This window comes from Eptesicus fuscus, chromosome 6, assembly GCF_027574615.1.
Source record: "Eptesicus fuscus isolate TK198812 chromosome 6, DD_ASM_mEF_20220401, whole genome shotgun sequence".
NCBI lineage: Eukaryota > Metazoa > Chordata > Mammalia > Chiroptera > Vespertilionidae > Eptesicus > Eptesicus fuscus.
Window position 1 is genome coordinate 33,678,212 of NC_072478.1, and position 144,179 is coordinate 33,822,390.

Here is a 144,179-nt window from a genome sequence, read left to right on the forward strand (position 1 = left end):
AGAGGGGAGAGGGGAGAGAGAGAGAGAGAGAGAGAGAGAGAGAGAGAGAGAGAGAGAGAGAAATATATATATCACATAATTTCTATATATAATCATATAATCTCTTTATATATATAATCATATAATTATATTTATTTTATATCCTATTGGTTGTGTTTTTCTGGAGAACTCTGTCCAACCCATTTGTCAAGTCCAAAATATATTGTACACATGCTCAGAGTGAAGTGATAGCTATAGCACCCCCAAGAGAAGTTCACACAGGGTTTAATGATGTCAGTTTCATATTAGTGTAATCAGATGCATCAATAGAAAAAATCAGTCAATTCCAATAACAGCTCACTCTTTCCATCTAATTCAGACAATCAACATAAAGCTGTTTGAAATTCATTCTGTTCAAGGTGAAACATCTCTTAATATTGTGAACACTACTGGAAACTCACTGTTTATAATTTCAATGTAAAAGACAACAGTGTTTGTTGTTGAGGTTATAATATTATCACCTTAAATATATAAATTATTTTAAAAGCAATGTTCTCACTAAATTAACAAAACAAAACAAAAAAACACCATAGAGCAGAAATGTTCCCAGAATTCGTTGTACCCATAGTAGGCAGGCCTGCACCAAGAGGAACAGGAAGAAGAAATGAGGATGGAGGAGGGATGGGAGAAGGTGGTGAGCAACTTGGAATAACAGAGTTGGACTCCTTCCACGCAGACACTGTGCTTTCATTCATCTCACAAATACTACTTACAGTGGTTTGTACCAGACACTTTTAGGCACTAGGGACTCAGAAATAAACAAGATAAATAAGACCTCCTTCTCTGAGGAGCTCACAATCTAACATGGACACAAATAAGCAATTTAAAAAGATACTCACTGATTCAAATGTGTGATACAAAGGCCATGAGAAGGTATATAACTCAAGTAACTTCGGGGTGACAGAAACTTCACTAGTGAGGCTATTCAACAGGCTCTTAGTAAGTGATAGACACTGGGATAGGTTGAGTATATAAAGATACAGGAGAGATTCTCAAACGAAGGAGTGAAAAGACAGGAGAGATTCTCAAATGAAGGAGTGAAATGGATATATACCAGGAAAAATACTTAGGGCCTGGCTGTTGTGGCTCAGTGATTGAGTGTGGACCCAGGAACCAAGAGGTCACGGTTCAATACCCAGTCAGGGCACATGCCCAGGTTGCAGGTTTGATCCTCAGTGGGGGGTGTGTAGGGAGGCAGCCAATCAATGTTTCTCTTTCATTGATGTTTCTATCTCTCTATTTTGGTCCCTTCCTCTCTTTCTAAAATCAATAAAAAACGTTGGCCCTGGTGGGAGAAGAGAAATCTAGAGCCTGGGTAGGAAGCAGGCTATGGCAGGTGGCTGCAGGGATTGGAGCAAGAGCAGGTGTCAAAACTGTCTACACAGGGTGGGGCCAATCATAAAGACCAGGGCCAGGCAGCATGGATTCTTCACTTCTGGAAAAGGGAGCCATTATAAGGTTTTAGACAGGGAGCAAGGTGATCAGAGAGATATATCGGCTGGAAGAAAGGAAACTGCCGGAAGCTAATTCCAGCAGGTCATAAATGCAAGAAGTTCATCAAAAGGTTGGTGACCCTTGAGCCTTCAGCAAGGGCTGGAGAATCACATCTTGCCTGTTGGAAATGGCTCAGGGCATTTCCCCAAACCTGAAAAGGGTGCATAAATGATTGCTTGCTGCCAGACAGCTGAGGGCATTTCAAGCTACATGTTATTGCCTCCTACTGGCCAAACACCTGAACAGCTGTAGGCAGTTCCCCCAATCTGACAATGGATTCTGTATACTAAACCTTGCCTTTGATGTGTATATCTACCTTGCCTTAGGACAAATTGTGTTAAGAAAGAGCAAGGGGTCCTGAGACAAGGAGGACTTGGTTTCTTTAGCTAAGTCTTATCTGGCTCCCCAAAATGCCTTCCAAAATTTATGTTTTGTCTCTGGACTCCTGATTAATTTACACACAGCACCTTTTCCAGATTCCTGAACTCTTCAAGATGCTGGATCAAGACCCCCAGCAGGAAACCAGGAAGGAAACTATTAAAATAATTCAGGTCAAATATATTATTAGCTGTCAGTATGCAATACACAAATATTTAGTAAGTGCCTACTGTGTGCTAGTGACTATTCTGGGCCCTGAGAATACTACACCAAAGAGTAAAAAAGTCCCTTCTCATAATCTAGTGGGGGAAGAGTAAATGAATAAATATTTAAATAGTTGATGTAACACATGTGACAGTTATATGAGTTAAACACAGACTGTGAGCCAGGTACTCTTCTAAGCACTTGATATGTACTAACATATTTTTATTTCCGTGACAGTCCTATGAAGTAGATACTATTATTATCATTCCCATTTTATAGATGAGAAAACTGATGGGAAGGGCTTAAATAACACCAGAAGGTTTGGACAGAGCACATACTCCACTTCCACATTTTACTGTTTTTCATGGGCTGGTGGCCTGGCAATAACAGGGCTTCCTCTCACCAGACTAGGCATCTGTAGCCCCTGCCTTCCCGCTCTCTCCCCTCCCCCAGCAGCTCCTGAGCACTGGTTTGCCAGCTGCCTTGCCTGCTAGCCTGCAACTCCTTATGAGCCAGGAGCCATTGCACTTCTATTGTGTCTGCTTAGAGGCACACTGTGCTGGGCATGTTACATGCACATAGACTCAAGAGCATTGCCAAAGACCACCTGTTCAGCCAAAAGTGGTTGTGTTGATAGAGTAGAAAAGGAGAACCATTTTTAAGGGCACTCATCCTGTGTTCTTTGCTTTGAAAGGAAGGCCTGTTTTATCAATCAGACACTGGAATTCTCAATGATGGGCAAGAACTCAAGTTCCTATTATTTTGGCCAGGGTACTCAGAATGGAGCAGGGTACCAGTCCCTGGCTCTCCTCACAGAACTCGGGTACAGGACTAACAACAGAAATACGGCACCCACAGGCTTACAGAGTAGCCCTATACCTCAGTGGGTATTTAGTTTTGACTTCCCAGATCAACAGCTACTCCTTTGAAGAACTGATCTCTACTCCCTGCCACAATCAGCTGGTTGTGATGGGGGCTCCCAGCTACCTGCCTCCCTCCCTGGCCAAAGGATGAGCACATTCCCCAAGTGGACCAATCATAGTACTCCATTGTCCTTGGCCACAGTGATTGGTCCAGGCAGGCACGGGCACATGAACCAAGCTAGACCAATCAAAACACTCTATCCTCACCCCACCTACCACCATCACCAAGTCATGGTGATTGATTCAGGGTGTTATCTACCTACTGTTAGCAAGGTTCTCTCACTTTTGGTTTTGAGGCTGTAAGGATTCTAGTAGGTCAGAGCAGCCAGTAGCTGTTTCCAGCCTGAGAGAAGAAAAACAACATACAATGGGAAGTAGGAGAGAAAAGGGCGAGATTGATTGGGAGATTGCTCTGTAATCCAATCACCCTGGAGGCAGCTCCACCCTGGCAGTGGTGTGCACACACCCAGGATCTGACTGAGGTCAGCGAGACAGGCAGGGCAAAGAATGCTTCCTACATGACAGATGAGGAAACTGAGGTTCGGACAGGTGAAATGATTGCTCAAGGTCACTTTACTAACAGGGGTGAAGCTAGGACAGAAGCAACCGGAACTTCTACCTTTTCGTTGGGAGTTCTTATCTCATCCACTGCCTCAAAGGGCATGGTCCCTGTAGCCACGACCACCACCCTGCCCACATGTGCAATGGCTCCTGGGTATAAGCCACCTTTTTGTGTTGGACTCTGAGCGAGACCACAGCATCTGCTCTTAGATGGAAAACTACTCAGGGCCCAGGGGACAGAACCTCGTCTCTGGGAACTTGCACGCACAAAACCAAATGGAAGGTTTGAGCAACAAGAGCCAGAATTTACCAATCATCATTGGTTCCTCTTCTGAAAACTGCCCCATCTTATTCTACTTGTTCCATGAAGTCTCCAGCATAAAAATGCATTCAGCCCAAAATTCTGCCAACCATCCGCGTTTTATTATTATAGCTCCTCACAGTGGCACTTGTAAGACGTCCTCCCAGTAACCCCATGGGCTTTCTGACGTTGTCAAATCCTTTCATACCTACACCAAAGGTTGAGAAAACAGAGAACATTGCTGGGGCCCACATGAGGAGCCAGGTAACCCTTGTATCCTTTCTGACACCCCTTCCTGTTCCAACGTGGCTGCCAGCCACGGTTCCCAGGCACCTGAGTGAGAGGGAGACAGGGAGAAACTTTTTGGACCCTGATACAATAAGACTATGCCACCCAGGCCCTATGGACTGAGGTGGTTCTCAGGAGGTTGCCCTTCACAGTACAGCTGAGGAAACCGAGGCGCTGGGGACACAAACCCAGGCCTGGAGTTCCCAGCGCGAATCCTCCCAGGGTGCTGCAGGGCCGGCCAGAGGGAGCAGGAAGGGCTGCCTTCGCCATTTAGACCTCTGCCTTCCAAACCCCTTCCAAGTCTCTATCCCTGGGAAATGCCACCCTCTGACCTGATGGAAGCAGCTACTGAAAATTCTTCAGAAACCCAGCGTAGGAGGGAGCCCGTGAAAGGGCTGAGGCTGTCAGCACAGGCAGCGGCTCAGACTGGACCCCGCAGGGCCTCTGTGTGCAGCTTTGCCTGCTCTGCATCTGTGCCTGTCCTGGCTGCCAGCACACCCACCGCTGTCCCGTCCACAGTGCGCGGCTCCCGTGTCGGGAGCGCTGGTGGGAGCGCCGGTGGAACCGCTGGAACACGAGAGGCACCGAGGAGAATGCAGAAATAGCCCAACAAACGTCATCTCTAAAGTTGTACTCAGTACCCAGCAAGTACCGGGCACTTTGTTTCATTATCCTCATTTCACGGATGAGGAAACTGAGGTTTGGGGGAGTTGGGGACTTACCTATATTGTTCCTGAGCTAATAAGTAACCTGCTGGGATTCAAACCCAGGCCCATCTGACCTAACCCTAACTGGGTTCAGCCTCATCCCTAAATGGGTCTTCACATGAATGTGATCCCTCCCCTCGAGGAGGTTCATTAAACCAGAGGCCAAAAACTTGCATCCGTAGGTATGTGACTGAGGGTGGTAGGCCCATAGGCACTCAGGGACGGGGCATCACAGGAGAGGCAGACCCCTGCCCGGGAGGCACCGCAGGACCCCAGGAGGGCCCAGGCCTCAGGGATAGGAGGCTCTGGAGAGAGGGAGGGGAGGGCAGGGCACCGGAGCAGACATAGTGCCCACTGGAGCAAAGGCGGGTTGCTGAGGAGGAGGGTGGGTGGTAGAGTTGGTGGCAGTGGCGGAGGTAAGGCTGGCTGGTGGGACCCAGGCCTGGGGATGTCTGTGTAGGAGGGTGGGGGCTCCTGAACGCCAAGTTCATAGAGCAGCACTGGGAGGCCTGTCTTGAAGCTGCCTCAGCACAGCGAGCCCTGTTGTTTTTTAAATTGTGTGTTCACGGAGGGGGCGCGTCCCTTCCACAAACCCTGCCTCGCTGCAAAGGCTGGAGAAGATGCTGGAAAAGGGCCTACAGGTGAGGTGGAGGCTTCTGAGCAGTGTTCCCAGGGAAGGAGCCACGTGATTCCCAGCTGGGCAGTGATGGGATGAAGCAGAAGGAAAAGGGCTCAGTAAGGAGGGCCTGCTTTGAATCATCTGAGGACGACGTGGGATTTCTACGTCGTGGGATGTGAGGGGGTCTCAGGATCTCCATCCTTCCCGCTGGAGAAACTGGGGTTCAGGGAAATGGAGTGACTCACCCTGGTCTCACAGATCCTGGCCTCTGCCCCCTGTGTGCACGCTCTGCCCTGCAGCGAGCTGGGAAGGGCTCCACCTGGGGAGGCACAGGAGACAGGAAGCCCACGTCCTGCACAGTCACAGTCTGGCTGCACGGAGGAGACGCACACAGGAAATGCCACCCAAAAGCCCCCTGTGTCGTTCCTAGCAGAGGGAGGCAGCGCCAGGCCCAGGGCCACCCCAGGGCCTTTGCCCCTCCTTCCCAGGAAGAGAGGTTTCCGCCCTGAGCAAGACAGCACACGTCAGAGGCCGAGGCCCGCAGCCCGCGATCTGGGGCCCGTTCCCAGCACTCGCAGGGCAGCTGGGCCAAGCTGCTGACTCACGGAGCAACCTCCAGACAAGTCACTTCCCTCCCGGGCAGCCGGCCTGGCATTGAAAGTGGGCATCCCTGTGTCCCTCACCACCCACACCCTTGCCAGGGGGTCTCTTCCCATCAGAACTGCCGGCTGCTGGTTGGGTGGGAAGGGAGGTCAGGTGATATAGGAGAGTGGGAAACATCTCATCTGAAAGCTGATATTCCACGGAAAAATATAACCTGCGTTTAGAAAGTGAAAACAGTGCCTACTTATTTTCGCAACTGAACACACACCACTGAAGAAAGGCCTGAACACTGCCTGAGCGATGGGAACGGGCCCAGGAGGGAGTCCCTGGAAGGGAGGAGGGAGGGGAGAGGTTGTACTCCCAGAAAGAGAGGACAGCTGGAGGCTGAGAACCCCTAAGAGGTGGGGATTGCATACTTGACTCAGACATGACAAGCAGGTGAACTCACTAGCAGAAGAGGAAGGTCCTCATTAGGGCCACCCAGGCTTCTTCAGCAGCCCGCAGGGCATCCACGGGCTCATAACAGGGGGAACAGAAGGGACTGCTAAACAGCCACAGCAGAGCGCTCACCGCCCACTGAGAGGCATGGATGCTGCATTTCACGCTCTCTCTCTCTTGTTTTTTTGGTTTTGTGGATATTTTTTCCCATTGAGTTTTAGAGAGAATGGAAGTGAGGGAGGGAGGTAGTAGAGAGAGAAAAACATTGATGTGAGAGAGACACATCGATTGGTTGCCTCTGGCACCTGCCCAACTGGGGCCAGGGCCACAGAGGGAACCTGCAACCCAGGCACATGCCCTTGACCAGGAAACAAACCAGTGCCCCTCCAGTGCGAGGGCCAACGCTCCAACCACTGAGCGACACCGGCCGGGGCTGAATTTCACTTCTTTAAAAAACGAGTTTGTGAAACAATGTCATCCCAATATTCTAAAATAAAAGCTAAAAAATATTTGTATGAGCACACTCAAATGCATAGGGAAAAAAAAGCCTAGAAAGAAGATAGCAAAATGTTAACAGAAGGTAACCTTGCAAGGTCAGGTGACAATCTTTCTCTCTCTCTCCTCTCTCTCATTGTGTCTATGTTTTTCAAAGTTTTCCGGATGTACCTATATAACAACAAATGTAATAAGGATATCATTTAAAAAATTAATTAGGCCTGGAAAAGGCAACTTGCCAAAGGGCTAAATTTATTTTCAAAGGGAAGTTAGCATTTTTATTACTATAAACGTAGCAGCCAGCTCCTTACTGCGATAAAGCCTAACGCTACCTGTTCATGTCAGCCCCTGTACCTGGAGGCAGCCAGAAAATAAGGTATTCCAGGCCTTTTAAATCAGGCTCCACACACACACGTGTGTGTGTGTGTGTAACGGGCCCCAGATCGCGGGCTGCGGGCCTCGGCCTCTGACGTGTGCTGTCTTGCTCAGGGCGGAAACCTCTCTTCCTGGGAAGGAGGGGCAAAGGGAACAGCCTATGCAAAGGCACATGTGTGTGTGTGTGTGTGTGTGTGTATGTACATATATATAAACTCTACATGCAGCACAAATTTTCTTCCTAACCTGCTCTGGTAGGGACAACATTACAAATAGTCTTCATTCCTAACTGATGGCCAAGGTATGGACATTAGTAGGTGATGGAATTGCCAGTGAGAATTAGATTTTTCCAGGGATCATGAAAAGGCAACAGTAGGACTTTATACCTCACCATTGATCATCTCCAGAGCTATTCCCATAATCTGAAAGCTCTTAATATAAACCAGTGCCAGGTGACAGAGAGAAAAGCTGAGTCGTAGAGAAATAAAGTGGTGGGCCTGAGATCAAACACTGAGAAGAAGGGGGATCAGTATGTGTTTGAGATGAGTAGCTGTTCCATCATTGAACAGATACTGATGGATACCTACTATGTGCCTGGCACAAAGTAGGTCCTATGGAATCAAAGAGAAATGAGATGCCTTTCCCAGATAAATACATTCCCAGACTAGTGGGAGGATAGAGGCTTAAAAACAGAGAGATTGCATCAGCACCCTATAGGTGCTGTATGAGAGGGTTGTGGGAATATGCAGAAAATGGGGCCACAAACTCACCTGGGGTGGGGACTAGGGGAGGGTAGGTTGGATGGGTGGAGGGTGTGAGGAAAGGCTTTCTGAGAGGGGAAATATTTGAGCTGGGTCCTGAGACATAAGTAGGAATCCACAGAGTGAAGATGTAGGGAAGAGCATTCCAGCCTAAGGGAACAGCCTATGCAAAGGCACTGAGGTATGAAGAAACAACTCCTATTTGGAAATTTTCTATGCTCAGAACCTAGGGTGGGGAGTGAGTCAAGGGGAAAAGAGACCGGCCAGGTGATTTGGGACTTGAATGTCCCTCAGAAAAGTGTGAGCTTAAGCAAAAGGGTGACATTTTCAGACCATATGGAACCCCTAGCTAGATGGGAGAGAGAGAACCCTAGCCCCTGAGTGGCTGTGCTAAGGGCCTGGAGTGGACAGGGGTGGGGAGAATGAAGTCTGAGAGCCTCCATGGAGGCCCCAGCCTCCCTCAGGAGACCAGCTGCAACCTTCGCACCACATCCTGCCTGGCAGGGAGGGTGCTCCTGGGTGTCAAGTTTACGTGAGGACCTGCCGGGCTGGGCTCAGACGACAGAGGTCTCTTGCCCCATCCTGTCCAGCCCAGCACCCCATGTGGGTAAGATGGGGCAGAGCTCCAAGGAGGTGGGGCCAGGGCCTGGCTGACACATGGGGGTGGGGCCAGGCCAGGTGTCTGGGGACCTCATGTCATGGCCTAGTGACAGAGGCTGGGAGGCAGCCTGGGGCTGCTGAGGCAGGAGTGGGGGATGTGGTGGGAGGTGTTCAGGACCTGCATTCAGGAGCCGCAGCTTCAGCGCAGACCTGTGCAGCTCTCACTCTGCTCAGGGGGACACCCCACCACTGCCCAGCAACACCCCACCAGTGCCACCTCCCTAGAGACCACTTCTCATCGGGGCCAGAAGCAGAGAGGAGGGGACTCCTCTTTTCCTTGCTTCCTTTCACAGTCTCAGAGAACCAGGGTAGTCTAGCCCCCGAAGACTATGGATTGTGGCCTCCTGATTTAGAGAGGCGCAGAGAAGGAAAGTGACCTGCCCAAGGTTCCACAGTGGCAAGTGGCTGGACCAGCCCTGCAGAGTGTAAGACGAAAAGGCCGAGACCCGGAACTTCCTTCCTTTCCCGCCTCTCCTAAACCCAGGTGTCCCACGATCAGGAGACCCCAGGTGAGGGAGGGCTGCCCAGCAGAGGTGGAGGGGGTGGCCCTGTGCCATCCGCAGGGCTGCAGGCAGTCTGTGGCCCAGGGAATTCCCCTTCTTCCCCTCAGCCGCCCACCAGCTGCTCAGGCTCAGCTGTGGTTGTGTGGACGCTCCCTCGGGAGCAGGCTGACGACAGCCAGCCCCTCCTTCTGGGCAGGAACGAGGGAGGGCAGGTGTGTGTCCCGATCCCTGCCTCTGCTTACCAGCCAGGTGACCTTACTCGGCCTCTTTGCCCCACCTGAGCATCAGCTTCCCTACCTGTGAAAGGATGTGATCGTACCTACGAATCGTACCTACGTAGCTGCCTCCCTCGGGATTGCTGTGGGGATCACATAAAACACCGGCTGGGAACATGCCTTGTCGATGGCAGTTAACCCACGTTTGAAGGGCAGAGGTGCCGCCTGCTCATGTACGTGAGTGTGCGACTCAGTGTCTGTCGACACCTGTGCAATGTTTCCCCAAGGCAAGCACGTGTTCCTCTGTGCCGGGCGCTAAGTCCTCCCTTTGTGCCCTTCCATTACCAAGAGCTGGCTCCCCGAGGAGGGCGGAGGGGGTGCCTTTTCCAGCGGCTCCAGAAGCAGGTCTAGGCTGTGGGGAAGGGGGCACCCACAGTTTGGGGTGGAACGCCCGGGGCCGTGAGCCTGGGGGAGAGCCACGCTGTTGTGGAAGGGGCGCACCTGGGTGTCACGGCCCACAGTCCTGGTGGCTCGTGTCTCTGAGCGGCCCCGCTACCCTCTCTGGGCCTCTGTCCTTATTTCAGGGGTGCCACTCTCCCTGACGCTCCTACAAGCGTTCAAGTCCAGCACCCTCGCCCTTGATCCTGGATGCTGGGAGGGAGGGAAGCCCTCGCTCTCACATGGCCACCCCTTCCAGTTACAGATGAGAAGTGAAGCTCAGAGAGGGTGGGGGGTCTCACCCCTGACACACAGCCCATCCGGGCAAAGCAGAGCGGGAGCTGGGTTTTGGGGAGGACAGCCCCTGCCCTTCCCTCTGTGACAGCCTGGCATCTTACCTGCCAAGCCCAGCACCCTCTGTACTTCGTGCCCTGGGAGAAGTGGCCAGGTGGGCGGGGGCCGGTGCTTAAACTCACCGTGAATAAAGCGGCCAGTGTTCTAGGCCCAAACTGCAGGCGTGAGATCTGACAGACACATAAAAGGCTCGCACGCGCTGCCCTCCTTGGAAAGGGTTGGCTTTGGAGCCAGAGGGCTTCCGCACTCCGGGAGCTTGGGTGGTGGGGCTCCCAGACAGGCCCGATCCCTGGGCCTGGAGCCTGAGTGCCCTGAAGGTGGGGACCTCGGGGTGGCTGGCCCCAGCCCGTTTCCTGTGGCCGTCGCGGGGACAGGGGCGGGGGAGGAAGGCTGGGCCTGGGCGAGCTAATCTGGAGAAGTGATTTTCCTTCTCAGCCAGCCCCTCCCTAGGCAGGGCTGTGCGCTGGAAGGTAGGCCGGCCAGGGCTCCCAGGGAGGGGCCGGCTTATCAGGCAGGAAACACTGGGCTCCGGCCACATCCTCCTCCTCCTGGTCACAGCAGCTCCCAGGGGCAGGAAAACACTCAGCAGCCGCTGCTCCTCCGCCCTCGCAGCCCCTCCTGCGTGCCTTCGCCCTCCTCCTCCTCGTCCTCCAGCGACTGGGGAGGCAGAGTGTCCAGTGTGTGGTCTACTGCCCTGGGAGCTCTGCCCGGTGCCGGCTTCCCAGCCCCTCTGCCGCCCCTGGGCTGCCTGCCGCCTTTCTCTGCAGCCCGGACACAGGGTGGGGCAGGCGGGGGCGGCAGAAACACGACAGAGGGCCACTGGCTCCCAGAGATGTCCAGGTGGGCTCCTCGGGCCTCTCTGTGCCAACCCCTGGCCCTCAAAAGCCACGACTTGGTCCCTGGACTGCCTGGGAACCTTAGGGCATGCGCTAGGGAGTGCAGTGCCTCCCCATCCTCCGCGCCGCCCATTCCCAGCCTCACCCTCCTGGGCCAGCACCCACCCGAGACCACCTGGGCATCAGGAAGCACAAAAAGAAACCTCGTGGGAGGTCTCCTGAAGGCGCGCCAATGCACAGGGCCCCTGCCTCCCCTCCATCTGCATTCCCACGGCCCCTTCTCCCCATCACCCGACCTCCCTGTGCCTGTGCCCCCAGCTCCTGTCCACTGCTGAGACCTGTGGCCCCGCAGAGAGCAGAGGGGCCCTCTCCCACAGCCCTGCCCTGGCTGTCCCCCCCTGGCCACCACTGCCTGCCCCACCCTGTGACCACTGACCCCCTGTCCCCGAGGGTTCTCGTCGGCCCCCACTACTTGCTCTCCCCATAGTCTATCTCCCTCCCCACCCCCCGCCTCCCCAGCTCTCCACTGGCTTCTGCTCTCAGCTGCTGGCTCTCAGGCGAATCCCCTGACCTCCCTGGGCCTCTGTTTCCTCTTTCATCAAATCCGGGGGGTGACAGCGTGATAACAATAAGTTTTTCCAGCTCTGACCGCCAGTGATTTTTTTTTCAAGGTCACAGAGCTGGGACGAGAATCTCCTCATTCCAAGGCCCGTGTTCTTTCCAGGACAAATGGAGCCCCTCTCCTGGCATGAGGATGCCCCTCCGACAGCTGCTGGTCTTCATCAGAGCAAATCGCTTTCTCCTATTACCCTGCTCCGCAGAGTTTAAGGTTGCCCGCTTCCCTGACCGGTGCAGCACCTGAAATGTGGAGGTTTTCCTGGATTCTCTGGCTCGGTAAGAACAAACCAGCATGAAGAGATGCAGGGGGAGCAATCCAGTGCCTTTGGCCACCTGCCCTCTTCACAGGACCTCTCACCCCTGGAAGTCGCAGCCTCACCTCTCAGGGTTTCAGCATCACACAGGAGAGCCAGCTCCCTGATGCCCCTGGAGGCTGCAGAGCCATTCCATCCGTCATAATCTAGTGCTTTCTCCAGAATCCAGTGAAATCTCCTTGTGTTAAGGTCTCCTCCCCCTTGGCCCAGATCCGTGCCACTTCACCGCCCTTCGGATGGATGGAAGATGAGTGACTATTTGACCCAGTGATGTGAAGTGACCACACCCTACACCTACGCGCAGAGCATTCCAAAAGTGCCCGAGGAGTCCGCTCTCCCACTCCCGGTGAAGTTGCCTGCCTTTCCCTCACAGTGTGGCTAGGAGACTCCCACATCCATACAACATTCAGCCTCTGACGGAGGGGAATGCAGACCTGAGAGAGGGTCTGGAGGGGACCACAAACCCTACCCGGCCTCAAATATGGGTCCAGAGCAAAATGAAAAGGAGCCTAAGCACCAGCCCTCAGGGCCAGGCCGGATGAAGGGTGCGCATCCCCACAGGTGGCATCAAGCGGACAGGGAAGCAGAGGAAAGCAGGAGGGAATAGGGGGAGGCAGAAGAAAGAACTTTTAGTGATGGAACTTGTTAGACTGGCTTACAGAGAGAAAAAAAACATTTTCCCAGAGGCCTGGCAAATCAAATAGAACCCCACTGCCCAGAATGGCTAAGAGGCAGTCCTCAGTGGAAGCGGGAGAATGGACTAAATGACCCAAATGGTCTCTTTCCATCCCAGTTTAGTGCCCAGATAAGAAAGCTGAGTCCCTCTGTTATCGCTCTAGCCACCGTGGGGTCCTGTTCCCTCGTTTCTCCCAGGCAGTCAATCCCACCATGACAATCACATGGCTCCAGATTTTTCAAACTAGTACCAGCCTCCAGGCCTGCAAGAAATCTAAACTGTCCAAAGAAATAGACAATAGCTATCCTGTACGTGCATATAAAGCTCTACAATTTCTCAAGTTCCCACAAATTCCCGAACTGCCCCCTTAGGTGAGAAAACAGGTCCAGTGATTTACCTAAGTCCCAATCAAAATCCAGTGATGGGGTAAGGGCAGACCCTGTCCACAGGTCCGGGCTATTTCCAGACGCTGTCCTGCTGCAGCTAGAGCTCTGAGCCCCATGAGTGCAGCCAGCAGCCCCGACGGAGTGCTCCAGGGATGCTGGGGAACCAAAGGTCTTGCCTTGCTGACTGATAGACTAACCCTTTCCCCCACTGATAAACTGATGCTCAGGGAATGGCGTGCCACCCACCATGGTGTTTAGGGAAAGGAACATGCTCAATTTGCCAGTGGAAGCCAGCAGCGAGCATGTAATACGTCTTCAGAAAGACAAAGCCACCATGAGCAAAGCCACTTGAACCTGGTCAGAGGTAAGTCAGTTATAAATAGTCTTCTGGGGGTTAATTCTTCCTGCTAAGAAAGAGTCCGTTCATTCTGGGTATTGAATGAAGTCATTTTGTGCCTCAACTACCAATTGAGACTCTTGGGAAACTTGTTCATATGCTCAGACCCAATGATTCCCTGCTGGGAATCCAGCTAACAACGGAAGCAAGTAAATGTTCACTGCAGTGTTACTTATAATGAAAAGAATTAAAATGGGACAATTCAGTTATCTAATGGCAAGGGGGTGGCCAAGCAAATGAAGCTACGTTAATGCACCCAAGTATGGTGCCATTGTCACAATGACCACTATAAAGACCAATGCCAATGGATCTACATCTGCACTGTGAGCACACCAGGTCCAATTCTGAACACATCAATGCAAGACTAGGGAGGTTGGTATGTACAAATAAGTAGGTTAAAAATAGTTATGTCAATGGAGTGGGTAATCTTTTTCCAAATTTTTTTTCATAGTGATTTTTCAACTGGAAAGAAAACACCTTTTGCAGAAATGGTGTTTAATGACATAGGAAAATGTTTATTTAATACTAATGAAAAAATGTCTATTATAAAAAATATACGTATATGTAGAACTAGACCAAAAAAAGACTGGGTGGATGCAAAAAAAAAAAAAAATCACCAGTAATGTCTTTAAGATGTGGACAATAGATGACTTATTTTAACCTATGATGTTAATTTTTTTAAACTTTCTACAAAGACTTTCTCTTTTGAGAATTAAAATACCAAAAAATGATGGATAGATAGATAGGTAGGATGGATGGATGGAATAGCTGAAAGATAGATGGGTGGGTGAGATAGGTAAATGAATAGATGGATAGATGATGACAGAAAGATGCATGATAGGTAGGTAGGTAGGTAGGTAGGTAGGTAGATACATACATACATACATACATACATACAGCTATCTCTTTTCCTTCCTTCCATCCAAATCCCTTTCACTGGGATGAAATCAAGAGCACAACCTTCTCAAAAAGAAAAAGTCGACAATTACAAATGTTACAGGTCATCTGTCCTCAGCTCTATTCTGCTGCTGTAAGGATGGAAGAGAAAATTCCCCGCTGGTGCCTTCGTGCCCACCCCCTGCCCTCCCTGCTCCAGGCTACACTCCAGCAGGTGAGGGTGAATAGTGTGGCTGCATCACATCCAGCCTCAGAGCCTGGGAACTACACACACAAAGGCTCCAGAGTCTTGGTTTCCAGAGAGATGGGCCAGAAAATGAGGAACCCAAAGGTTTCAGGTTTTTCCCACCAGGCAGAATACCTACAGGCCATCTCAAATGATTACTTTATTCATTTGTTCACTCACTTGTTGAACAGCTACTATGTGATGGGTAAATGATTCTGACGCCGGTTGATAAGTGCCGTAACCCAGATCTGCTCAAGCCCTCCTAACCCCCCTCCCAGCAGGGACAGAGGCATGTGAGCTGGACTGGGACAGGGAGTAGGATGTCATTAGATAGATAATGGAAGTGAGGGTCTCCCAGGTCAGGGAAAAGCACGGGGAAAACACGAAAGTATGGAAAAAGACAGCATTTCCAGGGAACAATAGGCTTTCTGTGCAGTCGGTACACCGTGTGGGGGAGGGTGACGGGAACCACGAGAGGCTTCTGAAAAGAAGAGGCTCTGCCATAGGGGCACTCACATGCGACCAAGCCAGGTGTCGGGGTCCTGAAAGCTTGTACAACTGGGGGTGGGGGGGGGGGGGGGGGGCTTTTAAAGGAAAGGATACCAAGAAATCTTCCTTTTTACAAAGTTTATAAAAACAAATGGCCATGTGACTACATTACCAGGTGCCTCCCAGGAACCTGCAGATGCGAGGGGACAGGGAGGTTTGACCCTGGTCGGCTTCCCATGAGCCCGCCGCCTCGCTCATCCTGTGTGCCGCGGTGGCCAGCAGGCGCTGAAGGGTCTTAAGGAAAAAAGTGAAATGATAACATCTACATTTTAGAAAAATAACTTATAACTCTTTATATCCATCAATTCTTATCAGGCCAGGCAAAAAGTGCTCTCGTCAGCGGGGCACCACCGTCACACTCAGAGCTGAGGCAAAAGTGAAAGAGCGGCCCTGTCGCCTGCTCGTTTCCTGCATTCCCAGGGGCAGGGACAACGCCCCCTCTCCCACAGTGTGTCCTGGAATGAAATACGCCCCTTTGGCACCGCTGAGGGCCAATGTCTTAGGCAGATGCTGCTGGGCGAGTGCTCCAGCCAGCTGTGACCCTGCAACCGCCACTGTCAGCCGTGGTGGGCCTGGGCGGCTTCGAGTTCAAATTAGGTCTATTTCTGGCCCTGTGATTTCCTCTTGGTCCGCTCTTTCCCTGGGCTGTGACAGGTACACATCGGACTGCATGTACAGTAATTCCATGCCATGGTGGAGTGCAAAGCCCCTCGCTGTGAGACTGTTAGGCTGAGGCCAGCAACAAATGTAAGTGAAAACAAGGGGTGAAACCCCAGCCACCACTGGCCAAGTAGGGGGAGGGGAGCTGCACAGCACCACCTCCCACCCTGGACCCCAGTGTCCCTGGCTACGCAATGGGGTGGATGGATGACAAGGCCCCACCTGGGGCTGTAGATGAGAAATAGCCCATAAAACTTGCTGTAAAGCTCGCTACACCTATAAAGTGCTATTAACATAATGACTATAGATTATGATCAAAATGGAAGGAGGAACATATTGGGCTCTCCCAAGACCCACTCCTGGGCTCAGAGGGCCCCGGGGAAACACAAGACTACCCATGACTCAAACAAGTTACAACGGCTTCACCACAGAGAGAAGCCAGACATGGGTGACCTGCACGGACTGAGTAATCCTCCGTTTTTTCCCTGGCACTTTTTGGCTGGCATTTTAATCCCAAACCTCACAAGTTGTTACATCCTTTAATTGCTTATCCGTGTGCTCCCCTGCCTTCTCACAACATTCCATCCAATTTCGAGAGCCCACATGTCTTATTATTGCCACATCCGGTAAATACATAGTGGAGAGGGCAACCCAGGTATTTTTCAAGACTATTTCAAAAAAAGAAAAAAGAAAGAAATTGTGGTAGCCTTAAGTAAGCAATTACCTGGGCAAACTTACTTCTTATCTTGAGATAACACACAGTTCTATTTTACAAGCATGAAGATATCCTGAGGAGAAAACTATTCTGCCAGTAGGCTATAAATCGGTCTTTTCTTTCATTAATATTAATAACAACGCTGTTTTCAATGTGTAATACCAGCCTTTATCTCTTCACCATAAATCAAAAATAAAATAAGCCACCCCTACAAATAACAACTTCGTGAAATTAAAAAAAAAAAAGTTAACGTGGAAAACATTTGGACCAATACTCCAAGTAGCACTGGGCATACTATCTCTGCCCCACTCAAAAACATTTCTTTTTTGGCACAACTTGATTTCAAATGATAGAATGGTCACGGTACAAAAAGGTTTATTTAAATTAAATATTTTAGACAAATCAATATCTACAACCGTTCCAAAGCATGTGTAGTTTTTAGCCAAAAAAAAAAAAAGAAGGAACAGTTTAGCTTAACGTCTGTGATCATGTTTTACAAGATTATTGATACACGTTCTGGACTGCACCAGTCAATCATATTGTCAATGGTTTACTATTTATTACCAAACATTATATACAGTAATAGCATAAAGATTAATCATATCTTATAAGTGATTTCACAATCGGACTCCTTGGAAGGAAAAAAAAAGGATCTTTCAACAATACAAAATATAAGGTGAAAATAAGAGGAGAATATATAAAACACTTACATATTTCATACAGGCAATAATATGCAGACATCAAAAGACCAACAATGGCCTTTTCACTCCCTGTTAGGTGTGTTCCTTCAAAGGAGGTCTGAGAGGATAGAAATGTTCGGGGGGCGGGGTCAGGGCTCAGAAACACCTTCCGAATCACAGTGGGCTTCTGTACTTTGGGAAGTAAGCACCCTGAAGGTGTAGAGGAGACGCTGTTCTGAAGTATTGTCTGAAGATGTTACCTAAAGGACCAGCAGGGCTGGTGAGGAGGAGGGATTCCCATCCCAGCCATGGGAATCCAGCTTGGAATTTTCAAGTCAGGGGACCTTTGAATTAGTGGCCAATTCAGGGTGGAGGAAGAGCAAAGGGAAAAAGAAAATGCAGGAAAGGGAGAGAGGGGGATAGAGACAGCGGGAAGAAAGCTCCCTTTGCATTTGCAGAGGGGAGGCTGTGCTGAAAATTTTGCTCAAGGAACCAACACATTCAGATCGGAGGAAATTCTTTTTAGGTTCCCTGCTCTTTGGGTCAATAGGAAGAGGGAGTTGACAAAAAGTTGCCAATGTCAACAAGAGTATCTGATTTAGGCCACCCAGGCATGTGTGTAAGGGTGTGCATGAGGCGTGTGTATGTCGTGTATCTCTGACTGTATATATTCAGGCTGTGCATACTCTCTTGAAATGTGTAACAAAAGAAAAGAGAACTTGTCTAAAAATATATATTTTTTTAAAATGCAGTTTGAATACAGCCTCATTTTTAGTGACTCAGTCTATCCTAGTGGTTAATTCCCCAAATCAAGGTCAGTGTTTTTTTCTCAAATTGGAAGAGTTCGTTTGGACAACTAGGATCATTTTGGAAGGCAGCGCAAGTGCAGAAAGCCCTGTGTCCATGGGCTGTGCACACGAAATTATCCCAGATTACACCTCAACGAGCTTCCTGGGCCCAACTTTATTTTCCTTTTAGCCTTTCGAGAATCCTAAATCAGAAAACCCTGGAGCAGAAGGGACCTTCGATGTTAAATCTGTCCCCCACTTTGCAGGTGGGGGTGGGGGGGTGGAGGAACAGGCTGGAAGGGAAGGAGAGGCCAGTCAGGGTATCACCAGTCCTCTGAGGATCCTGGGTCTCCGGATCCCAGCCCAGGGCTCCCAGGTGGGAACGCGGCTGGGCTTTTTACACGTTTATTTCTGAGATGGGAACCGGGAGGAGAGGTCCGTGAAAATTCTACCTGGAACCAGTGTCTTTCCAAAACGCCCTGGCCTTATTCCAGGTGTAGCCAATGACAACTCATTTGAAGGAATATACTCAAAATGCAGGCTGCGGGGGGTTGGGGCCGGGGAGGAAGGGGATGGAGAGGGTTCTCGGATCTGCAGAGCCGGTTCGCTGAGGGTCCCTCAGTGCAGACGTGCCGGTGGGGCGGCAGTTCGGCGCAGGTCAGAGAGGGGCGTGCTCAGTGCCCAGGGCGGAGGCAGGGCTGGGCGGGCCTGCGGCTCTATGAGACGCTGTAGCTGTTGTAGTACGTGGCCGTGGCATCCGCCAGCACCGAGATGAGGCTGGTCTCTGTGGGGCCCGTGGGTGTCATCTGAGAGCCGGGGGTGTGCCCACTGAGGGCCACGGCCCCTGCAGCAGAGTCTGGGTGGCCAGGAGTGTTCAAATACTGGTCAAACTCATTCCGATCCATGTCCCCCAGGAGTTCCACCTGGCTCAGCTGATCCAGCGCGTCAAAGCCCGGGTGCTCGGGAGGCGGGGAGAGCTGGCCCAGGTGGGCGTGCAGGTTGGAGTGGAGAGAGTGGTAGGTGGCGGGGGAGTAATAGGCAGGGGACGGGGGACAGCCCGGGACAGTGGACATCATAGAGACGCCCGGGGACTGGCCGAGGGCCAGGGAGCCCAGCGGGTGGCGGCAGTGCAGAGGGCTGGGGGCGTACTCCGGGGAGTAAGGGGGCCGGGGCAGGTGCGGGATGCGGTGGGAGTGCGCATGCTCCTCCTGGCACGGGGAGGAGAAGAAGGTCTGCTCCGGCTCCAGCGCGTCCAAGGGGGACATTTCCGGGGGCGTGGGCAGCCCGTAGGGGTACGTGTCCGTGCTGCCCGGGGCGCCGCCGCCCGCCGGCCCCTCGTGGTAGCAGCCCCTGAGGCTGGGCAGGGCGGCGCCCGGGGAGTACTCACCCCGGTCCTCTTTGTCCCCCAGCGCCCCCCGGCCGCCGCCCCGCTTCTCGGGCAGGGCGTTCTGGTCCCGGGACAGGGAGCTCAGGAGGAAGCCGGGGTCCACGCGCTTGCAGAGGCGCTTGGCCTGCTTCTTCCTGCGCGGGCGGTACTTGTAGTTGGGGTAGTCCTGCATGTGCTGCAGGCGCAGCCGCTCCGCCTCGTCCACGTAGGGCCTCTTCTGCGACAGGGTCAGCGCCTTCCAGGACTTTCCTGCTCACACAAGTCAGAAAAGGCCCCTGTCAGTATCTACGCGGCTCCGGGCGGCCGGTGCACCTGTCTCAGACCCGTGCCTCCAAGTACGAGGCACACACCGTCCCCCATCCCATCCGCGGGGGACCCCCCCTCTCCACACAGGACGCGAAGGCACCCTCTTCCCAGCCCAGGTCCTGCGCACACAGTGAGGCCAAACCAACCTCCCCCGCCTGCGCCGGGCAACACCACTTCATGCCAACGACACACACATTCACATCGCCTCCCATATAAAAACCACCCGACAACACAAACATGGAAAGAATGTGGGACTCACAGCAAAAGGCCAGTGTCAGCCACAGGATAAACATATATAAGGACTACAACATTGACTTGGGTTCTTTTAACCCTTGGAGAGCCCATTCTAATTATCTGTGCATTTCCATGAAGATTCTCTGCCTTCGTTGGTTATTGCTGTTTCTCGGGGAGTGATAGTGTAATATTTACTTATGGCATAAACCTCGCAGGCCTCCCCATGAGGGAGCCCAGGTAGAGTTAATAGTTTCACAGATATAACTAAACGATAGGATCTCACTTAAGGTAACATGATTGCCTCTTACATCTGAAGGTCAAATAGGACCCTGTTGTCTGCATCTGCCTGCAACATACACATATGCATGCATACACATGTATACACACACACACACACACACACACACACACACACGTGCCTGTTCCTCCCTTTGACCCTGGCAGGGGGCACCTGCACAGCCACTGACTCTCCATACAGAAGCAAACTTCCCTGGGTCTCTATTTTGCTCACTAGAAAATACATTGTGATACTACTCAACTCAAAACTCCCTCTTTTAAAAGCATCGCACACATTCGTCCTCCCTCACTTGTGTGTTGTTTTGTAAAAGGCTTTATTCGGTCTCTCTAAGTGCATCGCACATCCCTCCAGCTGCAGGTTTTCTGAAGGTCACTGCTGGACCCCTAGGCTGCTACCTCCTAGTGCAGTGGTCGGCAAACTCATGAGTCAACAGAGCCAAATACCAACAGCACAACGATTGAAATTTCTTTTGAGAGCCAAATGTTTTAAAACTTAAACTTCTTCTAACGCCACTTCTTCAAAATAGACTCGCCCAGGCCGTGGTATTTTGTGGAAGAGCCACACTCAAGGGGCCAAAGAGCTGCATGTGGCTCGCGAGCCGCAGTTTGCCGACCCACGGTCCTAGGGTGAACTCAGGCTCTACAACTTGGACAAGCCCCCCCCCCCCCCCCCCCCCGGACGCTGATGTGAGCTGAAGTTTCCGTCACTAGCCTGGGGGATAGGCCCTGCTAAGCCCTGTAAGGAAAGGGGCACATCTCCCACCCGGAGCCCTCTGCACAGGGAGGAGGAGAGCTGTGTGTATGGCCACCCTCCACCCGCGGTGCCTGTGCCCACGTGGGCTGGCTCTGCACACCAGGCCCTCCAAGGGGGTGAGAGGGGGAGAATTATTAAAGGTGTTCTGCCACTGGGATGAAAGTCTGTAACTGTTCTGACCGTCATCGAGTAATATCCTTAGCTGCCGCCTAAAAGGGCAACTTGCAGTGTTAGGAACTCTGGATTTGGAGCTGGTCCGCAGCTCCCAGCCTGGGGCTGAGGCCACAAAGTTGTTGCAAGAGGCCCAAGATCCAGACTCTCTCTCTCTCTCTCTCTCTCTCTCTCTCTCTCTCTCTCTCTCACACACACACACACACTATCTGTGGACTGAGTATATAAAAAGTGACTCTAGTTTCTAAGTGTACCTGGATGTTGCAGTATTAATAAAATGTCACTAAATAAATGTCACTAAATGTGCAGCTGCCTTTATGCACTTCCTCATTCATAATATACTCAGAATACTAGTGTTCCTGGTGAGGTTTTCAATGTTACAGATTAGAAAGCTTGTGGGGGGGGGGGAAGAAAAAAAAAGCTGGGACTCTCACATCCAGTCCCTTCCTTTCCTAGGTCAGAAAGGAAAGGGCTGGGCGAGATCCCGGGAGGGGGGCGGGGGGGGGGAGTTAAAATCGATCATGCTATGAACAGATTAGAAAGACCGTGTTTGAAAAAGCAACCCCAGGTTGGTTTCCCTCACCCTGTGCCAGGGGCTGTGTGGTTAAGCAGGAAGGAATCTGTGTCTTTCCTGCAAAATGGGCTGTAACCTCTGAAAGCCTAAGTGCACGTAGAGAGCGGAGATCAGCTTACGGGAGGCATTTGTCACCCAGGCCCCTTTGCCAGCCCTGTCCCTGGGAGCAGGCAGCCTCACTCCTATAACGCGCCCCAAACCAAGTTCTTCTCCTGTCTCTGTCCCTGGGTCTGCGACAGAAACCCCGCTCTATCCCTGTCACAGGAGCATCTAGGAACAGCATCTAGGGCCTACCAAAAAAATCTTTAAGAGGCCCACACATGGGGAAAAAAAAAGTGTTTTCATTTCTCTAGCAATCTGAGGGACAATATGAACTTTCAAGTTGAAGAAAATGTTTTGTTGTGTATATTAATACATTTGTCTTTATGCCAACCATGTAAAATACAATTTTAAACGCTTTTTAAGGAGAAGAGGCTCACTAAGACATGGAGTCCTGGGCAGGCTAACCAGGAGGCTGGGCCGTAGAAGGCTCTTTGAAACCACCACTCTGCCAGCCGCTTTGAAAGGGCATCTAGATTGCCCGAGGGACCTTCTCTGGGGGCCTGTGGCTTTAACCAGCAGGAAAGTGGGTGTCGGTCCTCAGTTCACGGTTCCAACCCGAAGAAGCCCAAAACTCCAACGGAAAAAGGAAACTGGCTTCTTTGGTTCTGGGTCCGGTGGGGTTGGAGAGCAGGGCCAGCCTCCCACAACCACACACTGTCCCTGCTCACAGGGCCTGGGGTCTGCTCCACTCACCAAGTGTTTCGAAAGGTTCCCACCAGTTCAAATGGATAAAAAACCACAGCGAAAGGGCTACGAGGTTAGGAGGAGGGCGGAGTTGAAAAGTGCTCAGCTCCAGACAGGGGAGAGGCTAGAAAGCCTGACAGGAACTCTGGTTTTTCCGACCTGCCCTCACATCCTCTCTCTGGGCTCATCCCTGTCCCCGGGCCCACCACCCCTGCTGGGACTACACAGCATCAATCTGGAGGAAGCGACCAGGCCGGGCTGCGGGACAGACAGACCCTCACCGGCGCCCTGAGTGTCCGGATCAAATGAACCAAACGGCTGCGATGGAGACATGGAGTCTCCAATGGAGTCTGTTTGCACGGACGTCTCTGCTGTTGCTTTAATGATAAAGTTAAAGCAGGAATGCGTTCCGCAAGGTCTCTCTTCGCGAATATTCGTTAATAATAGTTACCACCTCTCTCTTTGATGGTGCCAGTGGTGAAGTTCAGGGAAAGATGGATTTCCCACTCGTATCCCTAGCAAAGGCCAGTTCCAACCCATCTCGGCGTTTCCGTCCATCCCGGCCGCTCCGCGCGCGTTCGGGTCTCCGCAGCAGCGCGGCGACCCGGACCGGGACACAGCCCCGCCCCGCCCGTACCCTGGGGCCCCCAATCCCGCTCCCGTCCTCCCGGGGCCACCCCAGGGCCAAGCCGTTTCACTTTGGGCCTTGCCAAGGTGCCCCTGCTCTGAATCCCAGCCACCGCGCTCACACCCACGCCCGCACAGATGCCCAGCCTCGGCGGCACCGCGACGCCCGCGCTCCCCGGGTCCCCACTCGCCAGGTCCGGCCACACTCTGCGCGCTCGCCCCAGGCGGCCTCAGCCTGCGCCCCTGCCCGCGACCTCCGGCTCACCGGCCCGCCCGCGCACTCACCCAGCATCTTGCTGAGCTCGGCGTTGTGCAGGTCCGGGTTCTGCACCGCCAGACGTTTCCTCTCGTCCTTGGCCCACACCATGAAGGCGTTCATCGGCCGCCGGATGCGGCTCTCCGAGCCCTTGTCCCCTGGCGGGCGGGGGGCGGCCGGCGGCGACAGCCCATCCGACAGCTCGGCTTCCAGGGCCGGGCACTCCAGCCCCTCGGGCCACGGGTAAGTTCCCAAAAGCGAGGCCATGGCCGCACGGGGGGTCGTCTCGTTTCGCCTCGCGGGGCCGGCGTTGACCTGGCCCTCGCACGGGTCGGGGCGTCCAACTTGGCCCGCCGCCGCGGCCCGGCCCCTTATTTATCAGCTTCGGGCGGTCCCGTCCTCCAATGACTCTTGAAGGCGGCGCGGCCCCTCCCTCCGTCTCGGCGCGGCCCCCTCCCTGTGTCCCCGACCTCCCAGTCCCCGCTCCGACTTGCCAGGGAGCCGGAGAGGAAAGGAGGGCCGCTTCCCCGCGCCCGCCCCCAGCCCGCCCCTCCGCCTCTCGGGTCCCTCCCGGGGATACGCGCCCCGCCGCCCCGGGGCCGCCTCCCGTCCCGCCGGCTCCCGGCGCAGGTGCCGCAGAGCAGGGAGGCGGGCGACGCCCGCGGTCACCTCGCCCGAGAGCAGGAGCCGGACCCCGTCCTCTGGCCGCGGCCTCCACGGGCCAGACTCCACCAACTCCTCCCGGGCGTGGGATCCAGCGGAGAACCGAAGCCAACAGGTTTCCCTGGGAATGCCGGGCGCGAGAGACATTGACCATGACCCCCCAGAGCAGCCTGGGAACCGTTCTCAAAAGAACGCACGTCGTGTACAATGACCAGGGCCCCCTGCCAACTTTGGTGGCCACCAGAGGCTAACAAGGGCTGGGGTTGGATCCCGCATCGGGGTCTCGGCAGCACCCACGCGAGGGTCCCCCCTCGACGTCCCCGCGGCGCCCCGGCTCTGGAAAGGGCTGCGCGCTCATTTCTTACTCACTCTGCCTGCCATCTGATTTCTCTCTCCTTACACCCCTCTCGCCACCCCACTGTAGTCTCCGGTGCGGGGTGTCCAGCTCCCCGGTCTCTAGCTCTTCTCCCAAGGAATTCCCTTCTTGTATCTTCTCTTTTCTCCTCCCACCAGCTCTGGAGCCCCTGAGTTCCCCTCGTCCTGACACCCACCTCCCATGGGGCGACCCCTTCGCTCGCTGGATGACAGCTCCGTGTCACCCTGCTTCCTGTGCGTAGGACTGTTCCCCCTGGCTCTTAACGTCAGCGCTGGCACACAGTAGGCGCTCAGGCACCGCCAAATAAGTGAGTGAAGAAATGAGTGAGTACATACGGCGTAGACACACCCTACTGTATAAAACACCGCCATCACAAGGCTTGACTAGATCCTGGAATTCTATGCACAAATATTTGCCGCGCCCCCCTCCTGCGCGGCGCCCCGCAGAAGCGACCCAGAAGGGAGGTAGCATGGTCATGGGAGGACTGAGGGTCTGGGGTCCGGGCCCGCCTTCAGTGTTTGGGTTACCTAATTCGTGACTCAGAGATACTTAGGGTATCTCTCTAAACCTCCTTTCCTGATCCTAAAAGAAGGGCGATGATAAGACTGATCTCACAGGGCTGTTGTGAAGATTCGATGAGATAACATATGCGAAGTTCAAACTCTGTACTTGATGGCAGATGTTAAGATGACTCTAGATGTAGAGCCGGTAGGCTCTAAGTCCGGGTTGAAATGCCCCAGCGCGCAGCGCGCGGGGACTGAGTTCACAGGCGCCTTGTGCGCAATACGCACGGCCGAACCGCCCCCAGGGCTAAAACCCGGCAAATGGATGGAGAGATGCAACTTCTCGGTTTTTAAGTCCCAATTTTAATCTCTAAAGCCCCTGATAGTTTTCATCCGAGAACGGGCTCTCCGCATAAAATAAAAAGCTAATTTTCCTCTCCCTTCCAGCCAGGATCCAGAAGCAGTACCGTAGGCCTCCGCCTGCTGCTCTTCCGAGTCGGGGCTGACCAGCCAGGGCGCCGAGCGCGGCGCAGAGCGAGCTGGAAAGTGGGGGCTTTGCAGCCAGAGAGCATCCTGGAACCCGAGGTGGAGCGGTGGGGCTGGCTGGCGCCGGGGCCGAGCAGGGTGGGGTGGGGCAGGTTTGCGGAGAGAATGTGTCCGCGGTCTAGGCGGGTTTCCCTACCCCGGGAGGCCTAGGCCATTTCCCGTGCTGGACCCCTCTGCCAGAAATTCCTTTAGAAAAATCCCAGGCCGGAATGCTCTGGGAACGGCGGGGAGCTAGGGCCGCGCCCGTCCGGGGAAGGGCAGCTCTTTAGGGAATGGGAAGGGTAAGGGGTGGAGAGGGATCCGGGCAGGGGCACTTGCGCTGCAGCGGAGGACCCCGGGAAGAATTTGGGTCCGACCTTTTCTAACCCCACCGCCCTCCAGGGCGGAGACAGTGCTCCACCACAGGGTCAGAGGCCTCTAGGGGACAGCGCCCCCTTGCCGCCGCGGGCATCCCCACTCCGGCGCCAGCCTCTGGCGCCCTCCCAGCGCGGTTCCTGAGCAGGACGCGCACGCAGTGGGGCCGCGCCCGGCACCAGGTTAGGAAGAGACGCAGACCCTGGGCAGAGCAGAGCAGTCAAGTTGGATTCCATAGACCAAAGGCAAAAATGGAGAAAAGAGCGGGGGCGGGGGCAGAGACAATCCGTGTGGTGATGGTTGTTTCCAATCGTTTAATTTCTTGCATTTCCTCCGGAGAAAGCGCTTGAACTTGGGTTTTCCAGGACCCCGGCGTTAGCAGCCCCGTGGCTAGTACCGGCGCGTCCTGGCTAGTGTGAGCTGTCTGCGTGCCGGAACCCGGGCTCTGTCACTCGTTCCATTCCTTCTTTTCTGCATCAATTTGCACCCATGCGTTGATGTACTTGGGCAACTTTATGCTAGCGTGCCCCGGTGCGGGCGGCGCTAAGGGATTCGAGGTCAAATGTGACTCTGTCGCCTCTGGTCACGGCAACCTTCAGACCTTCAATCCTCCGGAGCGCTGCATAGAGCCCAAACATCCCCAAAGCTCGGGCTTGGAGGGCTGAGCGAGAGGACCAGGGCTGGCGCCTTCCAAGGCATCCCCGACGCCTGCTCCGGCCAGCGCAGGACCAGCGCGGCCCCTTAGTTATTGGTCCAAAGGCTCATCTGTCGAGGCTCGGCGGCGTGGTGAACCCGCAGGCAGCCGAACCAAGAAGGGCAAGCCTTAAGGGCTGCGGTGCCGGGTCCTGCGGGTGCTTGGACCCGCAGCGGAATGGGATGGGGGTCCCCGCAGGCAAGGGAAAGCATTCAAGGTGACGGGTCTGCGCGTGATGATTAGGGGCACAGTGAACACCCCGCATGCAACGGACCTGTCTGGCACACAGACCTGAGCCTTACTCTTCCGGTGTGTATTGCTTAAACTATGCTTTCTGCTCCTCTTAAATGAGTTTTTCTTTTCCCCTTCCCTGCTTTCTTGCTTCCCTCCTTCCTTTCCCTCTTCTCTCCTCACCTGACCCCTTATCCCTCTCTTTCCTCTTCCTCCTTCCTTTCCCTTTTACTCCCATCCCTCCCACCTTTTTCTTTGGATCTTTCTTTCTTTCCAAATAGCGGTTTCCAGGAATACAGGACTTGAAGTCAGAAACCCCGGGTGCAAGTTGCATTTACCAGATCTCAGCTTCAGTTTCTTCACTTGTAAATGGGGGTAATATAGGATAACTGATACAGTAGTTGTGAAAGCAGCTCGCATATTTAAAGAACTGTGAAATGGTATAAAATAATGAATGGTGGAAAATTTAAATAAAATTGACAGTCAAGCCTCCAAAACTTTCCCCTTGAGGAGCTTTCCTTATTCTATTCCAAACTGAAGAATTTCAGTGACGCTAGGGCACCAGAACTTGGGGTCAGAACAAGTTCTGGGCTGGCAGAGACTCAGCTGGTGGCCCTCGTCTTTGCACATTTTTTTTTTTTTAATTGTCTAAAGTTTTACATATGTCTCCTTTTTCCCCCAATTGACCCTCCCCCCAGGCATTCCCACCCCGGGCAAGCCCCCACCGCCCCAGTGTCTGTGTCCATTGGTTATGCTAATATGCATGCATACAAGTCCTTTGGTTGTGCTTTTTGTCCCTCACAGCAGGCTGGAGGTGAAAATTATCATCACCATCTTTGCTCACACTAACTTGTCCATACTTTATTGGCAGTCTTTGTGAAGGTCATTCTCTGGCTCATCCGAGCCTCTACACAGCCCTCCGCAAAGTAGGCAGCCCAAGTTTCAGTGTTAAGCTGTTTTCCAGTGAAGAAGGTGAGGCTGCAGCATCCAAGTGGCAGCGCAGAGACCTGAACATACATCTCTATCCCTCAGGCCTTTGCTTCTGGGTTCCAGGGCCGCCCGGGCTCAGCTCCCAGCTCCCCACCCTCACCAGAGCCCCAGGCCAGAGAGCAGGGCTTCTAACAAGCCGCTGGGTCTCCCCCTGCCCTTGTGCCTTCTCCAGTCCCATCTCTCCAAGTTCCATTGGACCTTCCCTCACCCAAAGGGCGCTTAAATAAGTGCAAGGTAATGTGAAGAGCAAATGGGCTAACCCTGTTGGCTATAGTTGAGGCGCATGCTGAAGAGCCAGGAAACCGGACCCAGACTTTCCAGCCACGCTACCCCTCACCCCTCACAGCTGGTCCAATAACCAGAAACCTTGACTTCCCTCCAAGAAACTGTGTTCAGAGTTCCACTCTTTTAACCCACAGAAATCTCTTCATACATTTAGGAGAAATTCATCAAGGTCCCTAATTTAGAATAATTTGGGGGAATTCAACCACACAGCATGGATTTACGACGTACCTATAGGCTTACCCACATGGACTGGAAGCAGGCAGGACACATGGACAACTGGACAGAGTCACAGCTTCTTAGGTTTAACAGCTTTTCTGTTGGGGACTAGGGGGGAGGAATAAGATTTTCAAATGACATTGCTCCTGAGTGTGGGGAGTGTAGACCTGCTGACAATATCCAAACCCTTTTGCAAGAGGGACTCAATGGTACCAAAACACTGGGGTACTGAAACCCACATTTTCTTGGGAGTCCCCCAGATCCAATGTCCTAGTTACTGCAGAATCTCCCCTCTATACATGCCCGCTCATCTATGATTAATCACATCTCCTAATGAATGCTGGGAAGAAGCTGGACTTGGAGCAGAGACATGAGTCCGGTCCCATCGGCCATGAGTGCAGGTACACATTTGAGCAAGTCACCTGCCCAGTGCACAGGGTGGATAGCCTCGTGGGCTCAGGGAGGTGAAGGCTGGATGTGTGTGTACATTCTCACAGCAGCGCCAAGACAAGCTAACGCTCCTTCTGGGCTTTGTGTGTGCTTCTCCCTAGCACTGAGGGCCGGGAGAATTCCATATCAAAGACATGAATTTTCTCCCACTCCACTCTGAACAAAGGTCAGTTTTCCTTCTGTAAGGAGCAACGATTACAGCACTGAAATGATCTTTATTTAGTTGGTCAGAAGCTGAACTTTCAAATTTAGGTAGAAAAAACAACAAATTACAAGAAAAACTAACAGTTGGTTCAAGGGGAATGTTTCTCTTTATTCTATTGCCTCTTCTTTCCAAATGCCTAAGAGGAAGAAGGGAAACTGATTAGCAAATGCCTATCAATAATACGAAATGAAAAATAAATAAGTCTTTTCTCAGACTACCCATACACGTCTGATTTCTGGGTAAGTGGTGTCAGGCTAATGGCTGACATTATGAAGCAGCACAGATGGAGATGACATCATGAACTCCGTCATCAGCCAACCATTGTGCTGTGAGAAGCAGAGGATACTTATTTGTTCAGTGTATGAGGTTGCTTTAATAGATGGATTTCAAACTACCATGATTTTAAAAATTATTTTTCATTGAAGTACAATATGCCTACAGAGAAGCAGACATGGTGAGTACTGGCTGAGATTTCATAGTGTGAACATGCCTAAGAAGTGTGCTCAGATCATGACACAGAATGCTACCAGTCCTACTATTTTAGGACTCCCCAACCCAATAAATTATAAGTTTCCTTAGGGCAAGAACTGAGTATCATTCTATTTTAAAATATATTAATAGAAAATTTGAGGTATAGTAGGGCCAATGTATTAGGAGAAGACTGCCCAAGAGCTAGTTATTCACAGTTCTTACGAGGGGCATATCATGCTGTGGGGGCCACATGGTGAAGCACTGGGAAGGGGAAACCGTGGGCAAGAGCCTTCTGTGGCTTCCTCAGGAAGGAATGGCCAGGGAGGGAAAGTAGGCTTTAGATCAACTAAATCTGAATAATTTAGGTAGACACTGGGGCATAAAGGTATCCCTCATTGTCAGATACCTGACCTTCATGATTGGGGCACGTGGATGGTGGCCCCAGAGTTTGGGGTGTGGATTTGTGTGAAAAGTGTACCAGCAGGTGAGTTGTTTACTATCTATAGGAACTGGCTAGCCTTGGGAGGGGCAGTCCCTCCAGAGTCAGTGAGACCTGAGGTGGCAAAGCATCAGCATGCAGATAATAAATGACACGGTTAATATATATTCATCTTTCACACTCCAGAACCTAAAATAATGTGCTGTACATCATGGGCACTCAGTGAGAGGGGTAAGATGGAAGGAAAGAAGGAAAGAAAAGGGTTGGGGCAAAAGGGACAGTGCACAGTGTGCCAGCTAGCTGAACAAGAGGGCAGCCTTCAATAGCCTCACTTCCCACAAGCACTGACATGAGTTGCCTACAGCAACTCACATGAAGAGACTCCACTCAAATGCTCCTGGATTTATATTCAGAAAGTTGGGATGTCTCAGCAGTCTTTGTGAAGACCTCACTGGGAAACATGCTCCCCCATTCAACATATGCACTTAGAATAGCTGTATAATTTGATCCTTTAACCATTCACCTTGAATTTCTGCTAGAACTGGACAACGATCCATGAAGGGATGTGCTCCAGTTATCTATTGCTGCGTAATAAATTATCCAAATAACAACTATTATGCTTGATGCCTCTATGGGTCAGGAATTTGAATAGTGTACAGTGAAGGTGTCTGCTTCATGATTTTATGTGATGTGTTATAGTTTTTGTCTCAATATTTCCTAATCTCCCTTGTGATTTTTTTCTTTGACTTATTGGCTGTTTGAGTTTGTGTTAATTTCCACATATTTGTGAATTTTCTAATTTTCCTTCTGTTGATTTCTAGTTTCATTCTATTGTGATTGGAAAAAATACTTTGTATGACTTCAGTTTTTAAAAATTTATTGAAATTTGGTATAAACCAAAATTATAATACTGTTTTTTAATACTTGTCTATTTGTTTACCTTTACAAAGAACCTTATATTTTCATATGATTCAAGTTACTCTCTCTCTTGTGTCCTTATATTTCAACTTGAAGGACTCCCTTTAGAATTTCTTGTAGAAAGAGTTTCTTGTAGAAAGAATTTCTTATAGATACAGAGCCAGTGGCAATGAACTCTTTGTCTGGAAATATCTTACTTTCTCCCTCATTTTCTGAAGAACAGTTTTACCAGGTATAGAATTCTTGGTTGACAGTTTTAAAATGTCATTATTTAAAATATATAATCCCATTGACTTCTGTCCTGCAAAGCTTCTGCTGAGAAATCTACTGATAGATCTCTTACATGTGATGAGTCACTTTTCTCTTGCTTTTTAAAAAACCTTTCAACAGTTTGATTATACTGGTAATGTGTCTTGGTGTGAGTTTCTTTGGGCTTATCATACTTGAAGTTTGTTAAGCGTCTTGGATTCATCCATCTATTTCATCAAGTTTGTTAAGTTTTCAGTCATTTCTTCAAATATTCTCTCTGCTCCTTTCTTCTCCTTCTGGCACTCCTATAATGTTTATATTGGTCTGCTTGTTTATGTCCCACAAGTATCTTAGACTTTGTTCATTTTCCTTCACTTTTTTTTTTTTTTTTTGGCTCTTCAGAGTTCACTGATATTTTTCTTCTGCTTATTAGTTTCCTGTTGAACCCATGTAGTAAAATTTCAGTTATTGCATTTATTGCATTTTTCAGTCTGGAATTTTGTTAGGTTTATTTTTATAATTTCAATCTCTTTGTTTATACTCTCATTTTGTTCATATGTAATTTTCCTAATTTTCTTTAATTCTTTTAGCTCTTTGAGCATATAAAAGACAGTTATTTTAAAGTCTTTGTCTAGTAAGCCAATAGTTCATTAAAGTACTTATATAGTTATGTGGCCCTTGTATCCTGTGAGCTATTAAACTTACTTATCAGTTCAAGGACATTTTGGGGGTAGATTCCTATGGGTTTTCTATGTAGGCAATCGTCTTCAACTCAATATTAAGAGGAAAATGCAATGAAAGCATAGGGCAAAAATAGAATGCTTTAGAAAAGATATAAAAATAGCCAATAAGCACATGAAAAAGATGCTCAACATTATTAGTTATCAGGGAAAAATGTAATTTAAAGCCATAATGAGATACTAGTATATACCGACTAGAATGGCTAAAATTAAAAAGATTGAGAGTACCAAGTATTGGTGAGAATGTGGAACATATAGAACTCTCATAAACTGCTTGTGAGAATGTAAAGTGGTAGCCTTTAGAAAACTGTTTGGCAGTACCAAAGTTAAACAAATATTTATCATATGACCTGGACATTCCACTCCTAGAAATTTCTCCATGAGAAATGAAAGTGTATGTCCAAATAAGGACATTTATTTGAATGTTTATATGAATGTTCTTGTATTAAAAGTTGAAGCTTTATGCACAAGAGTACACAGCTGCAAAAATTCCAAATGTTCATCTGATGAATGGATAGATTGTGGTCTATCTATATAATGTAATTTACATAGTAATAAAATGAACAAACTACTGACAAATACAATAACATTGTTAAATCTCAAAAGTGTTATTCTAAGTTAAAATGATTCCATTTATATGAAATTCTGGAAATAAGAAAGCTATAATGATAGAAAGCAGATCAGTGGCTACCCAGGGGCCAGGGCATGGGGTGAGGGAACTGATAAGGAACACAAGGACACTTACTGGCTGATAGAAATGTCATATATTACAATAGAGGTCGTGATTGCACAACGGTATTCACTTCTCAAAACTCATTAAATTGTACCCTTATAATTGGTGATTTTATTGTTTATAAATTATACCTTCATTAGTCTGTTAATAACACAACATTGATGGCTAGGCACAGATCTCTTTGGGCTACACGTGCACACTGCCCCAAAATAGAGAGACATGTAGGAATAAGAGGAAATTATTTCATTTACTCACTTATTAATTCCATCGATTAGTTAAAAAACAATTCTTAAACATGCATTAGAGGATAGGCAGAGTGTTAGGTGTTGGAGATACAGGAGGAAAATCTTCTCCAGGGATACGCTGGAAAAAAGCACACAATCATGTCCAAAGGAGCAAAGCTCTGAGAGGGGCACACAATCCACACCAAGAGTGGTTAGGGAGGCAGGTGGCTGCTGAACGAAATCTTGAATCATGTTTCTTCTCAACCATGTTCACATGATGATCCTCAGGGATAGTGAGGAGGCTCTGTAGCACAGAGGAAACAGTGGGTGCTTTGGAGTCAGAAAGATGTGGGCTCCAGTACTGGTTTGGCTACTTACTAGATGTGTAATCTTGAGAAAATGTCAATCAAGCAGAATCTCATTTTTTTCACACCCAAAATTAGGGTAATCATAATTACCTACAGGTTGTTCTGAGAATGAGAAAATAATTGCAAAGCATCCAGCTTAATAAAGGATGACATTAATAACTGATAATGAGATACACATATCGGTCATCCTCCCTGGTTACCATAAGCCTCTTTTTTTTTATTGAATAAATCTGATGTGTAACATTGTGTAAGTTGAAGGTGTACAATGTGTTACTTTGACACATTTACATATTGTAATATGATTGCCGATGTAGTGATATTTATCACATTAAATTATAGTACAACATAATTATCTATATTCATTATACCGTGCCTTAGATCTCTATGTATAAGCCTCTTTCAACCATCCTGGTCAAACACTAGTAATAAGAAAGGACTGGGACCCCCGAAACTCAAAGGTCACGTAGTATCACTTCCAGTGGTCTTGGGGTGGAGTGGTCTTTGTAGCCTGAGTACCTCGCAGGAGCCAGCCAGAAGGCTCTAGCTCAGGGACTGGGTGGGACATAGGAAGTCATCTAGCTCCTTTGCTTCTGCCCAGGTGGTTCTGCACCAAATCATTGCTCTGACTTTTATCTTTCTGGTTTAAATTTCTAAGGTTCCTTCCAGTTCTAAACTCCAAGATTCATGAAGCAAAACTCAAAACACTAAAGTTTAGTTCCAGGAAAGGAATTTTAAGGTCATCACTCTTTTGTTTTGTTTTGTTTTTTTAATTTCTTTATTGATTAAGGTGTCACATATTTGTCCTCATCCCCCCATTCCCATTCCTCCCCTCCCCACGCATGCCCCAACCCCCTGTTGAACTTAACTGTTGGATAGGCTCATATGCATGCACACAAGTCCTTTGGTTGAACTCTCCCCCTCCCCCCACCCTCCCCTATCCTCCCTCTGAGGCCCGATAGTCCCATCGATGCCTCCTTGCTTCTGGTTCTGTTCTTGTTCCTCAGTCTATGTTGTTCATCATTTCCCCTAGATGAGCGAGATCATATGTCACTAGATAAATACTTATGAGAACTGAATGTGAGACGAGCAATAATAGTTATGCTGACAGGCAGATGGATCAGTCTGTAGTGAGTTTCTTTCTGGACCAACAGTTCTTTTGAGACCCAATTTCAATGTCCACCTGTTCCTTATGTGTACATGTCAGCACTGACCCCTCAGCTCTGGATGGTGGACAAATGGTGGTAACGGAGGTCCGACTCCCTCTGGTTTGGTCTCGGCCGGACCCAGGGGCACGGCTTCACCCGGACTAAGGGGCACGTGGCCTCACCCGGATCTAGGGACACATGGTCTCACCCGGACCCAGGGACGCTTGGGCTCTCCCAGACCCAGGGGCACGTGGCCTCACCCAGGCCTAGGTACACGAGGCCCCATCACTCTTGACTGCTCTCTGAAGAGCATCAAGTACTCGGGCACTAACTCCTCCAAACTCTGAATTGTCACACTCATGCCCCAGGATCAAAAAAGGGTTGGAGCTCAGGGGGACAACCCTTCCGCCTGTCGTATTATGAACTGGTCACCTTGGTGTAGGCACTGAGCAACTCTGAGCCTATTTTTTTCATCTATAAATGAGGAATGTAATAACACAGCTCTTACAGGGTTGAGGTGAGCAGGGTGGCTTGTCTCAGGCTCCTCTGATTTGGAAGACCCAACCTACTGGCTTATGTGGCCCGAGTACACTGTTCTCCCTCTTCCAGCACTGTTGCCATCATTTGTTCATCTCAGCTTGTAGTGCCTTGCCCCATCTCAGCAGGATTTTGTAATCCCTCTAGGCTAATTTGCAACAACTTGCTTGACTAGGGCTGCCTAGGAGTCCCAGGCAAGGGCAGGATCCTGAGACCTGTCACCTGAGAAGTCTGAGTCAATGTGACCACACCCCACCCTGCCCTGGGCCTGCTCACAGGTTACCTCCTTCAGTGGGGAGTGCTAAGCCCTCCTGGGACTCTGATGTCTTCAGGATGACCTGACCACAATGCCCTGTGTTTCATCCTGGGGCTTGTCAGTCAAGAGGAAGAGTGGCTGCAGCAGGTAGAGTTGTTCAGGAGCCCTGGTGATAGCTCTGCGGGGCGCACTGGGAGGATGGCTGCTGCACCCCTCTGACTGGGCTCTGATGTTTGTAGGGAACTTACTTTTCATTTTCTCTTGTGCTTGGAGGAAGAGAGGAAAATGTACTGAGGGCCTCGTCAGGTATTTTGCTAGATCCTACAGCCACCACTGGAGGGAGACTTGAAAATGGGGCCCTGAGCGGGGGTCATTGGAGATCCTGGTGGGCAAGGTGAGACACCAACAGTACAGGCTAGGGGAGAAGTAGGGAGGAATTAATAATCAAGCCTTCAAATTGGGTGCGCAGGTCTCACATATATTGGGTATAGTGTTCAGAACTTGGAAGGAACCCAAAGTGGGGGCTGTGGTCACAGCAGTGCACCCTGACTAGACATCCTCATCCTGGATACAGTGTAGGTCTTCAGAGCCCGGTTCTTGCCTAGCTGCGGTCTATTCATTTGCTTCTTCACTTAAGAGTCTTTCTCTACCTGCTATGTGCAAGGCATTGTCCTGGGTGCTGTAGGCATAGAGATTAACTTCACCTTCAGTGGCCCTAGGCTTGAATGGGGAAAATGAGACATCCATAAGCTCTAATATCAGGGAGACTTGGATGAGTCAGAAAGCTATGAAGATTCAGGAATGGGAGAGTTTGCTGCTGGGGGCCGGATGAGGAAAGGCTGGAGAAACTGTTGATGACATCAGAGGCAGGCTTTGAAGGCCAGCAGGAGGGACGGGACAGTGATACACAAGAGGCACAGTCATGCACTAGAGTGAGAGTGCAAGTGGGGGACGTGGGGCCCCTCAAGGCAGTGGGTGCAATGGTCCAGGAAGAATTATTATGGAATTAACTGGATAAATGGAACAATTCAACCTAATTAAGTGACTGCCATTGGTGTCCTCTCTCATATATGGGAGAGAGATAGAACAAATAAGAGTGAACACAAAATCTCTGAGCAAAACATTCAAGGACTTTCTGTCACCTGACAGCCAAGGAGTATTTAGGAGAGGACACTCAGGAGTTTTAGGGGGTGTAGGGTGTGTGAAAGGAGACAGAACAGCCTGGAGTAAAGCGACTCACCTGTGGGAAGCCGCGTAGCTGGTGAGGAGGAGGGTGAAAGCGAGGACACTCCCCTCAGTGAAGGCTCTGTGGCGCTCCCCTGGATTTCTCACAGCTTCATTCCCCAAGTTTTGAAGGCTGGAGTTTGCCTTCAGCAGGACTCCATTTCTTTAACAAATGTTTAGTATTTGTTGTTCCATCCTGGGTCAAAGGGTGTCCCTGGTCCCTAGGCAAAGTAAGGCTACCTCAAAGCTAGGTCTCCTAGTCCTTCTATACCCAGATCTCTCAACAGATATGCCAGTAACAGAAGGGACGGAGAGGTGAGGGGAGGGGCTGGCGAGAGGAGCTGGGGTCTATCTTTCTCACACGCTCCACTTAGGCAAAATACATTTTTAATTCACTCTATGTGGAAGAATGTGATTATAATATTGCTTATTTATCAGTTAGAAATGTTAATAAGGGAGATCTGAGTAGGAAGTCACTCCTCAGGTTCAAGTCAAATAATGAGCTAGCAAAGAATGGCTTACAGCTTACTACCCAATTTGATTAACACGATTAGCATGAATGTTAAAGGTGATGAAACCCCCCAGTGTGGAGGGGGCCAGGTCCTGAGTACATCCCACTGACAGTGTTCTACGATAAGGAAACCCATCCTAAATGACACAAGTTGGTAGATCTTGAATGTGGGTAGGCCCTGTAATGGATTAGTTACTCATTAATAAATAAATAAAAAATAAATAAATAAATAAATGAATGTCCTGAACTGGCCTAGGCTTAGTTCAAAGTTGGGGCTCGGCAAATGGTTTTAGAACAAATAACGGCTTCTCACATCCACGTTACCTTTCTCAAAGGAAAACCAATACAGGAAATACAAACAGAAAGTTTAAGATGTAACTAACTACAAAATCCTTCCATTGGTTAAATAATTCATTGCACTTTTCTTTAAGTTTGCTGCTAATGCTTATACAAAAACTCAACTCGGGTGAGAAAGAGCTCCGCGAGCATGTCTGCATTAGCCCACACACTGCAACCATCACAGCACTGGCACCAGACGCAGTCCTGTGCCCACCCACCTTTTTACCTGCTGTCTCTCTGCCTTTGCCCGCCTCTTACCGGTCCCATAAGGGCTTTGTGCATGCCATTTTAGTGGACTCAGTATTTCCTAACTAGATCATATACTTTTATGAATGGAGTCTAGTCATCCGTTTTATTAGGATGTGATACCAATTTGTTCACTAACAACCGAGAGCTATGAAATCGCACATCAGCAGGGATCTGACCTCCCCAGCCCCAGCGCCAGCACAACAGGCTCCAAAATGCAATGATTGCAGAACCCACGAGATAAACAGGGTGACGGTGGGGAAGTTCTTACTCAAATCTAAATACAGCCGCTGCTTGCTGGTCCAGGCTGAGATCACTCAGGTAGATTGTGCCGAAACATTTCTCTGATGCTGTTTCTAAAAGAGCAGGTCCCAGCTTGCTCTTGCGGGAGTCAGCCAACAGGTGAGGGAGGAGAGAGGCAAGATCCGCACTGTGGTATAAAACCAGGGCTCATTTAGGTTTTGTATTTCAGAAGTACCAGTATTTTCTGCAAATTAGAAGAAACTGTCTTTTTTTCATAAACTGGCAAACAGGTTTTAAGAAGTTGAGTTACTTACCTAATTTCCCACCAAACTCTTGACCAAGTTGGAAGGAGCATCCGTTGAGAATTTCAAATGTACAGGCTATCCGCAAGTATTTTCCACAGCTCATGTAAGTAATGCTAACCCCAGTTCATTGTAAAACTCTACTGTTGCCCAGCGGCTTCCACTGGTTCTCTGGGAGCAGCATAAATCTAATTATAAAAACTGAAAGAGGCCCTTTTATAAAAACAGTGTTTATCTGTAAAAGGGGGTAACTAACAATAGTGCTTACTTACTGGGTTGAGGATGACATGAGATGATTTATTTAAAGTGCTTGGAATAGGGCCAGGCACATAGGACCTCATGCAGCAATAATTAATATCTATTAAAATTAACAGAAGGGTGCTATAACATTTAAGAACCTCTTCATTGGCTAAATCTTTTCCGGGGTACCTATTTTCCCTATTAAAACTGGAGGATGCCAAGGAAAGCACTGAAGAATACAAATACATTTTTACCAAGTGAAGTAATTAAAGGCAAAAACAGGGTTCATATGTTAACAATTTAAGAAATATCATGTCTATGAAATGCAACTTTCAAGTGTATATATTTCATTGTTCAATCTTCCGCTTAGATCTGGAAAACTAAGTGGCCTATAAAAGAGACACTTGGGGAAAAGGAACACTGCAGATTTCCAGTGAAAATTAAGCTTCCATGTCCTTCAGAGTAGAGGGTCACACTGTCTGCTCTTTGCTGAGCAAGTACTTCTTTCTCAGGCTACCCTGAAATTCCTAAAATCATCCAGGAATTCTTTTTGCAGCCCATTAAAATAATAGAAATTACAGCCTACAGGAGCTCTTTATTTAGTTGCATCTAAATAATCTTGAGATGTTTTCCTCTTGCCTTGGAATCCTCAACTCCAAGAACTTTCCTTCAGCACCTCCCTACCTGGTCTTCCTGGCCGGCCCCTTCATCTCATATGACGTCCGCATCTCACCTGACGTCCGCATCTCACCTGCTTCCTAAACCCCCACACAATTCAGCAGGACTCTCATTTTTATTGGTTAAAAAAAAAAAAAAAAAAAGTTAAAGTTAATAAAATAAAAGGCAAAAAAAGAATATGTTAAATATATGTATAAATATATTAAATATATATTAAACATATATATTAAATATGTGGATGGAGAAGAAAAAATATTTTTTTAAAGAGTATTCCCTTTAGGTTTCATACATTCCCACTCCCTTCAGGAACTCAGTTCATTTACAAGATAGGACAAGCAGAGATAATTTGGGCATGTGCCCTCTGTGAAGCAAAGTGACTTTAAAAATCTTTGGTGCTTTAATAGACTGGACCATAGCCTGGGATTCTGAACTCCTGGGGGCCATGATAAAATTCAGAAACTAGACCTCAGGCTCTGAATTTTCTTTGTGGGTAGTGTGTGTGATTTTTTAAACAATTCAGAATTCTTAAGAGACCAAAAGCGAACATCCTTACTATACTTTCTCAATTTGAAGACTCTCAGGGCCATGCTTCATATCTAATGTATGATGGCCCACCCCCTCTCCTCTAGAGTTAAAATCAGGGCAAAAGGTCATCAGCTTGCATGTCTTATCCAGGAGCAATCTATCAATCAAGTGGAAAAGAGCACTGAGCCTGCACGCCCTGCCACACCCCCACAGCCACTCTGACAGGTCTGTCAGAAGCAGGCCAAGCACTAAGACTGTAAGAGCAGGACGGGCAGCAGGCAACTAAAAAGGGGTTAGAAGAAAACTGGAATTGAAAATAAGGGGGGAATGTGGATGAGGGAATAAACGAAGAAAAGGTTGGAGAAGAAAAGAAGGAAGAGATAAAGAGAACAAAGAAAGGAAGAGAGGAGAAACAGGCAGAGAAAACAATAGGGCTGGACCTCTAATTTATAAGCATGCATTTTCTTCTTCATTCTGTGTCCCAAGGAGGGCGTGAAGTTATCTGGGTAAACACACACAGGGAGACGCCAGGGTGTGGCAGAAGGCAGTATAAACACAACTCGGTGACACCACTGGGTCTGAGCAGGACTGAACTGAGAAGTATCTTTTACATTTATGTGCTATTAATACTTTTAAGAACATTCACAAGGTACTTTCAATCTATAGAGTGACTGGTTTACAGATAAAATTAATTTCCTGACCTTGGACTCCCAATCTTTTAAGCTTCTGAGGAGCTCCTGGTCGTTATAAAAAAAGGTAGAGCCCACAATAGGGGATTTGTCCCCGAGCAGCACCACACGGCCTGCCTACTCTCTCTCAGGGAAGGTTCCACGGTCTCTAGTCAGCTCACTTAGACTACAGTCTTGGGAAGGAGACCTCAGAACACCAGGCTGCCACTGCTTAGTGAAGAGAGGGCATTAAAACAGTTTCCCCATCAAAACTACACCAAATCAAACCAAACCAAAACAAGTCTGATTTGGGAATGTAATAATATAATACCTACTTGGCAAAAATGTATAGTTGGCTATAGAACAAAAAGAATGATCTGAATCTAAACTATTGCCTCTTAATCCTTTAATTAGACTAAGTCCTTCAGAAGGAAGCACAATTCATTGTTACTGAAGGAAATAAAGAGCAAATATAGACTGTGACATACCTACACACGTGTGCACATACACAACTTGACGTGTTCATACGAATATGAATGAACACTCACAGTGAAAGGCTCGGAGTCTACAAAGAAATTTATTTGTTCATGAGAGCCATGATTTGAAACATTAAAAAGTCCTTCTTGAAAAATGGTTTGGGGAAAATGTGGTGAGAGGGCGAGACCCAGCAATCCGCGGGCATGTTAAAAGGTGTGCACACACTCTCTTGGGTGAACTCTGCTCTGACTCCAGGCCAAGGCAGCCTGGCAGTGCCCAGACACCTGAGTGGCTGGAAGGCCCTGGCTCCAGAGAGAATTTACTTGGAATCTTTCTTCTTTTTCTTCTTCTTTTTCACTGGTGTTTCATCCACAGTAGCATCCACTGCTGCCTCAACCTGCTTTTGTAGCTTTTTCTTTTCTCTCTTTTTTTTGGGCTTTGGTGGTAAGTCCTGGTCATCATATAACCACATGCAGTCCTCTCCATCTTCAGCAGAAGCATCAGAATTCTTGTCCCCCTGAGGGTCTCCAAGCTGCTGCTCAGCTTGGTCTCTCTTTTTCTTGATCTTGGGTTGGATGTAATTCTCCACATTTTTATTTTTTGCCTCTTTCTTTCTTTTCTTTCCCCTTTTCCTTTCCATTTGGGTCTCTGGAAGGTCAGGCCCTGCAGCCACAACCTGTGGCTTGTTCTTTAGCTCTGCCATCCGCTTGGCAAAGTACTCCTGGATGGTGAAGGTGCTGGTTGTCGTAGTGGAGTTTTCATTCCCATCTGGAGTGGCAGGACTGGAATCATCCTGAGGTGTGAGAAAAGATTAAAACTGGTTAAATACCAGCTGTTTACTTGTCAGGGCATCCAGGAGGACTCCAGCTGGAGCCATTAGCCCTCAGCAGTTAGAGACCAGGCCGAGTACCAGGTATTCCTCGATCCCCCTCACATCCCACCCGGGTAGAAATGAACTGTAAAGCATAGAACAAAGTGGCAGACACTTTGGTTGAATACTATAGGGGGTGACAGGTTGAATAGATTGAAGATACCTTCAGAAAGTGAGCTGGAAAGTCACCTAAATGAAATTCAGAATAAACAGCACCTTAGCAACAATGTTATACATGGCGACCCCAGTCTGCCATGAAAAAGAGGGACACTGAAGTCCTCGAGCTTTGTGATCTTGTCAGATTCCAGCTCTGTTATGGATTACTCAGGTATTTGCACTGATGTGGAAATTTAGATGCCACATTCATATGTTAACCTTCCTATCACAGGAGCCAAGTGCCAACCTGGAACCTGGCGTGTTGGAAATACCTTCTTTCTCCTCCAAAGGCCAAGTGTGGGCCCCGGAACCTGTTCCAGGAGAGAAGGCACCAGGGCTGGGAATGCATGCGTTCCACCTTCCTCCCAGAAAGAACAAGTTAGCATGGCAGCCCTTCTCCCTTTGGCTGGGGATGGGGAGAAGGGAGATGCCTCCATCACTGCTCTGACATGGGCCAGGTACTCAGGTCTGTGTTAGTCTTGTTCCTAAATATGAGGAATCACTCACAACAGCTGAGGTTATGTAAGGTTTACATTTTAACTTCAAATAAATACGTTCCACTGTAAGGCTCGAAAAGAGAGAGAAAATTCATGCCTTAGTACAGTGGTCGGCAAACTCATTAGTCAACAGAGCCAAATATCAACAGTACAACGACTGAAATTTCTTTTGAGAGCCAAATTTTTTAAACTTAAACTTCTTCTAATGCCACTTCTTCAAAATAGACTCGCCCAGGCCGTGGTATTTTGTGGAAGAGCCACACTCAAGGGGCCAAAGAGCCACATGTGGCTCGCAAGCCGCAGTTTGCTGACCACTGCCTTAGTAGGTTGGGATAAAAAAAAGAAATGCTGGTGTCACTATATGGGTTGCACCTGGTTGGCAGTAATGTGATGAAAACGTAGGTGTGGAAAGGGAGACCCTTTATGATGAAGAATATAAGGACTATGCCTTATTAAATTTTAAATATTTTTACTGATTTTTAGAGAGAGAGGGAGAGGAACATTGATGAAAAGATGTGAGAGTAGAACACCAATTGGCTGACTCCAACATGCCCCGCACTGGGGATCAAGCCTCCAATTTGGGCATGTGCCCTGACCAGGAATCCAACCAGAAAGGAATGACACCCAACCAACTGACCCATACCGGCCAGGGCAAGACTATGCTTTAAGGAAAGTCAATTTCTAGAATAACTTTGCCCAGAGACTTTTAAAATAATCAAGCCATTTAATAATAATGCTAAATTTAGGTTTTCATAATTACCCGGCTTCTTCCTTCATATTCACTTACTCACATAGGAAGAGACTGGTTGGTTGACCCTCTCATGTTGGGAGGGTGGGAAAAGAGTTTTCTGAATGACTGTTTTCAAATTAGGACTGTGTAAGTTATTCCGAACTTGGCAGGAAGAAACTCAACTTTATTACAAACCAGCATGTATAAATGGACCATGTATTTTCTTGATAGAGCAGAACTTTAATGCGGGCTCAGTGGAATCAAAGTAGCATCACATTTGAAATTCTGGCAGAATCAATATCATACAACTGGACAATTGGATTTTGAGTGGCCAATGCCCTAGAGAGCTCTCACCAAAGGGTACCTTACCAACAACATCACACCTCATCTAATCAACACAAACCTTATTTTACCCAGGCCTAAAAAAACAAAGTCTGTGGTTAAAGTTTAAAATTTCAAAATGTAAAATGTAGAACATGTGGAATAACTGACTGGGCTTTTGGAAAGAAGTTTAAATGTTACCTGTCCGCATTCAATTTTGGCTGGAGCCCCACCAGGTAATTTTGAGAAAAATTTAAAAATAGCTGTCCCAGGAGACGAAAACAAGGTCACTTAGTCTTTCCGTTCTTCAAATGGGGAAAGAGAGCTGAAATGCTGCGCAGCAGAGTGGAAAAATCTCAGGGCTCTCTTGGTGCGAGGCAATCCCAGCTTAATGGACAAGAAAGGTCTTGCCTTCCCTATAAGGGCGCACAGCCACACACAGTCTCTGTGAAGGTGGCCTGTTTATGTAGAATAGGTCTCATCTAGTTTCATGGCATTAAAAGGAGTTTGTCAACTCTACTGGAGTGTATCTGTGTCTCAGGAATTCAAATTCAAGTGATAGCCTATGGCTCCCTACCTTGCTCACCTATTATTCCTGCTTTTCAGTTAAATCATGGGAACCAATTGCTGGTATTAATCACACTTTTCATTATTAGGAAATATAAGACAACTTTTGAGTCACCTGTTGAATTCAGAGGGCCGTTCTAATCCCAGAAAATAACCATGCTCGTTATAACTCCTCCAGTGGCAAAGACTGTAACAACCATGGGCCACTGCGCACCGGGCTTAGCAGGGCATGGAGACAAGCAAGAGAGGTGCCAGCACCCGAATCCTATTTATCCCGAGGAAAGTGTAGGCAGAACAATGACTTGCTGGGGAGAGCCCTTTAATGCCAGGGGCAGCCGCCCTCCCACACTGCTGCAATGTATCTGTTTTAAAAACCATAGAAACAAAGGAGGAATAGGATGTACAAGTAAATCTGATTCCAGTAGGAGCAATGCCCAGGACTCATATTTTACAAGCTCATAACTTATGATTTTATAAATCATAAACACAGTTTTACTACTGAGATTATAATCCCTGTTTCTGTATTCTTGGCCATGAATATGAAAAATGTACACCTTTTGGGAACCAAGATGGCGGCATAGTTAAACAACTAATCTGCTGCCTCACACAACAATTTCAAAAATACAACTAAAAGACAAAAACATCTACCACCCAGAACCACGGGAAAGCTGGCTGAGTGGAAGATTTACAACTAAGAGAAAGAAGCACAATCGCTGAAAAGCTGAGGTACGGAGGCACGCGAATCGGGCCGGCAGCGGGCGGCTGGGTGCACGGCTTTTCTTCAACCCACAGGGAGACAAGCTCCCGATCACTCTGAAATCCAGTTTCTGGGGACACTCGGGGGACCCAGGCACCTACGGGGAGAAGCTGGACTCTCGGCCATCGGGTCAGAAAGTGAGAGTGACTTTTTTGCAGTGGTGCGCCCAGCAATCATTGTTTACTGCGCTGGAGCGCGGGGCGCAGGGACTTGGAAACGTGGAAAGGCAGAGACGGCTGACGGCAGCCATCGCTGTTGGCCACGCCCCAGCTTAGTGACGTCCTGAGACCCCACCCAGCCCTGAGGCCCCGCCCCGCCCTGAGGCCCCGCCCTGAGGCCCCGCCCCGCACATTCTACAAACCCGCCCTGGCTCCACACAGCAGCTTTTGCATATAAATGGCCTGTTCTGGAGCAGCTTAACCAACTGCAGCTCCAGTCAGACTGCTCCAAAACCGCCCAAGCAAAGGAGGAGAAAACTAGCCCTTGCTGTAGCTCCTGCTAGGGGACACACAGTACACAAGGGTACACCAAGAGTGTCCACCTCAAGTAACTGGGAGGCTGACCCGTTGAACCAATAGGACACCTAGTACACAAAACTACCCTACCAACTTAGGGAAGCAGAGAATATGAGAAGGCAAGGAAACAGATCACAAACCAAAGAAATGGAGGAGAACAAGCGACTGGACATAGAGTTCAAAACCACGGTTATAAGGTTTTTCAAGAATTTCATGGAAAAGGCCGATAAATTCCATGAGGACCAACTAGAAATTAAACATACACTGACTGAGATAAAAAATATTATACAGAGACCCAAAAGCAGACTAGAGGATTGCAAGAATCAACTCAAAGATTTGGAATACAAAGAGGCCAAGGACACTCCTCCAGAGAAGCATGAAGAGAAGAGAATTCAGAAAGTTGAAGATAGTGTAAGAAGCCTCTGGGACAACTTCAAGCGTACCAACATCAGAATTATGGGGGTCCCAGAAGAAGAGAGAGAGCAAGATGCTGAAAACCTATTTGAAGAAATAATGAACGAAAACTTCCCCCACCTGATGAAAGAAATAGACTTACAAGTCCAGGAAGCGCACAGAACCCCAAACAAAAGGAATCCAAAGAGGACCACACCAAGACACATCATAATTAAAATGCCAAGGGCAAAAGACAAAGAGAGAATCTTACAAGCAGCAAGAGAAAAACAGTTAGTTACCTACAAGGGAGCTCCCATACGATTATCAGCTAATTTCTCAACAGAAACCATGCAGGCCAGACGGGAGTGGCAAGAAATATTCAAAGTGATGAATAGCAGGAACCTACAACCAAGACTACTCTACCCAGCAAAGTTATCATTCAGAATTGAAGGGCAGATAAAGAGCTTCACAGATAAGAAAAAGCTAAAGGAGTTCATCACCACCAAACCAGCATTATATGAAATGCTGAAAGGTATTCTTTAAAAAGAGGAAAAAGAAGAAGAAAGATAAAAATTATGAACAACAAATACATATCTATCAATAAGTGAATACAGATACTCAGTGTACTCTGTAATATAGATCTAAAAGTCAAGTGAATTAAAAATCTGAGGAACAGAATAAACTGGTGAACTTAAAAGAATCAGGCATAGAATGGGAGTGGATTGATAATTCTCAGGGGGAAAGGGGTGTCTGTGTGGGGAGTATGGGAAGAGACTGGACAAAAATCATACACCTATGGATAAGGACAGCGGGGGGGGGGGAGGTAAGGGAAGAGGGGGGGTAGGAACTGGGTGGTGGGGAGATATATGGGGAAAAAGGAGAAACAATTGTAATCTGAACAATAAAGATTCATTAAAAAAAAAAAAGAAGAAAGAAAAATGTACACCTTTTCAAGAAAAGGAATACTTTTCATATCTGCTCTCAACTTCAAAGTGAACAAGCACTGAGAAAATCACCAGTTACTTAGCATTTTGAAACAGAGTCAACTTGCATCTTCCCACGTTTCCATTCAACACATAACACAACCTCAAAAAACAATCTGTAATACCAATATGACTTTCATCACTTTGTGAACTGTGAAAATGTTCCAATTTGCTAACAGTATTCTAAAAACAAGTAAAATAAATTTACAAATACCTTGAAAACTTTCAGTTCCATACAAAATACTATCAAGAGATGTGTAGTTAATGCATGAATCATCTTACATTTATCTAATAAAGTCAAATCAGTAGGTTAAGTTAGGTAACTCCCAAGGTCCCTTGAGGTCTACAATGTACTCTTCTGTGAAAAGACATTTGGGTTGGCCATTGTTCTATGATCAGGAGAGAGAGAGGGAGAGTGAGGCAAGATAAGCAGGCAGCAGGGATGAGCTTGGTTCACAGACACCTATTACCCCAACTGTCCAGTCAGGATGCAGACGTGATAGCAATGAACTAGAGACTACCTACATGGAAAAGATATTTTCCATCACCTGAACGAAAGCATACAGCCAAGAGCAGATCCAGTAATACCGCTTAGAGAGCTGGATTGCTGAGTCTGTTTTAAGAATTTGTTTATACAGATGCTAAAACCAATAAAAACAAAAAACTGGAGTGACTATTAACTGGAATACAAATTTATTTTAAACTTAAGTCCTGGAAATCATCCCAATACTTCTAAGAAAGGTGGTAAGAAGCTGAAACTTTTAAAAAATGATAATAAATTCCCACTTTGTACTTCTGATTTGAAGATTCTCTTTTAATATACCTTGGCTTAAAAAATCTCCAGAGCCTTCACAGCCTCTAAACTTGTGTTCTCAAAAGGCAGCACGTGAGGAACATGCTAATGGTGCTCTCTGGCTGGAACTGAAAATGTGGCGGGCTAAGGGAATGCATAACCTGGCAATGTCTCCCCTGCCTTTTATGCCTCCACAGTCTGAGCTTTTTCAAGTCCTGCTCGAATGCCGACAGTTGCCGCTGCTGTCTAGTATGGCACAGGCAGGCTGTGATTTGGGTACAATGAAGGATAAAGGTGGTCAAGTCTGCACGAGCAGGAGCGAGGGCTCTGCCTGTGGAAGCCACCAGTCCTTTTGCTGGCCAGGGTGTCCTGCCCCTCATCTGGGCAGGGACATGTCACATGTAACGTGCATGTCCAGGACCAAGCAGAATACCTGAGATGAAGAAGCTTTTCAAAGAGCCTAGTGGACGAGGGGAACTGGTGAGGAAATGAGCAAAACAGTTTTTTAAATATCCCCCTAGATTTGTAATATCCACTATTCTATGTCCCCTATCATTAATTATTATTAAAAAGACCCAAAGGCACAGTTAGACCCCTGAAGTATTTTCCACGTATTATAGAAGCGACTCTTTGTAAAATACAAATAGAAGCAGTTTCTTGTGTTATTCTAAAAAATGGTTTCACAGATTAATCTTGTCTGTTCTCAGCAAATGTCACAGTGTTCTCATTTCTTTCAGAGCTGGTGAGTGTAACAATATGTGTTAAAAAATACTGACCATCGATTTTCCCAATTACAGTGAGGGCCTTAATTTCTCCCCAATCAGAAATATTCTGTGGGTTAGAGCTCAGGAGGGCCTGTTCCCTCATCAGGACTCTCAGGTTTAAAGTCACAGGAGCCCTGCAAGATTGCTCCACTCATCACGTAAGGAACTACTCTCTGTGGCCACACCTCGGTGTGCTGAGAAAGCAGCTGTCATCTCTTAGACGCCTTTAACATGCCCGTCACTTATCATCATATGTCATCTCATGCGACGTGCACAGCAGCGATCTGAGAGGCATCCTCTCCATTTCTCAGAGGTAAAAACAGACTCGCCCTTTCTCCTTCCATCACAGCACACTAACTTCCAGCCTGCATCACACAGTCTCACTTGTCCCTGTTTCCCTATATAATTGGTCATATAATCCAGGGACCAAGGTCCACACTCAACTTTATAAGGGCACAGTTAACTGATGCAAAAGCTTCACGTAGAAAAAAATGTCCCCCCTGAAATAGACACTACTTTCTAAACAGAAAACCGCTATTAGCTAGTTTGTAATTCATATAAATTAAATATAGCTTAAAGCCAGGTGTAAGAGTTTATACTTTGTCAAATTAGCATGTAGTTGTACCTGACAAAGTGTGAGTGCTTTAAAGCAGGAACTAAAACCGAAGTCCACCCTTCCACCTAAGGCAGGACTCTTTGCTGGACAGATGTCAGACAACTTCCACCTGGGCACTTCCAATACCGACAGTGATTACTTGGTGTGGCAGGTGGTTCACTCCACCGTGAACTTGCTTTGTCTTAGTTTTCTCCTCAGTAATAGGCATATTCAAGTGGTTTATGGCTGTACACTGTATGAGTGTAATGTCTAGAGCCAGAGAATCGTAAAGCCTAAACCTATTTCTGGCAACTCCGAATTACCACTGGAATTGGGGTGGGGGTGGGGGTTAAGGTTGTTGTTGGGGGGGGGGGGGGGATGCAAAGAACACAAGACCTTGCCGAGAGAACTCCTTAAGACATCAATTATGATATATCACAATCATCTCAGGTGCCTGAAAGATGCCCCAAACTACGCATGACAACTTTTCTCAAATGTCTACACGATTATCAGTCTGTTCTTTGTTTCGTTTAGGTATTCTTTCCAGAGGCTTTGCAGCTCAATGAGCATCTGCTCAAGCTCTTCTGGGTTCCTCTGTCATTCAAACATGTATACTGAGATGGATTAACAGTAAAATGCCCTAATAAAGTGGACTGTTATGATTCTCATTAGAATGTTGTTAGTATCTTTTGGACAGAGAATTATTTGGGGCATATGCACCATAAATATAAAATCCTACTACTTATGATAAGCATACCAGTCCAGGGATAGGGTTTCAAAGGCAAAACCTTTCATCTCACAGCCTCTGTCATAAGTCACTGCTGATCTTAAGTGACAAGGTGATTGAAGCCTTTTGATTTCCATATTAAGATACAGAGATCATGTTGCAACAGTAATCCTTCAATGAACTTTTCTCATTGAAAGAAAAAGTAGGCACCAAGAGCTCAGGGGTAATGGATTTAGCAATTGGGGTTCTTAGCTCTGAGAGCTCTTGCTTGTGATGAATAAATACACCCCAGCCAGTCTGTTGTCAGCTCCGACTGGATTAGTCTGTGAAAAATTAAGAAAGCTTGGCAAGTGAGTAGTTTGAAAGAACATCTTGTGTGTGTTTCAAACTTTATAGCAGGACCCTTCTGACAAACATGAATTATGCCTTGACATACTCCTGGGATTTAGACATTACACCCAACCACTTTGGACAGAGATAAATTCAGGTAAAAGTGATTCCATGACTCATTAAGCTGAAGGGAGTGCTGGAATGTTTGGGCACCAAGCCTTCGCTGATACAGGGGGCAGAATGAGCTGATGGAGTCACTCGTTATGCAGGATACAGTGCTCCTACAGCTCCTGTGTATGTAGTCAAGTGCATCACCTCCTTGAAGATCAAGTACAAAACTGTCTCCTTCAACAAGTCCGAATCCCTCCCTGTGGAATACCCTCATGTTCACTTTCAGTGACTAGTAATTAGTTACTTCTATTTTCTGGTTTTGTATAATTTGCTTTGTAAGCATCTTCCCAAGGGAATTTTAAGTTCCTGGAGACACAGACAATTTCTATTTCATTTATATTGGGCACATCCTCTCTAATGAGGAACAAACATATGAATGCTCAAGGAAAGCACAAGAAACACCAAGCCCAAGCAGATCCAGGCTGGGAAGCGCTCCCACTGAACCATAAGCCTTGTATTTGTTGGCATAGATTTGTCGGCACGCCAGCGAATGACTAGAAGGGGTTTGGAAGGGTAGGAAGGAAAGAGAGAGTCAACGTTCTGCAGTGTATATTCTTCGCATCCAGATAAAACCATTCCCTTCTCATCAGATGCCACTTTGCCGTCTGGTGCAAACTGCCTCTCTAACTGCGGCAAGTACATCTGAGTGCCTTCTGGTGTGAACATCCAATGACTCCCTGTGGCCTTAGTGACGCAGAGGAACCCAGTCAGACAATCCATACATTTCTCCTCTGGTCTGACCGCCACGTTCATTCTGTGGGACTGGCTGAACACAGCAGTAGAACAGCCTGTGGGCTGGACTGTTCTCGCCATGAAAAGGAAAGGCTGGAGAGCCAGGGAGTTCCAGGGCATATCAGAGGCAAAGGTGGGAGCTCATTCTGAGAAGGCAAACAGGTGGATAAGAGTTCCACCAGAAGTCCCAGTAGCAAGTTGTTCAAGTGCAGCATACTTTATATTTTGAACTGAAAATAGGACCTGGGAAAGCTTTTGATTCTCGGGAGTCATTAGATGGGTTTGCCTTCACAGGTTGAGCTAAAGCAGTGACCCACACTGCTCGTTAGGAAGCAGGGATTGTGCCGCTATGAGGGCATTTCTTCTCTTGTTTTCTATGGCAGCTTTTTGGTTTCCCTATGATTGAAAACATTCGGTACAAGAAGCTACTTTTGCACTCACAAACAGTTTATTCAAGTGTGAAATCATGGTGTGTTTTTCAAGGTATCTATCACTCACATCTGGAGTTAGATTAAATACACAGTCTCAATAATAACCAGCCTTAAGAGAATCTGCCTGACAAACGCAATCACTGTTAGTGCCAGCAAGCTTGACAAGAGTTAAAAACAAATACAAAACTCCACTGATTGAAGTGGGGGTTGAGACCAAAATATAGTTAACAGAACTAGAATTATACAGCAACTCAATTGGAAAACGCCTTCAGAAATGATGTGTGGATGTGTGTGTGATGTGTGTGTGCTTGTGGGAACAGGTCTGGGAACCCATGGCATGTACAGAAACCCACTCAGCAGGAATTCCCGGAGGTTCTCTCCGGAACAGGGTTGGTAAACTAGGGCCCAAAGGCCAAGTTCAGCCTGCTGGCTGCCTATCTTTGTACCCCTTGCAAACTAAGTATGGCTTTTATATTTTTAAATGGTTGGGGTAAAAAAAAATTGAAAGAATATTACATGTGAAAATTACATGAATTTCAAATATCAGTGTCCATAAGTAAAGTTTTGAATTTCATCAGTAAAAATATGTGGAAATTTGTGTTTTTTTCTCTAGTATTTAAGTAAACACAAAAAGTGTTAAGTAAATATTTGTTGAATGAGTGAATGAATATGTTTATTATGAAATATGATCTCTTTTTTGGAAATGTTTGATGTACACACACACACACACACACACACACACACAGAATTGGAGGACTTTGGGTTTTGATGAAGTGTCTCGATGTCTTAATGAGCTATGCTAGTAAATGGTGGAGAGGCTGCTAACTGCTGTCTGATTTCAAGCAGCAAAGGATGACAGACAAGCACAAAGGGAACTCTCAACACCCCATAAGCACGCAGAGATACCTTTCTAACAATTTGGCATTAGACCTTGGCTGGAATTTATAAACTCAGACAAATGAACTGGGCATCTCAGAGATGACAACGGGGAAGGAAAGAATATCTTGCTTTTCACTGGACACTAGTAGAGAAATACAAGCAATGCCAAATTCCTCATATGAAGGCCAATGCTAACAAAGCTGTTCATTTTTTTTTCCACTTGCCTAGTCAGCTGCTCACATTACCACTCATTAAGAAAAGCCAACATAAACATGTTTTAAGAGGATGGTTCTCTATGGCAACAACTTCTCAAGTAATTGACATCAGAACTACTGACAAGAGTCATACAGCCTCTGGGGGAAAGAGGGGAAAGAAAAGAGAGCAGGTTTCCTGCCTCCCTGAAAGGTCCTACCACTTGGAAAGTTGCAGTGACTCATGTGACAACATTTCACAACACACTGGCCATTCTGAGATAAACGAGGCTCCTCCAAAGCCTGAAATGATCAATGTGACATGAGCACCGACTTTTGTGGATGAATCTAAAAATAATCCAAATTGACTACATTTTATAATTCTAGGTCAACTGGTTCCCTTCCTTCTCTCTGGAGGCAGGATACATGGCTTTTATAAGTAATTAAAGGCTAGTACCCAAATCTCAAAAAAATAGAAACAGGGGCTAACAGAGGGTCTGTCTCTTCCATCTTTACTTCACAGAAAATTCCTTAAGAATCATGACAACTCAAATTTAGGTTCCTTATTAAAGAAAACATGGCATTTTGGGAAGATGTTAGAGAACCTCATATTTTGAAAGTAGGAATAGAGTATGAATCTGGAATAATCAGGATTGTTTTTAAAAGAAAGGTATATTAATTTAGGCAAATAAAGTTACAAACAGAAAAGTCCCCTTGCTCAGTTTTTGAATACTATATAAGATTAATCTTCACATAGACTCTTTTTAATTGAGTAGAAATCAAAGCAGTAAATAAAACCATGTGAAGGAGTAATTTCATAGGGCAAAATATTTCTATGTTTAGAAGATATTTAAGTTAGTAAGAGTAAGTTAAATTCTGAACTCATTGAGTCATGTAATATAAGTAAGTTACACAACAATAAGATACTGAGATGGCTGAGGTAAAAAAAGATTTGGCCATCCAGTCCTTCATTAACATCCATTGAGCGGCTACTGTTTACCTGACTGGGGCAGGGGCCCAGAGACAGACTATAAAAAATAAAATAATAATAATACATTGGGAGAATTTAGGTGGCAGGTTTTTTGTTGTTGTTGTTGTTAAAAATATGTTTTTATTGATTTTAAGAGAGAGAAGAAGGGAAAGGGCTAGAGAGACAGAAACATCAATGAGAAAGCAACATCATGGATCAGCTGCCTCCTGTACACCCCCTCACTGGGGATTGAGCCTGCAACCCAGGCATGTGCCCCGACCAGGAATCGAACTGCTGACCTTCTTGGTTCAACCACTGAGCCACAGCAGCCAGGCAGAATTTACTTTTTGAATAGACAGAAACTAAACTAGAAAACAACTCCATTCAACAAAACCTTTAACCAATTAAATTGAGATTACAATTCCAAAGAGCTCATAAAAAAACATTATTACTGCTATTAAATATATAATCGTAGTTTTACACAGCTATAATATTTTATTTTATAAGCAAGAAAGATATTAAAAGTTTAAGCAAAAAAGAACAAGTAATACTGCTTCCCAACCTGTCCAGAATACGAAAAGATTCCTTAAAGCAAGACCTGCCTCTTGTCTGTCGTCGCTAACAGGCTCATCCTCTGTGGAAATTTGATGCCCTATATCACAGTGCTTCTTAAACTACCAGGGAAAAAGTGTCATTTTTTATTTTGAAAATCTACAATCTATTGGGGGCAAGATTTTTATAAAATGCAAACTTTTTTTAATTACTAGGAAAATAAAATTTTAAGACATAAAACACAAGTTCCAATTTATAAAAGTTTCTAAATGCTTACTATCAATTTGTGTCCTGGTGTGTGGACCATACCTTGAGTGGTACTGGTATAAAATATTAGCTACTGACGGAAAGTCAGGAAAGTGCTAAATTCATTGTAGTAAAAGTTGACAGTGACCTGGGCATCAAAAAATCCAACTCACACCTGACAGACTGTGTGATCTTGAACAAGTTATTGGCCTTTCTGGGTCTTAAAGTGAATAATTTGCAAAACAAGGAAGTAGGACTACACAGTGTTGTTGTTTTTTCCAAACATGCTGTAGTTTTAGCACAACTTTCTTCAAAGGAAATCTGAAACAGAAGGCCAGTATGTAACACATCGGAAGACCCGTGGTTGATATGAGGCTGGGGGAACCAAAGCTCATGTCCTAACCTCCTCGCCCCTTGTAAGACCTTTGAGGCACCTGTGAGAAACTCCTAGGGTGTGTGGAATACAGTTTAAAAAACAGCCATGTTTGAAAGGTTCATTGCAATTCTAACATTCACTGTAGCCCAGATAATTTCATAGCACTCATCAACAGGAGACTAAGAAGCTTTCAACAATAAAACTGGACCTATTATGTAATACACACAATTCTGAAACTGTCATTAACTGTTGGAATTCCAACCATTGGCTGTCTGTCAGAACCGTCCAGTGACCAATTTCTTCTGAAAATGGTAGCAAAATATTAAGTGTGGCCTCCTCAATACTATGAAGTCATAGGTTGCAAACTGGGTGCTCTCTGATCCAGATGACAGGATGATATCAAGATTTGCTGACTCTTCTGGCTTTATCTGGGGAGGCTCTGAAGAGGACCAAGATGGGAGATGGTAACACCCAAACCCACGTCACCAGAGTCCCCACCACAGTCGCTGCAGATGACAGTACGAGAAAAAAAGCACTGCTTTCTCACCAACCACCGGCCGCGCTCTAACCTAAAGGAAGGGAACTCTTCATCCTATTTTCATTACATCACAGGATGGAAATCTGGGAGAGAATGTTATTTTTGCTTTTCTGGCAGGACAGAGGAACCGAAGGAAAAAGGAGCCAATATTTTGCTCTTCCCCTCCAATACTCTGCCATCTGTGTATCAATTTCTTCTTATCATAGAAGCTCTTAAAACCACTTGCCTGGTCTGTCAACAAACAAAAAGCCAAATCTAATCCTTTCAGGCCAAACCTATGTCCTGGCAAAAGTCTAACCAAACAGAACAGCCCAGTGACTTAGAACTCTTGGGTTGTTTTGATAGTCCCCCTATCCCTTTCTTTTTATTCTTCTTTTTAAAAGAGTGTCTTATTATGAAGTCATGCTTGTTGATCTAGAAGACAGCATTTTTTTTTACTGGTACTAAAACAAAACGCAGTGACCCACTTTCTCCTTTTTGGTTCTTATAGAAAGTAGAGGCAGGCCCCAGAACCCTGTTTGAAGTCCTTGCTGCCAGGAGATGGTCGGTTTATGTCTCTTGTCCTAGGACAGGAAAAGGATGCACTCTCGGCACCGTGTGCTAGGGAGAGATAAGACCAGAGATTTCTGTCCTCAGTACCTTATCAGCTTTTCCTGCTACTTTCCAGAGCAGACAGCACTGTGACTGGCAATAAACTAAACTAGCTGAAGGGGGGCCGGGTGTATGAGCAGCTTGGGGATTGGAGGGAGTGATGTAGGAAGGGGTGTAGGATGAGGAAAAGAGATGAGGCTTTTAATATATCTTAAAATGGTCTGGCCCAAATAAAATTGCCTTTAAAAAGAAAACACGTTTTCTATCTCCTTTTGTTACAACTTCAGCAACAGGGATAGAAGTTTTTATAAGAACTTCCTTTCTGGTTGGAATGCACCAACACTTTCCTTGCTTTGAGCCCTGCCCATAACTGTCTTGTGCTACTGGCTCCTGCGCACGTAGCACAAGACTGATCTGCTGTGGGCGCCAATCTTCTGTGGGTCCTCTGACGGGAGGCCCATAGACCACAGACTGCAGAGGGAATGCTTCTTCTGGGCACATGTGCCTCCATTTAGACAACCAGTGTTTGCTGGGGCCAGGGCACTCACAATTCCATTTCCATATTGCAAAGGAATGAGCAAAGCTATGAGTCACTCCTCCAAATTCATTGAGGACCTCTTCATTCTGCAACAAATCACTCCTGTGAATCCAAGAATTATACACTGTGGAAATCCTGGTCTTTTGGCAGGTGGGAAACAAAGCTGCTGAAGAATCTAGACTAAGTAGGTAAATTTAAAATTAGTTATGGCCTCAGTTATTTCTACTCATGCTAAAGCAATACAAATTTGGGGTGGGGGGGGGGGGTCCCCTCAGCCCAACCTGCACCCTCTCCAATCTGGGACTCCTCGGGGGATGTCTGACTGTGGGATTGGGCCTAAACCGGCAGTCAGACATTCCTCTCACAATCCAGGACTGCTGGCTCCTAATCACTCGCCTGCCTGCCTGATCGATGCCTAACTGCTCCCCTGCTGGCCTGATTGCCCCCAACTGCCCTCCCCTGCCAGCTCGGTCGCCCCCAACTGCCTTCCCCTGCCAGCCCAGTCGCCCCCAACTGCCCTCCCCTGCCGGCCCAGTCGCCAACTGCCCTCCCCTGCTGGCCTGGTGACCCCCAACTGCCCTCCCCTGCTGGCCCGGTAACTGCCAACTACCCTCCCCTGCCGGCCCGGTCACCCCAAACTGCTCTCCCCTGCTGGCCCGGTAACTGCCAACTACCCTCCCTTGCCGGCCCGGTCACCCCAAACTGCCCTCCCCCGTAGACCTGGTTGCCCCTAACTGCCCTCCCCTGCTGGCCTTGTTGCCCCCAACTGCCCTCCCTTGCTGGCCTGGTCGCCCCTAACTACCCTCCCCTGCTGACCACCTTGTGGCGGCCATCTTTGACCACATGGGGGCGGCCATCTTGTGCGAGGATGTGAGGGTCAATTTGCATATTACCTCTTTATTATATAGGATACTAAAAGCCTATGCACGAAATTCCTACAAAGGACTTGGCCTTTGCAGCTCTGGCTGCCTCACGGCCCTGCGGCCCCACGCCCCCGCCCACTGGTCTGTCTGGAAGGTGGTTCCAAAAGGTCGTTCCGCTGCCCGGTCTATTTAGCATATTAGCTCTTTATTATATAGGATTTCAGTATGTATCTCTACAAAGAGAAGATTTCTAAGAAAAATCCATAACTATAATAACATTATCACATGAAAAGATTTACATAAAATATTTCAGAGAGGAAGGGAGAGGGAGATGGAAACATCAATGATGAGAGAAAATCATTGATCGGCTGCCTCCTGCATGCCCCCTACTGGGGATTGAGCCCACAACCCGGGCATGTGCCCTGGACCAGAATTGAACCCAGGACTCTTCAGTCCGCAGGTTGACGCTCTATCCACTGAGCCAAACCAGCTAGGGCTAAGTTATTTCTTATTACAAGTTATTTGAAGAGGTCCAAATACTGTGATTGATTGATATCTCTCATTTCAATTTCCTGTTGATGAAACCAAGTCATTTGTCCTACAGAGTTCCTTCAAGATCTGGATTTTACTGAATGGATGGACTTATAATATGGGTTAAAATGTTCCTCGTGTATGTACTGTGAAGTTTCATCTAGAAGCAGCCTTTCTAATGTAGCATGTCGTTTTATGAAAAATTGGGATGGATTCATGGTTAAGTAAGCTGAAGAAATAAACCTCTGCTATTCCTCCCTTTGATTTAAAATGCACATTTATAATCTGAGTTGTTAAACTTCAGAATTTCCCAAACTTATTTCACTTTGAAAACAGTTTTGGTATAACAACCACTGACATCCCATGGAATTCGCATTCTGCTGAGCCTACTTTGAGGTTTGCTCACACAGATATTGCCATGACCTGGATAAAATGTGCAACTTTTTTTTTTTTTATTAAATCTTATAGTAAATCTTTGATTGACCTGGGTCTTTCTAAGGGGGTGGGTTTTTACCATGGGACACACATTTTATGCAAAAATGGCAGATACCTGGCAGGGAAGTGAAAAGAGGACTGGCCAAGCATTCTGCTATGAACAACCAGCTTGCTAGATGACCCTGGGAGAAGAGGCTAGCTCCTCCCTAGACATGCCATTATTGAAATGGGAAAATCTCTTCTCAGGCTTAGTCAGAAAAATCACTCTTCCATCTTGGAATGGAAGGTGGCAGAGAAATAACATGTCCTAAACCATGTCAAGTATGTATGGATCAAGTTTTAAGACTTCCTACTATCTAACCATATTTCCTTTTTAGTATATGCAAAAGCAGGAAGAGCTGCACAGTCTGTCCAATCAAATAACCAAGATGAAGAAGAAAGATCTTGATATTGAGTTTTCCTTAAAAGTCTGAAAATTTCAAACAACAGAATAGTGAATAATTTATAAAGCGATCAAGAGGATAAAAATGGGCCCGGCTGGCATGGCTCAGTGGTTGAGTGTCGACCTATGAACCAGGAGGTCACGGTTCGATTCCTGGTCAGGGCACATGCCCAGGTTGCAGGCTAAATCCCAAGTAGCGGGTGTGCAGGAAGCAGCTGATCCATGATTCTCTCTCATCATTGATACTTCTCTTTCTCTCTCTCTCTGAAATCAATAAAAATGTATTTTTTTGAAAATGGGAAACATAATCAGGAACCAATGGACATATAACACAATTAAAATTTAAGAAAGCAATTTATAAAAATAAAATTAAACAAATGAACCTGACTGTGTCACCAGCTAGTTGAATACCTACACAGAACAAAATTCCAAATGAGTTTAAAACACCATAATTTGACTGTACATAACCTAATGCGATATACCTTAAGGACAAAACAAAATGGCCAACCTCTGTCCCCCCCCAAAAAACACCCTCTTTCTCTTTTTTGAAAAATAATCAAGTTATTGGTGTTATTTTGTAACTATTGTGTATATACTGGGAAATAAGCAGGTGAGTAATGTAATATTTTAATGCTTTTACTGTGAGTAAAATATTAATGAGATTAAGTCTTTGTAGTCCTGAATTTTAATTGGCAATATGCATATAAACTCATATTATATTTTAACATTAAAAAATTTTGCCAAAACCGGTTTGGCTCAGTGGATAGAGCGTCGGCCTGCGGACTCAAGGGTCCCGGGTTCGATTCTGGTCAAGGGCATGTACCTTGGTTGCGGGCACATCCCAGTAGGGGGTGTGCAAGAGGCAGCTGATCGATGTTTCTCTCTCATCGATGTTTCTAACTCTCTATCCCTCTCTCTTCCTCTCTGTAAAAAAATCAATAAAATATATATTAAAAAAAATTTATAGTTCTATCCATGGAATAAGGTCTAGGAACAAAAGCAAACTGGTGACTATAAGTAACCCTACTGCTCAGATTGTGGTCTCTAAACATCATTTACCACCAAAGAAACCAGAGAGAAATGGACTCCGAGTCTAGGACAGCAAATGTAAAAGGTAGGCCTGGAAAATCTTATACTAGGTAGGAAGGAGTGATCAAACACCATTTAGGGTCATATCAGAAGAATTCAAGAACTAACATCAAGAGGCTTCTACTGGGCAAAGATGGAAAATTTGATCCTCAATGAAGACAATAAATGCAACAGACTGAAACAAAGCAAATATATTTCAATCCACGAGTGACAAAAAAAGGGAAAACTCATTGGTAAATAAAGGAAACAAGTAAAATATTTATTACTTATATATTACCTCAGGGTAATCAAATAGTAGATATGTAAAAATGTCTATTCTAAATTTTATTCTAAAAATGAAGAAAAAAGGAAGGAGATATAGAGAGGAAATTCATAGACTGAAAAAACTTAAAAAGATATATGAACCAATTGTTATCTATGACCCTTATTTGGATCTCATTCAAACAAAGAAACTGTAAAGAAAACCAAAATTCAGGACACTTATAAAAATTGAAACTCTGAACACTTACTGATGATAGTATGCAATAATTATCAATTTTTACATAATAATGGTCTTGGAGTTATACATTTAAAAATATGCTTTTAACTTTACAAGATATACACTGAGTGGCCAGATTATTATGATCTCTGAATGCATAATAATCTGGCCACTCAGTGTGTGTGTGTGTGTGTGTGTGTGTGTGTGTGTGTGTGTGTGTGTATTAGAGGCCTGGAGCATGAATTCGTGCATGGGTGGGGTCCAGCCAGCCTGGCCAGGGGGAGGGGACATGGGCAGTTGGCCGGCCTGCCTGCTGGTCGAATTCCTGGTTGAGGGGACAATTTGCATATTAGCCTTTTATTATATAGTATATACACTGAGTGGCCAGATTATTAGATGTTCAGAGATCATAATAATCTGACCACTCAGTGTATACTAAGGTGTTGAAATATTTGTGGATGAAATGTTATGATTTCTGGGATTTATTTAAAAGTAACACAGAGGGGAGAAGTGTGCAGGGTAAGTGCCCCTCTCAATGCACCTTTACAGTCTAGTCACATCCTCTACTTGTTCCCTCAAAGGCCCTTGGTTTCTTCAAGGATTTGTGTCTTTGTGGATATGGTTTTCTTTTCTCCTCATAAGGCCTCTCAACCTGGCTGACCTGCTGCTCCTTTAAGATACCACACTTGTGCCACCTTCTTTAATCTCTGCAAGCTAAATTCATCGCTACATAATATCTGTCATGTCCCAGACCTCCGGCACTTGAGGCCTTTGCTCCAGCTGATTGTGTGCATCTCTGGCTTCCCATCTAGACTGAGTAGAGACTGTGTCTCATTTAATCATCTGTCATGCAACAATGCCATTGGACAAACATCTGAGCTGAGTAGAAAAAGGAATTGGAAGGGTCTAGAACAGGGGGACTAGATAGGAAGAAAACAATTAAAATTATATTAGTTAGAAGAATAATGATGAAATAATAAGAGATTACTCTGAAACGAGACATATTCAAGACTAGCCTTGTAAAGACACTAAGTCAGCTGAGCCTGATCTCATGGTTTTAAGTCATCCTATAGCTGACTAGAAAGCCGGTTCTGTCTTAGCTCACTTATAACTTCAGTTCATAGAAGGCTGATTTTATCCATTAATTTTAAGAAAGTGGCCTCATGGTATCAGCCTATAGATCTAGGCCTTATAAGGACAAAGGAGTCTAAAATAAACTGTAAACAATAATGATAATGTCACATGCATCATGATTAATCCAATTCTGAGTAACTGGGGTCCATTCAAAACCAAAATAATATAAATACCATGTTTTTGTTTCCCTAATAATGTATTTACCATCTTAACAGGGAGGGATGGAATGAGTGTGAGCATGATAATCTAAAATTAAATGATCGATTTAACTGAATAAATAACGTCATTGTTTGTTTAACTTTATAAAGTATACCATAAATGTTTTTTTAAAAGATTTCTTAGGATCGTATGTTGGAAGAAATAGAAACCCCACCAAATCTCGGTTACTGAAATCAAGACATAAAATAAATTTAAGCTCTAACTAGAAAGCTATTTGGAGTTCAGGCTCACAAAATGCTTCAAAGCCAGGCAAGTAAAACTTAAAACCTCCATATGACTTTAAGAGTCATAATGGGAATTACAAAAGGAGTCCTGGACCAATGTCAGTGGACAAAAGTGACTGGAGGATGGTTGTCATAATTACTACTACTTTGCTTCAAACAACTCTTTCTGATGCAGAAAAGATAAACTTGTCAACAGAACAGATGACAAATTAAAACCCAACCATTTTAGCCTTATGCTGTTTGCAGAGACTGGGGCTCTTCTAAGAAATAAAGCTCAGAGTGAACTTCCAAGGCTCAGCTGGGTTCAGACAAGGACTAACATAACCTTGAAAAGTAAAGAGACTTACCAGCACTCTGATACCTAATAAACAGAGAACTTATATTTTAAATCTTATGGAAGAAAAAAAATATTTGGGAAATTCCTGTAAAGTTTCATTTTAAAGGTTGAGGTTTTAAAATTTTCTTTGATTATTTTAAGGTGGTTCAATGGAATTACATAAAATTACAATTTAATGACTGATAAGCATAAAAATATATTAAACTACACAGAGCTATTAGTGAAATCCTACCAATTTAGGGCTAAGTTTAAACTACATACATTATTTTATAAAAGGGTTAGCCTAGCAAATGAACAAATCAGAGTCCTCAGTATTTTACTTTAGAACCAAAGACTACAAAAGACAAGATTCTTAAACTCCATCCAATAGTGTTTTGATGATATATTATCCAAATGATTTAATTACAAAATAGTTTGAATTACAAAGAACTATTAAGGCTAAGGGAAGTACTTATTTAAATTACTTAAAAGAAATGCTTTCAGGTAGCTTCAAGCAATTTAGTAATGGGCATTTATATACAAACATTTGCTGTGCTAATGACAATTAGTTCTTATCAAAGCAATCCTGTTGTGACAGCTTAAAGAATAAGGTAGGGTTGAACCTGTTTTCTTCCTGTGGAATAAAGGTTCCTAAACTCCAATCTTAAAGAAGGAATGAAAGAAAATCTTGAATACGTTCACAGCTCTGAACAAACAAGTGTTAAAAGGTTAATTTTTAAGGACCCAATTTATGAATGTATGGCTGCTTGTTTATGTAAAGCTACATCTACAAGGGTTGGCAAAAGTAGGTTTACACTTGTGAATATGGGAAACAGAATTTATTCTTGTATTATTGTTTATTAAGTATTGTACTATTTTCCATATGAATAACTGCAAGCCTACTTTTGCCCACCCCATTAGCTATCTATGGGTACACACTCCCCGTGTAAGGATGAAGTAATGTATACTATAAAGGAACACAATGTCCTGTGAATAGCTTTCCTCCTTAGCTAGATAAATGTTTGCACCTGTTGCCAGGCAAACCAAATTAAAGATGGTAGGATTAGTAACCTGAAGATTCTGGGCTGGGTAGATCACTAGAAGATTAGGGATTCTGTATGACTATCACGGCAGAACTAGGACACGGTGAACAGCAAGATGAGGCTATCCATTTTATCACCGAAGGTGCCCAGGTTCTATGGGACGTGAAATGTTGGAATGTTACTTAGGTAAAGTAGCTTCCCCGGGTCAGCTTTTCTGTTTGTAAAAATAGAAACCCCACTGGGGTTACTGAAGTCAAGAGACAATAAAGTTTAAGTACTTGTTAAAAAGCTATTTGGAGTTCATGATTCTAGTCTTTTTTTTCTTCACATTTTCATTAATCAAAAATGCCTTGTACATTATCCTTCATCATTTGTTTCCTTGTCAATATAGTTAGAGTCATCAAAAGTAATGAATCAGCTGAATTTTCTGATGGCCAGAAAAATCTATTATTTTCTCAGTTTTTGTTGTTTTCTAGTAAATAACTGTGTAAATCTGTGATTATCTGATGAGAGAGGATAAATAAGTTAGGTACAATTTATCAGGTACCACCATACAAAGAGCCTTAAATTTTAGGTGAATTTCTTGGGGTGTAATTAAACCTGATAATCAACTGCCAATACCAAGTCTATGAATGGCTTCAACACCTCCTGAAGTCAACAAAAAAGTGAACAGGCCTTGATGTTACTCCTCTCTTACATAGTTTGTTCTGTGACAACATCTTTTCTGTAACACCAAGCAGCTCATCTGTCACTAGTAAACAGGGAACAGTAACAGTAAGATGTGGAAGTTGTGTGACTTTTCTGAGGCCAAGGGAGCCAGGATGGTGTAAGTATAACACACCACCAGCAGAAAGAATACACTGCCAACACCTCAGCTGGCTGGTGCTCAGGCAGGAGCCTTCAGCTCTATTCTCAGAAAATTAAGATGAGCACTGGTAAGACTTCCCTTCCACTCAATGTACAGCATATTCACACTCAATGTATGTACCTAGCACTTCACTGCCATTACTGTTAACTATTTTTCTAAATATTTCACTGATGCTTAACCTTTTTCATGGACCCATCCATGTCTGCCAAAGCCCTTTCGCTTAGTCTGGTGCCACAGTGAATGCTATGCTGGGCCCCCAGACCTGCCCTTCAGAACTAAAGGGTTTGTTCCCTCAGGGGCTAGCAACTCTAAGCTCTCAGTTCCTCTCTGGGAACAACCACCAGGCCTAGGGTCACACTCCTATTCCTGGGGGTCAGGGGGCTGGACCAGTGACTGAAATGCAGGTCCATAAAGGCCCAGCATCCTCTAAAGGTCTGGGGCAGGGTCAGCTGAGGAATGTGACTACATCTTCTGCCCAATCCTACTTCCTCCCACTATTTCCCCCCTCCCAGCCAGTAACCCTGAGAGCACCTCCCAATGCACTCCCTACATGCCACACAATGTCCCTTTTACAGTCTACTTCCCAAGGAACCTACCAGCAACAGCACTTGCATGGGGCTCCCTCCCCCAAAGCTCTCAGCTGGCAGCAGACTGCATTAACCTTAGGCTCACTCTGGTCCTTAGTAACTCAGCACCTACAAGCCAATGTGTTCATTCTATTGTTTATGAGCATTTTTAAGATTCCCCCTAAGTAGTCTCCCTGGTTTGAGTGAATTTTCTCTTGCAACATGTGTGTGTGTGTGTGTGTGTGTGTGTGTGAAGCTCTATTATCTTTAACAGGAATTTTGCAAAATGTAACATTTTAAAAAATATATATTTTATTGATTTTTTTACATAGAGAAAGGGAGAGGGATAGAGAGTTAGAAACATCGATGAGAGAGAAACATCGATCAGCTGCCTCCTGCACACCCCCTACTGGGGATATGCCCGCAACCAAGGCACATGCTCTTGACCAGAATTGAACCTGGGACCCTTCAGTCCGCAGGCCAACGCTCTATCCACTGAGCCAAACCAGTTAGGGCAAAATGTAACATTTTTAATGAACACATATATTGTGTTATGCAAAAATGCCTACATTTGACATTATATTTACATTTTATATTTGACATTAGTACTTCAGAATATCTTACAACATTAACTATTGTCTTTCAGATTATGTTGTGACTTACATGAAGGCAGGAACTATTTTTGTGGTAAAGAGCCATACAAGGAAAATTAAAGGGGGCCAGCAGGGACGGTAATTTCTGTTATAAAAAGATTCAGTGTAAGGTTTCTTTTAAAAGTAAATGTATTAAAAGACACTATGAAGACGAAATCAACAAAATTCAGAATCTGAAAAATTCAAGGTTTCTTTAACAATAACTAATGCAAGGGAAAAAGAGAGGAGTTGGAACTGTTAGGTTAAGAGTCTAAACACGTTAATTAATTGCAACATACAGATCTTGTTGGATCCTGATTCAAACACACACACAAACTAAAAATTTATGAGACAACTGGGGAAATTTCAACACTGAGCCCTTAGGAGCCCATGATAGACTAGATTTTACGATATTAAGAAATTGTGGTTAATTTTTCAGGTGTGACAATGATACTGAGATAGTCTGTTTAAGAGTCCTTATCTTTTAGAGACGTATAATGAAATGCTAATAAATAAGATAAGATAGAATAACATGATATCTAGGAATTGCTTGAATGACTGGGGAGAGCGTGGGTGGAATATGGCTGACACAAAATTGACCAAGAACTGGGCCTTGTTAGGGTGGGAGTGGGTAGGTAAGGACTAGCATTAGTCTCTCTACTTTTATTACATTTTAAGCTTTCCATAATAAAATGCTAATCTAATACAAAGTGAATGAATGTCTGCTACTATACCATTTTTCCTGGAGTGCACTGAGTAACCCAAGGCATTTCTACATAAGTGAAAGTGATCCTGAACTGGCCTAACCGAGGCTGACAGTTCCATTATCATAAGAAAAATCATCTTGGGCTCCCACAAAAGAAACAAGGCGGAGGGGAACCCGACCGAGGCAGAAAGGTAATCCCATCTGTGCGCTGACTCAGACAGGAACCGAGAAGCTAGCAAAGCGGTGTGTTTCCCATATGAGATCATGGATTGGCCACCAGCAGCTGCTACTAATGTTAGAACAGGGTTTTTCCCTGAAAGGGTCACAATTCCTCTCACTAGCAAAACAGGAACTGAACCTAACAGGAATATTATGTAATACCAGGGAACCGAGGAGACTGGGAAAAGCAGGATGAGGGGTAAGAAGAGCTACAGGATGACAGGATGAAGGTGGAGGCGGGGAATGGAAAAGCCACTCACAGGACCTTAAAGGGACAAAGCCCAGGACAACTTCCTGCTGGCCTCACCCATTCCAGCCAGTTCCTTCTTTCCCTCGATTACCGGACAACTTTTAGGCCAGCAGAACATGACAAGGGAATAAAAAAAGCTCATCTCCATAGTTAACAAGTAGAAATGAAGAAATCCTAGGTAAAGAGAAGGAAAAGGGGCCAAAGAGAGGGGGCGGCACACTGGACGAGCTTCCTTTCCCTGTAGAGAGAGCCATGGTCAAGCGAGGGATCACAGGCCCATAAGCAACACGCTTCACAGGCTTAGTGGCAGAGCTAAAAATCCTAGCTCCTAGTAGAGACAAAATGTGTACATTTTTAAAAGGTTACAGCATAGCATGTACATTATGATCCTGCTTTTGACACACCAAAAAACAGCAGACAGACACCAGTTCTACCACACCCACATGCCTCCACATGCCAGGGTTTTAATTATGGTTATCTCTAGGTGTCTGGATCATGGGTATTTTTTTCTTCATGCATATCTATAGATAATAATTTTTCTACGGTGAATATTTACTGCTTTTATAATTTAAAAAGAAGTCATGTGAAATGAAAAAACACACACACACACACACACACAAAAACACACACACACACCTACAAGCTGGAGGCACAATGCTCTTCTTCCAGGATAATCACATTTGGGTCAGACTGCTGTTGTGCCCAGGCTGCAGGTGCTGGCCTTTGTCGCTGAACTCATCACAGGAGATGGCATTTCTCAGTTCCCTCTAGCACTCCACACTCTTTCCCTCATCCTTTTCACTTCCAGAGGGTCCCAACACATCTCTGAAGGTTATTCCTCTCATTAAACCCCACCAGCATGTGTCACAGGGATTCTAACGAGGCTGACTGAAAACGCCTTCCATCACACGGGAGTGACAGGACAAAGTGGCTAAGTGAGAATGAAGGAGGCTTATCGGGAATACACGGATCCAGGGGAAAGGGGATTTGGCAGATGTGGATGAGTACGCGAAACAAGTAAGAATTTCACAGCATCAGGTGAAATGTGGGGGAAAAAAGTTGACAGAAATGGCAATAAAACGATAGGCAAGTGAATGGACAGTGAGTGGGAAGGAAGTAAAGGTATGACTGTATGGAAAGTCCTGGGTGACACCCACAGTTTGCTGTTTCCTATTGAACTGGCCAGTACCCACAGATTTGCTCCTCCCTTGGGATTTTGTCCCAGTGACGACACACACCGGCCATCTATTCTTGCAATTGCCTAAGCCAAGTCAGAGCCTCAGTGCTTCCATATTCAGTTGGACCCCAAGTCCTGGGGCATCTACACTATCACCCGAATCTGTTCCTTTCTCTCCAGCTCTCTGCCACAGCGTTGGCTCAGGCTTCTCATGATTCTCTGGGTAATTCTCTAGAACAACAGCCTCTTAACTGGATTGCCTAGTTAGTTCTGCCCCTCTCACCCTCATTCTTATTTTCTGATCTCCTGCAGCCAAAAGGATCTTGCTAAATTGCAAAAATAATCATGCCCCCTCTCCTAGGCTTTGAGTTTCTCAGTTGCTCCCAAATGCAGGCTGAGATTATGGTATAAGCTCCTAGCATGTGTCTTAATAGGGTTCTCTGGGACCACCCCTGTTAGGCCCATCTCTAACACCCACCCCAAAAGTCAAAACTAATTTGTAACAAGACTTTCTTTTCTTTTGATAGCAAACTGCCCCTAGAGTATGTTGTGTGAAGCCGAATCTAAAGGTTTCCAACCCTTTTTAGTGAAGCACACACAACAAACACATATACAGCAGGCAAGGGTAAATGTATTGGTGGCAGCTGCAGGTGACCAGTCCAGTGATGTCAGTTGCTCCAGGCCCCACCTAGCCACTTCCAGGGCTGAGGGAATCCATATCTCAGCACACTTGCAATCCATTCCTGGCACACTGGCTGCTAAACCCAGCCTCAGAAATAAAGCCGGCTGGTGAAACTCACCTGTCAAACTACCACTTGAATTTAGGCTTCAACGCAAAGTTGGAAACATACAATATTTCTTTAAAAGGACCTCTAGGGTATTTTTGTTTGCGGGGTCCCAGCCTCTGCCTTTGTGGCTACCCCCAGTGCACTTAGGGAATCTCCTGGCTACATATGGTTTTCTAGTAAGAGTGAGTTTGCAGCTAGAAGAAAGGCAAGAGTGGTGATGGCCTCTCTCTAGTTCCCTCCAAGACAAAAGGGCTTGGCACTGGCCTGGGGTGCTGCCGGCGTACTTGCTGGGGACCTGGTGGAAATCCTCTTCTAGCCTGGCCACAAAGAATGTAGCTGTTGGAAGACCTGTGGCTCCCAGGACAACCTCCTCCAATCTCAGTCTCTGCAGAGGTGCCCCTAACACCGTGCCTGGTGTGGTGAGAAACTCTCAACTCCCCGTCTGGCCAGGCCTCCCTTTCTCCCCTTCTAGCACCCAGGCCGAACAAGAGGTAGCACTGAAGCTTGTTTCTATCAGACCACACTTTGAGTCTGTGTCTCTGGATAAAGGCCCAGTTATTTAGAGACCTAGACGATCATGCTCTAATCAGTCGTGCAGACCCTGTACAACATGGCTCACATCTCGTCTCCTAACACCCTCCCCGGCACACTGAACCTCTCCATGCTCTTCAGCTTCATGTTTGCACATGATGCTACTCCAGCTTGAAAAACCCTCCCCGTCCCTTCCCTTACTAACCCATTTGTCCTTTATGGAAGGACACCTCCTCCTGGAAGATGAGAGCCCACCTGAGGGTTCCCATGAGGCCATGTGCCCACCTCCAATACAACGGTTACCAAACTGCACTGAAATGATGGGCCATTTCTCTCCTCCATGGCACTGTGAGCTCCCTGGGAGGATGGACTATGCCTTGTCTTCCAACCCACTGCTTTGACGGGTGCCTGGCACACACACAACAGATGCTCAAGAACAATTCATGTAATTAATGAATTAAATAAAGCAAATTTACAATAAAATAATCTTAGTGATTGAATTCATGAGAGATTTCCAAATGGCATGCCATCTGCAGACCACAGGGACTCAGGTTTAATGATATTTTTAGGATCTTGAGACTAATAATTGTATTGACAGGTGAATGGAATAGAAAACAAAAACTAATAAAAGGACAGGATTGCTTTAAGTTGTGATATATGGCCCATAGAGAGTACGACTCTGAATTAGTAAGAAAAGGTATTCTATGTAGTGTGTGCATGCGTAGTGTGTGCATGTGTGTGTGTATACACACACATTTATAGGGTGGGGGGAAAGTGGGTTTATAGTTGTGAGTAGACAAAACAGAGTTTATTCTTGTATTATTATTTATTAATGTATTATTTTCCATACAAACAACTGTAAATCTACTTTTGCCCCACCCGAGATATATTATATTATATATTAAACAAAATAAACCATTTTATTATTTGAGACTCCCATTTACTGCCCATTTTAGGTTACTGCTCAACCTTTTCCCCATTTAGGCAACTCTCATTCCTGTAGAACACTCACAGCCATGGCATGGTCCACACAGACTTTTTCCCACTTCCATGTATTTGCCATGAACTTTAAAAAATTTTTTTATTGATTGCTTTTTGGAGGGAGGAACAGGGAGAGAGACAAGACGAGAAAGAGAGAAAAAGAGAGCGAGAGCGAGAGCGAGAGAGAGAGAGAGAGAGAGAGAGAGAGACATCAATTAGTTGTTCCACTTACTTATGCATTCATTGGTTGCTTCTTGTATGTACCCTGACCAAGGACTGAACCTGTAACTTTGGTGTATCAGGACGATACTCTAACCAACTGAGCTATCCAGCTAGGGCCATGCATTTGCCAAATCAGCTCCCCAAAGTGTGTTTCTTACTACAGTACTCCAACCCTTGTCAACATCTATGGAGTGCCTACTATATGCCAATACTTTGCCAGGAGTGGAGACCTTGCCCTTGAGGAACTTCTAGAAGCGAGTAATTCCTGCCCTTAATCTAAATCTACTAATGTTTGCATTCCCTAAACAATTTTTTGTTGTTGTTGTTGTTAAATCCTCACCTGAGGATATTTTTCCATTGATTTTTTTTTTAGAGAGGATAGAAGGGAGGGAGAGTGACAGAGAGAGAGAAACATCTTTGTGAGAGAGACACATCGAATGGTTGACTCACACACTCGCCCCGACTGGGGCCGGTGATAGAGCCTGCAACTGAGGTATGTGTGCCCTTTATCAGAATTGAACCCAAGACCCTTCAGTCCATAGGTCGATGCTCTATCAATTGAGCCAAACTGGCCAGGGCTCCCTAAATAATTTTAATGAACATATTATCTATATAATCCTGTAGTAGAGGGTCTACCAAAAAAAAGAAATCTCAAACCAATTATTTATGGCACAAGAGTTCTCTAAGGGAAGAATCATGTTCCTGAGCTCAGTTTGTTCAAATGTTTTGACCTAAACAATTATTTTCCCACCGAAAAGCTTCAAATGAGCTAATGCTAAAGGAAGAACACACATACATGTACAGGAAATAAAGGCGCTTGTTTTAAGTTTTACTATGAAAAGTCATTATTCTCAATAACCAAACAAAAAGGACTCTATTTTCAAAACTAAAAGTAGAGTGAGTTTACAAGTCACTTAGCCTCAGGGATCTCTGTCAAAGCAGCAACACGATTACAGTTAATGAATGTTGTTGTAACAAATCATGATAATATGAGTCACAAGAATTTGGCATATTCCTTATTACCTATACAGATTTAACTTAAGATAAACTTAAAACAAATATTATTGCAATGAGTATCGATTAACAGATTCAAACAAGAGGCAAAATAAGTCAATTGGGGTGTGCGAAGGTATGTGGTCAGCATAGCTTTTACATAATGGGACAACTACATGCAAAGGTTTAGGAGTCGTTTTTTTAAATGTTAAAAACAGATTTGTTAATTCCTTAGCAGTTGTTTGTTATTAACATACTCTTCATTGATTTTTCTCTTCAAAAATGAGAATGTTATGGAAAGGTAATAAAGGGGATTTCTAGGAATGGGCTAGTAAGAACCAAAGTATTCATGCTCACTCATTGGTAATTTAGCACCAATTAAAATGTAGACCCTATAAACATCCACACAAACACTTGCTTTAACCTACAAAGAAAAACAACTTTTGTTTTCTCACAAAAAGCAGCTTTATTATATACGGCTATTTGTTTAAGGCTGAAACAATATTACAAAGTATAGAGGTTACTATTTCTAAACGGGTGGGAAGAAAATGTATGCCTCCAGTGAGACTTTTGGGATTGGAAACTAAAATTTGAGTGCAGAAATATGTTTAAGATGGCATTTTGTTTTTAGTGACATCATAGACAAAAAGCGCTCTTCCCAGGAACAGAAATCCCATTTATCTATTGTATTTATTCAGGGCAAGCTTCCCTGCCCATGTCAGATTGGGACATTTAACATTATTGAAGAAGAGAAATGGTGATAAAGGAGGTGGAGGTTAGAAATGAACACATCACACATTTCCAAATATTTAAAAAGAGGGTAAATATTATGCCCATCTAGATAGCGGCTGGCTATTCATTTAGAAAACCAGAAAATAAAATTCAAAAACTTCTTGACTTATAAGTACAAAATTCTAACATTAATTTACTTAACAACAACAAAAATCACTTGGGCTGGATGGCAATATCAAAGTAAGAAAATTCACCAAGCCTACATGATAAGGGTTATCTAACCTCCACTTCGGCCAAGTAAGTTCACAGAATTTCTCTGAGCTGGCTACGGACCAAGGACCTGGCTCACTCCCATGCTGTCTTTCTTAGCTGCCATGATCAATGGAGCAGAAAGGGTCCTTTCTAAAGGTGCCAACAAAAATTTTAAACAATCAATGTCACCTTAAATTAAAAAAGTCTTTACCTTGTAACTTCGTGACTTACTTGATAGTCACTGCTTAAGAGAGAAAAAATCAAGACTCAACACATACTATATTACTTAAATAGGTAAACTTAAAATTCAAGTAATCCCACACTTCATAAATTAAAATCTACTCTGGGGTAGGTAATTCCAAATATTATGATAGTTACCCCAAAACAACAAAAAGGCCCTTATTCACAAACATCATTTGAATCTTTCTCATGCTGCCTAAGCATCCTAACACAAGAAAATGGTACGACTGCTTTAAGTACTCGAGATGATTTAAGTGAAACTATTGTCCTCACAGAAGAAAGGTAAAGGTATTTTATAAAGGGACTTGGTTGATGACTTTGGATGCCAAGTGGTAAAAGAGCTTAGAGTTTTGGAGAACTAATGGGCTCTAATGAGAATAAGACAGATTTCTGGGGTTGCAGATATTGGGGAGAAAAGCACATCCATAACTGCTGAATGCATGGACGTAGCTTGTTTGCTTGGATAAGAAAGGCTTCTAGGGAACTGTGGGCAAAAACCAGCTGGCAGGACGCCTGGGTGGAGAGCTCCCATCTGAAGTCGAAGACCCCAGGCAGGTAGAAGCCCAGGTGTCCTCTGGGCCAAATGGAGCTTAAAGGAATTTTGCTTAGATTAACTTCAACCAGAAGAGAGATCTGTAAGAACCTGCTGAGTTATATCTTTTTTACCTTGTATTTCAGCCTCCATCATAATATTCACTTGGCCATCAGATCACGTTTCAGAGAGCAGAATGGAAAAAGGAATGACAATAATCACCTATTATATTGATGACCCAGCTAGTTAGGCATGCCTTCCGCATTACTGTTCTATTTGTTTAGTTTTATTATGGTAATATATTTTCCTTAAAACATAAAATTTTTAGGACCTAGGAAGTTCTAGAAACTAGCTTGTTGACTTAAGATGGGTCCACAGTCAAGTAAGTAACAAGCTTTGGAGATATATCATGTTCATTACCACATAAATGGCGCTAAGAAGGATGCAGTAAATAAAACAAAAAAACTTGTGTTAGATTATGTTTAATCTGGCCTTTCCCAAATGCATTTGAACATAAGCATGTGACATGACAACCATCAGCCCCCTCCCCTCCTCTTTCCCCCAACATTTATAACACCACCCATCATTCTAGGAAACACCTTTTGGAAAACGCTGCCCTACAGCAATGCTGACAGTAAGAACCAACCAGAAGAAGCAGTACCACAGCTTGAACTGAAGCTGATCCAGTCCCTGTCTCCCTGACCCCAGCACAGCTCCCCTCCATCAATCTGCAGCATAATAAAGCAGTATGGCAGCAAGAATGATGCAGAGTTGAAGTCAAAAGACCTGTTTTCCTAGCACAGGTGGTGACACTTACTGGTTTGAATCTTCAACCAAGTTACTTCAACCTCTCTGAATCTTCCTCTTTTTTTTTTTTTAAATATATTTTATTGATTTTTTTACAGAGAGGAAGGGAGAGGGATAGAGAGTTAGAAACATCAATCAGCTGCCTCTTGCACACCCCCTACTGGGGATGTGCCCGCAACCAAGGTACATGTCCTTGACTGGAATCGAACCTGGGACCCTTCAGTCCAAAGGCCGACGCTCTATCCACTGAGCCAAACCGGTCAGGGCTGAATCTTCCTCTTTTGATACTCCCCTTGCCTACCTCTCAAGTTTGGAGGATGAAAGCATGTTGAGACTGTACTCTCTAAAAGCTCCATAAAAATAAGGCATTGTTATTGTTGCTGAACCACTTCCTGTATAACAGAAAGCTCATTTTACAGTAAAGACCTGCATGGAGCTCAAACCTGCCAAGTAGAGCTTGGACTAGTCAACAGTGGTGCTCTACTAATCTCAATTACAGTTTTTGAACACATGGTTATAGTTGTTAAAACAAAAACAAAATAAAACTTTCTAAAGACAAAGGGTCTAAATCATATCTATTATTGTAATTTGGGTTGCATTAATGAACAATTAGTTTATTCAATATAAAAAGAGAACCTCAGAATCAAAGATTTAGAGAAAAAAAAAATCTAAGCCTGGGACCAAGGACACCTAAAATTCACTTTTATTTTTAGTGCCTCATCATGACAAACAGCTTCCAAACCACCTTTTGGTATTTCATAATAATTTAAATGGGGGATAAAAACAACCCTGTTAGCATACTTTGTTACAGAAAAAAATTCATAATTTCTTTAGACATTTGGTAATTAGGAAATGGTACAACAGCAACAAATGTCCTTTTAGTTTCTGAGGGAGAGAAGAAATTCGCATTAAACATCAATGTAAGAAAAATCTGTCTTCCTACTACCGCATGAAGGTATAAAGTTCTAAATAATGAGTTAAGTCAAAAACAATAACTTCTACTTTACCAAATCAGAAAAGCAAGCAAGCATTTTTAAGTAGAAGAAATGTAAAGTATTTACCTTGATTTTTCAGAACTAAGAACTACACTGGAAATAACGAATAGACGGTGAGATAGAGTCCATTCTGGATTTGTCCTATTAACACATGTGCTTCTGAGATGACCGTATGACATGGGTAGGCTTTCTTTGAATAAACTGGTCAGCCAAACTTTTGGAAAACTTAACTGAACTTCTCCTAGAATACATCTGACTTGGGTAAAGCTTGTTAAGTGCCCACTAAAGTGTGGGCGTGCCTATGCTGTTGAAATACTGAGCAAGCACAATTCTAAGCTTCAAGGAGTTATTTAGTTGCCTTTCACATCCTCCCAAATCTATTTGCCTTAAACATAACTGGAAACAACTCAGAATGAGGTAATGTGGCTATATATTACTTTACCAATTTTTAATTAGCACATGGTTAAAACAGTAAATACAAAGGCATTCTTTCCCTTAATACATAAGAAAACCTAAAATGGAAATTATTAAAGAAGAGAAAAAATATAATTTCTTGTTGTCAGTCAAGTTTGCAATTAGGACTCCTGATAATTAAAAGTCAATCAGGCTTTAATGGAGGTATGAGGACACATATGTAATACTTTAATCAATAAAGAAATTTTAAAAAAAGTCAATCAGGCAATTCAAAGTTGTATTGGTGGGTATTTAGGCAAAGTAATCTGATTAAACCAAAATTCTTCCATATCTTTATCAACTGTTTTTGTACCTCTCTCAAAAGGGAAAAGCCACCCACCCTTTTTAACTTCAGAAGAGATAAATTCTTATAAGCCTAACTAGAGGCCTGGGGCACGAAATTCATGCACTCGGTGGCGGGGGTGCGTCCCTCAGCCCAGCCTGCGCCCTCTCACAATCTGGGAGCCCTCGGGGGATGCCCAACTGCCGGCTGCCGGACATCCTTAGCGCTGCTGCGGAGGCGGGAGAGGCTCCCACCACCACTGCTGCACTTGCCAACCGTGAGCCCAGCTTTTGGCTGAGTGGTGCTCCCCCTGTGGGAGCGCACTGACCACCAGGGGGCAGCTCCTGCATTGAGCGTCTGCCCCCTGGTGATCAGTGTGTGTCATAGCAACTGGTCGGTCTGCTGTTCAGTTGATTTGCATATTAGCCTTTTATTATATAGGGTGGCTTAGTCAGTGTTTCTAAAACTGCATATCACAGTTACCTGAAGGATTGTTAAAAACACCTATTTCTAGCCAAGCCGGCTTGGCTCAGTGGTTGAGCATCAACCTATGAACCAGGTCACAGTTCAATTCCTGTTTAGGCCACATGCCTGGGTTTCGGGCTGTATTCCCAGTGTGGGGCATGCAGGAGGCAGCTGATCAATGATTCTCTCTCAACATTGATGTTTCTATCTCTCTCTCCCTCTCCCTTCTTTATCTCTGAAATAAATAAAAATATATTTTTAAAAATAAATAAAACAAAAAAAACAACCAAACACAAAAGCACCTATTTCTAGGGTCCACCTGGAGTCTACAATATGTATTTTTAACAAGCTCACCAGGAGGTGACTCTGCTGCCTGCAAAGAACTGGGGCTGAGAACTGGAGGCAGTGAATAAATTCCTGCTCAGTAGCTCCTCCTAGTGTCAGCTTTTCAGAAATTACTCAGTTTTCCCAAATTTGCACAAGAATCAATTCTTCTAGAACAACCATCATCACCCAAATCTTCAGTACAGTGGTCCAAGAAAAGGCTATCTGCTTGCTTGGATGGGAAAAGCCCTTCCCCTCTTCTTAGCTATGTGGTTAGTTTAATTATTATGTTTGAGTTATATATTTTGCCTACACATTTTCTGCTCTCTCTCATTAAGTCCCTTTTGTCACATGAATTATCCCCAAACACACTTTTACAGAAAAGAAATGATAGATGAGGACCCTTCCAATTTTCTTACAAAATTGATAAACGTAGCATGATATTTTAAAATTTCAATAAAATACAACATTTAGAGAAAGGTCTTCTATTTTAAAAAAAATTTATTTCAGTGCATTTGGAATTTATTCTACTATATTTGCACAGAAGAAAACAGGTACAGAAAATGGTAGGCTCAGTTAAGTACAGGGTAAACTTGTACTCACGTTTTATGCTATTAACTATATTTGAATAGGATATCAATGAATGATAGTCTTAGTAAAACTGACATGACTTTAAAAGGTGTGTCCATGCCTGAAGTGTTTCAGTGTGGCTGCTTTTACATTACAAGATGAACAGTCCTCTCCAGGCCCCAGAGGCCTGTTAGAGATGAACAGACAGGTCTGCTTCTATTTCATTTTCTCCAGCTTGGCTCTCATTCACTGTACTCAGCCTTCTACAGCGGCCATAAAGAGACCCCAGTTCGTTCCCACCACCTTTGATAGGGTCTGAAATGTGCAAGTGAGTGGCCTAACCCTGAGCAACATGCAGGGAACAGCACAGCCACTCGGGCCAAAGCCCAATGGGCACCAACCCCACAGCTGTCTAAGACAAACCAATGCTTCGCTCTCGGCTGGGGGGCAGTGGACAAAACATGGCATCTGAGTGAGGGGGCCAGAGCATATGAGCAAGCAGCCACCGGCCGCAAAATAAGAGTAAGCTGTCAGGGAATCAGAGACCAGTGTTTAAGGATTATGGATTTAAACCTAGATCTGAGAAATTTTATTATGAACGGTAGGCTTTTCCCAAGTTAGGGTGATTTCCAACGAAGCTGAATAGGGAACATGTCCTAGGTTGGTTCTTGCTGGACTATTCGTCAGTAGCTGACTCCCGAGGCTCAGAAAAGTTAAAGTCCTACCTGAGGACCAAGTCAAGACTGAGACCCAGGTCTGCACAAAGCCTGCACTATTCCTACTACGGTGCATTACTTTTACATTTGTAACTTGTGTTCTTTAAAATGTTTGTCCTTCTTGGTTTTGGTTTAAATTACATTTTTTTTTTTTTCTATCTACACTGTCACTCTCATTAGGGCTTATTTGACACTGCATGTGTTTAAACGCACCTGTCCAATTCAAGGGTGATCCTGTTGCTAAACTGCACTGATGCAATCAGATGTTAGCGCAGGGTTTTATACAATGTCAGTGATAATTATTTTGTGGTTCTTTTACTGTAAGTGCTGTTATGACTAAATTGGGTTTCTTGAGGTCATGGTTAACTAAAACAAAACAATGGAATTTATCTACATGATCTGGTTGAGGATAAAGTACAAATTCTTAATGTTACACCAGCCTAAAAAAAAAAAAAGTCTACCACTCTCCTCTCTTTGCTTTTCCATAGCCTTCAACTAAAGCACTTGACCAGGGCACTTACTTACAGGACCCACGTAACTAAGTATGTGGACGATAAGTCTGGCCCAACTCTCCTTTCTGCACAAGCAGACTCTAAGGCACATAAGATAGTCACCAACTTGCTAGATCTTTGGCGTAGGTCTCTTCAGATCTACATTTTATTATCACAAGCTCAGCAAGATAGAAACAAAAATATTTTATGTGCATATTGCTACTAAAAAATGGAATCCTAGAATATATAAAACTTTAAGTGAATTCTCCCTGGTATGACATCGCACCTCATCCTGCAAAGAGAAAGTGGGAATAAAGAAAGAAATGGGATGGATTTCCATTGATGTCTTGCATAATTGCACCTCAAACTCTATTTCTCATATATATTAAAGTAAGAAAAATGAATATGATCCAAGTATTTGCTTGTACTAACTGCCTATCATTTCAAAGATCATGACACTCTTTACACTTGCTCTATGCCTTAAGGAATCTGAAAGTGCTTTCACACACCTTATTTCATCCATATTTTCCAGATGAGGAGGTATTGGTCAGGTAAGTGGTATGGTGCCTTCATTCAGAAGTTCAAGGTTGGAATTCTCTCAGCCCAGCCCTGTGGTGGTCAAGCTCAACCTCTATGGATTTCTAGTTTCCTTTTCTGGAGAGAAAGTCAAGAACTAGATGGTCTCTTTCAGGTCTAAAATCTTACAACTTTCCCCAAGTCACAGAGAGAGTTAAGTGACAGAACTGGGACTTGTTCCTAAGTTTTGACTTTTAAAACAATTACTATTCACTGAACTATGCCAAACCACTTCTAATAGAACAGAACAGCTGTTATCATTCTAGCCTGAGTCCTGAATTTGAGCTTATGATCAGTATTTCAAGAATCCTAACTACTAGATGAACAAGTTTGCCTAAAAGATAAAGGCACTTATATTAATGACCACAGAGATCGTCGTAGGCCCCTGAGAGACTCTGCTGTTAACAGACTGGAGGTGGTAAAGAAAACATCATATCATGCACAAGAGCCACTGAAATGTGGCCAGCTTATAGTACTGTTCCTACAATGTGAAAAGAAAGTAAAAGATATACTATACGCCTTACGAGTCACAACTGTGTCCTACCAGTAAATTAAAAAATATACAATGAAGATTTTAAAAAAGAACCCGAAAACTTCAAAAAAATCTATCTATCTATCTATATATATATCTAAAAGGCTAATATGCTAAGTGTCCCCCTGCCAGTCCGACAGGTTGCTATGACGTGCACTAACCACCAGAAGACAGACGCTCAACGCAGGAATTGCCAAACTGCAGTGACTTGGCAGCGGCGGTTCTCGGGTGACACACCCCAAAACCAGGGAGGAGGGAGCCCAATTCCTCATGGGGCCACGTGATTCCACCTTCAGCTGTGGGTTATGTTGTTGCTGGGGCACTGTTGGCCCAAATCTGGTTTACTGCACACTTGCATTTGCATTGCACATCCTGTACGACAGCAAATTTACAGAGTGCCCTCCCGCACTCCAGGACCCCTCAGAGGATATTGGAGAGCCGATTTTGGCCTGATTCCTACAGGTCCAGCCAAGGTTAAGGCTTGGCTCAAGGTCAAAAAAGTAGTTAGTTACCAATAGATCTAAGACTGAAATGGAGATATTTCTGCCACTCAGTAAATTATTCTTTCCACCTCAACATCATAACTAGTTTCCATTGATCTTTCCCAACAGTGCTATTATAATGTCTAAGAAAGGCAAACCTGCAGTGGGTGAGGCCTGTCTCTCCTGGCAGAGCACCTTGCATTCTTTCTACGGGAGAGGAAAATGGGAGCCAGGGCAAGACATATGACCTACGGCATCTTGCAATGGGTGCTGGGAGAAAACCAACAACAGACGATGCTTGCTGGCTACAGGAATAACACCCGAAAGGCTTCCTTATCAGGTTAGTAACAACAATGCAATTCTGTAGGCTCAGAGCATTTTCTGCAATCCACTCACATATTTCTATAGGATAAATTAAGAATTGCATATTTCCATGGCATTTTAGACAACTGTGGCACTTGGCAAATTACTTGTGCTTAACTCCTAGAAAGAATATATAGGGCTAAGGGAAAGGAAGAATAAAGACAAGTAAGTACCACCTCCTTCATGTAAAGGGGGGGCTTTTCAGTCCTATTCAGGCTCATGTTCCAGAGATGTGCATAGGGAATAGTTACGAGGAGGCGGAGGGGAAAGCGAAAATATGAGTATAGAAGGGGAGATCCACTAGAGATCATTTAAAATTTAGATGATTTCTAGGACAATCCTGTATAAACACACCTTATAAGGAAGTAAATTGGGCAAGTTTTTGTTTAAAATGGAAATAATGCTAGGGCCAGGATTGGAAAACAACAGCTCCCCCCACCTCCAAGATTTTTGAAATAAAATAGTTTACATTGTGGAATTGATGAATGGATAAAGGGGTTGTTAAATTTTCCTTTTGATGTGAAAGGATTTTATCTTAGTGTTCCATCTAAAATAAAAATTTGTGAGGAGACAAAAGGGTTAATCTCTGGAAAGACTGAACTTGAGAGGCTCTGCTGGGTAAGACCTAAGTTGTAGCTGGAGGGCAGGCCGAGATGCTGTCTGAGAACAAGGAAGCCAGAACAGGCCAGGGTATATGTGTAAGGTCCTCCCTTACCAGAATATAGGCCATGTTCCCCAAGCAAGAGTGCCTTTCTGGGGAATCTGAACCCCACTGAAGAACAGACCTGCAAGTTCTGACATCTGGGGTGTGACCCAAGGAAAGGCCAACTCACCATGAACAGCTACAGCAAAACTCACCAGATGAGCAGTGCTGCTGATGCAAACAGCTTCCAATCAGCTGTTCATTGATTGACTCTTAAATCCCAAATAAAAAAGGAGCTCAGGGGAAAAAGACAGAAAACAACTTGTAAATCTCATATCATAATTCATTCAGAGACAAAGGAATATATTGTATTTATAAAATAAGAACAAGATGCCATTTTAAAATAAGTAAATAGACAGAAGCAATTAGATGATGAGAAATGACTCTTGGAAATTTAAAATATTACAGCAAAATAAAAAATTTTAATAGAAAGTTTAGAAGATAAACTCAAGAAAATTTCCCCCAAAGCAAAATAAAGATACAGAAAAATAGAAGAACATATTTTAAAGATCTATGAATAATCCAAGAAGTCTACCATGTAACTAATTTCTTCCAGAGAAAACAGAGGGGGGGAAAATTATCAAAGAATGAATAAAAGGTAATTTTTTCAGAACTGACAAAAGGACATGAATCTTCACATCAGAAGGTCTATAAAGTGTCTGGTGAATAAAAACTCATCCAACTCACATAGGAATTTTTTCATAGTTTTTTTTTTAAACTATAGTCCGGCCCTCCAACGGTCTGAGGGACAGTGAACTGGCCCCCTGTTTAAAAAGTTTGAGGACCCCTGCACTAGAGTAATATCTTCAAAATTCTAAAAGAAAATGATTTCCAACCCAGAATTCCTTACCCACACAGTCTACCATGATATTAGGATAGAGATTTCAGACCTGCACTGCTTCTCAGAAAGCTGCTGAAGATGTAAAGGGACGTACGATTCAGGACAGAGGAGATAACAGAAGCAGGTGGAGGACAGTGTCTAGGATGCTGGAGTGGAGCAAACCAAACAGCCAGTCCAGGGTGAGCAGGAAGAAGGGGGTCCTAGGAGGGTGGTCTCCTGGGGAAAGGCTGATGAGACAGAGTATCTGATATGTTTGACACTGCAGCAAGTTTTATATTGAGGCTAGTAGAGGGCATGGGGAAAATTACATAGATACACTTTTTGTTCCTCACCAGAAAACAATACAAACTTGTAGAAGGAAATGTAATTACAGTATACTACTTGGCTTAACAGGGAATGGTATTTACTTAATCATAATAATATAAACACCAAATACTAAATTAACTAATAATTGTAAATATCAGCATTTAGAGTGGTAAAAGACCTAAATCCTAATCTCCCAAAAGAGAAGTGCATAAAATGTTAAAAATTAACACATCAAGAAAGTCAATGTAAGATAGTGAAATAAGTCAGAGAGAAAAAGTTAAGGACCATATGATTTCACTCATATGTGGGCTATAAAACTGAAAGCAACATATGAATAAATAAGAAAAACAAACAAAAACTCAAAGATACAGACAACAGTATGGTGGTTATCAGAGGGAAGAATGAATAGTAAAGGGTAAATGAGGTCAGATATATAGTGGCAGAAGATAATTTGACTTTGTGTGGTGGGCACAAATGTAATATAGTGATGATGTATCATAGAACTGTATACTTGAAACCTATATAATCTTATTAACCAATGTCATCCCAATAAATTTAACTTTAAAAGGAAATTTAATAAAGATAAATATCATGTAATTTAAAAAGAACTGGCGGTGCTATAGGGAGCAGGCTTGGGAAGTGAAGAAGTTAGGGGCATAATTGAAGAATGCCATTTTTAGTGCTGTTTAGTGCAGCTCAATTTTAAAAATCTATGTGCATTTATTACTTTGATTAAAAATTAATAATGAATATTTAAAAAGTAATTAGTCCTGGCTGGTATTGCTCAGTGGTTAAGAGTGTTGGCTCACACACCAAAGGGTCACAGGTTCAATTCCTTGTCAAGGGCATATATCTGGGTTGCAGGTTCCATCCTTGGCCCCAGTCGGATGCATGTAGGAGGCAACCAATCGATGTGTCTCTCTCACATTGATGTCTCTTTCTCTCTCTCTCTCCTTCCCTCTCCCCTCTCCCTGGAATAAATATCCTTGGGTGAGGATTAACAACAACAACAAATATATGTGTGTGTGTGTGTGTGTGTATGTTATATTATATTATATTATATTATATTATATTATATTATATTATATTATATATACTAGAGGCCTGGTGCATGAAAATTCATGCACTGGAGGGGGGGCGGATCCCTCAGCCAGGCCTGCCCCCTCTCATAGTCTGGGAGCTCTCAGGGGCGGGAGGCGACCCGGCGATCAGGGGAAAGTGATGCCCCCATCATGCCTCTGCTGTTGCCACTGCCAGCAGAGCAAGCCTCGGCCAGCCCTGGTTACTTGAGCCTCGGGTGGCCCTGGGCGGCTGGCCAGCCGCCATACAAGGCTTGTCTGCACCTCGAGCTGGCCCTGGGCCTGAGGGGACTGGGGGACTCCAGAGGCAGGCACCCCAGCGGGGCTGAGGGGATTGGGCGCCGCCATCTTGTGGCTGTGGGTGGCACCATCTTTGAGGGTGGGGCAGTCAATTAGCATATTCCCTCCTTATAGGCTGTGGGCACCGCCATCTTTTGAGGCCGGGGCATCAATTAGCATATTCTCTCCTTATTGGCTGTGGGCTCTGCCACCTTTGCAATGGCATGAAGGACAATTAGCATATTTCCTCTTTATTAGACAGGATAATAAAAGCACAATATGCTAATTAGACCGGACAGCCTTCTGGATGAAGCCGGGGTTGCGAGGGAAGCCTGGGTCCTGGGTGCCAGAGGGAAGCCTGGGTCCCAGGTGCCAGAGGGAAGCTGGTGCCGGCAGCCAAGGAAAGGAAGGCCTACTCTTGCATGCATTTCATGCATCAGGCCTCTAATATATATATAAAATAAAAAATAATCATATGTGCCAAGCACTGTTCCAAATGCTTTACATATGATATCATTTAATTTTCACAATAACCCTATTGGGTGACACTATTATTACCCCCCTTTTAAAGATGAGGAAATTAAAGCACACAACTTGCCTAGAATCTTATTACTAGAAACTGATGGGACTGATTTAAACTCAGGCAGTGTGGACCAAAATCTGGAGTTCTTAACTTTAAAGGAAGCCAGGAAAATTTAATAATTTTATAAATCATTTTGGAAATAGCTATTTGAATTCACTTATTGATAAATCTAGATAATCAAAAGCAATCAAATTAACAGACATGAATAAGTAGAAAGCATTTATTTTATCCTATCTAAAAATCCTATATATTTTTTTTATCAACAACAAAAACGCAGACTAAACAGCAAGAGCAGCAGAAAAGAAAAAGTTGGAAAAAAATTGCAGTCACACAAACTAGAGTTAAAAAATGACTAAGTTTCCTTGATATATGAATTTGTTGGAAAACCATTTATCAACAGCCTGTTTCTCTCTAGCAGAGTCCCTCAAGCCAAGAGCCATGTCATTCCCCTTTGACTGATTAATTAGCCAATCAGGGGACATTTTTCATTGTGAGGCATGATGGTTTATTCCAGCTAATGTTTGGTCTCTAATGGCGACATATTAAAGCCAACTCGGCTATTTTAGCCCTGTGGAGTGACCAAAAGGAAAGGATAGAAGATAAATCAAAAGAGCTCCCTTCAGTTTCCCTTCAGTCCTTAACAAAACCCCCAAGGAGCAAATGGCTGGAGGAAAGAGCCTCTACCAATAAAGAGAAGAAACAAAGAAAAGAAAGGTAGGAATGCCTTCAAGCCAAGGGGATCCTTTCCTGTTTCTGAAGAGCAATAATTTATCCTCTGTTGATTAACAGGCCACTGATAGAACAGGCACCAAAAAGTCAATATCCAGCTCTTCTTCCTTTTATCAAAAGCTGTGCTCAATAGAAAATCTAGCTCTGCAATGCTTCTTACTCACTTGGAATGATTTCACCTGCACTCTGAATTAGAAGAGGCCACTCAGTAACCCGATCTCAGGCACTATTTACACACCGATCTCCCTCTAGTCAGGCAGTGGCCCAAAAGTACAAGTTCTCTAAGCTTCTTGTCCATCCCCATGAATTTGACAGCTACTAAAGCACAGAGGTAGAAATTCAAATCAAGTTCCTATGGAGGATAGATATGAATATTCACATATCCAGGAGATGAAAAGCACATATTAAATATATTCAGTGCTGCCAATCACACTCAACAAGATGGTTCTAAGCAGCTCATCTTTGCTGGGCAATTCCCACCCTTAAGCACATAAAACTAGCCAGCTTCCCCACCTTCAAGTAAGCAGAAGATTACCAGCTAGCAGTCTGTGCTAGATGAGATCACAAACACTATTCACTTGTGCTGGAAAAAATGTAACACCACCATCACCATCGTTATTATTTATGAATCTTGGATACTTTCAGACAGACAGGATATCAGTTCCCTTGTCTTAAAGTCAGACTAACACATTTACAGTTACATGTCTGGACCCCAGTGGCATTTGAATTTGAGATCCAGGATAAGCGTTATTCATGTCACATCTTTTCTATGACTGATCCACCCAGAGACTCCTGCCCGTTGGGCCCAATCAATTAACAATTCCTCTCTATAAATTTTCCTCACATCCCCAGTAAGAATTAATGGTTCCCTGGCCTGGTGTTCCCATAGTGTTTAAAGCATTCTCCCACAACTGAATTCAATTTACAAAAGTGTCACTGAGAATCTACTGGATGCCAGGCATGGTTCTCGGTGCTATAAGAGTACAAAAATTCCTGTTTTACTCTGAGGAAGAAGGAAATAAGTAAACTACTCAGTAAATCATATGGTGATAACTGCTATGTTGAAAAAGAAGAGGTATAAGAATGACAGGTTTTTGTTGTTATTGCTTGCATTTTCAAATACAAATAGGGTAATCAAGGAAGAATGACTGAGATGACGAAAGTGTGAGAGAGTAGGGGGCAAGCCATTCCATGTAGACGGGCTACCAAGTATAGAAACTGAGGCGGGAGCAATCCTGAAGTGCTGGAGGAATGGCAAGGAAGCCAGTGTCACCAGAGCAGAGTGAGTGTCACCAAAACAGAAGATGAGCCAGGGCAGTAACTGTGTGTGTGTGTGTGTGTGTGTGTGTGTGTGTGTGTATGTATGTGTGTGTGTGTGAGAGAGAGAGAGAGAGAGAGAGAGAGAGAGAGAGAGAGAGAGAGGTGTGTGTGTGATGGGGCAGGGGAAGTGCAGGATTATGCAGGACTGTAGGCCACTGTAAGGATCTGCCCTTTACTCTGAGTGTGACAAGGACACTTGGGAGAGTTTTGAACAAAGCAGTGACATGATCTCAATTACATTTTCAAAAGATGACTCAAGCTGCTATGGGAAAAATACACTGTTAGACTCTCATAGAGAACTGATTACATTATGTTCAATATGTTTATATTTCTATCTCCTCTAGCAGAGGACCATGACTTCCTTGAAGGGGCCAAGTACAATATTGTCTTTATAGTTTCAGCAATTAGAGTAATAACTGGGACACACTGGGTACTCAATAAATACAGAATAGTTAACTTTGGAAGGTTCCCCTGCTTTTGCATTATTAAGTAAGTACCAACAAACTATACTTATTGTGAAAGAGAAGAAGAAAACAGAACTGTATATAACCCATAAGTGAGTATTTTTTATGTCTGGCTTAAAGGGTGTTACTAGAAGTGAAGATCGTACTAGGTACAAAGAATCACCCTGGTTCTAACTATTTACTATTTTGTCTTAGTTTTCATATTTCCAAGGATGTTATGTTGTTCAGATGGATTTCAGTGAAAGGAAAGGGTAGAATAATGGTGTCCTGGTGCCTCCAGAACAGACTGTCCCTCAGTTCTCCTAGATGGCATTTGATTCCACTGGTAATTCCAGATAATTTGTACTGTCTACTTCCTCCTTAAATGGGAACATTCTTTATAACTAGCTTAATTTCTGAAGCTCACATTAAAATCTGTTTTTCCTTCCTATTGATATTTAAATCAGACTAAGAAGAAATCAGAAATAGTCCTACTTGGGTACAGGGACATAAAGTAGGGACATGATCCTAAAAGGACTTTCTGTCCTTGGGATCCGATTACCTTTACATAAACAGACTCTAAAGGTACTAAAACACTATAAATATCTTGGGAATATAGATAGTATAAATTTTATTAAGTTCAGTACCATCATCTCCATGGATACTCAATAAATGTTGACGATAATAAAGGGCCTCTATCTCAGTTTTCTTTCATTTTCTTAAAGCAATGAGTTCTTTATGCTCTGAACAAATGCCTAATCTCTACACAAAATTGTATAGACATCATATTAGAAGGAAAATCATTCCTTATCTTAAATATTAAGTAAAACAAAATAGATATGCTAAGAAGTCTCTGTAATTGTTATAATGGCATATGAAAAGCCTCTTTGCTAGAGGGCTTGGAAAAAATGGAGAACTTACTGGCAATGAGTGAGTTTAATGAGTACATTTATATTACATACTAGAGGCTCAATGCACGAAAATTCGTGCAAGAATGGGCCTTCCTTCTCCTGTCTGCTGGCACCACCTTCGCTCTGGCTGGAGCTGCCTTTCCGCTCCAGCCCAGAGCCACCTTTCCGCCTTCCCACGCTTCCCAGAGGCCTGGAGCAGCTGAGGTGGTGTGGAACACCTGCGTCGTCACCATGGCGATGACACAAGAGTCCCGCCCCACCCCACCCCACCCCCAGCCGCTCCTGTGTATGCAAATTAACCCACCATCTTTGTTGGGTTAATTTGCATACTCACTCCTGATTGGCTGGTGGGCGTCGTGAAGGTACGGTCAATCAGCATGTTACTCTTTTATTAGTGTAGATTGTGCACATGTAACTGTGCACATATGGATTAAAATTTTCTCATTTCAAAATTATGTTTCAGTGGAAATTAGTACTCACCACCTTCAATTTGAGTGTGTTAACAATTATGATAGTGATCTTAGCAGCAACTAAGATGCACTGGGCAGTTAATACATGCTAGAAACTTGGCTAAGAGATTTATATGGCTTATTCATTAGTCCTACATATTTTATCAGCCCTGTTTTATTAATGAAGAAGTTGAGGTTCATAGAGGTTAAATAACTTGTCTCAAATCACATAATCTTCAAACTACTCATGGCCTCAAATGCAGGCTTATCAAACTCTAAAGTGCCTATTCTCAACTATATTCCACTGACTGTGCCTCCCTGTAGAAGAAACTAGAGAAATAGAACATTTCACTAGATGGCATCATTTCTTTATTCTACTGGTTAATTAAGATGGTTCTACCATGTTCACCATCAATGTATAATCAGAGAAACACAGGATGAGGGATCCTAGAGAGACATTTCAGTGATCTAGGTGCCAAACCACCCAAAAATGTAGCAGCTTAAAACATTAACAATCATTTCACTATTACTCATTATTTCTGTGGGTCAGCAAGTCAAAGAAGAGGTTGGCTGGGCAGTTCTGGCTAATAGTCTCTCTAACATGGCTGTGGTCAAAAAGTGGTTAGAGCTGGCCTGGCAGGGGGCTGGCCAGACATCTCTCTCTCTTTATAACTCTGAGTCTCAGTCTCTCCAGATGCACTACCTTGGGCTTTCTTACAGCTTGGGGGCTCAAGGCAGCTGAACTGCTTACCCAAAGGCTGAAGCATTTTAGCTAACAAGGCCCCAGAAGTCACACAACACACCCACCACTAGATTCTACTGGCTACAGCAAGTCATACGCCTGCCCAGATGGAAGGGGAAAGGACTGGGCTCCATCTACTGAGGATGAAGTGGCAAGGATCAACCAAGAAGAGTATGTAAAAAGGGAGATATCACTGAGGCCATCTTTGGAAAACAGAATCTACTACTAGAACACAGAATTCAACACTCTCATTTTATAGATAAGAAAACTGAGTTTACAGATAAAATAAGAACATCCAAGACAGCTCATTTCACTTTAATACTCAGAATTTCTAATAACTCTTTTAAGCCTTAATTCACTAAGACAATTTGCTGTTTTACCTCAAGATTATTTGATATTGTTTGAATACACCAAAGACTTTTCACATTCATCTGAATAAAAAGCATAGATAATGCAAAACTTCAGGTCAAGTAGCATTTCAGGTGTATTTCATGTGTTCTCTTTACTCCAGAACCAAAGAACCTTAGACTTGGAAAGACTCATGCATTTAGTTCAGACTCCTACCTCTTACAAGAGGTACTCCTACCTCTAACCACAAAGTACTTCCTATAGCTGGCCAGCTTTATCAACCCATGCTGCTTTCTTTCTTGGAGTAGAAATCTTTCTATGAATATCACCCATTATCACTAGATCTTTCTTATGAAACATACCAAACAAATCTGTTCTTTTTCTAGAGGACCACTGAAAGCATCAACATTCAAAGTCAGGACCTCTCTGTAGTGAGGCATAATTTCCCAACGGCCCACCTGCTAGTTCCTATGCATCACATTCTTTCCAATATGTCCCTAATGGCATTCTCTGAATACACTCTTTTAAAATAGGGCACTGACTCATGAACAGAACAGTTCAAATATAGTCACCAGTGCAGAAAACAAGCAAAAAGCCCATTGCTTTCAGCATGTAGGCACAACCCATCTAAAGCAGCCCAAGGATGCTCTCAGGATAGCTGACATTCTACATATTTTGGTTGAACTTGTGGTCAGGTTACATGCCCTAGCCTCTAAATTAATACTCATCTTGCTGCTACCAAATTAGATTTTTCCAGGATTAAATGAGACTTTACACATTGTCATAAAATTTCATCTACTTAGTTTTGGCTAAATGTCCCAGCTTAGATTATTTTGAACCTTGGTTTTGTTATCAATGGTCAAGTGATGACAAGAATTATTGAAGTCATCATTGATGACAAACAATAAACTTTAGACATTAAATATATTATTTGGCCTGGTTGTGAACTTAGCTTTAAATTTATCTATAACTAAAAGTTCTTCACTAGAAGGTTAGTCAATACTAGGCTGGAAAATCTGCCCAACTCTTGAATGCTGATGCCCAGATCTGGGGTGAGGAGGAGAAGGCAAAGTGATAGGAGTTGCAGGAATGGGAGAGGTTCAAATTCAAGAGTCTATATCCCATAAACCATTTACAAAACTCAACCCAATTCATAAATATACGTCATTAACATGAAAATTCAGAAGTAAGGAGAAATAATAATGTTCAATTCAAAGACATTTCAAGTAAAAATGAAAAGGTCTCTTCTTTTCCCAATGATCTCCTTAGGGCAGCTTATAGTACTAGAAGAAAGAATGGTCCAAAATACCCCATGAATTCAACAAACCAAAAAAGAAGGATCTGCTTAAAGTTCATTTTCAGACTTGACGATCAGTAAGAAATGAAAAAGAACAGGGATTCATGATAATTCACAATAAAGGGACACAAAGCATAAAAAAAGTCATGCTTTGGTTCAAAAAGCAAAAGCCATCAGGAGAATTCAAGGAAGTGATCATTAATTGGGTATCCTGGGAGAATATAATTCTCACTACATTTCTAATTCAATCAGGCAAAGAGACTGACAATTATTTTGCCAAGAGACTATGTCAGAAAAATGTTGTTTGGAGAAACAAAGTAGGAATGCTGGTAATACGTTGTAATTCCTTGATATGGTTCAGGAGTATTTTCTCTAGTGATAAGGCTGAATCAGGAAACAAGCTGGATAGAGGAAGGAAACTGGTAAGGTGGGGGAGGGAAAAAATGAGGGAATTAAAAAAAAAAAGGAACATCAGGAAGTTCAACCAGATAGGAACTAATGGAATTTGTTTTTCAATGTCTCTGATTCCAACTTGCAAACCAAGTGAGAAAAGACACACACACACACACACACACACACACTGGCCAGCACAAGTACCTGCTGCAGGTCTCCAGGGGCCCTAGTAATTTCAATTCAATATAATTGATCACTTCTTTGTCTCTGTAGAAAGTGCAAACACCTCTAATTTAGGTGCACTCCAATCCAGAGTTACTGTCTTCTGATTAATATAGTACAAAAATGGTGGGGAAAAGAAGGACTTGAAAATTAAAAATGTATGGAAATATATAACCAGCCATTCCCACACTGAAGAGTTTATTAGAAGTTTTCACGGTAATTGATAGTTTGTGATGGTCCTTCACTGTTTAAGCAAGCAGTTCTGAACAGCCAGATCCGGCTAGGGAAGCAGTGCTCCAGGCAGCCTCGTGGCTTAAAGGAACACCAAGTGCCAATAAAGTGAACATAGTCCCTGAAAAGACAGGAAGCCTTTAACTCCTGTAGCCATGGAAAACAGTCAAGCCTATGAAAAACTATTCTAGAGGGAAGTGCAATGTCTGAAAGCTCATTTCTGGCAAATGGGATTGACTTTTAAAAACATAAAATGGCATAGCACACATTCATTCAGTAATGCCTTCTCAAAAATCTGTGTGCTTGGCATAGAACTGGAAATTAGCTGATGAATATTTCTACTCTCAAAGAAGATAGTTGTTTACTGATCAAAATATTTCAAGTATTTAATTTTGAAACTATACAAACCATGAGTAGCAATTCAGTCCATTTAAAAGAAGAGAAGAACAATGAGACTTCAATTTACTGAATCCCTACCATGCACCAAGCACTGAATTTATCACATGCTGGGGACCCTGAAATAAGTACAACAGAGGTCCTCCCTCTCTCTTTAAGTGGTTCACTGTCCAGCCCATGTGATAGATGAAAAAATCCACCTATAAAAATATAGCAGATAGATTTCTCCATCAGACGCATGAGGGTCAGAGAGAGGATAGAAAGCGTCATTTAAATTTCATAAATGTGTCCTAGACATCTTAGTAAATGTTTAGCTTCGATTGTTTATTTTGATGTTATTTTATTTTATTTCTGTATGTTATATGGAAAATTAAGGATTCAGATTCTTGGCTTGGCACAGTTTGTTTGATTACATAATACAAGGCTCACTCCTATTACTACCCTAACAAAGAAAATTTTCATTTGAAGTGATTTTTTTATTTTAACTAGGAAGAGATTTTTATGCACAGTCCTGGACTTTAAAGCTCTTTTTCGGATCAAGGACTCCTTTGAAAAACTGATAAAAGCACTGAACTTTAGATACATACATGCACACATGCCCACACACATCTTCATGCAATTTAAAGGAGCTCACCAACCTCACTAAGTAAGTGCACTCCGAGGTACTGCCCAAGGAGCTTTCCTATACCGACGTGTTACAGATGACAAAACTATCACATAATGATGATACCACTTTGTATTTATACACCACTTTACAGTTTGATACATTTGCAAAATTACTAAAGTAAATGACTTAATTGACAGGTTTGGACTTTTTAAAGACATCAAACAATCTGCTTTCTACAAGGCTTTCTCTAAAGACCCCTAGATAGAAGACATAAAATCCAGCATGAATAACAGTGGAGGTAGGTCATGGAAACTATAATCAGCCCTTAAAACTTGTGTATTGATCATTATTGATATGAGCAGACTCAGCATCAAACTGAGAGAGATCAGACTGTTCACACATATTCTACTTCAAATAGACATTTCTGTTGGCACAGTGGTTGCTGGGGATAGGGACGGTAGGGGAGGGGAAGTGACTATGAGGGAGATCTCTGTGGTGGGAGGATAGTCTGCATCTTAATCGAGAACAAGGTTACAGGATCCACAAGTGTGATAAAGTGGCACAGAACTATGCACAAACATTGTACCAATGTGAATTTGTGGTTTTCATCTGCACTATAGTTATGCCAGATGTAACCACTGGGATAACTGGTTGAAGGGCACATTGGACCCCTCTGAACCTCTGAATATCTTTGCAACTTCCTGTGTGTTTATAATTATTTCAAAATTAAAAGCTTAAAGAAAATCCTCGTTATTAATCAAGAGCTGGTGATATTTTTTAAATAAAATATATTCAGATCATTCATTTCATTTGAGAGACCAGAAAATGCACAAGTAACACAGTGTCTATGCCACAGAAACTCACACTAGCTCTTTCTGAATTCAGCCTACAGCTCCAATGACAAAGTAAAATCGTTCCCAAAGCTGGCCCAGGCATTTGTAACATGCCCTAAACCCACAACCGTTCAACTCTGCCTGAAGGCAAGGCGGATGTTTTAAGAGTCAAACATTATTTTCAGCAAAATGAGAATAACAGCCAATCATTTTCCCCACAAAGTTATGATAAAGTATTAACTACTTGTCTCTGACAAAATCTAAAGGAAAACTTCTAAAGCACAACTAAATCATTTAGATATAGATTTTTTAAAATGCAATAAAAGTTCATTGTCACTGGCAGTGTTGTGCTAGAGGGAAAGGACTCTGTGGATTTAAATCCCATTGTGCCACTTTGGAGCTCTGTAACAAATACTTCTGAGCCTCGGTTTCCTCGTTGCTAAAAAGGTGCTAATAATGCCGACTTCATAGGATTGTTAGGAGGATTAAATGAGATACTATCATAAGTGCCTAGCATAATGTCTGGCACACAGATGATTGATAAACTTGTAATTCTGTTATTGTAACAGTCAGGGGGTGTAGAGATTAGTAAGTATGGGCTATTGTGAGAGATATATGTTGCCCCAAGCGAGACATGGTCAATGTCCAAGATTCTTTAAATCTAGACGCAAGGACCACATCAATGTCAGCACCTTATCCAGAGCACCAGAGAGGCCTTTCTGCTTTAACCTTCGATGCTGCCATGGCTTCTGAGATTCTTCAGGTATGTGACCTACAGCAGCACCTTTGCCTTGGCAATGCCAAATACAATTCAGGCCAATGTTGCTATGGGGGTCAAAGGAGTAAAAACAAAGCAATATTCTTCCCAACTGCGAACAGGAGCCAAAAGAGGTTGTATTTTCAAACAGATCTGATCAAAGGCCTTCCGCCTTTGGCTATGAGGGCTGTTGTAACTAACAGGTAAGGTTTCTTAGCAACAGTTTATTCAGGTGTGCCTCAATAAAAGCAAACTCCATATATGAAAATCTTGGTATATGTAAAATTTAAAAGAAACTCTGACTTTCAGTTTGTTGTTTGAAAATGTGACTAGACTTAAAGACACTTTATCTTATCTATACCTACAGGAATATGGCAAATGTAAAATACTGTGGTGACCAGCCTACTCAGCAAGCACCACCAGCACCACCACCACCATCATCACCACCTGGGAACTCCCGGAGAAGCAGAATCTTGGGTCCCACCCACCCTCACGAACCAGAATTTGCAGGTTAACAAAATCCCCAGATTTATGTACACATTAAGATTTGAGAAGCCCTGTCCTAGCCAATACTCATGACCCTCAAGCCAGAAGTCCACAAATACAGGGTGGGGCAAAAGTAGGTTTACAGCTTGTGAGTATGCGAAACAGTTTATTCTTGTATTATTATTTATTAATTAATGTATTATTTTTCCTATGAACAGCTGTAAAACTACTTTTGCCCATCCTGTATAGTTACACATCCAGGCTTTGACTAGTGGTTCTCAATCCTTACTCCTTATTACACATTAGAATAATCATCTCGATCGTCTGGGTAGGCTTTTTCTTTTTTTAATTAAAATTTTTTTCTTCTTTTTTTAATACTTATGCATGGACCTTAACCCAAGATTTGGATTTGACTGGTCTGGGGTGGAACCCTGGCATTAGCATTTTTTTAAAAAGCTCCTTAGGTGATTCGAGTGCAAGTGCTGCTGAGAACCACAGCGACAGATCAAGAGCCGGGCTGGGACATAAACCCACCCTGCCAGACACTTAGGATCCCAGAAGGATTTCTCAGAAGAAAACATCAAACTGTTTATCATAACTTTGTGGGGAATGAAGACTGAGATGTACCTGGATGTAAATCTTGCACAAAACACAGTGTATCTTTTCTACACCAACTGCACCCAATAGATTTTCCCTGGGTTAGTAGTGGGCAATTATTTCTGAAGCTCCTCAAACACAGGCTCATTTTAACATGATCACAAATGACCACACCACCAAAAAGTCAAGTAACATCAAACTGTTGAGAATCTCATGGCACCTAACACCAGTAAGTCCTCCAGTAAATGTCCGCCGAGGATTAGAACCCTCTAATCTCTGTAACGAAAACCTTTCTTGTGCTTACCAAATAAATTCTTTTCACATTCTACTAAAAGCCCATAGGTGATATCTCCTTCCCTGACCTGTTCAACTGTAAAATTGCAAAGAGTGAGCTGGAGAAGAGGAGGGTTGGGGTAGTAGGGGTTGGCAGCAGGGAGAAAAGGGAGGATCAAGGGATCCAAGAACACAAGGATTTGGAAGAGCCTGTGCAGCAGGAATGCTAGTCTGAGAGTGGGGACAGAAAGGTTAGCATCGGGGCTCCAGGATGTGGCCATGGAGGGGCTGTTAGGACAGAGCAGAGGTGAGTTTCCTTGGCCATCCTGAGTTACTGACGATGGTCAAAGGAGGGTTTCGAGAGGAAGACTGAGATAAGGCAGATGCAAAGTCTTTAGTGAACAGGCAGAGGGCCTAATCCAGGTCACACACTAACCAAGAGGTGTGACCAGAAGCAGGTTGTCTGATGACCTCAGCTCTTTCCAGCAGCCTCTTGAGAATGAAGCATCCAGCATGACCTGATATCAGAACACCTCCTCCCTAATGACCCACCTGCCTTTGGCATGACTCAGCCGACCTGCAGGCACCACCCCTCGGCAAGCTGTGTGGCCTAGGTTCCTTTCTGGGGCCTGCTTCCTCTGTCCTCACTGCCAAAGGTATAGGGTCAGAAAAGTGCTAAAAGACTAAAAATTTAGTCCCAAAATTTCTAATAACTGGTCATTCCAAACTCTTTGAAAACAATATTAAGAAACAAATAACTATCATCCAGGGGAAATCTGTCCGTCTGGAGAAATATGAGAAATAAATGAAACAAGACTTTTTTATTTTATAGTCACCAAGGGCCTTGGCTAAGAACCAATCCTATATAATAAAAGGCTAATATGCAAATCGACCAAATGGCAGAATGACCAGTCACTATGATGAGCACTGACCACCAGGGGGCAGATGCTCAACACAGGAGCTGCCCCCTGTTAGTCAGTGTGCTTCCACAGGGGAAGCGCTGCTCAGCCAGAAGCCCGGCTCATGGCTGGCAAGCGAGGTGGCAGTGGCGGGAGCCTCTACCACTCCATGGCAGCGCTAAAGATGTCCGACTCTGGGGAGCGGGCCTAAGCCAGCAGTTGGACATCCCCCAAGGGCTCCCGGACTGGAAGAGGGCACAGAACCGGTTGAGGGACCCCCCAAGTGCACGAATTTCGTGCACTGGGCCTCTAGTATAGGAATATAAGTATGCCATACTAGATCAGCTGAGTAATAGCTGTAGCAACCATATACTCCAGATTTTCATAGACAGCATCAATTTTAAATATTGTGATCCCATTATCTCTAAAAAAAAATCCATGTTTTAATAATTCTAATATTGACATCCCAACTACATCCAGGGCTGTTTCTCACAGTTGAAACTGGTCCCCAAAAAATGTTGTGCTATATTGCACAACCCGATTTAATAGTTAGAATTATGAGTTATAGATTCATCCTGTTTAAGGTACAGTTCAGTCACCCTATTCTTATCTTCTAATTCTGAAACAAACAGTATTATGCAGTGGAAAAAATACTGCATCTAAATCCCTTCCAGACTCAATGCTGATCCAACACTGTTTCAAAATGTTTTAAAATGGAACAGACCAGAACTGTAGTTCACATGTGATGTTCTTCCTCCCCAGGCCATATTCCAAATAGAGAGATGCAGTCTGAGCAAAGCTAACAAAATCGCTGCATGCGACCTCTCTCTCCTGCAGACGGGAGAGATATACTTTCCCCTTGAATAAGTCAGCCATAGGATTCATCCCCGAGTTTAGTCTAGTGCTCATACAACAACAATAAAACCCAGATAACACACATCCCTTTTAGAGATTCCTTATAAAACATACTGTCTACCAACTGTTAAGGAGGCTCACATTTAGCCTTTGTTAGAAGCCTCTAAAAGGTTTTTTTTTTTTTTTTTTGGTAACTTTGTCTGAAAACTACTATTCATAATAAACAGTTCTATACACAGTTGAAAATCAAACTGTGGAAATAGAACATATCAGCTATATGGTAGCTTAATACCTCGGGAGTCTTCTTAGTCTGTCTTTTCCCAAAAACGCAGTCCAGGTCTGTTCTGCTCCGAGATGATAGATCCTTCCCTGGAAAAACAACACGGTGCCTTTGAGTCACACCAATCTTTCTACCAGACAGAGCACAAACATGAGCTGTGGAACTCCTGAAAGCAAAATGAGTTTTTTAAAAGAAACCATTCTGTAAACTACTGACCTCTGTCTCCCCTACACAGATGACAATTCTTTAATTAACTAATAACATGAAATTTTAAAATAACTTAAAAATCAAATAAATGTTTGAGAAGCAGGACTGCTGACATTCTCTTAATGGTGGAAACTAAGAGCGTGGAGACTGAGAGGGGAACTAAATTCTAAAGCCAGCTCCACTCCTGGCATACCTTCAAGGTGCTGTTTGTGTGTCTCTGGATCCCCCATGTATAAAATAGATCTTACTGACTTCAAGGAGACATGAGCTACTTATGTAGGATCATGAAATGCAGACTAGAAAAAGTTGCTGGATAGAGAACTTCAAAACCGTACATGCACATATGAATGAGAACACACTGCATTTGACATGCAGGAGCTCAATAGTTACTGAATAACTGAAAATTTAAAAAGAATAAATGCAAATAAAAAGTCCTGGATGAGGGTGAAAGAGTTTGCTATATCAGCTTTAAATAATAGGATACACGATAAAAGCAGGAAATGAAATGGCTTCTCACAAAAACAGTCAAAAGACCCATGATTCTTCTTAAAATCGCTAAACTCTAACTTAACTTCAAACCACAAACCAAGTAATTTAAAATTCACTTTTTGGAATTTCCACTTCTACCAAAAATACTCTGTGAGCAGTCGACCAAATCCATTCCCATTTGTCAAGTTCAGGTAAATGCCTTTTAAAATGTAACTGCTTACATGTAAGTCTTAAGGTTCTGGGGGAGTAGGCTCTGGGTTAGACACAGGAATTTTCATTTTGAGTTGGAAGGCCGAGTTCCACTGTCAGACTCACTTCTTGGTTTCCTGTAGCAAAATTGACTTGGCACAGTAATGTCATGACCCAGAAGGTTCTAGTTCACTGACTATCACTGGGGCATTCAAATATGATATTGCTCAGTGACTCCATGAAATTAAAAAAACAAAACACCCTTCGATTAATGCAAAGCCAGGTGCCAAAACCAGTTTCATAGGCAGCAATTTCAACGGTCCAGTCAGTACGACCTGTTCCCATCCGGAAGAACATGCTCCTCTGTGGTTCTACGCGGCTCTCTCCTTTCCTGCTGAGCTAGAAAGGAGGCTTCCTGGTTCTAAGAGATTATTTAGTAGAACCCAGACAAAACACCCCAAAGGAAACCAACTTTAGAACAAAACGAAGCACATCCAGATAGGAACTCAGAAAATAAACCAGAAGAGGGGGGAATAAAATCGGCCGTGGAGGTGAGAGGTGGACAAACCCTCAGCAGGTCTAGAGATCTATTCTTATCTTTGTCATAAGCATAAGCAGAGCACATTCAGGGTGGCAGTTTCTACTTCAGGAAAAGGAGTTGTCCTTAGTTCAAAATATGTATTGGTCATCTATTGTAAACTATCTTCTGAATTGGAACAGATACTTGAAAAGAAATGCAAATAAAGATCTCTTTTACAGCAATGCAACTAAAAGGAATGCTGGAAGGATTCAGGAAAAGAGGGTACATGCAAGATTATGATTTTAAAACAGGATGACAAAGTATGGCCCCACAGAGATGAAAAGCAAATCTCAAAATCGAAGGGAAAAGTGCCCGGCTGGTAGAGACAGTGAGCTGTACCAATGAAGGTGCAAGTATTTCTACAGTGTTGGTGACTGGTTCTTGTATCAGACATTTTTATCCTTTAGCAAAGTCCACTTAAGTAAATGTAGAAACCAGGATTGTTACAGGCTTTGCTCTGGACTTGATCTGGAAAACAAAACACAGAGAAGAATTAAGAGTCAGAGACCGAGGGAAGGAACTTTAAGGTAGATAAAGATGGAAGATGGAAGCAATATTGAAATAGTTATTAGTTAATAGTCCTGGTTGAATAGTTTATAAATGATATAAATTTATGGCCACATTTAAATAAAATATACATATTTTTAAAAATATATTTTTATTGATTTCAGAAAGGAAGGGAGAGGGAGTGAGAGATAGAAACACCAATGATGAGAGAGAATCACTGATCGGCTGCCTCCTGCACACCCCACACCAGGGATCGAACCTGTAACCCGGGCATGTGCCCTGACCAGGAATCGAACAGTGATCTCCTGGATCACAGGCTGATGCTCAACCACTGAACTACGCCACCGGGACAAAATATTCATATTAAAAAAAAGAGTTTAAAAGTTTCTTGGTCTCAGTTCTGAATGACAGTCAAATCACAGGAAATACTGCTGATAAGCTTAGATCTTAGAGAAAATGGCAATCAGAAATTGAACAGACTAGGAAATATGTTATCTGTCTGGATTTGGTTCACATATCTATCAATCTTCAATTGGCCATAACATTTCAAGAACCAGGAAACAGTGCTTCCAGTGGTTAAGATGATGTAACAAAGGTCCATGAAAGGATGAGCAGATGAAAAAGCACTTTATGATCATTTTAGCTGTTTTCCTAACCATCATGAGTATCAGGTTTTCCAATCTATCAGAGTAAAAAGTTGGAAGGGAGGAATGTTACTGCTATTGGTAGATACATGTATAACATCAAGAAGTTCACACGGGAAGCAAAGGACACTATGAAAAATACACAAACACATAAGAACTTAAGAATCACAAAGATTTGGAGCCTTTCAGTTTAAGGACAGAAGTCACATAGAACCCAGCAAGTTCTAAAGAGAAAATTGTATTACAGCACTGTATTATAACTGAGGTGCAAAAAACCTGAGTTTTTCTATTCAGAGTAAAGGGGCAAGGGTAAAGAATGCAGGTTTGAGAAATAGGTTGATTATAATAAAAAATTAAAGGGCATGTAGGTAGCTTCACTTGCTTAGAAAATTCATATGAATTCCCCAATCAAGAAGGATAAAACAAACAATATTATATTTTGGGTTTTTAAATGAAAACACCTGAGACTGACAAGCCTAGGACAGAGATTATGGCAACTTCCCTGCAAGGATAATGTCAGAAACCAGGAAATGGGAAAGAATCAGAGCAGAAGGTGAAATAATAAGAGAATCAGAATTTTTTGAGATGGTGCTACTTTATATTTAAATGTAAAAAAAAATCAGAAGAGGAAACTTAAGGCCCATTACTAGCAGAGTCCAACTGTAGGAGGAGGGGTGGAGTTAACCATGCTAGATGTACCAGTTTGTTTTTCCAGACTAGCAAGACAACTACCAGGACCTGTGTTGTACGTGTAGTTTCCTTGTTTAAGAAGCAAAAAATCTACAAATACTAGATAGTCACAGGGATAAGAACTCTGAGTAAATAAATTACCATGATGAAGTTGTACACTATAGTTTAATAAGCAACTTTTTATCCACCCATTGCACAACGGGGGGCGGGAAGGGGCGATAAAGCAATGCTCTCAACAACTGCTCACTGTATATAAAAAAACGGTTTTATAGAAATTGATTTTCCCTATTTATAAATTTTCCTCTCTGCAGATATGTCATTGCCAAACTATTTTCAAATTAAAAGAAACCATGCTGAAGTTAGGCTTTTAAATAAATATAGATGAAATTAACTTTTTAAATTATTTAATAAATTATTTCAAATTAAAATTATAAACTTGGGACTAGAGAAAGAAATAATGTATCAGAACTAAAATGGTTGCCAATACTGATGCAATAACAAATTTTACAATGCTATTTGCTACTGTAATCTTACTAAAATAAAACCTTTATCTTCACTCTTCACACTAAGCTAAATAAAATGCCACTTTCCCATGTTTTAATTTCCTGGACCACAAACAAAGTTATAATACGAATCATCCTCATTCAATAAGTCAATTACTTTCATTATGAGCATACCCACAGGCTAAAATCCTTATTATCCATAATGCTGAACAATCAAAAGTTCCATACAATGGGGTCATTACTAATAAGTCATAAAACAGAACCTATTTTAGAACTCAATAATGTCTTAAAAATCTTTCCTCACTTTACAAAAGAGGAAACTGAGTCTGAAAGAAGGAAGGTGGTTAAGGGATTTGTCTGAGAGAGTGACGGCCAGCACCAGGTTTCCTGTGACCTAAGACAGCCTACCTTAGAGGAAACAGAGTTTATCATTCATATCCGGTGACAATAGTGGCTCTACAAGAACAAATTTATTTTATGCAAATAAAGAACTTTAAAATAATCTTTCCCTGTATATTGTTAAGATGGATGGGAAATAATTGTCTTCTTCACTACTTGGATTTCTGCCTCTTTCTCCCATCTTTCTACTTATTCCCAATCTGCATTTCTGTTTTCTTACTCAGTCTCCTCTACTTTCTCAGAATATACCTGGAACTCTCTTCCCCGTATACCAATGTCCCCGCCTCCCCAAGCAAGGCTAATAAGTAGGCACACCTCATCTTAAAAGAGAAAGAATGAAGGCACAACACACCACGCAGGTTGACAGGGTCACCTGGCAAGGGAGTGGCTTAACTAGAAATAGAGAAATAGAAAGCAGATACTCCCGGCACCCATTAGATTAAGGTAGATTAATGAGGTTTATCCTGGCTTCAGCAAATGCTTCAGATGAACTCATGCATGTAGTCGGGTACTAAAAGAAAATTAGAAGATTTTATTTGCAAAAGTGAAAGCTTAAAAGGATGCCATACCGTCCAAAAGATACAGGCACACTTTTAATGACACAAATTTGCTCAGTACTCTTCTGCTGTATCTCTTCTTTTCCTATAGGGTCTAATGAGAAAAGGAGGGACATTTAAGAGGCTGACCTTCAGCCTCTCCTCAAAAGGACTGAAGCGTCAGCAAGGCCTGTCTTCTGTCCTGTAGCAGGTCGGGGGGGAGAGAAACCCTGATTGGAAGCCATAGAGGAAAACCACAGAGGTTCTAGCCTGAGAGAAAGAGGGATGACAGGAAGAGCCATACAAACCACACCCACTGGGACGGGCCAGAAGGAAGCACCAGTGTCTCCTCGCACACATTCCTGAAGCTAGTCAGCTCCCCACTCCATTCAGCTCTGTCGTGGGCTCTCATTTACAACAATCTCATTCCTACCTTTTGGGGTCCTGTGCCCCAGTGAGAACCACCATTAGTAGTTTAAATTGGTGGGAATTTCAGCTCCCACTGCTATTCAGGCAGGTTCTAGGAGTTAGGGAATTCCCAATCATGTCAACAAGACTAAAGCGAAGAGATGGGTGTGTATATCCAATCTCCCATAAAAGAACCATCAAATTGTGACTGGATATTACAACATATATTATCATCATATTTAATACTTTAAGTATATTATGCAATAAATAGGCTTCTCTGCCTGGAAAGTGCACTTAATACTGGGAAAACTGTTTTCTGGGAAAACATTTGGGGAGTAGATGAGGGCTCCTTAAACTGTTTCTTACAATACACGACCGCCACCTAGTGGTTAAAGAGGACAACTGCATGCACAATTGACTAGAGGGGAGTGGGGAGGTGTGATGGAGGAAGATAGGATTTACCACCCAGTTCTCAAACGTGTTTTCTAACACTATCTTCGTAATGACAAAGGAATGCCTAAGTTAACACTCCATGAAATGAAGAAAAGTTGTGGGATAATATAAAGATCAACTGGGAAGTGAGATTTCTCATACTGGAGATCTCATTACAGAGCCTAATTCTCTAAATTGAAAAATGTTAGGAACTATTAAACACCAACATTAAACTCTGAAAAACAAGAAAATGTAACTAAAAATGTTGAGCAATTAATTAGAATTATTTCCTGACCTAGCCATTTAAAATCCCTTTTTGCCTCTAAATAGCAAGTTGACTTCCAGCTTTGCCCCACCTCAGAGCTAATGAATCTGATGCACTCTAACCAGATCCCCAGTAGACTAACAATAAATACTGAAATTTGAGCACCGCTTTAGATCCACCCAGTCAGGCTATCCATAATTCCCCATTTTGAACGGAAAACAAGACATAATGTTGGCAAAAAGCTAAAACTGCTTTAAGAAACCCAGTGGGAACACAGCGATATCAATAACTAATAAATAAATGCTTAATTTTACCTTTTGTGAATTTCTTATAATGAACACGGTTTTTAGAGACTTTGGACTTTTCCTCAAGGCTGAAAGATTTCTTCTCCTTGTTGTCTGAGGAGTCTTAAAAAAGGAAAGAAAGAAAAGCATTACATTAAACTCTCTGTAATCCATTCTCATGTATTCTCTTACAGTGACATGGTCTTATTTAAATAAAATCTTTGGAAACCTTATCCCTTATTATTGAATTCTAACCAAATGATTAGAAATTCTTCTTAAACTGTATAACTGTAAATCAAGCAAGGCTATTTTCCAGAAATGTATACAGTCATTGAGGAAATGAAAATTTGTGTTCACACAAAAATCTATATACCAAAGTACATAATAGCCTTATTCATAATAGTAAAATACTGGATATAACCCAAAATTCCTCCAACGGGTGAATGGCTGAGCAAATTCTGGGGTACCCTTATTTTGGAATACTACCCCACAATAAAGAGCATTAAGCTATTTGATACACACAACATCCTGGATGAACCTCAAGGGCAGTATGGTTAGTGAAAAAGGTCAATCTACATATAATATGATTAAATTTATATAACATTCTTGAAATGACAAAACTAATAAGAGGGGGAACTAATGAATGGTTTCTAGGAGACAGAGATGAAAGTAGGGTGTTGGAGGTCAGAGGGGTGGAAGATGGGTTTGAATACAGAGGCAGCTCTTTTGTACTGATGAAACAATCTTGTATCTTGATTGTGGCAGTGGCCATATAAATCTATACATGTGCTAAAACTGCATAGAAACACACACATACTGGGTTAAATAAGGCACATCCAGGAGGGGGCTACGATGGGGTTCAAATACAGGCAGATACGAGTGAGAGTGTGCATTCTTAACTACTACACTATGTCCCTAGCAGAGCTGCTCTCCCATTTTGGAGGATGTAAGAATTACTGGGGATCTATCTTCTCCATCTTCTCAGTACACAGATTTCCCAAAGCAAGGACAGACCTCTGGGGAATCAGCTTCTATCTATTTGTCCACATGCACTCTTTCCTAAAACTGCTCTGATTCGGAGTGGATGCATCAGTCTGCTTCTCCTCCACTTCTCCCACATGTCCTCCACCCACTTTACAAAAGAAAGGCAAAGATAAATAGGAACAAGCCAAAGTACTAATGTCAGGGAAGCATCCTTTAATCAAAGCAGCGAAAGCAGCCCATCCCCACACACCAATCTATCTCACCGAGAGATACACTTTCAAAAAGATTTTACTGTTCCAATAATTATTTATCAAAATTTATAACATACTTCCTGGTTTTAGCAATTATAATCTACTAATTAAAATAACAACTTAATCCAAAGGAAAAATATTATACTTAAAGCCTTGAGGTTATTAGAAACAAACCAAAAATTTATATGCATTTGTTTTGTGGCAGATAAATATGATAGGATGAAGAATTTTTAAAAGTTTAAGGAAAAAATAGCCTATATAATAAAGAGGTGATATGCAAATTAACCCTCACGCCCTCACAAGATGGCTGCCTACGACCAGGCCGGCAGGGGGGTTTGAGGGACGACCAAACAACTGAACAGTAGTCTGCATGGGGCGACCAGGTTGGCGGGGGGGGCGACTAGGCCAGCAGGGGGGGGCAGTAAGGGGTGACCAGGCTGGCGGGGTGGGGCAGTTAGAAGTGACAAGGCTGGCGGGGAGGGGGAAGTTGGGGGAGACCTGACTGGCAGCAGGGGGCAACCTGGCCAGCAGCAGGGGGCAGTTAGGGGCAACCAGGCCAGCAAGGGCGGGGGGGGGGGGGGCAATTAGGGGTGATCAGACCGGCATGCAGAGGCAGTAAGGGGGGATCAGGCCGGCAGGGGGGGCAGTTAGGGTGACCAGGCAGGCAGGCAGGTGAGTAATTAGGAGCTAGCAGTCCAGGATTGTGAGAGGGATGTCCCAGATTGGAGAGGGTGCAGGCTGGGCTGAGAGGACCCCGACCCCCATGCATGAATTTTGTGCACTGGGCCTCTAGTATGGGGTATACACAATCAAAATATTATTTCAGAGGAAAAGGAACCATGAAATATAATATTTCTGACTATTAAGGACTTGTTTGTATATTTCTAAATAGATGACAATGGGTATCAAATTGCTCTGGTATTTACCTACTGAATACATTTGGGACTAATGTAATGGGTGTTTTTTTTTTAATGCCTTTATTTCCCAATAGGACAGAAATTACAATTTGCAACAATTGGAAGCTATGATTAAAAACATGATAGATGTTGATATAAAAATGTGAGCTAGGGTGTATAGCTTTTCAAAATTCCCTTAGAGGATTTGTAAGCAAAATAATTTGAAGATCCCTGTCCTAAACCATACCTTTGTGGATGGCAGGTTATCAGCATCCCAGTTTAAAATCATAAGGAACAGACCTAACCAGTTTAGCTCAGTGGATAGAGCGTCGGCCTGCGGACTCAAGGGTCCCAGGTTCGATTCCGGTCAAGGGCATGTACCTTGGTTGCTGGCACATACCCAATAGGGAGTGTGCAGGAGGCAGCTGATCGATGTTTCTCTCTCATCGATGTTTCTAACTCTCTATCCTTCTCCCTTCCTCTCTGTAAAAAAATCAATAAAATGTATTAAAAAAAATCATAAGGAACAAAATATCTGATGGAAGTAACAAACATTTGCTAAAACCATGAAATTAAGTCTACAAAAAAGCTAAGTTGAGTCTGGTAGAGAGTAACTAACTAAGATAACTTTTTTAAAATGAAATTTTAAAGAATATATTTCTGTCCCACAAGAAGATAAGGATTATTTCCAGAATGTTTGCAAGATTCTATGAAGAGGACAATATGGAATTTCTGTTTAACTGAAAGGCAAATTGTATGAATTTGGTAAGTAATCTTAAGGAAGTAAAAATATTATTATAAAAAAAATGTTATTGGGTTATATTGTGTCATCTGCTTTTCAGCTCTAATACAGTAATTTCGGCTTTACTCTGACCAAAATTCACTTGAATAAAGATACTGTATTTAGGAGGAACCAAGATGGCGGCATAGTTAAACAACTAATCTGCTGCCTCACACAACAATTTCAAAAATACAACTAAAAGACAAAAACGTCTACCACCCAGAACCACGGGAAAGCTGGCTGAGTGGAAGATTTACAACTAAGAAGAGAAAGAAGCACAATCGCTGAAAAGCTGAGGTACGGAGGTACACGAATCGGGCCGGCGGCGGGCGGCTGGGTGCGCGGCTTTTCTTCAACCCGCAGGCAGACAAGCTCCCGATCACTCTGAAATCCAGTTTCTGGGGACACTCGGGGGACCCAGGCACCTACGGGGAGAAGCTGGACTCTCGGCCATCGGGTCGGAAAGTGAGAGTGACTTTTTTGCAGTGGTGCGCCCAGCAATCATTGTTTACTGCGCTGGAGCGCAGGGCGCAGGGACTTGGAAACGTGGAAAGGCAGAGACGGCTGACGGCAGCCATTGCCGTTGGCCACGCCCCAGCCTAGTGACGGCCTGAGACCCCGCCCAGCCCTGAGGCCCCACCCTGAGGCCCCGCCCCGCACATTCTACAAACCCGCCCTGGCTCCACACAGCGGCTTTTGCATATAAATGGCCTGTTCTGGAGCAGCTTAACCAACTGCAGCTCCAGTCAGACTGCTCCAAAACCGCCCAAGCAAAGGAGGAGAAAACTAGCCCTTGCTGTAGCTCCTGCTGGGGGACACACAGTACACAAGGGTACACCAAGAGTGTCCACCTCAAGTAACTGGGAGGCTGACCCGTTGAACCAATAGGACACCTAGTCCACAAAACTACCCTACCAACTTAGGGAAGCAGAGAATATGAGAAGGCAAGGAAACAGATCACAAACCAAAGAAATGGAGGAGAACAAGCGGCTGGACATAGAGTTCAAAACCACGGTTATAAGGTTTTTCAAGAATTTCATGGAAAAGGCCGATAAATTCAATGAGGACCAACTAGAAATTAAACATACACTGACTGAGATAAAAAATATTATACAGAGACCCAAAAGCAGACTAGAGGATTGCAAGAATCAACTCAAAGATTTGGAATACAAAGAGGCCAAGGACACTCTTCCTGAAAAGGCTGATAAATTCAATGAGGACCAACTAGAAATTAAACATACACTGACTGAGATAAAAAATATTATACAGAGACCCAAAAGCAGACTAGAGGATTGCAAGAATCAACTCAAAGATTTGGAATACAAAGAGGCCAAGGACACTCCTCCAGAGAAGCATGAAGAGAAGAGAATTCAGAAAGTTGAAGATAGTGTAAGAAGCCTCTGGGACAACTTCAAGCGAACCAACATCAGAATTATGGGGGTACCAGAAGAAGAGAGAGAGCAAGATGCTGAAAACCTATTTGAAGAAATAATGAACGAAAACTTCCCCCACCTGATGAAAGAAATAGACTTACAAGTCCAGGAAGCACACAGAACCCCAAACAAAAGGAATCCAAAGAGGACCACACCAAGACACATCATAATTAAAATGCCAAGAGCAAAAGACAAAGAGAGAATCTTACAAGCAGCAAGAGAAAAACAGTTAGTTACCTACAAGGGAGCTCCCATACGATTATCAGCTAATTTCTCAACAGAAACCATGCAGGCCAGACGGGAGTGGCAAGAAATATTCAAAGTGATGAATAGCAGGAACCTACAACCAAGACTACTCTACCCAGCAAAGTTATCATTCAGAATTGAAGGGCAGATAAAGAGCTTCACAGATAAGAAAAAGCTAAAGGAGTTCATCACCACCAAACCAGCATTATATGAAATGCTGAAAGGTATTCTTTAAAAAGAGGAAAAAGAAGAAGAAAGATAAAAATTATGAACAACAAATACATATCTATCAACAAGTGAATCTAAAAGTCAAGTGAATTAAAAATCTGAGGAACAGAATAAACTGGTGAACTTAATAGAATCAGGCATAGAATGGGAGTGGATTGATAATTCTCAGGGGGAAAGGGGTGTCTGTGTGGGGAGTATGGGAAGAGACTGGACAAAAATCATATACCTATGGATAAGGACAGCGGGGGGGGGGAGGTAAAGGAAGAGGGGGGGGGTAGGAACTGGGTGGTGGGGAGATATGTGGGGAAAAAGGAGAAACAATTGTAATCTGAACAATAAAGATTCATTAAAAAAAAAAAAAAAAAGATACTGTATTTATGAAAGGTGACATGGCAGAAAAATAATCTATTAGCTCTCCAGGTCCACTCCTTAAACAGGGTTTCCCTTAAAGGAATATTCCAAAGGCTTTTCAGTACTGGCGGTTGAAGGCCTGTACTGAGCTAGATAAGAAGCAGGCCACCAAAGCCCAGTCCCTGTCACAGGGCTACCAGCACCCTCTAGTGGTCTCGAAATGGAACTTAATCTACAGATTGGTAACTCTCCTGCAGCCAATGATTCAAGATATTTCTGTCTTAGGCAGAAAAAAAAAAAGAATCAGCCTGCAAAGGTGAACCTGTGGATTGGGCTGCCCAAGGACAAGGCACTACTGCTTGGAATCTGTCATGCACTTACTACCTTCCTGACAAATAATAGAATTTCTTGGGTCACTTTAAACATTTCACCAACAGCACTTTGATAATACATCAGGGATAAATCTCAGAAGTACATTGAGAAAAATTAGGCAGATAGATTAGAAAATACAAACTTATATTTCCATTGATTTCAGCTGTGATCCTGAATATAAAGATGCTTTTGTTTATAATTAGTAAGGGCTAACGTCCTTGAATTTTACTGCTGCATAGATCCTCCATTTCCTATTATCAGTCCGGTAAGTGTTTTCACAAAACATTTTCCTTTGGCTAACAAATTATCATCTTTTATGTTAGGAACACACATAGGATAGTTCTAATAGTTAAGCCATGGGCAAGGGATACTGTCCAAGTTATAGATTCCAACAAGAAGTCCAATCTAGTTAGCAAAAAAACATAGTACCTCTCCCTGGATGTTTTGGGCTCACTCCCATATATAGCACTGTTAGATTCATGCTACAATTTTACCAATGACTAGAATATCCTGTCTGCTACTTCCCAAGCAGGGATTATGTCTTATATATCTGCATATCCTCAAGTCTATAACTTCATATCCAGCACATAGTCAATAAATGTTTGCTGAACTCAAGCCTAAATTTTAAATTTATTCCACAAAATTCTTTCTCCAACTTAACAAACACCTTTTGTGCACTGTTGGTGGGAATGTAAAATGGTATAGCCACTATGGAAAACATGGCAGTTCCTCAAAAACTTAAAAACAGAACTATTGTATGATCCAGCAACTCCACTTCCACCCCAGGATTGACAACGGGGACTTGAAGAGACATTTACACCTCCATGTTCATTATTCACAGGAGCCAAGAGGTGAGAAGAGGTGCAACCCAAGAGTCCATCGATGAATGAATAGACAACAGAATGGGGTATATACATAGCATGGAACATTATTCAGCCTTAAAAAGAAGGTACATATTTGGATACTACAACATGGAGGAACCTTGAGGACATTATGTTAAGTGAAATAATCCAGAAACAAAAGGACAAATACTATGATTCCACTTACATAGAGTAGTTAAATTCAGAGACAGAAAGTAGAATGGTGGTTGCCAAGTGCTGGAGGAAGGGAGGACTGGGGAGTTAGTGTTTAATGGGGACAGAGTTTCAGTTTTGCAAGAAGAAGAGTTCTGTGGGTGGATGGTGATAATGGTAGCACAATAATGTGTCCATACTTAATGTCACTGAACTGCACACTTAAAAATGGTTAAGATGGTAAATTGTATGTTATGTGTATTTTACCACAATTTTAAAAAAAAATGTCTATAGAAGAATAGTCTAGATTTCTTCAATGACTACCCAGCAGAATTAACTCAAGTTACGCCCTTGCCTTCCAAATAAACATGTGATAAAAAAAACTTCTCTTAAATTCTAAAATCATACCAAAGCCCCACAAGTTTCGCCCATCCATCCCTTTCCCCCCAATAATAGTATCTTCCTGTTAACTTAATATGGGAAGCCCAATGTCCAATTGTTTCATTTCTAATTCCTACACCTTCAGAATACAATTTCTAGTATTGAGCCCCTTGCAACAAATTTTACTATACCCCAGAATCTCTTAATACATTAAAAGGTAAAAAAGTTTAATTAGGATCAACACACACATACACACACACACACACACACACACACACACACACACACACAAAGGCTTTTCTATTAAGCCTTTGCTGGCTGCTAATTTATGGTTCCAATTGATATTTCTTGCTTTGTATTTTTTAAATGTTTTTAGACACATTCAAGGAACCCTGGAAAGATCACCTTACTATTTGAGGTTGTAAACTGAGTGGATTTATCTTGCCATCTCAAACTCTTAAGTCAGAAGTGTTGTCTTTTTACATGCAATGAAAGCACTATCAAAATATACACAGGAAAGACTGTTTCTAATTGCTTCAATAAATTAACTTTTGGGTATGTGATGCTTATAGTTAACATAGTTGGTAAGAATGTTTTAAATTGAGAGATTATATCTTATAAATCTAATGGATAACAAGGCAAAGATTTCCCCTACCTGCTGTTTCTGGTCCATGACAAGTGTTCAATTCAGCCAGAAGCTGGTTAAAATCATCCTGATGAGCAATCCAGTTGTCCTGAAACAAACAAAAAAATCATTAGAGGCAAGTCTATAGTTTACCTACCCTGGTTGAAATAAGAGATATTTTGGAATCAAGGAAATCTGGTGGTTAACATGAATTTTTAAATGTTTCACCAAGATATTTGTAAATTTGAAAGATATAATGTAAATTTGAAATGAAATGTATTTATTTTAGTATTAAAAATGGGCTCCTTGGAAACGTCAGTCCTGATTTCAAATGTGGATAACTTATACATAGTCAATTTATAGTCAAATAATCAGTAGGCAACCTATATGCTAAATATTAAAAGAAAGCAAAATAAAATATTTTTCTCACGAAGGGAAAATCATGTAAGTCAAAGGAAAAATGCAATCATGAACTTGGGGATTCCCTTCTTTGCTCATTTGAACTTTAAATATTTTGCCCAATTCTATTTGCTGGCATGGACCCCATTTTACAAAATAACACTGGAGAATGGAGGAGAAAGGACTCCAAGTTCCGTAAATCAATCAGCACCCATCTGTAAGGTGACAAGCTAGTGAGTTCATTATAACAAAGAGAACCTGGCTTTAAGAGAGAATGAACATCTCCAAAACCATCTAAACCAGTGGGAAGGTATCAATGGAGGAATTTGCCTCATACACACTATTTTAAGACTGCTTAAAGTTAAGGCATATTAAATAGGTTTACCGGGCAATGCTTCTCCCAAAAATTTAAGTACATCTGTATATCTCTCAACAACTACCTTCAAAATCAACTTTATATAAACTCCCTCTATAGTCTTTTAAAATTTTAGTTGTTAGTCCAGAAAATTTAGCTGCTCTAGTCTACTACTCAATGCTGCTGAACTAATCAAAGTAATTCAGTTTACCTAATGAAATTCTCCAGATTTTCTACCAGATTCTGTTGGTTGTAAAAATTTAAGAATATTGAAAAAAATAAAAGACTAAAAAAAATAATTAAGAACAAAGCTTTCAGCTTAGACGCTGTCTAAAGCAAGTAATACTGAAAATAAAAAGTATGATGACTGGATAGGCCAGTGGTCAGCAAACTCATTAGTCAACAGAGCCAAATATCAACAGTACAATGATTGAAATTTCTTTTGAGAGCCGAAAACTGACTTCTGCGCATGGGCCACGAAGTTTCAATAGCACTGTACGTGCACGCCCGCACGTGGTATTTTGTGGAAGAGCCACACTCAAGGGGCCAAAGAGCCGCATGTGACTTGCGAGCCGCAGTTTGCCGACCACTGCGATAGGCCATTAATTTTTAACTACAGTGTCATATTTGCAAAGTGTCAGTGTTTAAGAGGAAATGTGAATAAATTTAACTGCTATCCACCAACAGTCAGAAACAGACAATGGTACAGGAAAAGAGTACCACTTTCTTGCAGAAGAATCTTTTAATTTCTTTCTGAAACTAAATGTCAGCAACTTTTAATAATATAAGCTAATATTAGAACACAGGTAAAAGTAAAACTTCTTGTCTGTCCTGAAATGAGTATTTCTATAAAAAGAATACGTTTTGCAAAGTTTAGCAATAAAACTAGTTTGCATCTCTTACCCATACGCAAGTAAAGAACCCCACGAAGACAATAAGGCAGAGTGAGCAGGCAGGACACATGATAAAGAACCAGCTCAGCCATGGGCGTTTTACTTAACCAAAACATGGAGGATACATACTTGAACAGTTAAAAACTGACCAATTTGATCGACTTAAAATGTATATATTTACAAAAAAGTCAATTATGCAAGGAAAACCTCCAGCAGACACACTGTTGCTCACTTCATTATTGATCGTGGCTCCAAGTCCCAGGTGGTTATTTTTAACTTGAACTTTAATATGTTCTGTGGCTCCTTGCTCTTGAGCCCCTAAACCCTGTGGAGATTAAACACAAAAAGAGTTAGCTTTTTAAATCAGATATAGAGAGTGATTATCTCTATCTTCCCTCATCAACCATGCCATTCATTACTAAACATCTAGGAGCAGGGCACTACCTGTGCCCTCAAAGAGAATACAGTGCAATGGATTCTCATAAGATATGGCTGTATCTCACACACACACACACACCACACCCACACACACACACACACACACAAATACACTTATAATAATGAATACAAACTCTTCAACCTGAGACCTAATTTAAGGACCAGGGAAACACTATGGAGGACATGCTTTATTTAATGCTCCAAATCAGAGTTCTGCCACAAAACTATCAGAAGCCCATCGGAAGTCTTACGAGTCTGTGGCTCTGCCCATTAACTAATTATACAAAACAACGCTGAGAAGCGGGGAGAAAGGGACTCCAGGACCCTGTATCAACACTCATTGGTGAGGTGTCCCAGAGAGCGTGGTATACTGCAGAACTAAAAGGCACCAGCAGGCTGGCTTCAGCTCAGTGAATGAAGAGGAAATAAGATGATATGAAGGGGCTAGACCTCACAGACCTTGGAAATCATGGTAGAAATTTGGATCTTATTCTTTAAAACAGTGGGAAACCACTGAACTTTTAAGCAACTGAATGACATGATCTAATTTCTGTATTTTAAAAGCTCATTCTGGCTGTCGTATGGCCCCGAGGAGGAAAAGAAGGGAGGCAGGGAAGCAGGAGACAGGGTGGAATGGTGATCAGAGCAAGCAATGTCGGGGGCTGGACCAGGATGCCCTGGAGAGAGAGGAATAATGACTGGGGCACAGAAGTGAGAGATGCAGGAACCAAGTCTGACTCCTAGGTTTCCTGCTTGAGTAAATAGGTGCCATTTGCAAAAATGGGGAAAGTTGAGAAGAAAACGATCTGGGAGATCAAGGGTTTCCTAATAAAAATTATAAACTTGAGACGCCTACTGCAGTGGAAATGTCAAGCAGGCTGATTCATTTATAAACCTGGGCTCAGAGGACAGATCTGGGCTAGATACAGAAAAGTTAACAGCTAGATAACCTCAGCATTTAGATAATCCAAGCACAGGCTGGCATCAGTGAGCTCACCTGAGCAGAGGACAGAAAAGGACCTGGGGCTCCACAACTCAATAGTCTGGAGGAGGAAGAGCCAGCCACCAACTGGAGTGGCTGGTGAAGTAGAAGGAGAAAAAAAAACAAAAAACAAACAAACAAACAAAAACAAGAGAGAAAGCAATACTGTGGGAGTCAGCACAGAAGTATTTCAAGAAGGAAGTAGTCAATTATGTCCAATGGTGCTAAGGGATTAATTAACGTGAGGACAAAGGAGGGCCCACTGGATTTGGCAACAAGATCACGAAAGACCTTGACAAGACCATTTGAACGTAGAGAGATCAGTAGAAGTCCTATTTGAGTCAGGAATAACTGGAATGTGAGAAACAGTAGAAAATGTGCAGTCTAGTTATGAAGGGGAATAAAGTATTACTCTTAGCAACATAAAACTCTGATGGTTACGTATGATTCAAAGTGTAACTAATTAAAAGGTGCTAATCATGCAGTTTAAATGATAAAGAGAGCTAACATTTATGTTCAATTCTAACTTGATCATCACTAGATCACTATAGTTCAGTTATTTCTCCAAAATCTCTTATTGATCCGAAACATAAATTTTTCTCAGTCTCCTAAGAAAAATGCGTTCTCCCGACTTGTAATCTCTTTGCATGGATCTGATTTTTTTATGTTCTTCTCCGAAATACCTTTCCTTTAGACCACCCCATCTTCTCCAGCATCCTCTGGCCAAACTTGGAATCATCGTTACTCCACCTGGTATTTCTTGGATCCAAAGCCCACTTCTGCTTCCGCCGACCTGCAAATGACAAAGTATCTCCTTAGCAACTTACCTTTCAAACCTGGAAACTACCACACAAATATTCACATACCTAATACATACACACATACTTGCATAAAATATAACATACATTATGTTTTATTAGATACAGGTACCAGATTCAACATCAGATTGGATCATTTACCCTGATTTCCCCAATAACTATATACTCCCAACATACAAACTGACCTTCTAAGACAAAAAAGAAGATATTCACTCCAAAGGTGACAAATGGAAATGCCTAGACATACCATCAGTTGGGCCTTCCACAGTCAGCTAAAGGCAACAATCTATGAATGCACCAGCAGCAGCAGGGGTCACTACCGCTTTTGTTGCCATACATTATGTGCCAAATGCTCCCCACACGTTAGATTCCATTTTCACGGTAACCCAGTGAAGGTAGATATTCTTATCGCCATAGATGAGAAAATCTGAGGCTTAGAGACAGAAATGTGCCTCATGTCCCCAAGCAAAATCCAGGGCCTTTATACAAACAAAGGTCCTACTGACATCAAAGCTTATATTCTAAGTCCACGAGATACAACAGTCATTATGATCCTGGGGAGAGAGTCAACTGTGCCCTCCACACAGGTGATCTACAGATACTAACGATACCTTCCCTTCTCACTGAAATGCTCCAAAGTCATGATTCCCTCTATAAGTTTCTAGAATTAATTATCTGCTTCCTTTGGGGCAATTAACATTTTTCTGTATTATGGTTGTGTATATCCATCTCTTAGTGTTTCCTATCTTATATAATAAAAGGGTAATATGCAAATTGACCCTAATGGCAGAACGACCAGAACAACCACTCAACCCGTCACTATGAGGCGCACTGACCACCTCTCGGTCCCTTTCCCGGGCGGGCAGGCTCCGATTGCCCAATGGCAAATGGGGAACAGAGGGTGGGTGGTGGGGGACATGGGTGGCGCCAGGCCAAGGCCCTCGCCCCACCAGTTGCCCCACACACAGAGGGCAACCCTCGGCAGGGCGAGACCAGCAAGCGGGCGGAACAGCTGACCTCTTGGTTTCTCCCCCGAGGCCGGCAGGCTCCGATCACATGATGGTGAATGGGGAACTGGGGTTGGGAGGCGGCGGGGGGCGGGGCCGGCTGTGGGCAGTGGGGGAAGATGGCCCTGATCCCAGGCCAGGCCTAGGGTCCATACCCACACACAAGTTTCGTACACCGGGCTCCTAGTTATACCATAATCTCCTATGGCTCACATTTGTGCCTTATTCTTATGATTCACTGCCAAGAAGTAAAAAACACTGCCCATAATAGGCACTCAATAAATATGTGAATGAATGTGCAAAGGAATGAGAAAAAAGAAGGAGGGAAAGGAAGGGAAGGGAAGGGGAGGGGAGGGGAGGGGAGGGGAGGGGAGGGGAGGGGAGGGGAGGGGAGGGGAGGGGAGGGGAAGGGAGGGGAGGGGAGGGGAGGGGAGGGGAGGGGAGGGGAGGGGAGGGGAGGGGACACAAAAAAGGAAAGGAAGGAACAAAACTGAATAAAGGGACTGTTTTGAGTTTCTTCAAAGTAAGTATTTTTTTAATGCATATAAATAACTGACCATTAGGAACTCAAATTTATCATTGTAGTTTTAAGGAAAATCATTGCAGAGATATAGAACCTCAAAAGTTCACAGAACAAGAATATGAAAACCAAAAGTAAATTGTGGCCAAGTGAGAAATTTGGAGGTCAAGGGTCATTATCATTCACCTACTACATCAACTGAAGCCCAGAATCTCACTATCAACAGCAACTTCACAGTTTGGCAATCTCAAAACATAATTTTTAAAAACATAACACAACCTGCGGTCAGAGGTGCTCACAGAAATGCACGTAAAATCAACACGGAGAGCCATAACTATGCAAAAATAAGTAAATGGTTTACAAGCAGGCAGAGAAAGGCTACTTAGGAAGCAAAACAAGTTGGGCTCAAATTTAGAGTGTTTCCCAGGAAAACGGAGACCCAAAAATGCTGCACAGGACAAAATTACCACTTTACGTATCCTAGTAAATACTCAGCATAATGTTGCCTCTACTAATGAACAGCATACCAGACAGAGACGAGCCTTGTTAACCAGTGTTCTCTCTGCGGAGATCATGTCTCTGGCACACGGTGCTTGGCAGGGGTCTCTGACTAGGGCTTGTACGAAGGGGACAGTTTTGAGAATGACTGAGCCCACACTCTGCAGTTAGAACTGCATGCGGTTTATGTCGCATACATATATATTGAGAGCAGACTACAATGCTCACACAAGAGACTGGATGGCTAGGGAGGTCGGTTCTGTTCCCCAGGGAAATGGCAGGTATCCTCAACCAATAGGGCAGAGTAGTGTTTCCCAAATGATGTTCCAGGCGGGGAGGGGCTCCCCACTCCATTTAAGCAGAGTAACACTGGGTAAAACAAAATTTAAGTATTCCACACTAGAGACTTTCTCAGACTTGTAATAGGCAACTGCGTAGACTCTCCTAGAGGAGGGCAGAGCTAGCACGCCATGTTTCCCAAACTTATTTGATCAGAACTCTACTTCCCTGGAATACTTTCCGGGTCTAGAGATGTAGAAGTTTCTAGGTTTGGGAACTCCTGGCAAGGAAGACTATCGCTGGTCTGTTCAGATTGGATCCACTTTTACATATGCTTTGTTATTCTTATTCCACAAAGAATAAGAATATTCTAGCAGCTCTGCTAATACCTGTGTGCAGAAAAGAGTTAACATAGCAGGCCTGACTGCTAACTATTGTTCCATAGTCTTTTTAAAAAAATATATTTTATTGATTTTTTTACAGAGAGTAAGGGAGAGGGGTAGTGAGTTAGAAACATCGATCAGCTGCCTTCTGCACACCCCCTACTGGGTATGTGCCTGCAACCAAGGTACATGCCCTTGACCAGAATCGAACCTGGGACCCTTCAAGTCTGCAGGCCGATGCTCTATCCACTGAGCCAAAATGGTCAGGGTTCGTTCCATAGTCTTGCTTACACCTCGGGTTTCAGGAAGCTTCCTACCATTCTCAAAAATGATGAGTGGCTCACTATATGTCTAACTGTTTACACAAACAATATGGTTTATGCCAAATACCTGCGCCCCTTCAGAGAGTCTGGAATTTTGGTACATGCCAGGCAGAGGCTGATTAGGTGACCAGCCCCCAGTAAATACCCTGGGCACTAAGTCTCTTAAATCAGATGGATTTAATTGATATCTTCAGAGCATTTCACCCCAATGCAGCAGGCTATACATTCTTTTCAAGTACACATGGAACATTTTCTAGGATAGACCACATTAGGACACAAAACAAGTCTCAATAAATTTAAGAAGACTGAAATTGTATCCAGCATCTTCTTTGATCACAAAGGTGTGAAATTAGAAATCAATTACAAAAAAATAACTGAACAACACTTGGAAGCTAAATAAAAGGTTACTAAACAATGAATGGGTCAACAATGAGATCAAGGGAAAAAATTAAGTTACCTTGAGACAAATGAAAATAAAAACATAACAACCCAAAACCTATGGGACACAGCGACAGCAGTCCTAAAAGGAAAATTCATAGCCATACAGGTCTACCTCAAGAAACAAGAAAAATCTCAAATAAACAATGTAACTTTATACCTAAAGGAACTAGAAAAATAATAATAAATTGCCCAGCCAGTGTGGCTCAGTGGCTGAGCATTGACCTATGAACTAGGAGATCACGGTTTGATTCCAGGTCAGGGCACATGCCCAGGTTGTGGGCTCAATCCCCAGTAGAAGGCGTGCAGGAGGCAGCCAATCAATGATTCTGTCTCATCATTGATGTTTCTATTTCTCTCTCCCTCTCCCTTCCTCTCTGAAATCAATAAAAATATTTTTTAAAAAAGAAAAATAATAAGTAAAGCCCAAAGTGAATACAAATAATAAAAATTAGAGTGGAAATAGATGACATAGAGACTTAAAAAAAAGCAAAGATCAATAAAACCAAAAGCTGGTTCTTTGAAAAGATAAACAATATTGACAAACCTTTATCCAGACTCATCAAGGTAAAAAGAGAGCACCCAAATAAATAAAATAAAAAATTAAAGAGGAGAAATAACTGACACCAAAGAAATTACAAAGGATCATAAGAAAACATTATGAACAACTATATGCCAACAAATTGGACAATATGGACAAAATGTATAAATATCTAGAAACATACAATCTTTCAAATGGACTCAGGAAGAACATGTGGAGGTATGGTGTGGAGAGAACTGAAAATATTCCCTTAAAATCATGCAATTGTAATTAGTGATGTCTACAAATAGACTTTACACCTGTATACCACTTCATACTTTGAACTATTTCCACATTCACCATCTCATTGATTTTTTAAGACAACCTAGTGATAAAGATAATAAATGAAGTTTTTAAATACCACACAGAAAATAATCACCGAAAGAGATACGAATGAATTAGCAGAGCCAGGGCCAATGTTCCCTATTACCTACTGAATTAAGCACATATCAAAGAATATTTAAAACCAGAAGAGACCTCAGAGCTCTAGGCTTTAAGCCGACCATCTAAAACATACTCAATTCTAGGAGTCCTATTTCGAAATAGTAGAAAACTGCTGGTCCTAGTAGCAACAATGTAAAGATAGAGACAACTAGATCAATTTTGTCCATTTCTAGCTCAATGACTTGGGGTGGGGTGAGTAATTTTCCTCTGAACCTTAATTCCTGCTCCTGTAAACTGGAGTGGAGCCTAATCCATTTCGTTTTGTGCTCACAGTCCTCCATCCCCTCAGTTAAAAGAATGCTGACAGCATTTATTTCACAAAATCCCAGCGTAGCTGCTGTTGGTCTATCAAGTAAACTGTTTCGGTTCCAGGCTCACTATGGACTGCCAAAGTTATGATCAAAGTACCACTGCCCCCTGGTGGCAGGTAACCGTAGCTACAGGTGCCATTCAGAAGTTCCGCAGCCGCTCCAGAAAGGGAATTAATGAATTTCACAAAGTGGCGGTAAATGGCAAAGGCAAACGGAGGCAGGATGAGGCATCTCGGTAACACTCATGGAAGAGTGCTAATTCCAGCAAAGCTGAAACCGCCAAAGTCTTACTTAGCCTTGCACCTCCTAAAAAAGGCTACTTCCTGCCTTTGATGCTTCTAATCTGTTTGCTTTTCAATTTCTGGGTTGCATACAGGGTCGAGAAAGGGACGTCGAAGTCGAAGGAGATTCTGCCGGCCTAATCTCTTTCTAACCTGAGGAAGCTGGGGTTCAGGGAAGTGGAAAGAGCCAGTTCGGGTCCCCACGACCCGTGTCCTGGTGCTCATCCAAACCCTCGCGCGCGTGCCCAGCTCTGAACGTGACCCCCGCGGTCTCTTTCACTAGCAGGCCGGCAGCTAACTTGTGGAGAAGGCTGGGCTGGCAAATCTCCGCGGCGGGCAGGGCGAACCGAACCCGGCTTCCTAGCGACTCGCAGACCCTGCTCCCGGGTCCGGTCCGGCATGTCACCTGGACCTTCACCCTCGCGCCCAGGTCGGGCCTCCGTGCCCAACACTCACGCTCAGCCAGCATCGACATGTCGCAGAGCCTGTGCCGACGCGGGCGTCCGGACCGGAGCAACTGGAGTTGCGGGGCAGGCTGCTAGCGGAGAAGTTGGGACAACCGGACCTGACGCGTGCTCGGAGACCTGCGGCGGCGAGGGCGCGCGCTGGTGACGTCAGTGAGGCGCGACAGGCTTCTCCACCAGGCGAAGGCGAGTGGGCGGGGCGCGGAGCGTCCGGGGGCGGGGGGGGGCGGGGCGTGGTGGGCGGGGCGCTAGGTGGGGAGAGGTCAGAGATCTTTGGATCTAACGGAGGTGTCCAGAGGAGTATCGATTCCTTAGCCTAAGCCATTTCCTGTACTAAATGGTTGGATATACGGAAAGCCTTCCTAAGAGCGTTTGGCGCAGAGCAAGGGCTCTCATCATTAATTACTACATATCAGGCATGGTGCCTTCTGGAAATAAGAAGTGAACTCAGCCCTCAAGTAGCTCACAATCTATTGCGGAAAAGAAAATGTGAATAATAGTCCCAAGTACCCTCAGCATTATTTAAAACGGCGTGGACACAGAGTTGGAGAAACTTGTTTGGAGGGGAAGACTGCACGGTGGTGTCCCGTCTCTTTTCTTAATGTCCTACCTCTGCTGAGAGAGAGAGAGAGAGAGAGAGAGAGAGAGAGAGTGTTAAGCAAATAACTAATGTTCTCTCTCTTTAAATAACAGGATGCCTTCAACAAGACAAAGCTGTTGTTTTTTCTCCATTACCACGTGCACTCTGGAACTTTGCTTTTATCATATTCCTCTCTGTGTCCATACCAGCACCTTGTCCGTGAATTTAACTAAAGTGGCTCCAGAGGCGTTCCAATGAGATTCTGACAATGGGAGTCTCAGACAGACAGTAAGGATGTGACTCTCCAGTGAACTTTGGGTGACAGTACAGACATAAGTGGAACACAAAGAAAGCAGCCAGGTGCCAAGAGAGGCTAGGTAAAGGACTAGATTCCTGTTCTAGATGAACTCACCCTTTGACTAGGAATCTAGACAAACAAGGTAAACTTCTCTGGTTTCATGAAACTCAGAAAAAATAATCACAAAAGAATAATAGTTGCTGCTATCGGCAAGTACCCAGGAGCTGAGGGGGATAAAGAGATGCAAAATCAATGGAATTTTCACAGTCAAAGCAGGTAAGTTGTGACAGAGGGAAGAGGATTAAAGTAGAGAGGTGAACTTGCACAAAGTTAAGGAGGCAGGATCACCCAGTCTTAGGATAATTACCTGAACTGTTTGATTAGACCAGAGACAATGAAAGGTAGTTATATATCGTGGACAATTGCGAATTTATCAGGAAGTCAGCATGTTTTCAAGCACCACATATGTTGGTATATGATTTCAGGAAGATAATTTTGTCTCTAGGATGGTCAGAAAGATTGAGGCAGAAGTTTACAACACTGTTGCCATGGTTCAGGGGATAGATGGTAAGAACTAAACTAAGACACTGAGTGTGGCAGTGAATGGCAACGAATGATTGTGTCTTGTGATTTGATGAGCATTCTTCCCTGGAAATGTTCAGTTAGAGGCCACACAGGAATGTTATAGAAGGGACTCTGCATCTGGGTGAGTGTGGGAAACCGCCTATTGTCTTCACTAGCAGAGAGGTGTGGACAAGGAGCCCGGAATGCTGGTGACCCTTGAGCCCTGGCAAAGGTCAGAGCTATGCACCCTCTGTTTAGTCAAGACAATGGTAGCTGAAGTAACTTCCCCACCAGACAGTCATGTAAATCCTTACTGATAAGATAGTCTGTCTGTTACTGGAAATTGCCTGCCTAAGGGCTATAGGTGTATCCCAAACTGAATAAAAGGATGGCAAGGCCTGAGCCCAAGCGGAGTCCTTCCTCTTGGGTTGGGCTCCCACCTGGCCCCCCAATTTCCAAATTATTATTTCTTGTCTCTCTCTCTTTCATTTGTGCGCGCGACCCCTCTTCCAGATGCCGAACCCTGAACCCCGAACCATGAGGCACGTGGGTCTTCACAAGTGAATGTAGTTTAGACCAGTGGTTTCCAAGGTTTGTTCCAACTCCAGCATCCCTTGTGTCTATGAAACATCTATGAGGATCATCTATGGGGAGGGGGAACAAACAACTGTTATTATGTTTGGGATTTTAAAAAATTACAGAATCTTACTTATATTTTAAAATTATCAGCTAGGAGTGGATATTGCACTTTTTTGGGTGTTGTTGATAATTCTCACCCAAGGACATTTTTTCCATTGATTTTTAGAGAGTGGAAGGGAGCAGGAGAGATAGAGAAACATTGATGTGAGAGAGACTCATCGATTCATTGATTGATTGCCTCCTGCATGTGCCCTGACTGAAGCTGGGGATCAAACCTGCAACCCAGGTACATGCCCTTGACTGGCAATCGAACCTGCGACCCTTTGGTGCATGGGCTGACCCCATACCAACACTGGCCAGGGCTTTGGCACTGTTTAAGTTAAGGTAGCCCATCTTTCCTCACAATCTCCTTCCGCCTTCACCCAACCTAAAAAAATTTGGATCAAGAGTAGCTGATGGCAAGGTGAAGTATAAAATCAGACATGAAAAAATTGCAGCTATTCCTCAGCAAAAGTTGAATGTCTGCACATAATAAAAATGAAGGAACTTGGGACAGAAGTACTACAACAAAGGAGAAACTAGCAAGGAAATTAGGTGACAGATTACGTAACATTCTTTTGAAATACACTTTCCCTGCTTAGCTCTTTAGTAAAAAGATTCCCAACAATAGGGGAATTATTAAGTTAGTAAAACAACCAACTTCACAGAGCTCCTGTTCTAGGGAGGAAATGACCACATTCTATCTTAATTCTAACACAACGCAGACGTGTTAAATGTTCTAAAGAGGCACAAATCGGTATGGAAACATCCTGAAGGAGAGAGAAATCCCTCTTCCAATGTCAGCCTCACCTAGAAATTTGTTAAGGAATGCAAACACGCAGGCCCCATGCTAGACCTGCTGAATCAGTGTGTTTCACTAAGCCCCGCAAGCAATGCTGATGCATGCTAAAGTCTGAACATCACTAATGTCACATGTTCATAACCAGTAGTATGACTTCGAGGGGGTCTAAGGAAATGATATCAATTTTATATAAATATTCATGTTCCAAAGTGTCTTTGCAGCCTAAGATGTGAGATGAAAAGTTGAATACAACCTAAGTATCTAACAATAGGGGAATTATTTAGTGAGTCACATTGTAGTTATGTCAGGATGCCAGCCACATCGACCATCCCTTGTGTGGGACTGCTCAGCTCACAGTCTCTGCTAAGAGTGGCAGCCCTGAGTTGGTTGATGTATACCGGGTGTCCCCCCAAAATGTATACACACTTTAACAGCTGATTCTATTACATTTTGAAAATGAAATGTATTTTAACAAGCACTGACTTTATAATTATTCAAAGTGTGTATACATTTTTTTTAACACCCTGTAGAAGTCCCCTCTCACCCTGGCCGGTGTGGCTCAGTTGGTTGGGCATCATCTGGTGCACTGAAAGGTTGCGGGTTCGATTCCTGGTCAGGGCACATGCCCAGGTTTCAGTCTCGATCCCCAGTGGGGGGGCATGCAGGAGGCAGCCGATGGATGTTACATTCTCAGATCGATGTTCCTCTAAAAAAAATCAATAACTATTCTTAAAACAAAAGGTCTCTCCTTCTACTACATGAACCTCCTTGCCAGGCCACAGCTGAGTGGATGAGGTATGCAGTCAATTCATAGGAAACCCACAAACACTGATGTGTGCTAGCATGAAAGCTGGGCAAGCGTGGGATGACGGTGATCAGCTGCACTGATCAGATTCTCCCTCGTGGCAGTTTGAGCTAGGAGGTGGAGAGCAGCAACCAGTTAGTAGAGAGGGGTTTGTAAAGTATGTTCTCCAAGTTCTGTTTGTGATTGTCTCACCTTGAAAGTACAGAAAAGGCAGGAGGGAGAGAAGTTGCAGTGAGAGAAGGCATCCCCACAGAACATTGTTATAATCATCTCTCCCTGGAGAAAGAGAAGTAAAAATAACTGATATCTGGAAGGCTTTTTACATTTTTATTTCAAATTTTTACTTAAAATAAAAGTAAACATAAACCTATGTACTAGTATGATCCAGCAATCTCACTCCTAGGTATTTACCCAAGAAAAATTAAAATGTCTTTTTACAAAAACATTTGTACAATTTATAGAAGCTTTATTCACAGTAAGCCAAAACTTACCATCTGGTCAATAGATAAGCAAACCCATGTATTCTTGCAATAGGATACTAGTCAGCAATGAAGACGATGTGCAAAGAGACGGGATACTGAGCCAGTGTGTGGTGTGTCTCGTTAAGGTGGGGCATCCTGCGGAGGAGCTCCTGCTGGGGTCCGGAAGCTGCTCTGGGACCCTGAGAACATCTCAATCCCTCCCTTCGGCAAGGTCCAGTCATTTGCTTTTCTTTCTCCTTTCGTCTTATTTCCTTATGACCTGGTGCAGTGGTCGGCAAACTCATTAGTCAACAGAGCCAAGTATCAACAGTACAACGATTGAAATTTCTTTTGAGAGCCAAATTTTTTAAACTTAAACTTCTTCTAATGCCACTTCTTCAAAATAGACTCTCCCAGGCCGTGGTATTTTGTGGAAGAGCCACACTCAAGGGGCCAAAGAGCCGCATGTGGCTCGCGAGCCGCAGTTTGCCGACCACGGACCTGGTGGTCTCCTTATAATGCACTTCCTATTATTTGAGGTAACTCAAGTGAGCATCGGTTCTTAAAACCAAAAGAGTGGGACAATACACATGGGATGGTGCTTAAGTTTGCAAAGGCAGAAAATCAGAATAGCTAGTTGTACCTACGTTTGATCATCCATAGTTAATGTAATTTTTAAAAACAATGCATTGACTAAAAGTCTAGAAGGGAATGCCTGAATCACTAACTAAAGTCATTTCTCATTGGTAAGCTTATGGTCATTTTTTTGATCTTCCTAATGCTTTAAAAAATATTTTTTCTCCTGATTATGGTTCACTTGTTCCTGCTTCTTTACACACCCGGTAACTGTGGAGGCTATGCCAGGCATTCTGTGTTACATTGTTGGGTGCTGGAGGCTTTTTTATTCCTTTAAGTACTTTGTGGTGGGATCCAACCAATTAAGTCCCTTGGGAACAATTTGATCTTTTTGAGACTGTGTGCCCCCAACAGTCTTTCAGTTTAGGTGGCACTCCCACTCCTGAGGCAGCACTCCTCTGAGGACGCTGTCCCATGCTCTTGTGTTCAGAGCTCTTTCTGCTCAGGAGACAGTTATTCTTGGCCGCACATGCAAGCTCGGGGATTTTCCTTTCTCTCAGTGGTTCTCTCCGGTGGTCAGTGTACATGTGTCCCTTGCTCAGCAATCCCTGGGAGACTGGAGGGGACCCTCTGCTGTGGCTCTTGTCCCCTGATCCCAGCTACCTCGATCTTTGTCTCCTCAGCCCTTGGAGACCTCTGGGTTCTGTTCAGACTCCTCCTCTGGGGCTGCTGCCTGGAAACCCTCTTCAGAAGGAAAGAAGGGCAGTAAGAGTTCATCTCATCTACGCCCCATCTCTCAGGGGTCACAGATCTTCACTGCCTTCTGCTAAGTGTCTGAAAACCATTATTTTGTATATTTTGTCCAGTTTTATAATTGCTTAAAATGGATGGGTAAATCCAATCCATTATCCCATTGTGGCCAGAAGCAGATGTTCTTAATACTTTCTGAATGTTTCCAAGTTTCTACAAGTTGTGTACCAGCTATGTATATCTACAAAAGTTAAGTCTTTATAAAGTAAAATGGTCTTATACAGTAACTCGAAAGTTAGAAACATGCAAGTTTTAAGCCAACAAACCAGCTTTTACCTTCAAATCAATTTTTCACTAGTGAAGACAGATAAACCTGAAATGACATAGAGTAGAAAATTAAAAAACAAGCCACCACCAAAAACAACTGTGAACATTTCAAAGAACATTTTGAATTTCGGTAGAACCGTGTATAGTGTGGTGGTTGCGGGAGAAGGGCCTGGAAGCAGACAGAAAGGAAGGGAGAGCTTTGCTTCCTTGTATATCTAAAGCTCATTCTGCCGCGGCTGTTTTCCGGGGGCCTCCGTCCCATCTTCCCCACCAACCTTTGGGGATATTTTTCTCATTTGCCTACAGAGAATGGACATGACCTCTGGAGTCTGCTTTTGTCAGTTCTCAGGAGACCTGTGTCTATCATTAACTCCCCAAATGAGCCCATCTAGTTGCTGTTACACAGAGAATGGAAGACTCATGACCTCCTGGAGGATTTCTCCTGCGTTCCTCAGGCAAGCCTTTGTCAGCCCCAGGAGGAACACAGGCCGAGAAGCACCTGCCCACTCTGAGATGCAATACACCGGAAATGGATGCTTGATCGGGTATCTCGCTGAGATTCATCTACGCATTCCCTGGGGGGAGAGCATCCGACTTTGCTAGGTTGTTTCCCCTGCAGTCTGCTTTAAACTTGCTTGACCCGGTTTCTGTTGCTCAGGTCTCTGAGTCAGGAGAACGTGTCAGGGATACTTTCTTTTCAGGTTGACACACCCAGTTAATACCAACTCAGGACTCTCGTCTCCTAGGCCTCCCGGTATAGTTCTTCTTGTCCTCGCTTTTTATGTTATAGAAGCTCAAATAGGAAGACAAAACCTAGCCAAGAGCAGTGTGAAGGGAGGCTCTGTATTGATTCCAGTCCAGAAATGCCTTCTGGCTTCCCTGCAGCAGGCCTGGCCTCAGATACCTCCTGTTTATGCTGCCCATCCAAACCGTGTGACTTCAAGCTTCAGCTTTCACAGAATCTGTCCAGCTCCACAATGGAAAATCACGTCTAGAGACCCAATTCAGAGAATGATATCAAAGGAAAAAAATCCAGTTTCTTCTCTGCCTTACAACTGTTTTCTGTATTGTCTTAGGTTATTAGCCTCCTCTAGCTTTTGAGCAAGGTGGTGAAACTTTAGTTGCTTATATCTTGAGATGTTTTCAGGGTGGCAGGTGGTAGTGGGAGGGTAGAGGGGGATGTGGACAGGGAGGTTCCTGCAAAGGGGACAAACAAAAACAGGGAGGGCCCAGCCGGCGTTGCTCAGTGGTTGAGGTCACGGTTTGATTCCAAGTCAGGGCACATCCGGTTGCGGGCTCGATCCCCAGTGGGGGCGTGCAGGAGGCAGCAGATCAATGATTCCCTCTCATCATTGATGTTTCTATCTGAAACACTGATGTTTCTCTCTCCTCTCCCTTCCTCTCTGAAGTCAATAAATATATATTTTTTAAAAAACACGGGGTGGGAGTTGGGGTGATGAAAGGAGGATGGGGTGGAAGCTGACTTTGCCATCCGCTTGGGAGGGTCCAACCATGGTCTGAAAATATTAAATGGAAAATTATAGAAAAAATATTTAAGTTTTAAATTGCATGCCGTTCTGAGTAGCATGAGGAAATCTTGTGTTGTCCTGCTCTGTTACACTTGGGACGCGAATCATTGCTTTGTCCAGTGTCTCTACGCTGTATATGCTGCCTGCCCGTTAGTCATTTAGTAGCCAACAGGGTTATCAGATCGACTGTCACAGTATTTCGATGCTGGTGTTCAACTAACCTTTAATAATGACCCCAAAGGGCGTGAGTGGTGATACTGGCAATATGGATGTGCCAAAGAAGCCATGCAGTGCTTAAAGAGTGAAAAGTTGAAAGTTCTTGACTTAATAAGGAAGGAGGAAAAATCAAATGCTGAGGTTGCTAGGATCTATGGTAAGAATGAATCTTCTATCCATGAAATTACCTAAATTATCAATTAAACTTCATCATAAGTATATATGTGTAGGAAAAATATATAGTATATATAGGGTTTGGTACTATTCTCAGTTTCAGGCATCCCCTGGGGACCTTGGAACAGTGAGGACTACTATATCCTCTTTGGGAAAATATCTGTTCAGGGCTTTTGTTCATACTTAACCATTTTTAAAAAGTTAATTCTATCTATAGAAAGTTCAGCCATATGACTCACAGAGCTGTAGAAAGCACCATTTTACACATTTTAGCAGCTTGTTGGGGGGTTAAAAAGATATATGCTGTGCCCTGCCCTCCAGCTTATTCCTCCATCAAACAATGAAAGGTCTACTGCACTGATGGGGGCCAGGTTTCAAGATACCAATTGGACCACATTTTCTAGTGGTCAAGGTCACTGTGTGTGGTGAAAGTCATATGTCATACACTTGAGTGTGGCGTTCTCTCTGGTGGCAGAAGGAACGGACTACACCAGGATCCTCTATCTGGGGTGGGCTTGCCCATCTGGCTTTCTCTCTCTTCCTCGCTGCATATACCATGTGGCAGCCTTGTAGGTCTTCAGCCAGCTGGGGGAGGAATGAGACATTGAGTTTTCTCTCTAGCTTCTTCTCACCTTATTTGCTTTGCGTTTTCCCCTACCTGGCCCCTACCCAAACCTTTGATTGCCAGTCTGCATTCAGGCTCTGTGAGTACATAGCCTCCTTTCCATGGAAGTTCCTACCTATGGTGTCAGGGCATCCAGCCCCCCTTCCCCCCAACGGCCCACCCACTTACCTCCTCGATCCCCCTGTACCATCTCTTCCTCTCCTGGGCTCACCAGCTGCCTCTGAAAAGCCTTTGGTCCAGTCAGAGGCCATACTCTGCTCACATTGATGCCAAGAAGCACCCAGAATTGCCCACTCTAGGATTATCTGCCCCTCCCCCATGTTAAAAGAAAAGGCACACACACACACACATGTTATTAAAATGAACTGTTTATATCATCTCAGCTGAGTCAATACATTATAATGTATTAAAATGGAAAGGTACAAAATTGAAATAAATACTTTCTGATTCATGTATAAATCTTTTTTTTTTTTTGTCAAGATGACTTTTATCGTCAGTACATGTCACAAGAAAACATTTAAAATGACACTGAAACAATCATTTAAATCATGGTGCATGGAGGAAAAAGGTAAAGAAAATAACTTTTGGCTTGTTTTGGCATGAGACCTTGATACGATTTGGGTTCCCCAAAACCACGTGAAGGGTGGTAAAATAGAAATGCTCAAAACTGACTTAAAAAAATAAACAGGCTTTACAAAAACCCTCTTTGTGATTAACCCAGCCACTTCTCTACATGGTCTGCACTTACAATAGATACATTCATTATTGTCCATGGGAAGACAGCAACTGCCTTTCGTTTTAAAGAGCTTGGTGGAGAGGCTGAAGAAATACGCTGCAGCTGAAGGTGGGGAGAATGCTCAGGAGAACAAAAAGTCTAGATGGTCCTCAGGAATGGCACCAAGAGTGAGGGGGTGCGGAGGGTCTCTGGAACAAGAGGTGGAAGGGGGTGGCGGGGAGAGCATGAGGAGTCCAGATCTGAAGCAAAGCAAGTCTGAAGGATGGAAACGGTCGGTCATCAGGAGTGACAGTGTGGGGTGGGGATCTCTCCATCCAAGCAGTTCTGGGTTTGCCCTCAGCCTGGGAATGTTTCTGGTTCAGCAAGAGGGACTGGGACTCTCCTCAGGCACAGCAGCAGGGGGAGACGGGGACAGGTATAGCGCTTCACAATGAATACCACCAACGGGGCTTTTCTGACTGCTTATTAGGTGGTTGTTAAGGCAATAAGGACTTGAGCAAACTAGAAGTTAAGGGCAGCTAAGTTCAGCCAGACTGAAGGTAAACAAAAGATGAGAAGGAGTCCCTTTCTCCTCAGCTACCTTTCCCCCCAAGCACAGGAGGCCCTGGAATTTACAATATGAGATTGGCAGAGGGTGTGCCCTTTGGAAGGCTCCATGGAAAAGAAGGCTCTTCCCTGACTTGGGGCAACTTGACCAAAGTTTCTACTCTCCAGACTCTCTTTCCCGAGGTCCTCTCAGGAGGGCAGGCTGTGGGCATCCAGCTGTCGAGTCAAAAGTGGAAGCACCTAGGTTTGTGCAGAGTTGGGGCAAGTCCTTTGCTATAGTCTATCTGGCCCATCTCAAAAACCTTGAACAGCACGCATCCTGGAAAGCCAGGCCTGATGCTCACACGTCCCAGTGAGACTTATGCTCGGTTGGAGACGGGACTAGCCAGGGCTCAGGAATGTTCCCCCCACATCAGATAGAATGACAGCTGCAAAGCCCGTGGGAATGTGAGGTCCTAGCAAGGTTTGTGAGCCCTTGGTGGGCCCTTAAAGGAATGAAAGAAGCTCCTTTGACTTAACTCCACTCACAGGAAATACAAAAAGACTGAACAGAATAGATGGAAGACACGTTTCCTTTCTCCTTGTACTGGAGTGAAGGAGACGGCCTCAGAATGCTATGGGAAGGATAAACCTTGAGAGTGGCCTGCCATTCTGGGTATACTTCTGGCAGGATCCTGGGTGATATGCCTGCCGAGGCCCTAGAATCGAAGAACTGGCTCTGAGGCCGTTGCTAAAAGGTACAACTACTTACTACAGCAAATGACCCACATGTGAGCTCAATAAATAAGACAGACATCCCTTCCATCCTATGGTCTAGATAGCAGCCTAATGCAAGAACTCTCCATGAGATGCCTGGGGCTAAGGATGCAATGGCTGTGCTCTAGTTACTCAAGACCACCTCAAAAGGGGGCAGTCATGGGGACAATATGTGACGAAGTAGAAATGCCAGTTGTAATGGCCAGCTGTCTGGGGACCAGTGCCCTGCTTGACCTTTCTCTGGTAGAACCTGTCTTGCTTTGGTCCTAAGAAAAGTGAGCAACATTCCATCCGGGAATCCAAAGATGACAATACTAGATCCATAATGAAGCAAATATGATCATCAAGCTGTGGGCATATAGATGAAACAAGACAGGCCATGAGCTGAAGTCGATTAGTAGGTCTGTGGGACTTCATTGTACAAGTCTACTTTAATATGTGTTCAAATATCTGTTTTGAAATCATCCACAGTACGAAACAAGGTTCCTTGGACATTATGTAGCTTCATCCCTCATTTTACAGACAGACCCCCATGGCTAAGTGCCCAAAGTCACACAGGGAGCTAATGCAGAGCCAGTACTGGAACACAGAACGCTCTCTGCAGGGATTAGGATATTTTGGTTGGATTTTTACATTCTTAAATCAATGTCAAGTTCCTCAGCTCTGCTTTTCCCATTGGCCAGCAGGATTTTTAAAAACTCTGCCAATGAGCCTTAAAAAAATATAACAACAACAGTACCCATAAAGCCACCAGGGGGTGCTCCCCTCACCCCCAGGGCTCTCTTCAGTCCCAACATTTCAAAGGGAAAACCCTCCAACCCCAACCCTTAAGGTTTAACTTCAATGGAACAAAGCAGTCACTGTAACCGCTTCTTCAGGGTAACCACCAGCAGGAAGGGCATTTAGTTTCCTTCCTGGGCCCCTGGCTGTGTTTCCTTTTCTCTGGAGCCTGGTTGAGGGCCTAGTGCAGGGAGGAGAGCGTCACATTTATGACAAGCGTAGGGGTGATACGGCTGGAATCACAGCCATTTCAGGGAATAAAGCCCTTTAAAAATCTTTAACTCAGGTTACTTGATCTTTTTAGAGAAATAGCACTGTAATATCATTGGAATCAAAGACTTTTCTCTATTTAATAAGAAAAAGACATTTAAGAACTGGAGGCTGAGGGAATGGGAGGCAGGAATCACTGGGTCCTTCTCAGTGATGACACTAATAGGGAATCAAGGTGCCTCATTAGCAAGGAGTTTTTCCAAAGAAAAACAGACCAGATAAGCCAGGTGCTTCTAAGTTCCTGTGAGGGGAAGGTGAGGTCAGGAAGCTTGCGCTGAATTTAGAAGAATGACACCCAAGGAAGTTCCCGGGTCAACCATTTAGTATGAGGAAAACACACCTCGGCCTCTGGTGACTCAGTTGAGATGAAAGTTAGCAGAGAGAGAGAGAGATGCATTCTTTAAAAAAAAAAAAAAAAGGAGAAGAAGGAATTTATGGTAAAATTATGAAGATGTGCTTTGATTAAAAAGTTGTGGACTTTTTAAAAGGAGCTGTGGAATGTTATTCTGGAGAGGTCAGGTGCCTTGGGAATGGAAGACACCCAAGACAGTTGGAAAGGCAGAAGGAGAGATGGGATGACTGGGTGGATGGACAGACCACTCCAATTACTTAGAAAAACCTATTCTAGCAAGAGACTTAGTAAGAGCAGGCTATAGATATCAATTTTGCTGCTTCTTATTCCAATTGTCCCTCCGTGTTCCTCAAAAATATAGGTAAATAAGACATCAGCTCATTTTTTATTCAAAATCCAAGCCCTCGTAACATGGCTTACAGAGAGCTGGGTTGGAGTGGGGGCAGTATAATATGTGTGTGTCCACATTGAGAAAATAAACTCTTCTCTTTCCCATGGACTTCTATAAAACATGAGGTTCACAATGTCTGAATTTCACAAATTAGAAGTGGGACTCTGCACTAGTGGGCCTAAGTCGGGAGAGGGATAAAACAGCACTGGGAGGCAGGATCGGATTCTGGCTCTGCTAATTTCTGGCCGTGTTTCTTCAGGAAAAGTGCTTCATCTCTCTCTGGGCTTTGGGTTCCTTATCTGTAAAGGAAGGAGATTGGTCCACAAGAGCCTTTAGATCCTCTCTGACATTCAGAATCTGTGATTCTAGAGAAGTGAGTATCAGTCTGGACTAGACACAAGGTAGGGGCTGAATTCTAGGATCGTAGTGTCTACTAGCCTTGCATCCAAAAAGAATACATCTTGCTTCTGGAGATAGTGAGTACATTTTCTAGTGGGTCCCTTGGGACTCCTGACTAATGTCACTGTGGGAAGGGGTGGGGAAGAGGGTCATGTCAAACAAGGTCACGTTCATGCTGCTTCATCTGGTAAATTCTGGCCTTAGAAGAGCCAGGCAGGAGTGGAGCAGTACCTGCCATGTCCCTGAAATCCTGCCCCTTTGCAGTCAACCTTGACTCTAAGGAAAAGTAGCAAGTGCCATCCAGCCTGATGAAAATTTCAATATGTTTTGAAAGCTGTCCATTAGCAATGGTCAGTGGTGAGATCAATGCTATGGTTACATACATCCCGGCAGGATGAAGGGCCCATGACAAGATGCTTACGAAGCATTTGAGCTCTGAGGTCTTCCCTCTTAAGAGTGAGAAAGGCAGTACTTGTTCCACCTGGTTGGCTGTCAGGATTGACTTCTCACTGCAGAACCAAGGAGCCTGAAGATCTGGAAGGACTGCCTCTGTCTCCAGATTTGAGGAGGGAGCAAAGACCTATTTGGAGACAGGTACACTTTTCTGCCAAAAGACAGTGTCTGCAAAACCACGAATACTGAGAATACAGGTGCTTCTGATGTGAACTGTGTATGTTGCTTCAAAGCAAGGTAGGGGGCACCTATCAGAGCTTTCATTGGGAAAATATAAAATAGACAATTCCATGTGTCTAAGCTCATGGATTCTGACTCCATGACAGAAGCTCAATTCCATTCACCAGAAATATTTCCTACCAACCCCACCTCCTTCCCAGCTGTGCAGAAGCTACCTAGCTGAAGAGAAAACTTTGGATGCCAGGGTACTCTCACACCAGAACAGCTGGTGCCTTTTCAGATACGTCTTTCTCCTGAGAAGGCCCAGATGTTCTGAGGAGGAATGAGGATGCTGCCAGCATGGTTTGCAAACACACAGCAATGAACCTCTTAGGTCGTTAAAGACCCACTCTTGCTCTAAGTGCATTGAAGACTCAAGAAAGCGTAGTTGCCCTCCCCCTGCAAAAATGTTTTCACTTCCTCATCTTATATATGGTGAAACTGGGGCACAAGGAAGGACAAATAATTTTTCTGCAGCTCTCATATTGACCTAGTGACACACCTGGGAGGAAAACTCAGGATCTCTCTCTCTCTCTCTCTCTCTCTCTCTCTTTCTCTTTCTGTCCTTCAGTATCTTCCATTGCCTTTCCGCTTAATTCACATTTAAAGTCTGTCTGCCTGTCTATCTATCTATATTATATGTACTATTATGTATAAAATATAAATAACTCTTAGATTTCTGCTTAACTTCCTGTCCTTTCTCCTCCTTTATATAACTAGGTTTTTTGGGGGAAATTTCCGTGAGAAGGGAAAACCACAGTACTGCTCAAAGGAATAGACCTCTGGAAGGAGAGATGATAGCCTTTGTCTACGGGGCAGGTGGAGAGGAGGAGGAGGGGGGCTTCAGATCTGGACTGTACAGCAAATTAAGTGGAACACAACTCAATGGAAATTGGCAATGGAGACATCTGTGCCAGACGAAGTGAACTTCCACAACCTGGTTTTAAGGAACAGTCAATACAATAGAGATAGATAGATACACTATGTTGAATCTTGAGTAATAAAACAAGTTATCAATAGAGTTATGCTAACATAAAGACGGACATCATAGGGAATAGTCTGGTCAACAACCAATCACCATTAGAATCAAAGAGTAAACCGGCCTTTTCACTGAGTACCTCCACGACGTTTCTCAATGCACTAAGTACATTTTAACCATGCAAAAATACACAAACATCTTAACTAGGTTGTTTTTGTTTTGTTTTTTTTGTAAAAAAAATCAAACACCAACATTATGCATTTTTGTTAATTATATTGGTTAAAGTAACAGCCAGTGGCTGCCAAATATCAGATACATCATATACATATTTTTATACAGAATCCAGACAACACAACATTACACATCAGAGAGAGAAAGAGAGAAAAAGAGAAAGATATTATTTGTTCCTTTGTGGGTTTGTTGTTGTTGTTGTTCAGTAAAAAAAATATATATATATGAGAAGCAATGCTAAGAAGGAAAACACTTCAACAAGTTAGGAATACATAGGGAGGATTGCTAACCAGAAATACAGGAGGAAAAGAGTTCATAGTTAGGTCTGTGTCTAGAATTTTCTTCACTAAGAAACAAAAGAGCACAACAGGTGTATTGGTTTGGAAAAGCAGAAAGAGCGATAACATCATGCTGTCTGGGTCCCAGCACGTTTCCAGCAAGAAGAAAAAAATCATAATCACAAATTAATTTCACAAGTTTTGTTTTCAGAAATGTCCTCCCTTACCCAGAAAGCTGGGTAGTGCACGGGTGGGGGCAGCTCAGTTTTGACAGTCCTTAGCAAAGGTTTGGCCAAAACTGTTGGCCTCAAATTAGTTGGAGATATGAGCTGTCTGTGGGAATTCACGCAATGAAATGTGACGTCGGCTTGCTCCAGTCTAGGCAAGTTTTCCCGTTGCCAGCCAGTGGTCTGGTGGAGGAAGGACACAACCCCGTGACAGGCTCTGCTAGCCAGGCCCCAGTCCTGCCCCTTAAACATTTGGCATCAACACAATCCTAAGAATTCAACCTGGAAAGAAACAAGACCTTGAACACAAGCTATGGAAGCACTACTGTGGTCACGGCTAGATACAAAAATGTGAAAATTCAGATGTAATCAAAAATACAAAATCAGTTTCAATAAGGTTTGCTTTTGTTAACCATTACAGTGCAAGGTTTTTCAAAATACAGTAGAAGTTATGCGTCTGCTTACAGTAACTAGAGTAAGTAGCTGATTTTGTTCTGCTCGAGTCAGAGGTCCCTGATAAGTGAGAATGCACCAATCTGAAATCAACCCAGCACAAGAAATGGATATGCAAACACAAACACAGTTCACTTCGGTCTTTAAAACTTCAAACAGCAACAAAAGAATAGTGCCATTTGGACAACTCGTTAGCATGAGGTCCTTCCTCCATTAAAAATTAATAATAAATAGATGGTATTGAAATGCCAACAAGAAAAGGACTGGAAATCTGGGGCTGGAGAGTGGAGTATCTGAAGGGAGTTTTCCCATCTCACTGAGCTTTCCCACTGTTCTTAAAAATAAAGAGCAGTGTTTGGGCGTGAGCCCCTTCAGGCAATGCTTCTTTGTGCTTTGGCTCCCCATCCCAGGAAACCGTGATGAAGCTCACGCCCCATTGTGCCATCTAGATCACCCCAAGGAGGGGAAAATGAAACTATTAAACCAGAACTAGGGTGCCAGAGTGGGCGGGGACTGGGGAGCCTACATCTGGCAAAAGGATGGCCCTTGTCAAGACCATTGTGCCTCTCAGAGCCTCAGGTTCTGGAAAGGATGGAGAGAATAGAGTCAGGAACCCCAGATTACATTCTAAGAAAAAGCGCCATCATTTCTTCAGAGCCGTTGCTTTGAGAGTGGGCAAGAGGCTGAAAGAGAGCAATGTGGCTAAATGAAGTAACCAGGTGACAGTCTTCCCAATCATGCTGTGGGAAATGAGGAAAAAGCAGGAGTGAACAAGGAGTCATCCTCTTTCGAGATTCGTAAAGCCAACCAGTCCTGGATGGGTTAGGAGGTGGGCAAGATGCACTGGAGAGCCTCAAGAGTTCTCTCTGTGTTCGGGGGAGGGAGTGGAGCATGGGGGTTGGCAACCTTGATATCAAGCCAGAATGCTGTGGAGGCCACACTGAGCCCCTATTCCTCACATAGCCCCTCTCTAGCCTCCTCCTGGTGCCCAAACACACAGAAACCACTCTTTGACCCATTTGACTGCCCCCTTATTTAGTCCCTCTGAGTTTCTCCTAACCGTGTAGGGCAAACTCTTCCCAGGTTTGCTGACATTGAAAGGGGACTATTTATACAGCCAGGGGTTGTTATCTAGGGCCTGGAACCTGCCAGGGTTGCTTAAGTGTGGGTAGCACCCGCTCCCATTCCTCTGGGATGTGGCCAGGTGGTTGGATCCACCTGCCTCACACAAGGGACCTCCATAGGTGAACAAACCCTTTACTCACACCTACACCCTGAGAAAGGGAAGAAACAAATTCCTTTGCCATGTTGGAAAGCTTTCCTACCTTTGAAATAGAGTGAGGTGCTATGAGCCCAGTTGGCGCTAAATTATTTGGTTACAATCCGGCCATTGGAGGAAATATGGGCTTTCCCAACATTTTTTTTTTCTTTTTTTGGTTAAAACTCTCTGTCCATCTACTATGGTTGATTATCATCTCATGATGAGCAGATACTCTGGTCTTTTTCACAATACACTTAAACTGCTAGACAGCAACAACAAAAAAAGAGGTTAGAGGAAGCAAAAAAAATTTACCTTCAAGATCTATATTTTGAGTATGCTTATTAGGATGGTGAGAAATTGGCTTCACGTTTTCTTTTAAAGCAAGAACAAATTATAGTTGAATTAACTTAGGAGATGTTTATCTTTGATTTAAGGAAGATCTCCCTGGGTTCTTATGCTCATAAACATTAGGATGGGTTCAAAGGAGAGGAGATAAGGTTTTTTCTCTTAGGGGTTCAAAGTTCACAGTATGGAGACAACTCAGAGCTCCATAGAGGTTATGTTGGATGACTGGATGTACTGATGGCAGAATTTTAGGATGAGAAGGGACTTTGGGGAGTGTCATCTCCAGGTTGCAGAAGAGTTAACTGTGCTTGAGCTGGTATATGGTTTGGTGATGGATCCAGTACTCCTGCTGCTGCACCTGGATTTCAGGGGGTTGTGACCTGGCTTGGAGGGAAGCAGGTGTGGAGGCCAGTTCTCCATGGTCCTGTGATGCAATAGCACAGCTTTCATGCTGTCACTCAGCCATGCCTAGAGAAAAGTGCTGGATAAACCACTGGTGAACTTTTAGTGGTCCAGTTTGCTGAACTGAACTAGGAGATTAAGGAATCAATAATATTTCTTAAAGATTAAAACCCCACTAATTCTCATCACTGTGAAACAGTGAGGATTTAAAACTACCTATTGACATAATCTGTAGCCATAAAACTTACTTGGAGATTAGTATGTAGTGTTTTGGAAAAGTGATGAATACAATAGATATGATATGTCTTGACTTCAGAAACTCTTTTGATAACTCACCTCCTCAAGACATATCTCAACATTCACCATGAGAATTATTCTTAGGGGGAATTAAAATTTAATTGTTGGCCTACAGGGGCCTTGTAGGAGTGTTCTTCAGGGATTGGTGCAGAAATTCTCATTATATAGGGAACTTTTGGAGGTTTTTTGACTGATACAAGGCTGTGTTTACCCCATGTCATACTATTGTGCCCCATTTCTTTCTTGACTGTTTCTAAGAGAATGTCCTTATCTTTTATTCTCTGTAACCAATGTATATGTTCATAGCTTATTGCTTAACCTATAACTCTGTAAGTCCATAAACTCAGGATGGAGGCATGTGTTCTGTGGACATAAAGAAATGATGGTTAAAAAGAATAGCTAAGAAGGTTGTAGGGATGCTGGGCTTCAGGTCTTTCATGTCTCCAGGAGGCAAAGCAGTAAAGGGGTCTGCTATGTTTGTGTCCCCCCAAATTCATATGTTGAAGCCCAAATCCCCAATGTGATGGTATTTAGAGGTGGGGTTCTTGAGGGATAATTGGGCTTAGATAAGGTCATGAGGGTGTAGTTCCCAAAATGGGATTAGTTCCCTTATAAGAAGAAAAGACCAGAGCTCTCTCCTCACATTTGAGATACAGCAAGAAGGCATCCATCTACAAGCCAGGAAGAGACCTCTCACTAGACACCAAATCTGGTGGCACCTTGATCTTGGACTTCCCAGCCTTCAAAACTGTGAGAAATAATTGTTGTTTAAATCATCTGGTCTATGGTATTTTGTTATAGAAGCCTGAACTGACTAAGACAGAGTCCATTCCTAAATTCCTGCATCACTTTAAGTCTCCAGATGGAGGTCACCATGCTTTCTTTCTGAAGGAAGAGGAATCTGCTCATTACTCTCTTTTCTCTCTTACTTTCTTTCGGGTTAAGCCATGTTTTCTAAGAGAGCATTGCTTTTGAGAAGGGCTCCTGTGGTCTTGCAAGAAGTATCTGCTAAAAATGGCTGCTAAGATATTCGTGCACACTGGGGGTTACTTTTAGGGAAAAGAGAGGACACTCTTTAGGGGACACATTGTGTTAAGGTCCTAAAGTGAGGGTATGCTACCCATGAAGAATGCTCAGCAGTCCTTCAGAAACACAGGAGAGCTCACAATGCCCCATGTAATCTCCTCTTCCTTTGAGCTCAAAGACCTATATCTAAACTCATCAGTTTCAGCCCTTGATATACAGGTTTTAGCTCCCTTACCAGACTGTGAATTGCTTGAGGACAGGGTCTAGTCAAGCACCTAGAAGATCCTCTGGGTGAATGATGAGTAAGTAAGAAGATTAAATTAATGAACAGAATGAATAGACTGGGCAAAACAATGGTGTCAATCAATGCCCCGGTTCCTTCTCTACCACATGGATGGATCCTACCCAAAGAGCCTCCTGGGACAAATCAGAGAAACAACAATTGACTTAAAAATTAAGTTCTCATAGGATATGTGTTTTTTTCCCCAGAGAAAAATCACTGGAAATCAGGTAAAGGATTCTTTCCATTTGTTGGACTCAAGCTGACACCTCAGAGCTCCTGCTCTTAGGCCATCTCAATGTGAGTAGTTTACACAGGTCAAGCCATTTGGGGCTACTGCAGGCCTACATAAATATATGAAATTTAGAAGTGAACTCTCAATTAGGCAGCAGGAAGAAAAGGAAGGTAAGATGCCCCCACCAATTTAAATGAGGGGAGGATGCATGGTCAAGTGTGATGGTAAAGGCAGGGGACTTTCAATCAAGACACCTGAGCCCACACCATGGTTTTGTCTTTCAGTAATTAAGGGAAGTTGGGCAAATCATTCAACCTCCTAAGTCTCATTTTCTTCCTCTTTGAAATAAAGATCTACATTAAATCCCCATAGAAAATAGGGTTACTATAAAAAAAATTAGTTAGATAATCTAAATAAGAAATTACACAGAAAAGCACTGAGCAAACTGTCTGGCCTGAAGCAAGTGCTGAGTGAGTATGAGCTAAGTCTGAGATGAATGATGCTTTGCGCAACACATCCTTAAGCAGACAAGGTGGAGTATGAGGTACATGGGAGCCTGTGAGTGCCTGGGCATCACCCTCAGCCTGGGGTGCAGAGGCAGTCAGGCTCAGAGAACCACAGCTGGTGTGAGGTAAAGGAAATGCTCAACATTTAATAACTGGAAGCTTGGAGTTAAAAATGACTTGTGCAAAATAGAAGCCCACCTTTTCTGAATGGATGCTGGGTTGATATGGTTAGTTTGTTGGCATCAGGGATGCAGGCACTCACCATACCTCCCATTCTGAAAAGGTTCCATGCCATGAATTGGCAACAACAGACACATTTTATGGAGGTTAAAGAGAGAATGACTATAATGAAGCAGATGGAGGTATCTGGGGGATTCCAATTGGGAGGCCAAGCCTGTTTGTTGTATTAGTAGGTTCTAATGCTCAAAACTGCCACTCCCTGCATTTCCACTTAGACATGCTGAGAATCTGAGTCTATAGCAAAGGCCAGGCCACACTTTAAATGGGAAATATGAGTTCTAGATTGGATCCATCTGTGGGTGGGTTCTCCTGCTTGCCCTGCTTCTTTGTGTCTTGCATCAAATTAAGTTGAAGAACGCATGGGACAATGTGTGTGTAGGGCTGAGGGAATTGGGAGGGCATTGGGGAAAGGGTCAGAAAAAAATTTTTGGCCTCCTTTTCTATATACTCTTTTCACAGTCTCTGGAAAGGCCTGGGACCACTGCACTAATTATAGGAGAAATCGGGACTCTCCCCAGATCCCCAAAAGAGTGCCCATTAGAATATGCTGTGCTCACAGTGACCAGCTGCTAGGCTGCTGCGAAGAGCGCCCAGAGCTGACTGAGGTCTGCAGGGCTTGACTTGCTTGGTGAGGTTGCAGTGGTCTTAAGTAGTCATGAAGGTCAGCCTGACCAGGGTTGAACTAAAACCTTATTAAGAAACAGAGACTAGGCTCCTTTCTGTCTCTTAGGCAGTTTTGGGCTTTAAGAAATTCCAATCTTTATTCAAGTCTTCCTCCCCTTTGCCCCTTAGAACTCAGTGGTCTCTGAAATTAAACCTGGAATGGTCAACTGACACCTTCCCATCCTCTGATTTACCCTCACTGATGGAGATATACAAATCACCACTATTTTAGGACCTCCTTCCTCCTGACTTCTAAGATGCGGGGAGAACCAGAGGAATGGGAGTGAGGCACACCAAAACTTCAGGGAACTGAACTTTGAGCCAAGGCATGCCCATGAACACCAGCCCAGCTCCAACAGTCTGCAAAGCCCGTGAAGATGGAGTGGTTATCCACAAGGGGGAGCATTCTCTGGATCACATTACCAAACGAAGAGAAACTGATTATAGCTTGAAAGACTTATTCTGTCAATAAGGTTGGGTGAATGTTAACAGACAGTGAAAGATGGCTTAAGTATGGCTTAAGTATGTGATGCTGGAAATTGCCTTGCTTTCTCATCAGAAAGCAATCAACATCTTAAGTGAATGAATGATGTGACATGACTGTAGGTATGGCCAACCCAATTTACTCATCTTCACGCATCCTATGTATCCTTCAAAACCCAACTGGAATGCCAGTCTTTTTAAAGTCTTCCTTTATACCTCCACTTAAAAGTATTGCTTCCTGTTTTGGGTGTGCTTAGCATCTTGCACCTCTCTTAGGGCTCCATTTTCCCCTGTAATTTAGTTATTTATGTACATTTCTCACCTCTCATATTTAATTCCTTCAGGTTTGAATCATCCTTAGAGCCTCTACAGTTCTAGCCCTGCACTTGACACAGTAGGTGTTCAATAAATATTTGATAGCCAAGTGACTGACTGAATTTGAAGTAGGAATAATAAAAATAACTCATTATCTGCCACCTTGTTCTTCCAAGGAGGGTCAGTGCTTGGCAGACCCGGCCTGACAGGTCCAAGGTCAAAAGTCTCTACAATGGCTGTACCACGGCTCGAATTCAGGATGAGAGAAATTCTTGTATAATTTGCCACATCCTATTGAAATATATCTCCTGCTTCTGATCTCAGAGTTTCCCCACGCATAGAAATTGTTCTTGTCTTGAAGCAGGGCACCCAGAAAGCAGCTGGGGAGTCAGAAACAGACTCCAAATAGAGATTCCCTCCAGAAGTTCAAGAGCAATTAACAATGAATGGGACTGAGAACATCTATCTAGAATGATCACATGCCAGAACAATGCCTTCACCCTTCAAAGGAGACAGAGAAATCACCAGATTAGTAACAAGGAATACCACAGCTTCCTCACAGTGGTGCAAAAACTTCCCACAAAAACCCAACAACAGTCAAGGCCAAAGACCAATTCGTTCTGAGTAGACATGGTCTCTGGACAGAAAAGGAAGAAGACAGAAAAAAAATACCTTTTCACAATGAGAGGAGGCTCAACGCCCTTTCTCCTGTTTCCATGCTCACTCTGACACGTCAGGAATTCCCTCTCAACCAAGGGAGCTTTGCTCGTGAGCTAGCAGTAGGCCACTACATGGACAAAACTGGCTGGTCTGCCTTCTAGGTTTACCTTTAGAGATTGGTCCATTGGATCCTTCCAGTATAAGAAACAGACTAAACCTACTACTTGGGGCTACCAACACATACACCTGAAATGCCTCTACCCTAGATGCAGCAAGAATGTCCTTCTGTTCACCCTGAAAATCTCCTAGTTATCTGTGCCCTGGTGATTTGAGGGTACAATGGGTGTGGGCATCCAGGAAGGGTAATACAAATGTGGAAATGGCCCAGAGCCTGCATGGAGAGAGCAGTCAGCCCAATATTTCAACTGCAGAAGGGTCTCCAGTACACAAAGCCTCTCCTGTGGGAAAGTTGGGGGCTGAGATGAATGGAAAGAGGGAGCAAAGACATGAGATTGTAGGTGGCTCCATAGCTAATTTTCCCTTGGCATTGGGCAGGCTGGAAGGTGATGATGCAAGCAAGAATCCCACAAAAACCCACCTAAAAACTGGCTCTTTTGAATCTACAATATCTAAGTCACCCAAAGAACAGGGACTAATAAGAATTGTGCTTTCTAATGCTTAAAAAACAAAACACAAAGCAAAACATTTTTCAAGCATGTAATTATCCCAAAGAAATCTTGGGATCTGGGGAAGCTCAGTGAGGTGGCAAATTCCTCAGAATCAAAAACCAATGTTGGAAGCATATTGTTATTGTGTGTGTGTGAATTTATCATATATTCCTACTCACCTACTTAAAGAAATCTATATCATTAGATTTCCTCCCTTCAAATCAACACCAGTGTGTTCCACCTTCTGTACACATTTTATCTTCATTTCAATTCATAGACAGACCATTATACCATAAAAAGAGAGAAATGGCTGAGAACAGGCAAAGTGTAACCTACCCAGCGCTGTTTGAAATGCCAGGTCAGCATTGTTAAAGAGCAAAGCAAACCTCCTCAATACAAGTTAAAATGTCTGTTATTAATACACACTAGAAATTCTTTATGACCGTCAGAAGAAAATGAAGGAGATAAAAACGGACATATTATGAAATTGAATCTTAAGCATTTTTCTTTCCTTTTCTTTTCTTTTTGTAGTTATGGTAGGTATTTTAAGGGAAAACTTGCCAGTTGGAGAAATGAGTCTCCCCCCAGTGATTACTACTTTTCCCTAGCTCTCTGGAGCTGGGGAGTAATAACATGCATACAGAGTTTCTCTGAAGTATTTGAAAGATCTTTTCCTCTAATATACAGACCTCTTAAAATCCCATTTAAAACACATTTAATGAGTTTGAGAAATGTCTTAACAAGTTTTGGCAAAAGACACAGCAAAATGAGGGTTGTTCAATCAAACAAAATAGTAGGAGTCATGACCAGGGTGTGCTTAGTTAAAGTAATTCAATTCAAACACACAGAAAAAAGGAATCAATCGCCGACAATCCACCTTGTAACTTCTATTCAAGATTCCCTTCACCCGGTCCTGTCATTGGTCAGGATTCATCCAAAAACCTTGAATCTTTATGGCATTGCTGTCTTGTAGACTACAAATATTCCCAAGTCATCCTCTCTCTTAACACATGGTATGGAAGAGAGTTCCAGAAGGTTTAGAGAAGATGTGGGAGCTGGGCACAGGGCAGTTCACCGCCAAATAGCATAACACATAAAATCAACCTAGAGAAAATGGCAAAGTCAAAAAGTCAAAAGTAGCCCAAATCAGACAAGAATGCTAGGGAGTCAGTGAGTACCATATTCCATGCCAAAAAGTTGAAATTGAAAAAAAGAACGAAAGCCGGACATAAATCAATATCGAAAGCTTCAAAAAGTCAAAGCCAAGCCGATGTTTCCTTTTTCCCCCTACGCACAACCTTTTGTTCTAAACCCAAAGCCCAAAGGCATTGAGATCAATCATTCTTTTTTTCTGGAAGATTCAAGTCTGCAGAGACACTTCCATTTGATCACTTGAGTCCACAGAAATAAAGCACCTTTGGAACCAAGAGTTGTTCAAGAATCCTAGTGTCTTACTCAATGTGTTGAAAAAAGTACAGTTAAAATAATTAGGATAATTCCTCAAATGACAAACACAATCATATTGACTCCAGTGAACAGGCAAAAGGGCTCCCAGGGCAATTCACAACCAAGAAGATAGAGCACAATAAAAGGCTATGACATTTCATGAATATTCTGTGTTATAGCTTTGAACTTTATTGCAAAGCAAAAATATATATTTTTATATATATATTTTTTATCTACATTTCACCTCTGACATTGTACACAACACGAAAGCACAGGAAACCAAAAAAATCATAATGAGGTAGATACATAACACTTACAGATGGAGGAGACTAAAGAGTTTAAATTTGGCTTAATACTGTGGTCACCAATGTATGCATTTTCAACACAGCAGCAAGCATTGATTCATGGGGCAAGAAGCCCAATGATCTCAAATCCAAAAATAAGCCCCGTTAAAAAAAAATACCTGCTTCAAAATGAAAAAAAATATTTTTTTTTCTTTGAAAAATCAGGGATTCAGATGTGTTCAATTGCAAACCCTGGTGAAATAAAGTTTTCGTTTTTGCTTTTGTACCCAGTGGGGGCAGGGTGGGAGAAATGTAATCTTCACCTATGTAATTAGGAGTAACCTGTCCCATAGGGTTCTTCTATGTATTCCTGCTGG

The 144,179-nt window shown here is 43.7% G+C and overlaps 2 protein-coding genes across 2 annotated transcripts; both read right to left on the reverse strand.

Moving 5' to 3' along the window:
- Positions 1–18,384: 18,384 nt before the first annotated feature.
- On the reverse strand, positions 18,385–23,757 carry SOX7 (SRY-box transcription factor 7). The gene is made up of 2 exons (XM_008150759.3): positions 23,520–23,757; positions 18,385–19,734 (listed from the first exon to the last, which is right to left on the reverse strand). The coding sequence occupies exons 1-2, from the start codon at positions 23,755–23,757 to the stop codon at positions 18,815–18,817; spliced, it is 1,158 nt and encodes a 385-aa protein (XP_008148981.2). The 3' UTR covers positions 18,385–18,814.
- Positions 23,758–40,617: 16,860 nt separating this feature from the next.
- PINX1 (PIN2 (TERF1) interacting telomerase inhibitor 1) lies at positions 40,618–119,369 on the reverse strand. Its single transcript, XM_008150760.3, has 7 exons — positions 119,229–119,369; positions 113,574–113,683; positions 111,703–111,795; positions 109,854–109,932; positions 102,293–102,385; positions 96,142–96,218; positions 40,618–41,329 (listed from the first exon to the last, which is right to left on the reverse strand). Exons 1-7 carry the CDS (start codon positions 119,245–119,247, stop codon positions 40,856–40,858), a joined length of 945 nt encoding a protein of 314 aa, XP_008148982.2. The 5' UTR covers positions 119,248–119,369; the 3' UTR covers positions 40,618–40,855.
- Between the last annotated feature and the right edge of the window lie 24,810 nt (positions 119,370–144,179).

Coding starts and splice junctions, on each gene's coding strand:
- SOX7 (XM_008150759.3), bottom strand. CDS start 23,757: ATGGCCTCGCTTTTGGGAACTTACCCGTGGCCCGAGGGGCTGGAGTGC. Junction 19,735..23,519: donor CGAGCTCAGCAAGATGCTGG/GTGAGTGCGCGG, acceptor TTGTGTGAGCAG/GAAAGTCCTGGAAGGCGCTG.
- PINX1 (XM_008150760.3), bottom strand. Junction 111,796..113,573: donor TGGGGTGGTCTAAAGGAAAG/GTATTTCGGAGA, acceptor TAATCTCCACAG/GGTTTAGGGGCTCAAGAGCA. Junction 109,933..111,702: donor GAGCCACGATCAATAATGAA/GTGAGCAACAGT, acceptor TGTTTGTTTCAG/GACAACTGGATTGCTCATCA.